The 143,357-nt window shown below is 48.5% G+C and overlaps 1 protein-coding gene across 8 annotated transcripts; it reads left to right on the top strand.

The window, feature by feature from the left end:
* The first annotated feature begins 6,022 nt into the window (after nt 1-6,022).
* Nucleotides 6,023-108,849, top strand: TOX3 (TOX high mobility group box family member 3). 8 transcript variants are annotated; one of them, XM_045818757.1, is made up of 7 exons: nt 6,023-6,297; nt 78,012-78,077; nt 82,557-82,811; nt 96,227-96,496; nt 101,525-101,752; nt 103,354-103,434; nt 106,938-108,849. In XM_045818757.1, the coding sequence occupies exons 1-7, from the start codon at nt 6,190-6,192 to the stop codon at nt 107,634-107,636; spliced, it is 1,707 nt and encodes a 568-aa protein (XP_045674713.1). In that variant the 5' UTR covers nt 6,023-6,189; the 3' UTR covers nt 107,637-108,849. The 8 variants fall into 8 exon arrangements, with proteins under 8 accessions (XP_045674713.1, XP_045674714.1, XP_045674719.1 ...); XM_045818758.1 differs by having other exon boundaries at nt 82,560-82,811; XM_045818763.1 differs by having other exon boundaries at nt 6,249-6,272.
* Nucleotides 108,850-143,357: the final 34,508 nt, after the last annotated feature.

Here is a 143,357-nt window from a genome sequence, read left to right on the forward strand (position 1 = left end):
AGAGGAAGGAAGGAACAGAGAGAGAGAGATGGACCCACTGTGTTACCCATTTACACGTTCGTGTGCCCTGGCTGAGGACTGGCGTTTGGGGAGGAGGTTCATTGTGTGGTTGACACAGGACACACTGCGTATATAAAACAAAGTGCTTCTACCTGCCGGCCTGAAAAGGAAAAGCCCTTTGGCTAACTCGTCTCACTTTCTTTTCCGAAGAGCTCAAATCCTCTAATCCAACTGGTAAAACGTTCCATATTTTGGAAATGTGGCTTTCACGGCCGTCCCGAAGTCAGGCCGCGCGGACAATGGGAGCCGCCGGACTATTGTTCGCCGGCCACAAAGCCATGAGGTGGCTTTTTCTCCCGGGTCAAGAGGTCAAGCCCCACAGCATCCATTTTGCTGAGTTTCTTTGTTATAAATAACAAACAAGGTCGTTTATTTTCATTTTCGAGTTTCTAATTGCAGGCATCTACTGCCGACGAGGACGAACTCCATGAACAGGTGGCTGGAATGCCGGGGAGAAAGCTTGAACCGGTTCCAGAACAGAGGGCTTGCCCCGCTCTGGCAACACAGTTTGATGAGTTGGAGATTCTGTCACCGCGGGATGCGCACCTGGACAATTACTCGGAAAGCAAACACTCATCTGTTTGGCAAGCACAGATCTATGTAAATTAGGGGAGATTATGTTGCTGCTAGTCCTGGCTGCTCTGTGATCAAATGCAATTGTTTCCCATTTCTTAAGAAGCACGGTCTTTATTGGACTCAGTTCTTCCCTCCGTTCTTCTCACGATTTTATTGTTCTTACGGCTATGAAAAATAACATGCCATGTACATGAAGCCTGGAAACAAGGGTGCTCATCGGAGACAGGACGTCATCAGAGGCTGGAACTAGAAGAGCTGTGTGTGTGTGAGGGCACACGGGTCTGTCTCGGAAGGTTTAATTAATATCTGCCTAATGATATTCTCTTCTTGATGCCCCTATAGCTGTTCCTGGGTGAAGAAGAAAAAATGGACTGACCCCCGCCCATCCCTAAGAGAGTACCGGGTCCTCCGCTTTCATTGTTCACAGCCAGTGGTCTTTGTGGGCAACACCAAGGGACCCCTCTTGCTAGAAACCTTCTCAGCTTCCTGATTGCCACCCAGCATAAACTCCTCCTCCATCACTACCTTCGTCTCCTTGGGGGGGCTGGGGGGGGATCTTGTCCACTTGAGCGAAATTAAAAACTACCTGGTATTTGTTTCTGGATTGTAATTATAAACTTCATTGTACCTTTTTTTTCCCTGGTTTTGATGCTTATCTTGAAGAGTTCAGGGAAAATAAATTGTTTTTATGAAAACAGAGAGACCGTTTGATAAACACGCTGTCTCTGGAAATTGTTCCTGCAAAAGAGGCCATTCTTTCACTATACAAGGAATAGAATATATTTCAGAAAACAGGCAGGACCACGGTGGAGGATTTCCGTGAACACAGGATATTTTTTGTAAGGCCGGGTGTAAACATGCTGAAAATCGCACACCTCCTAACTGCATCGAGCGCACTGGTTTTTAAAAGGGCTTTATTGCAGAGCCACTTAGGTCAGAAGCGAATACTTGCTGCGCTTCATACTTTTGGGAGTGAGTTCTCAGCTCAGTACTTTTTTGCTACTAGGGTTTTGGGGGGTTACCATTTCACAATTATTATATATCTGTCCAAACCGAAGGGCGTGTCTGTTCTTAGTAAAAGTAAGAGTCACCTGGGACAATGATTCATTTTTTAAAATATTTTATTTATTTATTTATAGAGACAGGAAGGGAGGGAGAAAGAGAGAGAGAAAGAGACACATCAATGTGTGGTTGCTTCTCATGTGGCCCCCACCGGGGACCTGGCCTGCAACCCAGGCATGTACCATGACTGGGAATCGAACCTGCGATGCTTTGGTTCGAAGCTCGCACTCAACCCACTGAGCTATGCCAGCCAGAGCATGATTCATTTTTCTAGAGCTTTACTTGTGCCTGGCAGCACGAGACCGATATGGCCAAGATGAGTGGTAGTAATACGATTCGATATTACTACTACTCCTCATTCGACCTCTTGCACACAACTGACTATATATTTATTACCATGTACGGAATGTTCGCCTATTTCCTCCCCCCTACTTGCTCATGTTTCTGCATTTTCTCGCCTAAGTCAAGATATCAGAATAGTCCCCATGTCCAGACCACAAAAATTTGCATCTGTTGAAATAAAAACTAACCATGACAATGCTCAGGGACTTCCCCCCCGCCCCCCGCCCCACTGTAATTGCCGTGTGGAACTCCCCCGGTGATCAGTTTTCGGACCCGCGCTGGAGACTTGTAATGAGGGCCCTGGGGTCAGAATGCTTCCTCCGTAGCACGTCTACACTGACTGTTGTGAGAGCCTCGTAGGGCCTGATTTGATGTTATCTGCATGTGACCAAGACCGTGAACGTGCAGGGGCAATCCTCTGGTGCGGAACTCTCGTGAGTTTCACGGAGACGAGCCGGGCAGAAGATACGAAGGACCCGAGCCGGAGGGAAGGGCCAGGCTGTATGACCCGGAGCCACATTCAGAGACAAAACCAAACCCGAGACGTTTCACCAACATCACGCATTAGCTGTTACTATGGGAATAGAGGAGAAGAAACTTGAGACTCTCTGGCCTTGTTAATTTCCATTTGGAGTTGCTGTTAATTTGGCTACATTACGCACTGCAAAGGAGGATCATAACATTTGGATAGGACTTTTCATCACCAAAACTCAAGAATATTAAACCGTGTCTGATGCTTAATAGTATCCTCCCCTCGTCTGGGAGAGCAGGACACTGGGGAGTGGAAGCGGGGGACCCAGGAAGATCTATGGTAGTTTTACCATCGGCAGTTTCAGTGGAGTCCTCATGGGGACTTTCTTGTTTAACGTGCAGCCAAAGTAAAGAAATGAAGTTTTCAGAGTTTTGTCGAGATGTAATATAATTTCCCCATTACAACGTGTGAATTTTTCCCTCATTTTTTTTTTTACAGATTCTTGAATGACACTATCAACTAGAAACAACTAACTAATCAGACAGAGTTTTGACCCAAATCATAGAAAAACCCTACAGTTTTCTAGTGCCCAGCAGTTGTATTTTGGCTGCACGACTGATTCTTGTCCGGCTTTTCTAGAATAGTAGCCGTTAGCACTGCTCTGCATAAATTATACGTATGTTCAAGACATGTTCCTGGAGACGTTTCTTGAAATTCAAAGCTAACTTAGTACAAAGGAAACCTCTGTTTATGGCATTTCTGAAACAAAATTACTGACAGACTGAAAAAGGTGACACCCTGAAGATGACAGCGTGACGGCTACAATCGCATTACATTTTTACGAGCGTCGTTCTATAGTTTTCAGTGGATGGTCGTCGCAGCCACCGGAACTCTCAAAACTAGGTGGCACGCTGAATGAAGGGTTTAATCAGGTTAGCCCTAAATGAAACAACACTTGATTTGAGTTTGAACTCGCACAAGGATCTAGAACAGCGGAATGCAGAAGGCCCCCTGCACCCCGCCCCCACCCCCCATTTGTTCGTGCACATCGGAATCTGGGGTCCTGGGTTCCCGCTTCTGGACTCTCACCTTAACCAGGTTCCCTGGGAAAGAAACTCATTCCGCTTTGAAACCATTGCGTCTCCCCCTCCTCCTTTCCCATCTGTCCTTCCTTAAGTGAATATGTATTCATTGCAGAAGGTTCTTAGGATACAGCGGTGCTCCAGGTGGAGCCTGGAACTGCAGGTGCCGCCCGCTCCCTAGAACTGTCTTTCACACATACCTGGCCTCCTGAGCTCTTGTGTGGATGTGAATTTGTTTACCAGGGTTGTTTCTCTCCAGAGCACGGCAGAGTCGGGACGGGATCTCCGGGCGAGTGCACAGGACAGGGCCTGTGCACGTGGGTGCGTGTGTGTATGTAGTGTCCGGTCCATAGTCTCTGTTGGGGATGTCCCATGTATGTCATCTGGGGTTCCCTTCTCCTTCACAGGTGCCCGAAACAGTCCCTGGCACACAGCAGTCACCCCAAAATAGCTGCCGGGCGCCTGGGGACCCCACTGTGGGCAGAATCAGGCAGTCTTCCCGAATGACCTGTTTCTGTTCTGGTAATGCGTGCATTCTAAGGGCCTCAACAGATGTCTCTTTAGACAAAGTGCATTTTCCTTTTCCCCCCTCTCCTGGTATTCAAGACCTACAGTCTGATTTCCCCTAAATCGTCATCATCATAAAATATTCACTGATGGAAATGGTTTCTTCCCAAAGGCACTTGCATCTGAACGGGGAGGGGGATTTGCAGGGGAAGGGTTGCCCCAACACAATGACCGAGAGATAGTACGGGATACGACCCGCTGTCCCCAAGTCCTGGGGTCCCCTGGGAATGTCGACTCAGTTTCTAGGCTCCACAGCACAGTGTTCCCGGCACACGGCTAAGCCCACGTGCAGTTCCCCATCCCGCAGCTACGAGGGTCCCACCGCGAGCACTTGTGTTCCTGGTCCTCCCGGCCTGATTGCAACGACAGGCTGGCTTCTCTGTAACTCTGATCATCCTTTCCTTCCTCCTCCGTAATCAGGCTCAGACTGCTGCAGACGCCGGACAGGCCGCGCAGGTGAGGAATGTAGGTGTGCCAGGAAAAAAAAAACTCTGCTCCCTAGTCTTTGGGGCTCCTTTTAATACTCTGGGAAAATAACGAATTTCTTTTGTGGCGCTTCAGACCAGCAGGCTGCTCCTCTCCTGTGGCCAGATGCTGCACTCCACACCATTGTTAAATACTAATAGTGAAACTTAAAAGATGTTCTCTTGCGAGACAACAGGTGGCCACTGCAACCTCCAGCTCTGATTGGCGGAGAGACCGCAGGCGTGCCCAGTGGCCCAGAGAAAGGGCCTCCACTTGTGCGTTTCAAGAACCCGCTCAATGGGGTGTTGTCCTGATAATATCTCAGCTCACTGCCAATTTGTGGAACCCGCTGGGCCATTAGGGAGCGCCGCTGGGTTGTCAGCGTTGTTACATGGAGACTCGGGAGGGGAGACCAAAGCTCTTTTGGGGGTGGGGGGGGTCGGTGTCCACCCCGAGACAATGTGAGCAGTTGTTGCGTTCCTGGGCACACGCTGCTGTCTCCTGCAGTTTGCAGGCGTGCATTTCTGCTACGAGGAGAGCAAATACACACAAACTTTCACCTGATTGAAGTTTATTTTCCTTGCTTGGTTCCAGAAAGATGATATTGGGCCAAGGTACACACACAGGTGTCGCCGAGCCCAAGTGACCACTTTGGGGAACAGAAGCCATGAGAAGCCCCCAGGAGGTCTGACGAAGTTCGGGCCCTGGGCCGGCCGGGGGCCATCCCGGGAGGAAGTGGCGGTGGGTGTCAGCTGAACAGTTTTGTAAATGTCACCCTTTGGGTGCAAGCACTTCCTAAATTACCACATTGGGGAAGGGCTGGTTTTGTGGGGGGGACACTTTATTCTTACCCCTTCAGCCCTTCTGACTGGTCAAATAATTGAAATGACACACAGAAGATTAGCAGGAGAAAGTAAACTGTTAATACGTGTGCATGGGGAATTCACATAAGCATTAAAAACCCCAGGGACAGTGAGGCAACATCGGGTATATACGGCATTTTGGACAAAGGAGGGGGAGAGAGTCAAACACTCGGTAAGTTCTTGCAGAGCCACCCAGAGACAATGGGACACAAGGACAGATTTGTTGCTCGGGTCCTCCCAATCCGCCACACTGAATTCATGTGTCCTAAGGTGACTGTGCTCCAGTTCCACCCCTGAAGCATTCTCCACCCCCCCCCCCCCCCATCTAAATCTCTTCAGGCAGGTAGTAGGCGGGAGATAAAAAGCACGCTTCCTGAGTTTGTTGGGCTTTAATTGTTTTCAGTTCAAAAGAGTCTGCACTTTCCCAGGACAGGGCAAATCTCCAAACCTCTCCTTGATGTTCCGAACTAGTGTGGAAGCCCCTTCCTCCGCCAAGGCTGGGGGCCGGGCTCTCGAGTGAAGCCGAAACAATCAGTGCGGGTGGGGGGAGATCAAGCTTACAGAAACAGAAAGAAATGGAGAGGGGGTCCGTGAGTGCAGCGGGAAGAAGTTAACCACCCGGAACCTTCTAGGAAAATGGGGACATTTTCTCAGAGCAGGGGACGATCCGCCTAGATCCAGTTACGCAAATGCTTTCCTAATGCAAACAAGAGCAAAGAGAACACGGAGGGAAACGACACGAGGATTAACCCGGGAAGCCTCAGGTCTGCCTACCTGTGAAAGGTCAGGCCCCGACACCCCACCACAGGTGCAGGTGGGGTCCCGGCTGCGGGGAGATACGCGTGCAGGTTGGCTGCCGGGTTGGGTGCCTCCAAAAGCAGGGGGCATGAGTGGGGCTAGGCAGGGGGTAGGGTAGGGGAAACCGGGGACGGGCGCCCGTGAGGAGGAAATGGGGGCGAGGAGAGGGAAATGACAGAAGGGTGGGACGGAAGCGGATAGCTTGTGGCTGCGGAGGGCAGGAGCTGGGGTCCGAGAGAAGAGGTGGTCGCCAAGGCGGGGGAGGGCCACACCGGGCCCCGGGCTGGCCACGGCCGCAGCGGCCGGGGGAAGTAGGGAGCGAGGAGAGCGCTCCAAGCCAGCGGGGACAAAGAGGACCGGAGCGGGAAGAGGGGCGAGGTGGGAAAAGCAGGGGCCCCGAAGAGGGGGAGGCCGAGGCGCGGGCCACGGGGAAGGCGCGAGCTGCGCGAGGCGCGGGGTGAGCGCAGAGGGGCCGCGCGGGGAAGGGCCGGGCGGGGCGGGGCGGGCGCGCCCGGAGGCGGTCCGGGCCGGGGAGCGCACCGGCGGGGCAGGCGGCGCGCCAGCTGCCCGCGGTGGGAGGGGCGGAGCGGCGGCGGAGGCAGGAGGGGGAGAAGGAGGGGAGGGGCCGGGCCCCTTGTCTCCGCGGCTCCTCTCCTCAGTCCGCCCGGGGAGGAGGAGGAGGAGCGGGGCCAGCCGCCGCCGCCGCTGTCCCAGCCTCGGCCGGCGCACCTGAGCTCTCCGCGCCGCCCCGGGCCCGTGCGCCGCGCCCCGCGCCCCCGCGCCGCGCCCCGCGCCCTAGGCGCCCGGCCCGCGCGCAGCGCTGCCTCGGTGTCCCGGCGGGGCGCGTCCCCTGGGCCGCCTCCCGCTCTCCCGCGGCTCGCGTGGCCGCGCCTTTGTGTGCTGCGGCCGCGGCTCCCGGACTCCTAGGGATCCGATTGCGGCGCTCCTCGGGCCCCGAGTCCTGCGCGCCGCCCCCCGGACAACCCCGACCGGGCGCCCCTGACGGTGGATCTAGCGGCTTCGAGGAGGCGGGCACCCGCCCCGGCGAGCCCCAGCCTCGGCCCCCGGCCCCGGGCCCGGCTCCGGCATGGATATGAGGTTCTACCCCGCGGCGGCGGGGGACCCCGCCGGCCTGGACTTCGCGCAGTGCCTGGGGTACTACAGCTACAGCAAGGTGACCGGCCCGGGCCCGGGCGGGGGGGGGGCGGCGCGGCGTGGGCCACCTCCCATCCCGGGCGCGCCCCGCGCTCCAGCCTACCGCCCGCTGCACTTTCTTTCCCCTCTTTCCTCCCCTCGCCACTCCTTTCCCTTCGCTGCTTCGTCTCGGTCCAACTCGGCCCCTTCTCCTCCTGCCCCCTGCCACCCCCGCCCGCCTTTTCCCCTTTTTGTCCCTCTGCCGGCGCTCCCCTCTCTCTACCCCTGTCCTCCGCCTCTCCTCCCACTGCCCCCCCCCCCACACCCCGCAACCCGCCGACTCTCCTTTCCTGCCCCAAAGAAGCGAGGAGCAGCCGGAGACTGAAAGGGGCACTTGCGTGTGATTCTTTGTTGTTGTTATTAGTAAACACGATCTTACCCCCTTGGGGGGGGGCGGTGCGCGGGAGACCCTGATCCTAGCGGGGGGCTAACCTCACCGCCCCACTCCCAGTCCGTTCACCTCCCCCCTGCGCTACGGGGGCTGGACCCCGGGCCGCTGAGGGAAGGAAAAAGAACAAACTTTTGAGCGTGCCCTGGATGGGGGGCGGGGGTGGTGAGTGGTGGGACCCCCGCAGGTGGCTTTCGCTACCCTCTTGTAGGGCGCGTGGGGCCACGGAACGGAGGTGCCCACTCCTCTGTTAGCATTAGTCGCTTCTCATCTTTAATTTTTTTTTTGGGGGAGGGGTAAATTTAGCTTTTGGGGGAGATTCGGAGACCTGCACGCCACGCCCTAGGGTACCCCACCTTCCCCAGCGCAACTTCCAGGACCGAACGTTTCTGGTGGCCGAAGGCGGATCTCGGAGGGTGGCGGGCCGGCGCAGCTCCGAGGGGCGAGTCGGTGCGGGAGCCGCAGCCCTCCGGCCCGGGCGGCGCAGCCTTGTGGTCTCCGTCCTTGCCGGTGCCCGCAGGGCTGAGCTTTGGAGGGAACAGCACCCCGAGGGCGATCTTCAGAGAAAGGACTGTGCCCCGGCTGGCTGGTGCCTTTTGAATGTGGTTTTTCTTTCTCCTCCTCCCCCCCCTTGCTCCTCCCTTCTCCCCTCTTTTCCTTTCAAATCGTAGTTTGTTTATGATCGCTGGGATAACAGAGGAGGAAACCAGGAGCCTGCCCAAAGGAAGGTGCTACACAAAACTAGGGAATAAATGGCAGGAAGAGGAGGAATTGTCTGGCGAGTGAGGAGCAGCTTGCTGTGCCCCCTGCCTGTTCGAGCCTCGTGTCCCTGTCTGTTTATTTCTACTCCGTGCCCAACTCCGGTGCTGAAGTTTGGGCAGACCTTTGGGGGTCTCCCCCCGCGCCCCCCCCCCCGAGTCATCGGTGCCCCTTGCCTGGCACCGAGGGGCCTTCCTGCAAGTGTGGAAAGAAGGGACACTACTCGAATGTGTTTGAACCCGCCGGTGGTGGGGGCGTTCATGCTCTCCAAATTCCGAGAGTGATACACGCTCAACACAGAGAAGCCAGAGAAGGCCTTGTCGCCAGAGTTGAGGTTGAGCGTCCTCTGACGTCGGATCGACTCGGGTTATTAAATGCTTTTCAAAAGTCCCTCATGTCTGCTGAGTTAGGGACTCGGGCAGCCTAATTAAGTATGTAGCGTTGCTGAGACTGCCCCTAATTGTTCCAGTGCGGTATTATTTACCTCCCTACATGGGGGCCTGTACGCAGGCGAGCCTTGTGGAAGCGGGCAGGCTCTTATTTTTGGAAGCCATTACCTTGCCTGATGTACCTCCTCTCTCTGATTTAAGATCAGCCACACTCAAATGACGCCCAAATAGAAGCCTTTTGTACCGATCCAGTCCCCAAGGTGTGTGGCAAATCCCTGTGTTGCCTGGGATCCCAAGGGCACTTCAAGGGACCAGAGGAGAGTGTGGGTGTTTTCCCTGTGTCCCTTTCCATTTTTTTGAGAAAGGCTATTTTGAGTCCATTTAAAACTCAGACCATGTATTTCAGGGAAAGCTTGAAGACAGACATTATTTATTGAGATGCATGTTTAACTTCAGGGGTTTGGGGGGGGCGGTGCACGTTAGTTTACTATCATATTTTCTCAATGCAGCTGTGTGCCCGAAATAACTTGGTTTCTTGGTAATTCAGCATTCTGGTCGGCATCAGCGCTGTGTGTACCCAACTCAGGAAAGGTAGCCTCAGTGCTCAGTATTGGCAGAAATCAAATTGCACTTATTTTAGGGGATGTTTGCCTGTACTCCCTTGAAAGTAAAAGAAAAAAAAAACAAGAACCTTTCAACCGAGCCGCAAAACTATATTTTCCTACTTTTCATTGCACGAGCGAAAAACCCAGTTTTACTCCTTGTAATTTTTCTTTATAGGGAGAATGGAGTAGAAGAGGAAGTATTAAGTTTATGGGTATAAAACAGCAAGTGCTAATTAAAGGTTTATAGCGTTTGTTTCACAGCTAGCCAGCGCGTCTGACGTGGTGCTGTTCAGTGTGGGTTCCTACTGAAAATGTAGGAACTGGCTTACAAAGCCACGCATTTATTTTATGTGGAAACACCTGTAATCGTTAATCTCTGGAGACTTCACTGGGACGACCTGTATTATCTTTCTGGATGGGAAACGATGGATTTTGAAGACAGCAGGTTTCGGCCCTTTCTTGTTTTAATGACCATCTGGGGAACTTTAGGAGGAACGCGGAACCCTCCGCTGCAGGCTTAACAAGTGAAAAGTTAGCGCTTACCTTTAAATTTATTTACAAACCGTGAATAATAGGGTTTCATTCATCTCCCTCTTTAACAAATGAGCCGCCTCCTTTGTATAAATTATTTGCGTGTGTATTATCTTCACATTCTGTGAGTATATGGATCCTTTCTAAATGTCAGTGGGCATGAAAGTGTACTCTGTCTATGGAGAAAGGATGAAAGAGTTGGGAGGGTTCAAAAGTCCTTGCAAGTAGCAAAATAACTTCAAATAAAATATAGCCAGGATCATTAAAATCAGTTAATAATTCATGAACCCGCCACTGATGTATAAACTTAAAGTCATCTCTGTTTTCGAAGGGCTAATTTCCATTTTATTTTCAAGTGGAAAAAATCTGTTTGTACAGTTCTTTTTTCTGAGGTGGCCAACAAATTAAACTCACACACACTCACGCACACACATGCACACTTACGTATATTTTACAGAAAGGCCTCGTGTTACTCAAGTGAATTGCTGACCCATTATCCATATATCTGGAATTTTTCTTTCCCTGAGTTCAATTTGTCTTTTTTTCTTTCTTTACAAGTAAGGAGGTAATGTGCAGCCTATCTATCAATTGGTGTGTAATTGTCAGAGGTCTGCCCCCCCAAAATGAACTATTGCATTTAATGTGGGTATAAGGTGAAGTTACAGAGTGGGTTAATGATGAACTTGGACTACATACTAGTTGCTAGCTTTTCCTGCATATTCTTGGGGTTCCCTCCTCTTTCAAAATATGGCTATTAACTTCTTACCCTATGTAGAATAGTCCTGTGTCATCTTTACCCATCAGCCCCCAGCCGTGCTTTCTGATTATTATGTGTGGTATTGATCACTCTGCTTAACTAAGATGTTCTGATGGGAGGGTGTTAGCTTTATCTCATTGGGCCTCTCCATCTTGGTCAGCTTCAAGGGTAAGAGGGCCTGAAAGGTAATTTGTCATTTGTCCATCTTCTTGGAGACTCTGGTTCAAATTGAGACCATATTGAGAAGGGGATTTGATCGAAACTCTTGTTAGGTTTGATGCCCTGTGAACTTGACATATGAGAATGAATGGTTTCATTTCTAGGGTCTAGAGTACGGGGGTGTTGACTCTTGAGAGCAGATGAGAGAGAGTTTTCGCTATTTTCCCATGTCAGGTCTTCAAAGAAGAGATGGAAGCACGTTGTGAAAGAGAAATAAGATTATTCTAAGGACTGGAGACCAGGGGTCATTAACTCAAACGTCTGGGGGAACAGCCAGTTACCCTCCATGGACAGAGAGTCTGTGGGCCAGGGATAACCTGCCCCATTTACTGGGTAGCCTTGTCCAGAGTAGTAGGTTCTTGCTTGCCACGCGAACATTTGGTCCCAGGTTCTCCACATTTTGAAATTATGTTGTCAAGAGAATGCTAGTCTGGATTTTCATGTGAAGTATTCTGACTTTTAAATGTTGTCAGGAAATCAACAATGAAAGCTGTTACGTTTGACCCCCCAAATATGCCTGTGTACTGCTTCTTCGCCACTGTGTCTTAGACAAATTCGTGTGCGGACAGGGTTCGGAATCACTCCTTTGGCGAGTCTTTTCTGGTTTATGTCCAGCTGCAAGGACAGTTCCAGCTCCGTGTCCTGCTGGGTGGACACTTCAGTCAAATGAGCGGAGGAAGTAGAATCTAACTGCTCCCAACGTAGTTCTAGCCCGGTCATTTGGATTCTGTCATTGGTGAATTGCATGGTCTGAAGTCCACGGAGAACTTCTAGATCAGGGGTTGGCGTACCCCAGCCCGCGGGTCACATCCGGCCTGCCACCTGCTCTCGTGTGGTCTGTGGGTGAAGAACAGTTTTTACATTTTTAAGTGGTCGAAAGAAGCCCAAAGAAGACTAATATTTTATGACGGCGAAACTCACACTCATGTCCACAAATAAAGTTTTATTGGAACACGGCCCCACTCGTTTGTTTACGTGTGCCTGTGGTTGCTGTCATGACAGGGGAGCAGAGCTGAGCGGTGGTGTTGGATGGCACAGCCAACAAAGCCTAGCACATCCAGTGTTGGCCTCTGCCCAGGAGAAGTTCACAGAGCCCCGTTCTAGATCATCAGAGCCCTGGCTGAGCTAGCTGTCTTTGTTCCAAGCCTCGAAGTAGCAAGAAAATCTAGTGAACAAGAAAGAGTAACTGGGAAGATGACTGTCTCAGAGAATGTTTTTCAAAAATGCTCCCAGAACAGTGGGTTCCCAGCCCTGGCTGTTCACGAGCCGTGGCTGAGTGGGAGGGAACTCCTTACAAAGACACTCATGCCTGGCCCTTGCCTCTCCTCAGACCAGTTCAGTAAGAAGACTCTTTGGAAACGGGCCTAGGGGGTTTTAAAAGCTGTCCAGGTGATGGCAGTGGGCAGCCCTGGTGGAGACGCTCCATTGAGCTTGAGGACCCTGCTCTGTAGGCATCGGCCTCCAGGAGCTGGAGGACGGGTAGAGAAGTTTGTGATTGGCTGGAACGAAGACAAGACCTACCTCGGGGAAGTTGGTTCCCGGTTGGCGCTTGCCCTTTTTCCGACCTTGGGGGGCGAGGGTTTCACGTACTGTTGATGTCCTCGACCTCGTATCAGACATCAGAATCACATTCCGCATTTACTGCGACGTGGTGCCGTATCAGAGTCGATCCATTGCATTTTGCAGACATTTAATTAAGCCTCTGTTAATTTTAATTTTGTAGCATGTGTGTATGTTGTGTGGCCAGTTAATTTTTTCCCTTACATTTTAAACATTTTTATAGGTCCTTGAGAAGCGTGTAGTTCTAAGTGTCTGGCTTACAGGGACTAACGGGTAGACTATTCCGGCTCTCACTCCCTGGAGGGCTACCGACTCCCCGTGTGGCCACCCGGGACAGGGGCGTGTTAATGAAAGTCCCGTGCTCAGTAGAGGCACACCTGCAGTTAGCCACAGAAAGGTGACTGTCGTCATTTTAGATGCAGTCAGGGCATGCATGTGGCTACCACCTTCAGAGAATGGTTAGGTATTTTAAGAACTAACTGCTTCAGGTCACAAACTGTCAGGGGGATGCTGAATCCTCCAGAGGACTTGTTTAATCTACCCAGTATTTTAAAATATTCAATTAGTCATCTTCACCTAAAAATCTTTGCATACAGATCTAGATTTCCAGCTCTTCTTTGCAAAAACTCAGAAATCCGGCAGTAGGGGACCAGCACCTTCACACGGCAACGCCGGCTCATTGCCCGTCAGTTGGCCACGCCCTTCCCTCGGGGGTCCTCTCCACTCCCTGTGTTTCTGGGGTCCCTGGAGGCTTCGGGGTTGAAAACTGATGAAGAAGAGGCAAAAGTGAATGAACAGCCAGTGATGCTCAAACCCAGTGAAATGAAATCGCCGTCGTTGGAGAGAGACAGACCAAGTGTCCCTGGTGGGATGTAGGGAGGTGGAGGAAGCAGAAAACAGTAACTTGGGACCACAGGACAGCAGTGTTTCTCAAACCCGAACACGCACAAGAATCACCCGGAGAGCTTTCTGTGGGGCCGAGTGTTGGCCCTTACCCCTCGAGGAGATTGTGTCGTGGGTGTGGCGTGGGGTTCCCAGGTGACGCTGATGCTGGCCCGTGAGCAGCATGGCGCAGGGGCCTGTGGTGGCAAGGTAGGGAGTTTGTCCTCGGTAAGTTTGTCAGTGAGAATGCTTTGGGCTGCAGGTAACAGCTCTCAACAGAGTGGCATGAACGCTAAGAAAACTTGTTCGACAGAGAAGTTCTGCAGGCAGTGTCGGGCTGTTTTGGATGGTTCAGCCATGTCTTCATTGACCCTCTTTCTTTTCTTTTTGTTTTATTCTGCCATTCTTGGTGTTCCTGCTGTGTCCTCATGGCCACAAGTTGGCTGCTGTGGCTGAGGCATCATCCTTACATGATGGCATGCCACACGGGGAGCAAGGGAGTGATGGGGGGTGGACTGATAGCAAAAAACCACGTTCTTCTCTGTACCTCTCTTACCAAGAAGAACAAGCTTTCCTGGGAACAGCTCTGCTGTACATTTACATTGTATTGATCACAAATGAATCACGTGTTCACCCTAGGCCGATTGTTGACGAAGCAGAAGGAGATTGCTGTGACTGGCTTAGACCAATCCCGTGTCACCTGGGGCGGGGCACAGTGTCCCGTGAGCCTACTTGGTGTTAGGCTCTGTTAACCAGGAAGAAGACTGTTGGAAGGAAACTAACAGTGTCTACTATGGAGCGCATTTGCAGAATCTTGAGTGGGCAGTGGGTTGGTTGGAGTTGCACTTTGTGAACATGGATGAACTAGATTACTGTAGTCATACAAGAGGTGGGAGGGACCAGGGAGGACGCCATTGCCCCACGGAACTAGAGGTGTGAGAAGGATTCGAACCAAGGAGGTGTGAGTGTGGGGGTGAAGGAGAGGAAGGCGCTGAGCAGGGCATCTTCGTAAGATAGGAAGGGAGCAAGAGGAGGCAGAGACGGCTCTGGGTGTTTGAACTTGGGCTCCGGATGCACGCTAGGACAGTGAACAGAAGCAGAGCAGTCAGAGCAGAAGCTGGTTTGGAAGGAAAGATGGAGGTGACTTTGGATATTTTGGTGGGATATCCCCACAGAGGCATCAAGCAGGCACTCGGAACAGTGCGCCGTCACTCAAGAGAGCTCGGGGCTGAAGAGCCAATGTTGAGTCTGCCTGCGTGCGGTCATGTGATGGAAATGGACGTGACTGCTCCAGCAGTGAGGAGACAGGCGTTGCAAAGGACATAGCTTTGGACTTGTGGGTTGGTTGGTTGCTGGTTCAGCTTCCCAGTTAGAGAGGAAGTCATGTGTGGGACTCAAAACTTTTGAAACCCTAGTGTATGGTTATACACAAAGAGGTGTGTGTGTATTTGCATGATGACATATCCTTTCTGTCTTAATAGTTATTCCCAAAAAAGATTCTTAAATGGTTGTTATTCAGTGGGGATGATGCACAATTTACAATAACATAATTTAAACCCTATCAGCCATTTATGAATTAAAACTTTATGGGGTTTTTTGCTTATGTAAGATGTGCACTTTCTCATTGGATTTTATGACGTCAAGTATGTTAATGATGTCAAGTATCTTGGAGAACCTGTTTTGAGCGTGGTTTATAAGGAAGGCCAGTTTTTACCAAGTACACTTATAAACAAACAAAAGAACAATTTGAAGGTGGAGTCACCTCTTTCCAAAAAACGAGAACACACGCATATGTACACGTCCACAACCCTGTTAAAAATACGAGTAGAAGCTTTACTTGAGGTCCTCATGAGCTTCTAACAGGCTTAATTTTCTCCCTTGGTGGTGGGTCATTTTGCTCCTTGGTTTCCTAGGTTTGCACCCCGAATCCCTTCCTCGTGGAGGCCATGTTCCCTTGCATAGTGCCATGCTTGTGTGAAGCATACCAGTCCTTCTGGTAGTGCTTCTACCAGAGTAGCAGGGTAGTGCTTCTACCTAGCAGTGCATCTCAGTTTAACTTTGTTTGTAAAGGAATAATTTGAATGTCTTGATAATCCATGAGTTAAACAAATTGGCCAGTATCAAGAAGTATTTGAGTTGCACTCTAAGCATCTATTTAAAATATACAAGTTCCTTCTTTTGGGGGAGATAGATTTCAAGCTGGGCCATTCTATTCCAAAGGGGGCAAGTTGAAAATGGCGTTTTCTACATTGACCAAATTGTTTATATAGAGAAATTATATTAAATACAGCGGTGGGAGCAAGATTTTTGGTATTTTAAATTGATGTAGTAGAAGTCACTGTACCATACTGAGGGATTTTCTCAGCAGTTTCTCTAGCTGATTTGTAATGAGCAAGGGATTTTGAGGCACTGTGGGGTAATCAGTGTTTTACCCTTTCCTCTCAAAATCTTCTACATATAAGAAGGAGAAGTCCCAAATGCTGACCTGACTCAATAACTTTTATGAAATATGTAGAACTGGTTGGAAGTTGATTTTCTTGAAAAAAATCATGAGTTAAATCTAGGACTATCGAGCACTTCAGAAGCATACCTTCTAGATCTGTTTCGCTGCTCCTTTATGCCTGCGTCACGAGTGAGAAAAAAAGTCCATTTCAACTGTGAAATGAAGTGGGGCTTGACAGTCTCCAAGATTTCCGAGGATTTGAGTTGTGCACGCTGCTGCTGCTTTGGGCAAACCAGAAAGGGCCCGTGCCCATTTGATGCAGAGATCATAACTATTATTTATTAAGTATGTATTAGGAATGCACTTGTTAGGGACTCAGTTAAATGTGGTCTGCCTTCAAGAAGCCCCTTGTTTGTTAGGGGAGCGAATGTGCTTCTGTAAATGTCCATGAAACGTGTGTGTGCACATGTGTGTGAATGTGTGTTCATAAGGGCGATACTCTAGGCTGAAGCTATTGGTCGGTGCTGGTGAACATGCTCCAGGAGCAGGTTGGATGAGGGAGAAGGTTCCCAGGGGATGGTGTGACCTGGCGAATGAGCTCACAGAGGCTGTCAGGCTTGGGGCGGACAAGGGGGACAAGTGGGGTCACGTGGTGGGAGATGGGGCTGGTTGAGACCAGATTGTGGAGGCACTGGAATGCCTGGTGACATACCTGGGGTTTTATTTAGTAGATGCTAGTAAATTGTGTGTGTGTGTGGGGGGGTACATTTGCATGCATAGGTGTAGTTGTGTACAGACATAGATGTTGACAGTTTGAATGGGGGGGCAGTTAGCTAATGAGAAGATGTTTTCAAGACAGCACCTGAGAACGTTCGGGGGAGAGATTAAAGAGGCACAGAGAGAGGGTGGAGTGATGGACAGGGCGGTTGTTGGTCTTGGAATGAGGCTGTAGATAAAGGGGCATCAGCCTTGGAAGAAAAGCTGGCTGACCCTTCTTTGAGATGGCTGGGAAGAAGGAGAACATGGGACAAGGGGGGGAAGGAAGCAGGGAGGGAAGGAGAGATGGATGACTGTGAGTAGAGAGAACGGGTGTGGAAGTCGATTGACCAAACCCAAGGTCCGTCTTTGCCTGCTTCTGCCTCATTCCTCGCCACTGCCCTCCTCCCCCTGCTTCGGTGTCTCACCGCCCAGCCTGCACCCCCACCCTTCTGCTCTTGCTCTTCCCTCTGTCGGGGTCCCCTTTTCAAAGATCTTTTCTCAGTATTCACGCCGAAGCTTTCAGGTACGGTCCGATCATGAAGTGACATCTGAATGTTTAAAATGTCCTTTCCCCCATCTCTCCCTCACTATCTCCCTGCCCTCCTTATTGTATTTATAGCATGTACCTACTTGAATTCCGTTTACTCATTTAGTCGGATGTGTCTTGTGCCCCCTCCCATTCCATTCACACTCCTCGAGGGGAGGGAATTTTGATGACCACTGTATACCCAGCAGCGGAAACAGTGCTTGGCACATAAAAGACAACGGGATAAGGAGTGAACTGGAGTTGAATGGAACTATTGCTGAGAAGATGTCATTGTTGTCTAATCTTTGAATAAACACGTTGGACCTACTATGTGCCAGGCACTTCTAGGAAATGGGAATGCAGAGTTGAAGAGTCACTTGTCCTACCCTGAAGGAGCTGGCCTAGTTGTGATGATCCCTATTAGCAGTTGTTAAGCTTACATTTTATTTGCAATTTCCTCTCTCAGTATTTCACGTGTCGCTGGGTGGATCTTGCCTGGGCAGGAACGGGAGAAGGACAGAGGTGGAGGGACGCCGGTGGAGGAGCTCATGGAAGTGACTCTCCTCACTCGAAGTGTGCAGGCTGGTGAGGAAGGGGTCAAGGCAGGGGAGACACCAGTACATGCAGAGAAGTGTGTTAGTTAGGATGCTCCCACTAGACATAGGAAAATAAATAAATAACGTAAGTAGCAGTGGCTGGAATGAGGTACACGTTCGTCTCTCCTTTCCCTGGCGAGGCGTAGAGTTAAGTGGCTCGGGGCTGGTGTATGGCGGGTTTGCAGACATCCGGGAGCCCGGCTGCCTTCCGATTCCGGTGACCCCTGTTCTCAGGGCTCCACTGCGGCGCCAGGCTTCATCCTCGGTCCAACTGGGAAGGAGGAGGAGGAGTCACGGGTAAAGGGAGGTTTCCAGAAGGTGCCACGTGGCCCTGGAATGTTTTTCTCTGGCCAGAGCTGGGACACGTGGCCGCATCGGTGACGACGGGCCACCTGAGACGTGCGGGCTGTGCCGTGGCTGGCCGTGGGCCCAGGGAAACGCCCGGTGCCTGTGGAGGAAGGGGCGAGTGGGTAGGTGTGGACGACGAGTAGGTGCGCAGGAGAGAGCGATGGGCGAGGGCCAAGGAGCCCAGGAGCCCTCCTTGAGCATCTGCAGGTTTGAGACTTTGTGTATGAACGGCAGCATCACATTTGGATAAACTCCATCCACTGTTAGTTTTCATTGGCTGCTTGGAGGGTCCTCCTTGGGTGATACACTGTGGTACCTTTTCGGTTCTTTCTTCGGTTTGGGGGCTTTGTTTGGGGCCTGCTCAAAACCCCCTATGATTTGTGTGCTCTGTAGGAACTGTAAAACCTGTTCTCCTTGTCATGGATTATACCCATATTTTAGGTCCCCATTTCTCTGCTTTGCACAATGCCTCTTGAATCTTTATGCTACCATTTCTCACGTCTTCAGTGTGGGCAAACACAAGTTTTGAGCGCTTGTCCGCATTTTCCAAACTAGATTTTTTAAAAAACGTGAGTGGGTGCCTTTTCTTTTTGATCAGAGGCAGCTCACCTCCCACGCCTCACGTCTCGTACATCTACTGGATTTCCTTCCCCAGACACCGGCCGTCCTTTATTATTCTTCCTTCTCCTCGTTCCATCCCCGGGCCCCGTGGTCCACCCTGGACTCTTGCAGGTTTAACTGCAAAGCCACGTCCGCTGCCCCTGTCCCTCGCGCGCTCCTGGGTCCCCTCTGCTTTAGCCGTGTGTCTTGTCCGCCTTCAGGCCGGTCTCGTTTCTCAGCCTCAGGACAACCGAAAACTGTGTCCCCTTCCCTCACTACAAGCTAATGCTGCCTGAATGTCCCCGGGCCCTCGCCGCAACCCCTTGTATCCATCTGTTTATTCTCCTGGACGTTCTCCGCAGGTCGAGGTCCAACCAGCCCGACCTCCGTCATGAGAAGAGAACCGTGGTCTCTCGCTTCGTGAGGAATGGTGACGTTGTCGGGTGTGAATCACCCACTGGTCGTCCTCACTGGCTTGGTCCAGTTCTCTCTTTCTTTAGACCCAGGGAGACAGAGCCTTGCTGCTCTTTGGAATAAATCCTTCTAATAACGTCGATCCTTTCTGATTGTTGATTGTCCCGAATTCTGCAGACGACATCCATCTTTCCAGCCGGGTTGCTTTTTCTCCTTGGAATGTGCCCAGATTTTCTGGGCTTTAGTGTGCTGAGTGCTCCCTCACTGTCACACTGTCACCTCCTCGTCCGACCCACATCGTAATAGCCTTCGCATTTTTGTTTGACTCACTTTTTCCCCTCAAATAAATTCATGTGACATTCAGACGACCACCCATGGAAAACGCTGTTACTTTTCATGCATAGGAGGGAATCCTACACATCAACACCAGGGGGGTAAGCAGGATTGTGCAAAGCTCACAGGAGACCTCGCTCACCCACACTGCCCTCTCTGTTTGTTGGAAAGGGAGGTGCGCAAGTGTTGGGAAGCGTGTCGAGGCTGGGTTAGCACCGGGTGGACTTTGTGTCGGATTGTAGCTGGGGGCTCGGACGGGACTCCAAGCAGAATGCCTTCCTCCCAGTCTCTGCTGGCTCAGAGCAGTGCTTCTCCCGCAGCCGGATGTGCCTGCGGGTCCGCTGGAGGTCCGGGTAAAGGCGGGTCAGCATCACCTGGGGGGTGGTGCCCGAGGGCAGGCACGGCGGGCACGGCCCCAGGTGGTGCTGGTGCGCTGGTTCCCGGCCGCACTTGGAGGTGCTGCGCGTAGGGAAAGGGCCGTTGCACTTGAGCGCTTTGGCCCGACTCTGCGGACCCTCCAACGTGTTTCCCAGCAGCTTCTCCAGCCGGACACCTCTTCCCAGGGTTCCACCTCCTCCCCACGCCGGCCCACCTTGCCACCCTGCGGTCTGCTTCCATTCCCTGTTAGGTTACTGAGGTATCTCTTCTCCAGGGAGCTCTGCTTTGGCAGATGAGGCACTCCCTCTGGAATATGGACTGGCTACTTTTCCAAGCCCTGGGGTCATGCTGTCCCGAGGACTCCTTGAAATCGCCCACCTCTACTCTCACACTTCCGTCTCCCCCACTCTTCCATGTTGCTGCTGCCCTAATGTCGTGTGTTGGATGCCTGCATGGCGTTTTCTCTGCCAGTGTGTCTGCTTCTTACCTCCTGTTCCCAGCCACTGGGAGTATCCTCCCCAAGCTTGGCTCTTACCCTTGACTGTTTTGTCACTTTATATATGGACCCTGTTTGCTGCCTTTCGCCCGTCCCACTCTGGTGCTGTTTGTATCCGTTATCTCTTGCTGCGTAACAAACTAAACTGTGTGGCTGCTGGTTCTGCAAACCAGCGGTGCAGGCTGGGCCCGGTGGGGATGTTCCCTTGTGTATTTCCAGTTTCCTGCCGGCGGTCCAGGAGGCTTTGCTCTGGGTCTGGCTGGCTGTCAGCTGGGTCCCCTCTTTGTCCTGTGTGTGTGTGTCTCTCACGTCCCTGTGCCCATGGCCCTTCCTGGCAGCAGCATTCCGAGTAGTAATGAAGAGCCAAGAAGGGCCACAGTCTTCCTTCTACCGCATTCTGCTGCCTGGAGCAAGTTGCAAGGCCAGCCCCGACTCAAGGGGAGAGGGAACAGATTCTATTTCTTGAGGGGAGGGGCAGCAAAAATCACCTTACCAAGGGGCATGGGTACCAGGGGGTTAGGAGGAATTGTGGCCATTTTTGTGGTCTACCCCAAGGCCTCAAACTTTCATCTCCAGCCTGATTGGCCTCCTTGTCTCCTGTGTGGCGGCTCTCTGCAGAGGATGCCCACTTCACCGTCTGCCGCCAGTTCAAGTCCAGCGTGAGCCACGTGCCAGCGGGCATTGCTTCTACCCGCAACGTTCCTCCTCACATTTTCACCGCTTTTCTCAGGGCCTCCATCATTTCCAGATGCAAAAAATTAATTTTGATTACTTGGCCTCTTTTATTCCTCTGGGTCTATGAAGTGCAGCCTAGGGAATATAGGCAATAATATTGTAATAGCTGTGTGTGGTGCGGGGGGACCCCTTTGCAAAGCACATGATTGCCTGACCACTAGGCTGTGCACCTGAAACTGATACATAACGATACTGGATGTGAACGATGATTGAAACATGCAATTTAAAAAACCCCATTTGGTAAGTGTCCAATGTGATAGGATATACATTCCTGTGTGCCGGTCATGTTGGTTTTAGTATACTCTTAATTCTGTGTTTTCTTTGCTTTGATTCTTATAAGTATGACTCCTCTCTTTAGAATCAAATTTACTTTCAAGAGTCACCCCCCACATTTTATGGAGAAAGGCAGGTTATGAATAAATACTAAGAGGACTTCTAAGTGCGGCGAACACATTTGTAGCGCGTGGAGGGTCCTTGGCCTGTCTCTCTCTGCAAGAGGAACGTCCACACTCTGAGTGTGTGTGTGTGTGTTGTGTCAACATTGTGAAACTGAAAAACAAACTTTCGATTCCTCCCCCTTTGGGCCTCCTCTGTGGGGATGAATACAATCCTCAGTTTAAAGCACTAGCTGGAGTTTGTCACTTAGAGGATACTTCCCTCCGGAATTATGGAATCTATTGAAGTCATGCAAATAGGGAAGTGGCTAGGCTCTCGCTCTTTTCAATAACGTGTGAACTCTTCTGTTAGGAAAATAGTGTGGATTCCTGGAAGTGCCCACCTTGCCATGGTCAGCATCTGCCCTCATGAAGACGTGAGGAATCTCACCTGAAGTCTGTGCCAAGGTTAACGGGTATCGGGGGTCCACTGGACCGGTCGGTCCACGCGGTTGGGAGGAGCCCCTGTGCTCACGCAGGGAACTTTGTCCCTTGAGAAAGCACTGCTGTCTTGGCTTGGGGGGCCCTGCCTGGTGCCAGCACGCACCCTGCCCACGTTAAAAGGGGCACTTCGCTGCCCATAAAACCAGCCGCCTTCTTAGATGGCTTTCAAGTGACGCGTGGTGATGCCGAGGTCCTTAACCATTGTCTTGGGGTCCCTGTTTTGTTTTACCAGCTTCCTGAAAAGCAGAAGCGTGTGATTTTGGTAACTTTTGGAAAGCAGCCCGACTCATTCCGGCTCCGGTGCTGGTGGGTTCTGCTCACCCAAGGCTCACTGCAGGGGGGCTGATGGGTCTCCGCGACGGCAGGCTGGCAGGGTGCGAGGGCAGAGGCCTGGAGGGAACCCCTTTCCACGTGCGGGCATGTTTCTGTGTCTCATCCCTAACACGGCGACTCTGTTCTGGCGGCCGGGCGGGCAGCGGTGAGCCCGACAGAGCAACCCTTGCTCCACGGCGCTGACATTCGAGGGCCTTACAAACTCAGCCACAACACAGGCTTAGTGTGTGTGATAAATAAGTTCGCCGTTGAGCTTCTCTGCCATGTGGAGAATAATAACAGGGTTGCTGCCAATGTTGACTGTGACTCTGTCTGTACTGAGCCCTGCATTACAGTTGGCTACTGTCACCATTGTCATTCTTTTTTTTTTTAAAAGTAGTGGCCATTTTTGGTATTCATTATCAGTTACATGAATACCCCTCTCCCATAACTATTTTCCTGCAAGTCCTTTTTTTTTTTTAAGATTGTTATTTATTTATTTTTAGAGAGGGAAGGGAGGGAGAAAGAGAGAGAGAAACATCAATGTGCGGTTGCTGGGGGTCGTGGCCTGCAACCCAGGCATGTGCCCTGGCTGGGAATCGAACCTGCGACACTTTGGTTCGCAGCCCGCACTCAATCCACTGAGCTACACCAGCCAGGGCACCATTGTTATTCTAAGATATTTTTATCCTCAGCTTAGGAACATTTCTTAACCTATGGAATATTGCTGACCATGGACTATGGGAGAAGAATCGCACCTCAGAATATCCTGGTATGTTAACAGAACTATTAGGAGGACGTCACCCGTTGGGCATCGGCGGGTGGATCCTCTGTTCTTCGTGTTTAGCAGCGTCCCAGGCTTCTACCCACTAAAGGTCAGTAGCTCCCCGTCCCCCTGCCCCCCCGCCGTTATGACAACCATTGCCCAGTATTCCTCCGGGTGCAGCCCGCCCCTGGTGGGGAGCCAGTGAGATGGAGGAGTATTTTGGAAAACTTTCCGGTTTTGTCATTTAAAAAGTGCTAACTGGGATGAGTTCCCCCTTTGTTGCAAAGGGCATCTCTCTAAATATAGGGCGTGCGTTTCTCCAGGGCCCCGTGGCATTCAACGGCGTGTCCGCCCCTGGAGAGCTCAGAAGGCCCGTGTCCATCTCGCGTGGATGGTCGCCAGGGAAGGGAGCTTCTGGGCCAAGTGAAAGAGTCACCTGTCTCGCCACCTGCTCGCTGTTTTTGCGTCTCTCTGTTTGGCGATCTCTCTGGGGTAGTAAAACTATCTTCAGCATTTACAAAGCTGTGTAGCTTCCGTGGGCCGAGAAGAAAAGGTCTTCGTGTCCATGAGAGGCGATAATTGCCCATGAACTTGGGGAATTGGCTCAGTGGGGGCCCGCCTGTGTCTCCGGGTGCCTGAACCCGGTCGGTCACGAAGCTACTTGGGATGAAGTGTTAAAGCACCACCAGTGACCGGTGCCACGCGAGGGCTGTATTGGAAGACTAGGCAGAACCCGGATGGATGTCAGGGAGTTACGCGTCTTGCTCCGTTCCTTCGGAGTGTGTGGGCCACGCTCAAGTTGATTATTTTATGTGTTGGGTTGTTCTAAGTATATCTGCTGTTTTGGTTTGTTTTCAAGTCTTGAGTCATGTGAACCCCAAGCTCAGAAGTCTTTTTTTTTTCATTCGCTTGTTCCTCGGATGCTTATGGAATGGCTACTGAGCGTGGCCCAGGGTGTGGAGAAGTTGAAGGAAGCAGCTTTGGCTTTCCAGAATAGCGGCCGCGTTTGCTTTGTTTGCTGCTGGGTACCCAGCCGTGAGCCGGGAGTGGAGGAATATCCTAATACCCAAAGACCTTTCAGACACTGGGCTAATATCCCGTGTCCTTCGCCTAAAGGTTTTGGACAATGGACAGAACATCATAAAGAAACCTGGAGCAACGTGCTTAAAAGAATAAGCTCCAAGAAAATGTACTGTGCGGCTCCAGCATTTCCCAGGTGGTCCACCTCCAAGCCTACCTGGTTGTCCTTTCCCAAAGCCCTTGTCCTGGTGCCTGCCCCCCGCCAGCCCTCCGCCACGCCTGGAATTCCCGACGGGAAGGGGAGAAGGCTGCGGACCACAGTGTCCCCGCTCTCGCTCTGATCAGGGTTTTATTGTCAGGAAATCCCCCTTTTCAGGGGCTGCATTGTCTGCATCCTCTGCCCGGCCCTCCCCCAGCCCCCCGGCCCCTGCCAGCCAACGATCTCAGGGCTTTATGGAAATGAAAAGTTGCTCTTCTTCACAAGAAAAGATTGGGGGAGATAAAGTGATTAACACTTATTCTGTTCGGGAATCCATCCGAGCGAGCATCCTTGAACACTCGTTTGGCTTGTAGGAAGGGTAATCTCTTTCAGAAACACTGGACAGAATTGACCAATTCATTATGTATGTAAGTCTGCTTAAGAATGTTTAATTCAGTGAGCCCTCACCCCCGGCTTCGTAATCTCCCGCCTCGGCTATTCTGTTCTCTTTGAGCTCCTGCACCTCGTTTCTCCCCTGATTATTGACTCTTTCCCTGGACATTCCGGGCTTGGGGGCGTCTCAATGAATAGAGTTATGGAGGAGAAGAAATTCCATACTCCTTTAGTCGGTTGTCGATGATGACTGGATCGTTCTGGGGTCATTAAGCTTGAGGAACTACAAACTTAGACGGAAAAGCATGAGACGCCTTAAACTAAAGGGTGTGTTGGAGAATGCCTTAGAGGCAGTGGGAAATTCTTGGAAAAAGTAGCTCCTCTGGACCACAAGGTCAGTTCCTGTAGAGCCAGCTCTGGAAGACCTGAATGAGGGCAAATGAGCAGACCGATACTTTTGCTATTTAAAGCTAGGAACGAGTAATGCAACGGTGGGTATCTTTCAACAGGATTGCATGGCACAGTTTTGCAGTTCCTCTTGGGTTTTGGAAGGGTGTGTGTGCACATGCATGTGCACCCGTGCACGCGTGCGTGCAGCTGCCCTGTGGGGCTCCGATGGACACCCCAGCACTGGGGAGGCTCAGAGATGTGACTTCTTCAGCCACCGCCTCGGTCCTCCGTGCCCCCACTACCTGGTAGCGCAGAAGCAGGGAGACAGATTCACAAATGCTTGACAGTAGCCACTAATTCGAAGTTCTAGTTGGCCCCTCTAGGTGCCGGTAAAGTTACTGATGGCAGGGTGCACGCTTCTGACCAAGCGGTGAGATGCCTCGAGTAGAATTTAATGTATTACTTTATTTCGTATGTGCTCTGTTGTCTCAGTAATTTAGGAAGGCGTTCTGGACTCCGGATAAGTTGTATTTCCATTGCTTTTCCAGTGGGAGGGCTTCAGGGAAGAGGACAAAAGAAAAAGATAACAATCACACAAACTTATTCAAGTGGGTCATTTCAAAATTATAAATACATAGACGGTGCCCCTCCCCCAGGCATCCACCTTTTCACTCATCAGCAAGAGTCCGGCATTGTTTTATTTACTGTATCTGATGAGGTGCCGTGCGATCAGCACATGCAACGCCTGGAACTGCCAGGTTCTGCAACTTTTTTATTTTTTTTTAAAGCCAATCTCCAGACCTTTCCCACCCTCAAATGCCTTACCTTTTAGATTTTTGAAATCAAATAAAACAATTTTTAAAAAATTTAAAACATAATTATCTCTCCAACGAAAGAAGCTCATTCGAGAAATTTTACTATAACAGAAGAATGTCGGGGTGGGGTGGCGTGGAAGGGCAGAAGAGGGGGGTTCTTGGAGAGGGGCGTGGAGGCCAGACTGCAGAGGCGCTGGCCTGTCTGGGTTCAGGGTTGGGGCTTTATCTTTTAGGCACTTTCAAGGTCTGTCTGCATCGAGGGTCAGGCTTGGGTCTCTGTTTTGTAAGAGGGCTGGATGGGGCCGGTGGGGGGAGGTGTGGGGGGTTGGGGGGTGGGGGGTCTCTCTTGTAGAGAGACCTGAGACCTGAGTCCCTGGAAGGGCACGGCAGCGCTCTCTGCCTTTCCGCCGTGTTCAGTGACGTCTTCTGAAGTCTCATTAAGAGACTTTCTAATCACACACACCTCCCCAGGGTGACTCGAGACCATTTGCATGTACTGCTCCCTCCACGTAAATCATGGTAATTTTAGGAAGAAAGACTTGCAAACATCTAAAAAATTCATCTGAATTCATTTCTCCAGTTCCATCTTTAATATATCCTTTTCTTTCGGGCAATCCAGCGTCTGATCAGAATTATTTTTAAAAACTGAAACAGACCACTCTGAGGCCCCGTTGGATTCGGCAAGTTATTAAATTTCCCATCTTTCAGGTTTATTTTTTCTTCTGATGCTGTAGTTCGAGATAATGTTTTTTTAATATGACATGCAGAATTCCAGAGATTCATAATAGCTTATGACATCTTAATGTCCACGGTGACATTCCGCTGGTCATAACCAACTGTGATAAACAGCTCCGTACTCCGTGAAGACGACAGCCACTAAGTGAAATGCGGGGACATGCAAATAGTCCCCCCAGTCTTATGAATCATGTTCCAGATCCTGGATGTTAATTTTGGAGGAAACACATGCTTACATTGAAAGTTTATGCCTTCAATTCCTAGTCCTTTTATTCTTCCAGGAAAAAAAAATCAAGCAGCAATACGTTAAATGAATTTAATGAACTGCAAAGACTGACATTTTTACTATAAAAGTCACACTTCATTTAATGAGTAGTTAAATATTGATGCTATATTAAAATACAGGCAGAATGAAAATGGCACAATGGATTTCCAAATAAGAATTCAGGGTTCTTTTATGTTGAAAATTTCATGAACTGAAGAAAAAAAAAAGTATCGTTCATCAGAATGTCTCCACAAACACAAATAATTCCGGTGAAATGGCGTATTAGCCTACAGTACATACATCCCAGTGGATGAACTGAGGTAAGTCTTTCTTTTCACCGTTTTGATTCGACATCAGTCTTTGCTGCCAAAGGACCCAATGATGTCAAAAGTGGTTCTTGTCTTTTCGTGAGAAGGGAGCTAAAATTACAGGAGTGGAAGCTAGTTTCCTTGAACCGACTTCCTCGGGTGTGAAGGGAAAAATGGCTCTCCGTTGATGACTGTTCTAGAAAAGTAATTGAGCTGGTCCCTGTTAGTGCTGTCACTCCCCTGCTCTACAGTGGCCCTCCTTCATTCGCAGTCACCGTCGAAGTCCTGCACGGCCTCAACCTGTGGCCACCGTGCTGTCCGTGACCTTGTCTCCTGGGCCTGGCTGTCTTCTAGTCCTGGCTCTCTCCGCTCCGGCCACGCACGCACCTGTGTCCTTGTTACTGCTGGGAGCGCCAAGGCACGCTCCCACCTCGGGGCCGCAGGTGGACTTCTCTGCCCCCGACTCCTCCTCCAGATGTTTCCTTGTCTCACTTCCCATCTCCTGAAGGTCTTTCCTCCACGACGTCCTTTTCTCAGGAAGGCACTGTATGACCACCCTATCCGAAACTGGACTCTCTCCCCTTTCCCTGTATCCTTCATCCCCTTTCCCTGCTTCCTTACTCTCCAAGCGCATGGTCTTCAGACGTACTCTACATGTATTTTGTTGGTTGCTTGTCTCCGCCATGCTAGAACATGCCAGAACATACCTTGTAAGGGCAGAGATTCTTGTCTCTCCACTGTTTCATCTTTGTTGCCCAGAATTGCGCTGGCTAGTTCAAAAAGTATTTGTGGAGTGCACAAATGAATGGAGGAAAGTGTTTTTTTTGAGACAAAAGTGTTTTTTTTTTTTCAAGGGAAACATTCCCTTTGGCAGTTGGGAGTGGGGAACAGAATACCAGCAGAGACACGTAGAAGGTAGGTTTGGGAGCCACCTGCACAGACAGGGGGACCAAGTCACCCCAGGTTTCCTGGGACCGTTCCAGTGCTAACGTGAAGGACTCGTGTCTGGGAACCCCCTCAGCCTCAGCAAACTCAGTGGCTGGGCGCCCTCTGCCCGGAAACGGACCTGAAGCTCTTCGAGTTTGCAGGAAGACAGAGCTCACAAACCCTTGTTCCTGGGCACCAGGAAGGTGGTGCAGTACTGCACCGGACCTGCTGGAGGCCACGGTGAACTTAACTGTGGCCCTTCTAAAGGGCGGTTGCGACTCCGTGCTGGCCAATTACAGCTCTAGGAGACTGTAGACGGAATTGTTGTCTGAGCGGCAACGTTTTCAAGGGGAACCAGCAACTTCGATTCTGTACGGTTTTCCATTTTGAGTGTCGGCTGACTAATGGGCAGCTGTCTAAGGCTCGCGTCTGGCCCGTGGGCTGTCACTTGGCTGCCTCTGCTGAGGCGGACCTGGGCTTTCAGCTCATTAGGGGACAAGGCCTGTGAGCCTCATATTAAATCCTAAATGAAGAGCATAGTTATTAACTGTCTTTACTGTTTGGAGGAAAGAAATGTCATGGTTCGCTGTAGGTAAAGGTTTTCATGTAACTTACATGGGACAACATTAATATTTGTGGAATATTACCAAGAACTATTCTAAGCACCGGACAGGTATTAATACATTTAATCCTCAACAACTCTATGAGGTAAGTACCCTTAGCGTTCCAATTTACAGATGGCGTCATAGAGGCAAGGCCAGACGAGATAGCTCATTCCAGGTCACGCAGGCCAGGAGGTGGATGGAGCTGGGGTTTAGATGCAACAGGCTGGTTCTGGGCCAGTGCCCCTCACCCTCCTGCTGCTCAGATTTCAATGAGCGTCAGAATCACCTGGGAGACTTGTTAAACTTGAGATGGTTGGGCCGCACATCCGCAGGTTCTGATTGGGTTGATGGCGGGGGGCGGGGGGCTGGGTATCAAGAATTTGCTTTTCTAACAAACTCCCAGGTGATGCCAGGGATGCTGTGGGGAAACCTCAGGTTGAGCACCACCCTCCCAAGGCCTCCGTGTGCACCTGGACCGCTGGAGAGGATACTCCTGTGTCCATCGGAACCATGCACACGCAGTCGGTCTCTGGCTGGCCTACTCTGGCGGCCACTGTCTTCTACACGGGCAGCCATACGCACATGCAGAACTTATTTAATAGGCACAAAATGGTTTTTTCTTGACAAACAAAGCACTTCCTGGAGCCCTATAGTCTTAGACAACTTAAGTATTTCCAAATGTCTGACAGAAGCCCAGTCTGGCCAGCGACACCAGTGGACACTAGGGTAGGATGAGGAAGTAGGGGCGAGCTCTACTCTTAGTGGGTTGTGGTTTGGCTTCTAGTTGCAAAGATGGGTCATTAAACCACGTGGAATTACATACAGAGTATTTCCTTTCTCCTTGCCTTTTAGTGCGGCTTCTTATGTCAGTGAGGAAAGTCTCCGTTTGGTGCCGGTATGTTTTTAGCACCCACTGCTTGCTTATCTCTTTTTCTACAGAGAGACCGAAAGAGGAAGAGGCAAAGGAAGAGGGAGGGAAGGAGGAAGGAAGAAGAGAGGGAGAGGGAATTCAGGACTCAGTTCCAAACCCTTCTATAGCTCGTCGTTTGCTAGAATGAGATTATTTTGCTATTCTTGTATTTCTTTTGGTGGCTGTATTCTAGTGATGTGAAGGAGTGTTGGTTTTCCACGGATGATACCACGTTTGTTAATAAAAAACACAGTTGTTTTCATTCAAATGACTGAATTCTAAGGTAAAAGTCTACAATACCTTATCTGTAACTCCCAAATTCTAAAAGTTCTGAAAACCAAAGTTAAGAAAAATAGGTTTATGGCAACACAGCACAGCGAAACCCAAACGGGACTCGTGCGGGGCTGGTGTCGTTCTGCCTGAACTTGCCCTTGAGGGTAGGCAGGCGTGCTGCTGCCAAAATGTTCCAGTGTCTGACCATGGGGTTCTGTCCACGGTCACTAGAGGTGTCATGTGAGAGACGGCACATGCATCGTGTAACTTCTGAATCTTAAACAATCTCAACCATAAAACACACCTGGCCCCGAGACTTTGGCTAAGGAAGCACGGGGACTGGCTCTCAATGACACCTGTGGGCAAGGTGGTCCCACAAACCGCTGAGCTCCCGAAGGCTCTGATCTGGGGGAGGAGCTATAACTCGAGGTGAGTCCAGGAACGTGAACAGAACGTACGTAACGCGTCATGGAGTTCCCCCGCTTTGGCTTTCTGTCAACTAGTGGTTGCGTCTCTGTCCTGTGTTTGACGCAAGGGAAGGGGCTGGTCCTGCTGCTAAGCCTGATCTTGTAAAACAAAAGCTTTTGGGGGAGGTTATAGTAGAAGAAATGACGCTACTTTTCCTGGAAAACTGAAGACATTCCACCAAGAGCCTGTTTGAAAATGGATTTTGAAATACTATTTCGGGGTTTTCAAAAATACATCAATTAATCTTACGGATCTGCTCTATTTTGGGTGTTTGGATTTTATATACCAGCACCTCATAACATTGGGCCCATCTCGCATGCAGTGTCTGCATTCGTGTTCCCGTTTCTGTCGGCCGTGGGGATATTGAATTTGTAGATCATCTTAGTAGTGATGGCCGATGGTTAAGCCTGTCTTCTCAGCGTGAAAAAAGGCAGACTGTCCAACTATCATATCCCTTCCCTTTGCTGAGCCAGGATTTGCCTCTTTCACCCACCGTGGTCCAGCAGAGGGGCAGGAGAGAGGAGAGGTGGAGAAGAAAGACTCAGATGCTCCCCGGAGATGCAGCGAGGGGCCAGCCCACTCCGGGCACGGCCCCACTGATGAGAGCGGCGGTTCTGGGAGGACCACCTCTCTGGTGGTCAGGCCCATCTGGCCAGGTTGGCGGATGGACCTCCGTGGGCCGGCTGACACTGCGTTTTATCAGTTTCTGAGATGACCACACTGGCTCTCACCCTTCTAGTTTCGATAAGGCGAATGGTTGGGAATAAGAAGGTGTAAGTTTCAATGCCACGTGCACGAGCTAATGAAGAGTTCGTGGGCCTTAAGCAATCTATAGCCTCCGGAATGCTGCAGATATCCTAAGATAGTTTGGCCCCATCCGTCTTCCCAGGACGTTTACTGCTGGAAAAGGTCGGTGTGACGTGCCTTCAGTGATTCTGTGTCTCTCTGATCTCCTTGACAGTAGTTGTCCCCAAACTGTTGTCCTCACTGCCAGGGGGATTTCCTGATACCTGACACTGTGCCCTTCTGTCCGTGCTTTCTTCCAGCTGGTAAATCCAAGCTCTTTCGTCACTGTCCCTTGCGCTCACCCTCAAGTATAAATTTGGGTAGAGAAAAACCTGAAGTGACTTTACTCAACCCTAGAACATTAAGGGTCATGGGAATGCGATTCAAATGAGAAACATCCCATCGTGGACGGGAGTGTTTGGGAGAGTGGGTCATTGTCCATCGTGCTTGGAATCTGGGAGAAACCTGTGAAGGAGAGTGGTGGTTTTTTACATTATGTTATTCAGAGGGACACGAAGCCCCCAGTTCTAAATCATGTAAGTGGCGCTCCACTTCTGTGTCATCTAGTATTGCTAGCATTGCATTTTATCAAAGTAAGTGTAGCTATTTAAGAAATATGTTGCTGCCAATTCTTGTCAATATTAGAATTCTGCATGGGAGTATTGAAATGAGAGCTGTGTCAGGACCGATACCATTAGCAGCAATATAGAGAAGATGTTTTATTAAATACTAATTTCGTATGTTATTTAACAAGTCGCCAGCCTCGAACACATTAATCTCTCTTTTTAATTCCAGGTTGATGGTCTGGGCCTTACATATTGTATCCCTGAATAGGCCATTCAATAACTATGCAAACTATCTATTTCCCCCATGGGTATTTGTGCTTTGATATATTCTGATCCTTATTAAATTTAAACAGGATCAAATTTATACAGCTCTGGCAGAGATTTATTAAAATACACTGAACGGACAGCTTGGTGGGAGTTGGTGGGAGTGCAGTGTGCTGGAATAACATATGCCTGTTACCAGAGAATAGTAATTATTGAGACTCAAATAAATCTGTGGGAGGTTAAGTATATATGGCAAAGATATCAGCTGCGGTTCTTCAAAACCGGCCTGAGATATTGTTTGAAGACGTGTGTTACTGTGCAAAGTAACAGACCCCATCCTCTGGCAATCTAAATATTTAGCAATATTTGACATGTGGGTTTTTAGGGGTGTTTTGGATTCCGAAAGGGGGTGGGGCTCCAGCGTATCAGAAGTGTCACGTGTTTAGGCACACCCCATCTGTCCAAGCACCTGCTTTTTACTTTGCCCTACATCTTATTAAATAAAGTGGAAGACCCATGTGTTACACAGTTTGAGAAAACATTCTTTTGGAAGCAGAAATCTACATCTCCTTTGCTTAGGGGTTTGGGAGAGGGATTGCACATAGACTAAAGGGAAACCTTTTTCCTATTTGTAATAGATTATGCTTTCCAAATATTGTTTTTGTTTTCCTTATATCTTTTCAAAGTGGCCTTGGTGTGTTTGATCTGACTGAAAAGGTCGCGGTATTCCCAGTTTATCGATTTTCTTGGGGGGATGGCATCGCGAGGGAGAGTGGGGGTTTTAAACACTGAACTTGTGGGTGACATACAGACAGCATGCCTGCTCTTTCAGAACTCCGTGGTTCTACTGTCTTATGCTTCCTAAACTGTTTACTGTGTTACGTTTGGCATTGTTAGGGCTTTTGTCTTGTCTCTATGTATAGACACTCCTGGGGGCTGGCCCGGCCACACGGAGGGCGAGGGGCTACCAGTACGGCAGGGGATGGTTTGGCCACAGCAAACCGTCCTGGCATTGCTCCTCCTCTCTTCTCCCTCGAGAACTTGAATCTCTTCTCCTGCGCGTATTTCCTGTATAGACACAGAGGTCCAGGTGCGGGTGGGCTGCCCCTCTCTCCTGGTCAAAATCTCTGAGTGTCAGGCGAGACCAGGCTGAAGGGTCTGGAACCACGGGAGTCTTGGAGGGGCGGCGTCTGCAGGAAATGAGTTAAGATTCTCCCAGAAATGTCCCAGTTCTGCCCTGAATGACTCTGGGCATTGGTAAGGGGTAGTTAGGGCAGCAGGGAGGAAATCTGTTCTTTGCTTTGTGTTAGGATGTCTAACTTAATTTTCGTACTTGTTATTTCTTCACACATAGTGGGTATGTGTGTATGTGTGTACTCTGATGTGCGAGTTTTTTTTTTTTAAGATTTTACTTATTTATTTTTAGAGAGGGTAGGGAGGGAGAAAGAGAGAGAGAGACATCAATGTGCGGTTGCTGGGGGCCGTGGCCTGCACCCCAGGCATGTGCCCTGGCTGGGAATCGAACCTGCGACACTTTGGTTCGCAGCCCGCGCTCAATCCACTGAGCTACGCCATCCAGGGCTCAAGTGTTGTTTTATAAGACAGTCACTATTTATTCATTGGAGGTTGGCTCATAAGTAATAGTTGTGTGTACATGAGGCTCTAGGTCAGGCATTCTATAGAAGTTCTCAGGTGTCGTGGTAATCAGCGTTGTGTGTGTGTGTGAGAGAGAGAGAGAGAGACAGTGGTTGATTTACTGAATATTATTTCCATATAATAAAACTTGCCAATTTTAAGTTCTGGCAAATATGTACAGTTGTGACAACCACACCTCGATACAGAACATTTCCATGACCTCAAGATGTTCCTTGGGCCCAGCTTACCCCCAGCCACTGATCCACTCTCTGTCTACCTGATGTTTGTGCATTTATCTTTAAGGCAACGAAGTTAAACCAATAAGTATGTAAATGTTTATATATATATCCCTAGCCAAACCTTTATTACTAGCATTTATGTTTCATTTTTTTCAATCACATCCTAAATTTTGGTAATGTTGAGTCATTATCAGAAACAGGAAATGTCATATATTTAAGTAAAAAGTTCTTGTCAACTACAGTGAAAAAGATTATGTCCCAAATTATTTACTTCGAAAATAAGTATAACTGACTTTATTCTCCTTCATTGTTGCTTGTGAGTGAGAAAGATTATTCTAAAAGCTTTTAAGTAATGCATTCAGATCCCTTTCTCCTGCAGGTAAGCATTTTATTTATATATCTGTTTTCATGTGGACAAAATATTATAATTTGTCTTTTATAGTGTTTGTTAAATCCATAGGGCTATATAGATTTAGTTTCTGAAATTTGGAAATAGATAGAATGTTAAAGGACACTGTTTTTAAAAATCTAAATGTGTTGTTAATCTTTAGTTGATTTTTCTTGAGTATTATATCTGTGATCATTTGAAAGTTGTTTTACATTTAAGGCCATTTGCAACACCAAGACTTTGGACCAGCTGAGTTCAAATGTCCTTTCAGTTTTAAAATATATACATCTTTGAGTTTTTTAAAAAACAAATAGATGTGTGTGTTTGATTTGTGCACATGTGTGTTTGTATATAGCTGTGTGTATAAAGATTCACGCACACGTGAACTATCAATGGGAAAGAAAGAAAAAACCCAAAGTGAGTATGCTGTTGATATCTTCAGAGCTATTGGTTCAGAATATTGATTGTACAGATACTTAAAATAAAAAATAATCTAGTGGTTGATTATACCAGTTGAAACAGTGAAGAAAACTAAGTAACATTTTTGCTACAGGTATCCTTAATACCAAGAAAAATACCAAAAAGAAATAAAGGCAAAACGAAAAAAGAATCAGCTTGTTCTGTGCTTGTGGTTACCTCCTTCAACTTGATGGAGTAACACGAGGCCCTGGCCTCATGAATGCCACGCTCTTAAACCCTCTGCAGCAACAAGGGCATTTGTCACTGTTGTTGGAACTTTTGTTTGCACCTGGTGTTCCACTTGATCACTGAATAATTGAGTGATAATGGCTGTTATTTTTAAACTGAAGTATAACATCAGGGGAGGATGAGAAACAAGTACCTCCCCACTTCCCCAAGGGAGCAGGGAAAATAGTGTCAGGCATGATGGAACTGTCGACAGGACGCGCGGTCAGCTCCGCACGCTGAGAGCAGAAGTCTCAGAATGACTTCTTGTTCTGCAGCTCGAAAAAAAAAACAGAACCTTTTTATTTCATAAAGATGAAATTTCCAAGGAAAACCAGTAGCAACTGGGATTAAGAAACTGTCATAACTAGACAAACACGATGATTCAGGACCAAGGACAGAGGCACAGGCATGCCTCTCCCCACTTTTTTTTTTTTAAAGGTAAACTCTTCGTAGCTATGCTTTTAAGTTCTGCACATGCTTCATCTGCTCCTCCAACAATGACCTGTTGAGTATGTACCACGGGGCCACACAGGACAGACCAGAGCTCTGCTCGCGTGAGACTTGTATTCCCTTGGGTTCTGTTACAAAGTTAGCTCTCTCATCAACTTGTATGTTCTTTCTTTCTCTCTTTCTAGGGCCAGCCTCCTCCTCCAAGGTAATTGTATCTCATAGAAATACTTCTTAGATCCTCAGCCTCCAGTACACGCATCCTCCCTCGGTCTTCAAGGGCTTGCCCTTGCTTATCTGCCTCTATTGTTAGACCTGTTCTTATCTTGTAGCTTACAACCACATTGAGAAAACAATACCTGCTTTCCTTTTTTTTTTACGTGGCTGCTTGAACGATGAATGAAGTATGCTGTGACTACTTTCGTGGTTAAGTACCAGTCGGGTTCTTGCTCGAAACCAGTCGCATGGAGTTAAATCTGTAAGAGCTGGCTCTTGATTGGTGGCTGAGACGATACGCAGAAACACAAGGGAAGACATGACAATGTTTAATGAAAAAAGGTATCTGTTTAGGCCCCAATGATATGAAATTTGTTAAAGCTGTGTATTAGAGAGGCAGTTTGATATCACAGAAAAACATGGGTTTGGAGTGCGATAACCCTCGGCTTGACCCCTGTAACTGCCGTGTATTAGCTTTGTGCCTTTGTTTACATTATTTGGGATCTCTGAGCTATGATTTCTTTGGAAATAAGGAGACGGTATTACCCACTTCAGGTTCATTGTGAGCTTTCACGTATGTAAACCGTCTAGAAAAAACTATGTCAATTTCCTGTCCTCCCCCTAAGTATGTTTAACGAGTCAGGGCCCGGGAGGGGTCCATGGCGATGGGAGGTGTGGCCTGGGGTGGTGGAGACACAATGCAATATACAGATGATGCATTGCAGAGTTATGCACCTGAAACCTATACAATTTTTACTAACCACTGTCACCCCAATACATTCAATAAAACGTCTGAAAAAGATAGAAATAACTATTCAACTAAAAGTAAAGAACCAGTGAAATTCCCCATGTTTTAAAAGTTCTAGATTTTATTTTAATTTTTTAAGAGTTCTACATGTTAGATTTTTTGATTTTAGATTGGCTTTTCCATCTCCATTCTAAGTCACTCTGCTTTTGCTCGGTAGAGTTAGCTTTAGAACTAGAATAGAAACAACACAGAAAAACTGTGTCATTTTTATTTTGGAAAAGAACGCACGTTTCCCGAGCCTTTGTGGGATCCCAGGTACCACGCGAGGAGCTTTGCATGTATTATCCCACTGTAACCACAGGGGCGGCCGTTGTCAGCGTGTTTTCCATTTCTGTCTCCTCAAGACTTCTCAGTCACGCCTTTGCCCTTGCAACGATTTCAGTTTGTGAATGTTGGGGAGGTACGGGCCTGGCCCCGCATAGTTCGGAACATTGAATTTCCAAAACAGAAATGCGTATTTGTCACCTTCGTGCTGAGTGTGCCCTACGTCTCCAGTTACCGTAACACACAATGTTTCTAGAACACAGACGTAAGGCTGTCTTTTCTATTGTCTGCGAGGTGGAGCGACCGCGTGGCTGGAAATGGACAAGCAGGTGCCTCTCGTACAGTCTGTGTCCTTAACAGTGCTGGTCGGGCCAGGCAGCGGTCGGTGCTGACTCGTGTTGGTGTGTCCCCCTCTTTCAGCTTCGGCCCCTCCAAGAATCAGTTGCTGCCTGTCTGCGTATTCGCCCTTCTTTCCTTGTGGTCCACGGCTGTGGTTCACGCTGTGGTTTTATAACCATCCATAGCATTTGGAATTGCAAACAGAAAAGAGGCATCGACTTTTGGATGGTAGGGGTGGCACGGATTCTCTCTGCGTGCCTTGCTCCCACCCCGTTCCCTCGCCCCTTCCTGTCCATGCTCGTCATCCTGCCGCCTGGCATTCACGTTGCTTAAACGTCAGAGCTTTCTTTCTTTCTTTCTTTCTTTCTTTCTTTCTTTCTTTCTTTCTTTCTTTCTTCTTTTAAATGGCTGACCTGTTTCTAACTCAGGGCTTTCCCACGTGTTCTTCCTTCTGCAGGGAATGCTTTCTCCAGCTCCTGGGAAGGCCAGCTCCTCGTCATCACTCACGTCTCTGCTCAGAACACCCCCTCCGAGGATCCTGTGTCTCCTCCCCAAAGTATCTTTCCCACCCTTGCTGTTGTCACATAACCTTGCTTTACTTTCTTCACCTGAGGTTTTGATTTATTCTCATCCATCCTTTCCCCACTTGTCCGGGGAAGGGACTTTGGTCTTTTTTGTTGGTAGCTGCCTCTTGAGCACATAGAATCGTACCTCACGTACCATAATAATAACTATAGCCTTTGTCACTGTGCCCCGGCTAAAGAGAAGAACAGAGGCTCGTGATGGTGGGAACATCCGTGGGGTAAAGGTCTGGATGGTAGAGCCCTGGGGGCTGGAATCATTTGAGGGGGTGAACATAATTCCTCAACGTCGTCGTTTTTCCTTGATCAACCTTCCTGGCACTCGGACAACCATTTCTGAGGAACATTTTTGTCCCTGTAATTCTGTTCAGAGAAAATCACTTTGAGCCAGTATTTCTATGTTTTTTTTTTTTCCAGAATGTGTCCTGATTTCTGGGGCATGGTAATAAAAATAACTTATTTTTATGCTAAAGCGATCTGAAAGATGAATCACCAAAGACAAGCCCTGGGGATGGTTGGTTTCTCACATGTTACCCCCCCATTTACTCGGGGTGGGGAGATCCTAAGGCATTAGTAGTTTTGACATGTTTGGCACATGCCATGTACTTTGGTTCTAAGTATTCTCTGAAATTATAAAGCCGGACACAATTTACGCTGAAGTTTTTTTCAGTATACTAATTTTCTCAAGTCATCAGAGGACAGACTGATGGTTTGCAAGTTTCTTAAGACCCAAAGACTCACTCTTCCAGCTGTTGCTGGGCTCCTTCGTGTTGTTTCAGAATAGTGGTCCTTACTCTTCTGGAACTCCTGGGGTTGCTCAGAGCTCTCGTGTCCACTCTTTCCTCCCAACACCCACAACGGGAAGCGCAGCTCTTACCAAGAAGCTCATGCGTGGGAGGAGAGATGCAACATCGAAACTCGCGAGCACTTCACCTATTCAGGTTTACCTTAAAATATCTTCTTACGCGCACGGCTCTTTGGTATTACAAGTACCTTTTTCAGGCATGTTTACGTTCACTTTGCTATTTCCGTGTCCTGGATTTAGAGCTTTTTAGAGGATGCACATGTTCTACTGAGTTACAGTTTGTATCCTCCTGTTGACGCTCCGAGGGTCACAGCGTGACCTGTGGGGCGTCTCCTTAAGTTTCCTCCTTGGTCCTCTTGGCTACGCCCCAAGACATTCCTGAAAATACTTTTGCTTTCTAAGAGCCACTGGAAGTTCCAGTCCCTCTTGTTGGTCTCCTGTCCCAACACATGGAGTTAGTTCTTTTCCAGGCAGCTTTCTGATGGCGTTCGTGGACAAAAGCACTCAAGGCCAGACATTGGCTGCTGTTCCATTCACGTGTCTCTGGAAGGAAGAAATGACTCCTGTTAGGTCAGTTTAGGGCGAGTGCCGAAAAGCTACCTTTTTGTGAAGGTCATGAGTTCAAATAGCTGTTTCTGATTTTAATCCAGCATTGCTAAATCCATTTTTATTTTCTAATATAACATTTTTATATATATTTCTACTCAACATACCAACTATAAAATTTTAAGACCCTGGTCCTGACAATTACTTTTATTTCTCTTCTTTAATATTTGATTTTTATTTTTTATCGAATTTACTCATCTACCATTTTATTGTAGTCACTTTATGGACACATCTATTTTTTTTTAAATCCTCACCTGAGGATATATTTATTGATTTTAGAGAGAAAGGATGGGAGGGGAGGAGGTGGGAGGGGGGAGAGAGAAGGAAACATCGATTGAGAATCAAACCCACAACCTAGGTATGTGCCCTGACCAGAAACTGAAGCCACAACCTTTTGACCTTTTGGTGCACAGGATGACACTCGGGCAAACTGAGCCACCATCGAGGGCTGGGCACAAATTTTTAAAAACATTTTATTTATTTAATTTTAGAGAGAGGGAAAGGGAGGGAGAGAAACATCAATGTGTGGTTGCCTCTCGCACGCCCCCTGCTGGGGACCTGGCCCGCAACCCAGGCATGTGCCCTGACTGGGAATCCAACCAGTGACACTCTGGTTTGAAGGCCTGCGCTCGGTCCACTGAGCCACACCAGCCAGGGCTAGACACCAATATTTTGAAATTATCCCTGCTTGTCATAAGGGAAGAAGGAAAGACGTAAAAAAGAATCTTGCATTTTAACTTGCAAGTGACATCATTTTTAGCAAGGCTTCGATCTCTTGGAAAGGCAACAGACGTTTTTTGAGGTTCAGGGGAAGGGGATGGGTATCCAGGGACTGGAGGACAGCGGCTCATTTTGTGTTTGGAAGCTCCATCCTCATCCTCCCCGGCAGCGACTGCCTCTGGATTCCGGGAGGAGTGGGGCTGGGGGCCCTGGGAGAGGAGGGCGTCTCTCAGATACCGCAGCTCCCCATGAGAGCGCTGACTTGGGAGCCAGTGCGAAGGGTCTCAGACTTAGGTCTTACCAGCTCAGACTTAAAGGTGAACTGTGTTAGTAGAACTGCTCATGTCAATCACTGGGTTAAATATAGAATAAGATGGTACTCAAAGTCTGTTTCAACCAGTGCCTAGCAGCTAGTGTGTTTGTGTGTGCCCGCGTGTTCTGCGTGCCCGCCTGTGCGCATGTACACACACACACCAGGCCGCACTGCGTTTTCTGGAGGAACTGGGAGTGGGTGGGTGTGATTGGCAAGTGTGAAATTGAATTTAATATGAGCTTCTCTGTCTTAGGTAAAATATTTGGAATAGCATTGATAGTGAAAAGCTGTCTAGCTTGGGGGAAAATGGCTTATGTGTTTTGGGGGCAAGAGGTTTGAATATTATCATTTCACGTAAATGGCAAAACACTTTTTAGAACTAGACTGAGGAATTTGGTTTTAGTGGGAAAACTTCAATTTGCTTGTAACGTGAGGCCCGAGTTATTAATCGCGCCAAAGATAACATACTAATTAAAAGGTTCATGTATTGCTGTCAGAGGTTAACAGTGCACACCGACAGACTTGGAATAGAAACTAATTATATTATGTTCTCTAAAAGGAATATTTTTACCCACTAATCTAAGATACCTTATTATAGTACTGGGCCTTTTTTTTTTCTTAGCTTGGAAAGAAATCTTTTCGATGTTCTTTGTAATAAAACTGCAATGATAAGCAGTCAAACCCCGTGGTAAAGCTATATAAATAGCTTTACTTGCACCTTCAGCTTCCAGGAGAGCTATAGAGGCCATTCCCAGTAAACATTAATTCATATTTGCTGCTCAGAAGAAGGAGACACACAGTGGAACTTTCCTAAACTTTATTATTCTGGGTTGAAAGAACACAACCACCAGGAATTCGGGAACCTACTCTAATGCTTTTTAAAAAAAATTGCTTATCACCCTGGCTGGCGTAGCTCAGTGGATTGAGCGCGGGCTGTGGACCAAAGTGTCGCAGGTTCGATTCCCAGTCAGGGCACATACCTGGGTTGCAGCCCATGACCCCCAGCAACCACACATTGATGTTTCTCTCCCTCTCTCTTTCTCCCTCCCTTTCCGCTCTAAAAAATAAAATAAAATAAAATCTTTAAAAAAATTAGTTATCAATAACAATCGTTTTTGGATTGTTAGTATCCCAGAAACTTGGGCTTCTTCACTCTTTTATTGCATTTTAAACCTCTTAATTGTTATGTATGGACATGTCCCTGCATATAGAGCCGTCCACGTGAATGTAAATTATGAAATATAATTTATATACAAGAGTGTAATTGATGAGTACATTTAAAGACTGATGATAAAACAAGCATCTGTTTACCCAGTGCTCAACTTGGCTGAAAGTCATGCCCTTCCCAGCACAGCAGTAGTCGCTTCTCTGAATTTCATATTTACCATTCCCTTGTATTTCTTACAGGTTTACCATGCATCCAGCTGCCCCTCAGCAACAGTCTTTTCAGTTTTGCATCTGTCTGATCTCTGCAATAAGTGCCTTCCTGACTCGCTTTCCCCTCCATGTTGTTGTTGTGAAGGTCGTCTGAGATGACCCATGGGGCTGGGCTGTGGTTTTCACTGCTCTGGACCCTTCGGTTGTATGAATGCGTCGTTTCTGTTCCCGACTTTTGCCTCTGTTGCAACACGTCGCTAGCGTGATCAGTGTCCTTGCCGCCATCCTGCATCCGTACCCCTGCGACCCCCGTATCCGTTTAGGGTCGGGCACCTGCCTGACTAGCTGGTGCTGAACCGTTTCCCAGAATGCTCGTACCCACTTACACGCCCACCCAGCGCGTATCCGTGTGGGGCGTGGCCTCCGAAGCGGCCTTCCTCCTCGTGTCTCCAGCTGTTCGTCTGGTTCATTCGTTCGCCAACTAAATCGAGGGGAAGCTTTTCTTACATCCGTAGGAGGAGTTCTGCCAGGATAGCCCGCGTCTTAGTTTACAGTGCGTAGTCAAGAGCGCTCGACAGTGTTGATCAAATAGTAAACACATTCAGCAAGAAACTCGAGTCTCATTTATCACGTCGTTAGAGTTACGCAAACCCTCGAGCTTCTCTGTGACGGGGCTGAGTCACCTGATTGGCGCTCACTCCCTCCTGAGCACCAGCTAATGTGAGGGGAGGACACTGTTTCCAAATAACGTGAAAAAACAGTAGTCGCCCCAGTAAAGGTGACTCAGATGGTGGGGACTCTGCAAAAGTGACCCGGTGTGTTTCATTTCTCCGTTTATGGCCTCTGGACGCAGTACCGGTTCCGGACTAAGCGATATTTTGGGTTAGCCCTGGCATGCCTGTGCCCTATTAATATGGAAGTAATTAAGCTCATGGCATTTTCCTTAGAAGGAGTTTTTGACATAGCATTTTCCTAAACATTTCTTTCCTTGTTGGTGGCTTGTTTTGCTTAGTGAAATACGTACGAATGAGCCTCCATGTTGAGGTGACGACTTCAGCGTCGCCTTCCTCGCCACAAGCAGAAGCACCCTGGTGGCGGAGAAGGCAGGCAACTCATCTTCAAAGCCACGTGGCTTGCAGCAGAGCCTGAAGCCTCTTGTTTTATTTTTAAGTGCAGATATCACATTCTCTTGTGTAGTATCTCCATGTCTGCCATGATACACAAGTCCTGCCTCCCTCTCCTCCCCCATTCTTGGGAAACTACCCATTTCATTCTGTCACTCTGAACATTTTTAGTGCATTTCTTAGTTGTACCGACCTCAGTGAGGAGAGTGGGGCACCGCACGTGACTCTCCCGGCCTCCTCGCCGTGACGCCCGGCCCTGCTCGGTGGCGAGCTTTGCACAGTCGGGGCGGCATTCAGATCTCTGTGGGCGACTCTAATCCAGGCCTCCAGCCCCGGAACCCATCAGCCCCCACGATAACCTCCTTGGAGAGCTCGACACACACACAATACCACGCTATACATGGTAGCTCTTCTTAGTTGAAGTCAGTTTAGAAGGACATTCTCAGGAGAGCCGGAGTTCCGAGGAGGAGAATGTTAATGTAGGGTTTAATCATGTTTTTGAGTCTTTCAAAGGACTGTAAGTGGTATCTCATTGTCGGAGGTCTCCCCAACACCCCACAAGAGTCCTCTCCCCTGCACCTGGCCCGCAGCCTGTAAGGTGCCCTGATTATGTTTTTTAAAAATGTTATTTATTGATCTGAGAGGTGGGGGGGAGAGAAGGAGAAACATGGATTTGTTGTTCCACTTATGTAGGCTCTCATTGGTTGGTTGTTGCATGTGCCCTGACTGGGGATTGAACCTGCAACCTTGGCGTATCAGGTTGACAGCTGTAACCCAGTGAACCACCCAGCCAGGGCCATCTGATTACTTTATGAACCTGACCAATATGCTTGTGGTGATGAGCATCTTGTGGAAGAGGGGCTGGCCACCCTGACCCTATGGTTGGTTCTACCATGGCCCAGAAGGCCCCCCTATTTTAAAAGAAGGGCTGAGAATCCACGCAGCCCTCGCGCTGTGCACGGCAGCCCGTCTGTAACGGCCCCCACCTGTCTGCAGTCCCGTCCGACACATCACTTGGTGGGTTGGGTTGGGAATGAAGGCAGGGATGGCTGTGTGTTTTGAATTCTAACCTTGCCCTCTCTTCTTTCTTCATCTGGGGCATGGCTTCTCCCTGCCATTTGGAGCAAATGCTCCTTTTGTCTGTCCCGTCCTTGTCTTTGGGTAGCCAGACCTTTGGGGTTCCGGGAACGGAGCCGGAACATTTTGTGTTTCTGGCACGTGCCTAGTGAGACGTACAACCAAGAGGTGCTCTGTGCCCTGGTTTGAGCCCTAGGAGAGTGTTCATTGCACTGTTTCCAGACTTCTCGGGTGGAGATCAAACGAGCTTAGAGGTTAATCCTGAGACCCTTCCACAACGGTTGTAATTATGACAAGGAGTATCAGTTCAAGGCTAAGTTAGTAAAACCCATCATTGAGACTTCAAATAGGTTTAGATACAAATGGAGACTTTTCCCTCGATTCTTCATTCTTGGGGTATAAAAGAATCACCTCGTTGAATGTGACTTTGACTGTTTGGCATTCTCTGGAAGGACCTTGGGCTCATCCATGAGACGATTCTCCAGGCGCCAAAGCAGTTTGCGATTTTTGTGGCGACATCCAGTCATGAGCTTTATGCAAACCCGACCTTAGCTACACTTCCAGCGTATCTGCAGCTAATCCTGTGCTTCCAAATCATCCATCTGTTTCGTGCCTCCTTCGGAGACCCTGGCGTTCCGAGTTTCTTACAGCTAAAGAACCAGGCAGACGAGTAATCCCTCTGAAGAAATGGATCAGCCAGATGATGATTCTTACTCCAACACGAGGCTAATAAAATCAGAACTCTTGGTGGCACACATGAATCCCTAGAGCTCAGCTGCTTTGAAGACCTAAGGAGAGTAGGAAGATGATCCGGGGACTCCTGGCCAGGCCACTTCTTTCCCACTCCTTGTTCTCCTGACCTGGTCTGCCCTGGGTTGCTTCTTACCGGTGTTGCTTCTTTAGAAGCTTCCCCGCTTTTCGTACGTCACCAGGCACCGCTGTTTCGGGGGGCCCCTTGCACCTCCACTCTCCGCGTCTCTAGACGGAGCACCACGCCTCTCCTTTCTGTCTCTCACACTTGACCCTTTCCTGGCCCAGCCCCGCAGGCCTTTGAGAGCCTCCTTTATCCTGCCAGTGGGACACACCATGTCTCTGCCACCCTTTGAACCTCTCCCGTGCTTTGGAATGTCGTGGGAGCAGGCGGGAACGTAGACCTGACGGTGTTCTCCAACTCGTGGGCGTCTGTGGGGCACTGGGTGCACAGGCACGGCTCATTTCTCTCCATTTTGGGGTCAGAGCCTCCTTATGCTGAGCCTTCTCCTCCTGTCCCAGCAGCAACCGGGGCTGCACAGCCAGCCGGGATGGCTCTCTGAGGCCAGCGTATGTTGCCCTCATTTCCAATGTGGCTGCAGACACACGACTGAACCCCTGGATCTCCGTGGCCTTTTATTTATTAAACATCTCATCTCAGGCTGTCATGATGAGGAATGTGAAGATTCTGCTGGAGAACAGATACCAGCATACGGCTGCTTGATTTTTTAAAAAGATTTTATTTATTTATTTTTAGAGAGAGAGAAAGAGACAGAGAGAGAGAGAGAAACATCAATGTGCAGTTGCTGGGGGTCACGACCTGCAACCCAGGCGTGTACCCTGACTGGGAATCGAACCTGTGACACTTTGGTTCGCAGCCCGCACTCAATCCACTGAGCTACGTCAGCCAGGGCTTGACTGCTTGATTTTAAAAACAACAGTAAAGCAGGCATTGGAGAGGTCGGTGTGTGATTATCTGACACCCTTGTTCTCGGACTGTTGCTGTATCGCGTCGGAACTGGTTCATGGACAGTAAGTCTTCTGATCCCAGAAACACATCCTTTGGGTTCACGTCGCGTAAAATGACAGCTCTTGTCATTTACCTTTTATTTCTTATTCTTTGGGAACTGGAGAAAAACAAACTCTATAGAGTTTTGTTGAGAATACCTATTAATACCGTTTAAATATTCACTATGGCTTCCCGTGGCCTTTCTTTTTTTTTTAAAACCTGGGAAGATGCAGGTTGTACTTCAATTTGGAAACAAAGGTGAGATTTCACCATCTCCCGCGTGTCTTTCCTTCGCTCATTCGTTTAACATGAGCGTCTCCCCACTCTGTTTTGCTGTGTATAATGTGCCCCCATGTTTTTGGCCCAAACTTTCAGGGAAAAAAATCTTTTACTTTAATTTTTAAATTCAATGATTTATTTATTTATATTTGGAAACAACATCGATCATGTTCCAGGGTGCCATTTTGCATACAATATCATTATTCCTTTTTGGAGTTACACTTTTAACACAGAAGCATAAATAAAAGAATTAAGAACCTTTATATAGAGGTGGAATCAGTACTCCCCAGATATAACGCACACCCTTATTTCCCCCTCAAAAGTTGGGGCAGGAAAAGTGTGCTTGATACACGGCACAGTACGGCGTGTTGCCGTGGCCCTGGGTGCTTTGGGCGATATCATGGGCGATCAGCGGAAGGTGCGACAGGGTGGGCGGGAGGTGGTACTCTCTGCCCACTCGCTGGTCTGGGCTTCACAACGAATGGCACTCTGAGGTCCAAACTGTCGTCGCCGTTTTACAGATGACCAGCCTGACCCCTAGAAACGGTGGGTCACTTGCCCAGATCTGGCCCCACACCTGTCCTGGAGCCCAGCCCCGTTCGACATCGTACCTCAAGGCTCTTTCTTCGTTCTGCGTGTTTGAATGTATGACATTCCTTTAATGAACAACCACAATTTTTATGGTGGAAAGACCACAAGAAACAGCCATCAGAAAAAATAAGGTGGATACAAATACTAATTTAAATCAGGCATCATAAACTACGGGCCATGGGTCCGTGGCCTGTTTTTGTAAATAAAGTTTTATTGGCAGACAGGCACCCTCGTCCAGCTGTGCACTGGCTGCCTTCTCTGCGGTTGCTTTTTGCTACAGCAGATGGAGCTGAGGAGTTGGCAATGGGAGACCATCTGACCCACAGAGCCTGAAGTATTCAGTATCTGGTCCTTAAGAAAGAGGTTGCTGACTCCTGATTTCAAGGAACACAGGAAAATGCATTGTTATTATTATCTGTATTAGTATTAAATTACCAACAAGCCCGTGTTATACTTAATGCAAGAAGCAATGCTATTGGACAATTGGAAATTTCTAGAAATTGAGTTAATGAAGTATAGTCTCCCTTGGGGTACCATGGAATTCTTACGTTGGTCTCTCAGTTGTCTGTAGCTGTGAAATGCTTGCTCTGCTCTGAGCTTTGTTAAAAGTTACGTTTGAGAAATCTTGGAATTCTTCACTCGGCCTACAGTGTAATTAATTTATGTGGTCGAACTTGAATACTAAAGATTTTCTTGAAAACCATACTGCTCTGCCTGAGACATGGCAGCCTGAATCGATGCTAATTTTCCTTCTTTGCTATTGAAATATTTCCTCAGTCTGTGCTTTTCTGTTCAAAGTAGGCTTTTTTTTTACATGTGGCTGAGAATTCTTTCCTTGAAGACATCGTAGTAGGTTTGACTTGCATAGAATTTATTGCTGCTTCTCTTGCTGGAAACTGGCTTTCTGGCTAATGGATAAGGGAAGACATTTTGGAAATGAGAATTGAAGTTGAAGCATGGAAGAGTATGTTGTTTTTCCATCCGTGCTGATTTCCCTTTTCTTTTTCACTTGGAAATCTCGTTCCTGAAATGGCTGTTGCTTTTCTCTCTGTGCACCTGGTACTACAGGCAGGCTGGCCAAGAGCAGGCCGTCCGGAAGTGTGTCACTGTCCGTCTGATTGTGAGGCTGGAAGGAACTTTCGGGAAAAAGAGGAGTTTCTGTGTCCCAGCAAACGGGGCATTGATAAGCCTCCTGGGAGGGTGCGGCCATGTCTCCCTTATTCACACACCCAAGCCCAAGTGTTCTACAGGAAACTATAGTACCCTCCTTCCCTCTTCTGTCCCTTCCTTCTCTCAAGCAGTTGCAGACAGGCGAGAAGAGTCCCTGTCACCCCAGGAGGGAAGGCAGAGGGGCCGTAGTTGGTGACACGGTGGTCTTTCGTGGATCCTTCCAAATAAGGGAGGGTTGTCAAAGGACTGTGTTTCCGTTAGTGGCTTAGGACATTTCCCCAGCACAGTCCACGTGGCTTTAGGATTGGAGAAGAAAAGAGTAGTTATTCTGTATTTTCTCTCGTACTTTTTCATTCTGTCTTTTGATATATTTTTGAAAGCCAGCATGGGGCTCACTGTGTATACGCTTTGTAAAGAGGTACGTAAACCTTCCTAGACTGGAGGTGGTTTCAGAGACGGTAGCTGAGGAGTGTGGGCTTGAGCTTGCGTGTCTGCATCGCCCCCTGTCTGTGACCAGGGACCTTTGTAGAGCGGGCGTGGTGGTGGGGCCTGTGGGTTGTTGTGAGGGAGTAGTGACTTAGCCTGTGAGAGGGCTTGGGACTGCGGGACATCACAGTAAGTGACATGAAAGCGTCAGCTGTGACTCGTGTGAACATCTTTCCTAGCGGCAGGTAGCGCAAATAATCGGAGACTACGTATTGAGAATTTAAGATTTCGGAATCAAACCGTTCTTGGTTTTGAGTCTTGATATTCTTGCCGTGTGACGGTGGACAAGTTACTTAACCTCTCTGAGCGGTTTCCTTAGCAGCAAATGGAGGTTGCAGTAATCACACCGTACTCACCGACCGAGGCGCACAGTTGCTCCTATTTTACCATGTGGCTGGATTGGACTGTACAACCGGCGGTGTCTGAGATTTTATGCAATGTGATAGTTTCTACCTTATAAGGTTGCTGTAAGAATACATTAGATAATTAATAGGGAGTGATTTGCATAATGCCTAGCATGCAGAAGGTGCTCAGTAAACATTACCGGGTATTATTAAGACACACGGACGTGGGGACTCTGCTGGAGAGGAAGGAAGGAGGCAGAAAGCTGTGACGGTACTTGGGGGGTGTTGGCGGCCGGCCCCGGACCCCGAGCCCGAGCGTGGGTCTCAGCCTTCTCAGCTCTGGGAATCGCTCCTGGGGGGCCCAGCGTTCGAAACACGGCAGCATTGTGGTGCCCTCCAAAAATCTTTTTGAAACATCCCTCTCATTTTATTTATTTATTTAATTTATTTGCATCAGAAAACCTTGTGGGATCGCTTCTCGACCTCCTGGCTCAGAGCAAGTGCAGACAGCCTTGTGCTCATACTAGGCGCGCACACGGCTTCGGTTGCCATCACGGGTATGGGGAGCACGCGCCATGAAGGAAAGCGAAAGGAATGCCTCTCCAATAATCGACAAGGACTGGGTGTCGCGTGTTACTCCCCAGCAAATGCTGCCTGGCGTCGCAGGAGCAGCTGTCTGCGCCGCTGGGCCGGGCGTGGCAGCGCCTACTTCGCGCCTGGCCTGCTGGCTTTCCGGTTCTTCCCCTGTGATCGCGGTTATAGAGCCTAATTTCCAGGGGGTCTTGTGAGTCGTGTTAGTGGCCTTGTGTTATAATAATAGCAATTTCATATTGCATGGGTATTCATTTTCACTGTTACGGAATAATCAAATCAGCACCTCGTATGAGGCCGTTGAAATAGGAAATAATGGGACTGTAATGCACAACCGCTAATGTGATGATGACACTCGCTCACTGTGTGCGGGGAAGACGTCCTCCTCTCTGGTTCCAGCTCACTGGAAACCGTGATTGGGGAAGGGAATGGAAAGCATTTCTACCTCTGCGATAAAGCCGGTGTCTATCCTTCATTTGAATACATAATTGTCTCTTTAAGGCTCGGTGGGGGGGGGGTGGTGCCGGTTCGCACACTCAGAGCCCATCCCAGCCTCCGCAGCGGGGGGCTGGGGCGCGGGAGGCCGCCTGGACCTCCTTCCCACCGCGGCTTCCCTGTCGGTCGTGGATAACAACCTCTGATGTCTCTCTGCTTCTCGAGGGGTTGTGGGCACCCTCTTTCAGGCTCCTCAAGGCCCTCTTCTGGCTTTTCTCAAAAAAAAAATAAAACGTAAAAACATGCAGGGCCCCATTTAGGCGACATTGTTTGACAGTACGAGCCCGCCCAAAGGTTCTGATTCGACAGGGATGCTGGGAGGGAGGTCAAGTGGCTGCCTAATGAAGATGAATGAAGAAAGTGGTTGGGACCAGGATCGCGAGCGGGGCTCCCGGTCCAGGTTGTTGCAAGTGTGATGGAATCTCATCGCTTCATTTATCAGTGTCATATTTGGGCTAAAAGTGAGCAGTACTGTTCTCATTTCTCCCAGATGGATAGGTCAACTTTAATATTTATTGCTCTTGTAGAACATTTGTTTGATGTATTTCCATTAGCTAGGCAATAATAGAAAAGCAGTGGAGAGAAACATAAAACAGTCCCCTTCCTATTCCGTTGAAATACAGCGCGCACTAATGTCCAACTACGGCTCCCAGTGCCATTGATTTCGCCCCTTTCGCTTGATGACATGATTGTGTATATTAAAGATCCCCATGAAAATAATGGGGAGGCCGCCTGCATAGAATGTATATATTGAGAGCAGCTGGCGGGGTAGAAACTGCGTTGTCCTTTGATTGTCACGAGCTGGCCATGTAATTGGCGGATTTCTCTTGGCTAGATATTAAATTCTTAGCCCGCTGTCATATTCCAGGATCGGGAGTAACGGGCAGTGCATTGCGTCATCCTCTGGGCTCCACGGCGCATCTCCATGAAGCCGGAATTTTCTCCCCGTGCTGGAGCCGGCTGTGTGCAGTCGCCGAATCATGTCGATTGTGTGTTCTTTATATCTTTGTGGGAGAAACATGTCTTGTGTAGAAAGGATTTCCCCGCGTGTCTTGAAGGTAGTAAAGATAAGACCCTAAAGATGCAAAAAGATCGGCGCGGCCTGGACGCCCGGCTCCCGAGTCATTAGCCGGCGTTCCCAGTTTTCAGGACCCCCAGCGCTGGGACGTTATTTCATTGCTGGGGAGCCCACCTAGCTCTTTGTGAGGTAGGTGTTGTCTTAAGTGCAAAGCAAACATCCTAGCCATATGTTTCTATAATTTAAATTAATTTGGTACAGTCATACTGTTAATCTTTAGTGACTTGTTGATTGGCATTTTGCAGACATATTTCTGGAAGGCGCCCAATACCATTTTCTGCAGCCTTTCTGGCAGTAGCAAAGAGCAGCGCTTCCACAAATTGGAATCTTGTACAGCCCTGGGAAGCGAGCCAAGATTTAAATTAGACAATAACCTCTGCTCTGTATATAGCTCCTATTCTTCAGCTGTAGGCAGGGTGATTTGTTTAATACAGTCAGCCCCGTAGCATATAATAGACTGATATATGAGTCACTCCTTGGCAATGTGTGTTTCTTAAATTTATATAGATTGAACAACTGGTTGGTAATGTACTTAGTTACAGTTGTACAAACAGTAACTATTAGCAGGGCCGAGGCTGGCCTGGAAAAGCAGTGCTGGGCCGGTGCTGGGCGGGGATCCTGAAGGATGGGCGACTTTCAGGAAGATCCCCCCTTGGGAGCTGAGGGAGCCTCTGTTTCATAAACCTGAGCATGCTTTTCTTTTCTTTTCTCCCTCTCTTTCTCTCTCTCTCTCTCTCTTTCTTTCTCTCTCTCTCTCTCTCTCTTTCTTTCTCTTTCTTTTTCTCTCTCTCTCTCTTTCTTTCTTTTTCTTTCTTTCTTTCTTTCTTTCTTTCTTTCTCTCTCTCTCTTTCCCTCCCTCCCTCCCTTTCTTTCTTTCTTTCTTTCTAAGTAGCAATAAAAGTTTTATGTTATAGTTTTCTGTCTCTCATTTTCTATTTGCTTAAAATTGAATTGGGGAACCTAATTTGCTTCAAAAATTAAACTTCACATCAGTCTGCATTGGGGGCAGGATCATTGGGTTGGAAGGTTATTTGTGTGTGTGTGTGTGTGTGTGTGTGTGTGTGTGTGAAAACATTTTCTGTCTTTTAAAAGAACATTGGTATCAATACGTATTTTTCATTTCTTCTTCCAGGTTAGCCTGTCACTGGCATTAACTGTTCACAGGTTGAAAGAGATCTTTCTGAACAACAAAGATCTTTTCTTAAGGGGAAAAGCTTCTGCTCCAAGTTCAGTTCATGTTTATTTAAAAGATTAAGATCATTAGACCAGATCTTACACTTTTTTTTTGTCCGAAAGAAAATTGATTTCGCTCCCCCTAAAAGTGGGGTCTCAAAGAGGATATTCAGGAGCACGCAGAGAGAGACGACGGAGCAATCTGTTTGTACAGCTGAACAAAGCAATTCCGTTCTCACCACTGAATGCGGCCGTAGCCTTGGTGTGAACATTTCTGAACAGAATTGTCACCTGTCTTTAGAAAGCACTTCTTTTGTGAGGCAGAGGGGATCGTTTTGATCTGTGGTGTTTTCATGCCTTTAAAAAAAATCTTAGGCCGGCTCGAACACTGATAAAATAACACACCCCGTAAATATTGAACAATACAAAGACATCTCTCATAACAGTTCGTAGTGTGCTGCGTCTGCTCCGGGGAAGCCAAGCAGTAGTTAGTGGCAAATGATATGCCAATCAAAAATTATTATTGCACGTAGAACCTGGTATAATGCAGTATCTTATCTGGAAGTGTCAACTTGATATAAACCAACTCTTTGTCTTCTAAAGTTAAGCTCTTGTTTGCCCTCAGTTAATTCTGTCTCCCAGAGGCTCATTTGAATTGCATAAAGGATAATCTACTTGACAGTTTTATACATTTAAACAATCTTGATTATATGGTATTTTGCATGTTTTTTTTAAGCTCCCAGTTTCTATTTTATGTAGGCTTTTACGTCTTGAGTAGAAAAGACGGAGAGAAAGTCATAGGTAGAATGTGACACTCTTTTGTGAGCAGCATTTAGTAAAGCCAGGTACCGCGCCTCTCTGCACCGGCCTGGGGTATTTGGTGGTGGTTCATGATGGGGCAGGGCTCGGTTTCAAAGTTTCTCTTCCTGGGATTCTAGTGAGAGTTGGTGGAAGAAAATGTAACACTCAAGTTTCGCTATACTGACATAGAGATTTCCACCCATGATAATTTGGAGAATTTCTAGATGAATTTGGGGGGTAATTTGAGGCTCGGCTGCCTGGCTGCAAGGATTTGGAGATGTTGCGTGCGCCAGCGGTGCTCTGGAAGGGCGCAGGGTGAGCGTCCGAACACCGCGGTGGTCCGTAAGAGTGCACCATCTGGCATCAGACAGATGGGCTCCAAGTCCTCTGCCCACCACACGTGCATGCACTTGTGTGACTTTTGACCAAGATGCTCAACTTCTCCAAGAACCAGCGTCTGCATCTGCAGCCTGGGGAGGAAGGGATACTGCCCTTACAGCTGGTGATCCAGGGGCAAGGTACCTGCATGGCAATGAATGTTGGTGTTAATGCGGTCCACCAGCTGCTTCCGCTCTAGGGAGATTTGGAGAGGCTGGTCCCGAGTGCGGACTTTCACGCATACTTTCCTTGCACTAGCACGTTATCTGGTCATCATTAGTGGAAGGTTACTTGGCTGTTCTCCGTAGTGCCTGAAAAAAAAAATGAATTTTGAAGAGAAAACAAGGCATCAGGGAATTGCACTTTGAGGAGAAAGGAAGATCTTCTCTGTTTCCACATGTACTTGAACTCAGGACTCCTCTGAAGACTGTAGTATGATGTCCTAGAGGTAGAAGAGTTTCTTCCCATCTCTTAGGAGCTGCTACACAGTGGCCCTTCAAAGTCAACATCAGAATACACTCCTCTCTGTTCTCTCTGCGAGGAAACAGGTGCATTTAAGGAATTGATAAAGTGCTCACATAATCCCAGCTGGTGGGTGGGATTTGAACCCATGACCCTCAGACTGCAAACCAGTGCCCTTTTCAACCACAGCAGGCAACACCCCTATTTTTAGGAGACTAACTTCTTCAGAGGAAGTACCGGGGAGGGTGTTGTCATAAGTGAGCTAATTAAACCCTCTTGGCCGTTTGACATAAACTCTTGTACCCACCGGTGTGCGGATGACACAGGTAGATGGTTAGGCACAGGGACGCAAGTCAAGTAAAAAACCTCCTCTCCTCTGGTATCATAAAATCAGGTTGGCAAAATAACCTTGCCTTTGACGGAAGAGCAACAAATAAATATTTATTAATGGAGGGATTAAGAGTGATGTAACTAGGTACAAATGAACTTAATGCAAACAACACCTAAGTGTTGTAAGAACGAGTTTTGATGGAAGTTTTTATCGGAAGGATGGATGTGATCAGACAGTTGAGGACAGAAGGACCTGGAATGACCTAACGAATGTAGTGCCACAGAGACGACCTCAAAAGCTACAAGAAGTGGATGGGAACAAATGGGCGACAGTGGCCCGGTCAGGACAGCCTGACAAGCTGTTACAGATAGACCCCACACGTAGAGGAAGGTGAACACAATTGACGTGTATTTCTTGTTCACCTGTACAGCTCGAGGTGGGTCTTGTTGGTGGTGGACCGAGGCTGGTGGAGGCTCCGCTGTCATCTTTTAAGTGTCACCAAGGAGCTCGGGTAGAAGGGGGTGGGGGGTGGGAACAGAAGGTGCAGAAGCCACATTGGCCTCTCAGCCGCTTGGGTGCCACAATGTTCAGCTCGCGTTGCGTCGGTGAGAGCTGGTCACGTGGCCCCACCAGCCTGCACGGAGGTTAGAAACAGCCAGCCATTCTCCGTTGTGGAAAGAGGAGTGTGACTTTTAGAAAGCAATTAGCTGAGGCTGCCACAGAAGACAAGCAGATTTTGTTTGCCAGTGTTCAAGGATTCTTTGGGGAGTTGGAAGAAGAGATTATAAAATTATGCTTAGAAATTGTGGGTGGAAGGGTTAAGAGAGGGAGTCTTGGATCATCAGTCAGAATGAACCTGCTCCCCGAAGATAGAAAATTCCAGCCTTTCCATGCCGGTGAAGATAAGAGTTTAAAGAGCGCGTGCCCAGGGGGAGGGGCCTAAACACCGACCTACCGAGCGTCTGGAGCATTGACCTTGAGTGACGGAGCGCGGCTGTGGCCGCAGAGCTGTGTGGGTAATGATGCCCGTCAACAGATCAGAGTGTGGGAAATAGTCACCACCATTTTTCCAGATACGGGGCGAGATTTTTGGAGGAAAGGCGGGATTTCAAGAGGTGGAAGCTAAGGCCTTGGTGTAGAGATGAGTTAAGTCGCGTCACGTTCTCCGGTGTCACAAGTCTCGGTTTCTGCCATTCTGAGGTGGAGTGGGATGGACGTAAGACATTGAGGACATTTTCTTGTAAGAAAAACAGGTTGGGAAGGACAAAAAGAAGTGTTTAGGGTTGTCAGATGTTGATAACGGATTGTCTTTATTCTTGCTGGTCAGTCATTCTTTTCAGATGATGTTTGGCCTGAAATGTGCTTTATTGCTTTTCATCACCCTGGAGTTTATTTATACCTATGTCTCCTTTTTTATATACATATATTTCTTAACCTCTCCTGGGAACTCACCATTACTGCTTTTATTTTACGGTCCCATTTATGGATAGGCAGCACTCCCATAAAAAGTGCAACTCTCGCTTTTCCGAAGGGCTGGCTTCTGGGAGGAAGAGGTGGACCTGTGGGTGGAGGACCGTCTGTCCAAGGCTACATACTTGCCAACACTGCCTTGCGCCGACTTCTCCCTCGCACGTTTTTCTGCACGTGTCTGCACAAGTCGTTGGCATACTGCGCCCGGGGCCCTGTTCCCTTTGCCCCAGTGATCAGTGGCTGGTTTCCGACACCTGTGCCCCTCCGCAGGCTGGGAGTCCCCCTGGGGGCGGGGGGACTGAGAAAGCAGAGGAAGGCTGCTTTCTGGCCGCCCGCTCTGCGTGCCGTGCCAGCACAAAGCGCATGTTTGTCCCACTTGCAGGTAGAAAGGAGAAAAACCCACCTGTTTTGCCTTCAGAAAAATTCTTTTGATCTGACTGTTCTCAGAACGAAAGCCGGAGTGGACTTTTTTTACTTGCAGTTGGGCTGTCTGATCCACCTCGTGGCTCTCCTGAAAACAACATCGGGAGTTGAAAGAGGCTCCTCTGGAGAGGGGGAAGAAAGCGAAGATGCTTTTCATCATCCTGCAAATCAGAAGCGAAGATAAGGCCTTTTATTTTTCTTGTCCTGCCTGACAACACCTGGGAACATTCGGAGCCCCGACTCAGTCGGGAATGGGGAGAGGGACTTCGTTTTGATTGGCCGTCTGTCTCAGGACCCAGATAACTGACCGCAGACATTCGGCTTCTTACGAACGTTCTGCCTTCTCGTGCTGAGGATTTCTGTTCTGTGTGGTTTCACAAGCGAGGGCCAACAATAGCCCCATTGAAAAGTTGCCCAAATATTGCCAAAGTCATTTGATACCTACATTTATTGTCCAGATCCATCTGGAGAAATAAATCTGATGTATAAAGAAAGCTAGGAAGGACGGAGGGAGTCGTGTTTCAAAGTCAGCCTTGGTCACGTCAAGGGCCTAGCAGAGTGTTCAGATCTGGGGAGCCCTTCAAATCCCCAAATTCCGGCCGCTCCTGGCCACGTGGCCTCTGGCCCTGAGCGCGGTTTGACGTATGGCCATGGCGCCTTCTTTTGTGAGTGAAGAGAAACCTTCAGAAAAATTGCTACAAGGCATCGCAAACTACAGTGTCCCCGTCCGATTTCTGATGTGAACCCCCAACCAAAGGGCTCGCCCTTCCATCTTCACTCTCGGCAGAGGGAGATAACGCCTCACGGGGCCACCCATGCGTCTGCGCAGGAAGTGTTGATGAGCACCCGCCGTCCCACACAGTGTATTCAGTAGGCAGAGCAGCACCGCACAGTGAGCAGGCAGAGAGGCGGTTCCATGGTGACATTTACGGCCAGTGGGGCGGGCAACACGGTCAGTCGGATGGTTTCCCAAAATTGCAGCCGAAGCGCAGACATCACGCCGGGCGCGTACTTAGCACTCACTAAATGGGAGCTCTTTTTCGTGAGTGTTCTGCGGCGAGACCTAATCTGGTGGCGCACCCGCATGGACGACTGTTGTTTCTGTTTATTTAACGTACCTTGGAGGGGCTGCTCTGAATCTACTTTTGTTTAATTTTATGTGCCATTCCAGTTGACATTCAGTCTTGTTGTGTATTAGTTTCAGGTGTACAGCAAAGTGGTTGGACAATCATGCGCTTTACAAAGCGAGTCCCCTGGTATTTTCAGTCCCCACCTGGCAGCGGACCTGGTTATCAGGTTGTTATTGGCTGTATATATTTCCTATGCTGTACTTTACATCCCCGGGCTGTTGGTAGCTGCCAGTTTGTACTTCTCAACCCCTCCGCCGTTTTCACCCGGTTATCCACCGCCCCCCACCCCCCCGGCAACCATCAGCCTGTTCTCTGTATCTGTGGGCCTGTTTCTATTTGCTTTGTTTGCTTATCTTGTTCTTTGGATTCCACGTATCAGTGAGGTCATATCGTATTTGTCTTCCTCTGACCGGCATGTTCCACTTAGCATAAGACTCTGTAGGTCTATCCGTGTTGTCACGCGTGGTAAGATGTCACTCTCTTTCATGGCCAAGTGCACCAAAATGGTGTGTCTCCTGGGAGGCTCCCGGTCCAGTTAGGGAGAAGGAGGAAGGAACCGACCCTGTCCGGTGTGGTGTGAGGGACAGCCCGGGCGCCTCCGCGGCAAGGCCGGTCACCACTGGACAGGAAGAACCTGGCGGTGGAGGGTCGTGGGAGCAGGAGGGGTGACGCTGACGGCCAAAGAGGAGGGCGAAGGCATGAAGCTGGACGGAGAAGGGGTGTCCACTCGTGAATGGCCTTTTCCCCTACCGAGGAAGGACTTTGTAGTTATTAGGCTGTGGGTGTCTCTGAAGGATGTTCAGCCCCATGAGGACCGGCGCAGTCAGAGCTCCGTGGTGGAAGGCTAACCCCGCCGAGAACGATGAGTTCGCGTCCCCCCATGCCTTGGTGTACTGCTTAGCCTAAAGACCACGTCTTCGGAGGTGATGGCTGAGGAAAGTGGTAGCATTACAACGTGTATTCAATGTACATACTTTGACCCCACCTTTGATTTTAAGATTACATACACTACAGAAAAGGAAACCAAAAACGATGGGAAAGATTATGCCACATTAGTGAATGGTCCTACTGGAGTGGGTTGTGAAATGCTTTTCCTGTGAGTCACACAGGCCGGTATCTCCCATCGGTTTAAACAATGGAATGGAACCATAGTTCGCAGGTGAGTGGAGAGAATGGTCACTCCAGACACATTGTGGAGGCTGGATCGGAGGGAAGAAAGTGGACACTGGGGATCGGCAGTGCTTTTGGAAGAAGTGACGAGAAAGGTGTGTAGTTGGCAAACCTGAATGCCCCCCCGCCCCCCGGGGAGGATGAGAGAGGATCAAAGGCGATCATGGGGTGGGAAACTTAAGAGATACTTACTAATGGGGCGCTTGAGGGGAACACGCTGGAGGCGGGCCAAGAGAAGCTATGCCGCTGCATTTGTGGGAGGTGAGTCGTTGGCAAGGCACCCACCGCCCGGTGCGGAAGGAGCCGGGACGTTGCAGCTCGCTGCTGGACAGGTGGGACGGACGCATCACACCTGGTGGCGGTGGACACGTCCAGCGTGATGAGCCGTCAGGGCCTGTGTGAAGAGGAAACTGAGACATCTTCTGGGGGATGAGAAAAGTGGCTGAGAGTAACTGTTTCCCAAAGAAAGGACTCCTTCAAAAAGGGAATGGTTGAAAGCGTCAGGAGGGAGAGGGGCCGCTGGAGGCGGAGATACTATGGGGCAGTGGCTGTGGGACTTGGAAATTACGAGTCTGCGCTGGTCATAATGACAGCAGGTGGTTACATAAAGGAAGACAGGTAGCTGGAGGGTGAGGAGGGAATGACGAGAGAGGCCGAGGTGCAGAGATGGAAACTGGGTCAGTGGGTTGGGGGTGAGGCTAATTTGAGGGGGGCTCCGTGGTCTTGGCTCTCCCTTCCCACCCTGCACCCCAAGGATGAACGGGATTTGAACACCTTTAGAAGTTGAGAGAGGAAGCAGCGCCGTGGGAAAAGTCGGCGAACCCAGCGAGAGGTAAACTGATACAGCCGCGTCTGGATGGGCATAGGGTTTAGCGTAGACGGTGGGGACACGTTCTCCTTGGCAGGGGAAGGAAAGGGGTGCTGGAAGGTTCTGGCTTGGGGGTGACAGTTGAAGCATTCCATGTAGCACGGCCAGTTGTCTTGGTAAGGGACAAATTTCTGTAGTGGAGGGGGTGAGCTTGAGGGGGGTGGGGTTCAGCAGAGCTTCTGGGGGAACTGTAGGAAGAGCAACAAAGTCCTGCCTCGATCTGAAACCTGGTAGGGAAGAGACCACACCTGTTGGTGGGGGAGCAAGGTGGGGAAGGGCATGTAACATGTAGCATGGGGAGTGGCGTCAGTGATAGTAACTTTGTACGGTGACGGATGGCAACTGGACTTACTGTGGGGGTCACTTGATAATGGAAAGATCCAGGCACTGTGACTACCCCTGAAATGGGAAGGACGGGCTTTGAAGATCCCAGAGAAGGAGACAGCCACTCCAGTGTCCCGAGCTGAGAAGGGTCCTGCGGGAGAGGGGCTGGTGGCCGTGGCGTGACGAATGAATGCGTAGCAGGTGGGGGTGGGGGTGCCAGGGGTGTTGCGGTGCAGGTGGAAGAGGCTGCGGCGTTTCAGACGCAGGAGGCAGCCTGAAGTGGGAAGATGGGGTGGGGGGTGTTAAAGAAAGTATGCACCAGAAATCTATGCAGAAAGTGCAGTCCGTTGGTGACTTTTTTCCGGCTTGGAGACTTGGAGGAGTATCTTTGCTTGCTTTATAGAGCTGACAGGACCTCAGGTCAAAGGGCAAAGTGTCGGTGCGACTGTGCGTGTCAGAATCGGGGGGGGGGGGAAACTCACATATCCCGATTAGTCGTTAAATTTCTGATTTCAAAAATGGCAGACTTGTAGGAATTCTCCCTGCACCTTAGACACATCTGCCCGTTGAAAAGTGCCCCACCATCAGCAACTACCTAAACCCAAGTGTTTCATGAGAAACGGTTTCCAACTTCATTAGACATTGCCTGGTAATGTTTTGTGCAGTCGCTTGAAGTGTGGAATGTGGTCCGAATCCCCTGCTTCTAAAACAGCATCAAGAAGACACGGGACCCCCACAGTTCCAGGCTTACGAATTTGCTGTCCCGGAGACAGAGGCGGGCTCGTAACCCTCTCTCTTCTAGTATGTATCGTTTTCTTCTGAACACGTCTGGGTAGTTTCTCATCCCTACAGGGCGTGGGTGAATGAAAGTGGAGACAGGAGATGTCTCTTGCTCAATGCTTGCATGTTTATTTTCCAACTATCCCTCTGTTCAAATTGAGTCTTGAGGTGCAATCGGTCTATAATATCTTTAAATAGATGACATTTGCTGGGAGGGAAAGGGCATTGGGAAAGCTTGTTTTTTTTCCCCCCTTTGTCACACACAAAAAATGAAGGGGATGTCTTTTTCCTTTCTTGGCACCTATGACTCGGTGGCCTCGGTGGCCCTTGCGCTGTGGTCATGGGCACGGGCACGGGGTGGCCCGGTGCGTCTACCTCTGCCCGACGGTCCGTGGGACACTGTGGGACACCTCTGCCCGACGGCCCGTGGGACACCGGCTCTTCCTCTTCACGGGCAAACGAGGCCTTTTCACGAATCCCAAGTGATGCACCTTCGGCTTTAGTATGAGAATCTCTTTTGTCCAGGTGTCCCGAGGGACTCTCCTCTATAGGCACTTTTGGTCTCTGCTTATCTATGGGCGGATAACTTATATGCGTATCACTCTTTCCCACGCCTGGGTCGAGATCACCTGATGGCTGCTCCCTGGGTTTGCTTTCCGTGTGGGCTTCTTCCTGAGCTGCTGCCTTCTCTCTCTCTCTCTCTCTCTCTCTCTCTCCCCCCCCTCCCCTTCTCTCGTCCTCCCACCGACACTGGAGTTGAGTGTCGGGGTTTCTTTGGCTGTGGTTCCGAGTCGTTGCCTGTCTGTCTGTCCAGTCCTCATGGCTTCCCGAGGGCAGCTGGTGCTGTCGCCACCTCGTGTTTTGAGTCTGTGCCTCTGCGAAAGGCCCAGTGTCTTGGCATCACTAACCCCCCGTAAAACAATTTCAGCTTCCAGGTTTCTGTGGTGTGTCACATGACCCACCCCTCTCGCTGGCTGAGGTCTCCTCTAGACGTCAGGGATGTCCCTCGTGCCAGCCTGCCCTTCTGAAACTCTGGCCAGTCTCTCGCAGGCCCCTTGGCTGCATCAGGGTCTCTGTCATTAAACATTGGGGATTCTCAAGGCCCTGCTGTAGGTCCTCTTCCGTGGGTTCTCCCCTCCCAGATCGCCTTCGTGCCGACGGCTTCCTTGAACGTCTGCTCCTGGGAGTCGTACAAAACACGTCTCCATATCCCAGACCTCCCCCGCCAACAACAGACATCCCTTGGTGCCTCCGCCCCGACATGTTTAAGGTGCACCCATGATTCAGCCCTCCACCCACCCCCAAGCCCGACTTTGTTTAGCTCCCCTTGTCTCCACGAATGGCGTTGCCCTCCGCCCAGTCACACGAGCGCCAGACCCAGCCATCCTCCCCAGCAGCCCCCACTCACGCACCTCTCTGAACTCATCATCGCCCCGGAATCCACCCACTGCTCAGCTCTCCCCATCTCCCCTCCCCCTCCCGCCATCACCACCCTAGTGCATGCTGGTACCCTCCCTTACCTGGCTGGCTGCAGTGTCTTCCGTCTGGTCCGCCAGCACCGATCCTCACGTGTCCTGGGTCCTTCTTTGTGGCAGGCTTTGCAGGTGGGTTTCACCGTGACGTTTCCATCATCATTCAAGTGCTGTCTGACTTCCTTCTTCTGGGCCATGTGCTCCGTGAAGGCGGGAAACCACCTTCTGGGCTCATGGTGTGTCTCAGGATTGTCACAGGCCGCCTAACACACAGGTGCTGCCAGGATGTGTAACGTGTTGTAGGAAGGAGTAAGCGAAGAAGCAGTAAACATGGACCATGGCTGGTTTTTACTGTCAGGATTTTTGTTTGCTCACATGGTGACAGAGATTAAGGAAATACTTCTTTTTTTTAAAGATTTTATCTTTTTTTAGTTTATTTTTAGAGAGGGAAGGGAGGGAGAAAGAGAGAGAGAAACATCAGTGTGTGGTTGCTGGGGGTCATGGCCTGCAACCCAGGCATGTACCCTGACTGGGAATCGAACCTGCGACACTTTGGTTCACAGCCCGAGCTCAATCCACTGAGCTACGCCAGCCAGGGCTAGAAAATACTTCTTGATACATTCATTATTCCATTGTAAATAGTTTTCCTTGATTACAGAACTAGTAGGTGCTAATTTTAAGAAAGCATAGAAGAACTGAAAAAAATCATGTCTTACTGTATGTGGTTTTGATTTATGGTTTTCTCTCATGCCACGACCATTTTCCTACGTCATTGAAACCACTTCAGAACTGTTTAAAATAAAATCGACATATTCGAGACACACAACCTTTCTAGATGCGTCTATTTGATGCCGTAAAGCTCTTGGGAAGACCTTATTTAGTGAATGAAGTTTCTCTACATTATTGGAGTCCATAAGGTTGGGTGAACTTTAGGATGTGTTTAAAATATATTACAGCCCTGGCTGGTGTGTCTCAGTGGATTAAGCACCAGCCTGTGAAGCAAAGAGTCACCGGTTCGATTCCCAGACAGAGCACATAATCTGGGTTGCAGGCCAGGTCCCCAGTAGGGGGCGTGCGAGAGGCAACCACACATTGATGTTTCCTTCTCTTTCTCCCTCCCTTCCCCTCTCTTTAAAAGTAAATAAATAGAACCTTTTAAAAAATATGTATGTATTACACTGTGTTTGGTGTTGGATGTTTCCCCGTGTTCGTGCCGCTGCTCGGTAAAACCCCGCGGTGTCATCTGGACCCTCTCTCTGGCACTCACATTTCCCAGGAGCAGGGTGACGGTTCATTTCCCAGGAGCAGGGTGACGGTTCCCCGGTCAGTGTTCGTCCCAGAGCCACACGTGACCCCATCAGGCATCCGAGTCAGGCTCTGCCATCAGGAACTAAACCTTGTCTCTCTTTAGTCAAGTTACTTTTCTTATATTCAACAGTGCCCCGACCGGTAAAGGAGGAGACTTGAAAACCTCTGCCCAGCAGCGGGTGGGCAGGCACCTGAGGGCTCTCTCCCTCCAGCTCTCAGTTGCGGAGGGGGAGTTTGCGACCGTGCACGCCGGGATGCGGTGGGCACCCCGAGATTTCTCAGCCCTTCTCGCCCGCCCGTGCTGGGGCCAGGCGCCCTCACGGTGTGTTTCCGGGAATCTCCGAAGGGTTTCTCTTCTCGTGGTGAAATCGGGTCTTTTCCTGCCGAGGACTCTTCCTTCTATACGAACCTTTTCATTTTCGGTCATGCGTGAGTTAGGATTTCCAGCCTCACGTCTGTATCATCATACTAACGTCATCAAACGTGAAAGAGAGAGTTCGGGGGACATGCGCGGTTTGGGAAGGCACAGGCTTCTGTGACCCCCGATCTGTGGAGTGGCGTCTTCCGAGAGGACAGCGGGAAGGGGAGAGGGGCTGCTGGCGGATGCCCGACGGATGTCCCTCACGGAATCTCCCCCTCACCCCGGGGGCCCTGTTACGCTGGGGTTAGTTTCAATATTAATCTTGATGTGAAGGCAGCAGCCGCAGTTCTTTAAAAAAAATCACGCCTGTTATTTTTATTAGGGCCAAAGCGATTTATAGATAGGCTTGTGGATGGATCTTCCCTTCTCCCTCAGTTATGAACCAGCACTGTGGAAAGTGGAGTCATGTTTTGTGTGTGCCGTGTGTATTCTTTCACTAGTAGCAGTGAGAAAAACATTCTCTTTGTAGGATGGTTGGAGTGAGTGTAGGCTGGTAACTCGTGCGTTATATACGAGTCCCTGTAAATAAGGTGCGAACCTTTTACTTTAAAGCCAGGTTTGCCTTTCACGTTTTTTAAGTTTCTGAGTCAAAATCTCCCCTCCCCCAATAGGGGGCATTTTCATTGGCACGTCAAGAAGGTTAGTACGTTTTTAGATTGTATTCACATACTGTCTTTAGCTTAGAACACAGCCTCACTAGTATCCCTTGGGGATTGTTTTAAGATTTTTTACATCTGTTTTCTCTCCTTTCCAGCCACTTTTGCATTTATGACTTGATATAATTTGCCTTCGTACAGTTGAGTCACTCCTCTGGAATAGACTTGGGTTTTTGATGAGCGTGTGAAATTTGATACATGATTTAAGATGAGCTGCTTACAAATTGCTGTCTAATCCCATCTCTTTAACTTCATGCAAGGGAATGTTAAGGTAACCTTGAACGTATTAGTATACAGGGGCTGTTTTGGATTCTAAGAATAAAACGCCTCTCTTGTTTAGGGACGCTTAAGTTCATGGTTATTTTATATAAAATGCTATGATAAGTTTTGAGTTATACACCAGATTCACATTGACATGTTGACTGAATTCTGCTATTTGCCTTCAAGATGAAAGCCAACGGCCCTGACTTTGAAGGGGTTTGATTTTATGATGCTGTTTAGGAAACTATTAGCCTCGTACTCAGACTAATTAAAATACAGGTCTGGCGGGGAAACCTCCTTTTAAAATAAATATACAAAATCTTAAGTTGCACGTTTCAGAATCCTTGGTGGAGAGGAGCGTGGTTTCTTCCCCTCTTTCCCCCAAACCTTATCAGAAGTAGGACCCAGTCTCCCATGAGACTTTCCTAGGAAAAGACGCGGGATAAACACATGAACACGGAACTGGTAAGGTGCAGAGAACTGATGAAGGCTATACTGTCACCCACCTGGTGAAAAGTCCCTGCAGAATCCAGGCAATCACAAACTCACGGAGAAATGTGCGACGTCATCCAGACATCCTTGCGGTGGGAGCAGAAGCCCTGTGCCGCCGACTCCGGAACACCGGCCCTGGCACGTGGCGGCGGCGGCCAGACCGGTTCTGGCGGTTTCATATGTTAAGTCTCACTGTGTCTCATCAAGCATCTGAGATTCGTCTGTAGACTTTTGGAAGTGATAGATAGGAATTAGTGGACCTGAGAAGACCTCCTGTGTAATCCTGTTTGATCTAAATGATCACTCTTTATTCTATATGTTGAGGAACTTCTTACCGTTGATAATTTCTGAGTGAAGCAGGATTCCAGTATCGGGTTTACCAAAAATGATCGATGTTAATAGGGTATATAGTCCATAATACTGTAGTAACTATGTGTGGTGTCAGGTAGGTAATAATAGACTTATTGGGGTATCACTTCATAAATTGCATATAAATGTCTAAACACCATGTCGTATACCCGAAACTGGGATAAAATAATAGTGAACATCAACTATAATTTAACAAAATAAATAAAAATGGTCGAGGATTGAAAATACACACATTAAGTCACTTAATTCTTCAGGGAGAATTTATAGTTTCTCGATCTTTTTTAAATGTTAGCCGTAGAACAACATGTTAATCTATTTCTATTTGTTGACTTATCCACAGCCGGGGAAAAAAAGAGCAATTGAGTATTTACATAAATAGAATGCTTCATGGCTGACAACCAACTAGTTGATACCTATTTGTAACACATTGAAGATAACCCTTGATTGCAGTCAGTAACCTTACACATAGCTGTATGCAAGGTCAGCTTCATGCCTACTTGAAGGCAAAAACGCCAACTGTGTTTGGGCCGTGTAGAAGCAGAAATCCTGTAACATTTATTTTTAAAATGCTTTATCTGTTGTTTGGTTATGCTGAATATATGGATTGCTGTGTTTTAGAGTTTCTCAGTCTCAGCGCTATCGACATTTCGGACAGGATAATGCTTTGTGGTGGGAGCTGCCCTGTGCGTAGCAGGAGGTTTAGCGACATCCCTGGCCTTGACTCATTAGATGCGCGAGGCACCCAGTAGTCATGACAGTGAAATCTCTCTGGACATTTCCCAGCGGCCCCTGGGGGAGCAAAGTGGCCCCTAGTTGAGAATCACTAATCTGTATACCTACATATTTATATATAGGTATTTAGACATGATGTGGTTTAACAGCATTAAACTTTGGACCTTAGAGATCAAAGAATGGAAGACAATATAAGAAGTCACTGGTGTCTTGATGGAATTCCTACTAAGTCATCATCAGAGGGATTGAAATTAGAGAACATGGTTTATCACTGGTTAGTAGAGTTTGGTTACTGAACTAAATAAATGTAATTAGTTAAGATGATTTTATTTTAAAATACTGAGGAACATTTTTCTTAATTTGTTGTTCCCTTAAGTCTCCAAGGTCCTTTGTCATTTGGCTGAACATGAGCTATAAATCTGGCAGTTCCGGAAACATTACTCAGACTTTATCTTCTGTGACTTTGCGTTTCTCTTTTGTTTTGAGGCTTGGCGTACTTTGGCGACCATCACAGTGGGTGGTGCCCTGTGCACAGAAAAATAAACAGCTTCCTCACCTGTCTTTAACCACCAGGAAGCTGCCAATTGCAGGTACCCCTGAGGCTGGTCCTGAGGCTGTTGCCTTATCAGTTGAGTACCTACTGTGTGCCAGGCCCTGAAGCTGCAATAGCCAATGAGGCGTAAATGGCCCCTGCCCTCAAGAGCACAGTGTAGAGTGACGTACAGGTTGCCAGTGCAGCTTGGAGGATGAGGATCCAGTCCAGCTGGGGTTGGCCAGGGTGGTGCCAAGGAGGCTTTTCCAAGGAGCCGTTTTCTGAGCACCCTTGAGGATGGTCCCCGCTGTGCGCCTCAGTGGATCTGCTTCTTACAAACACGCTCACACTGAAGCGCCCGTGACGCAGGAGGGCCGGGTGGTTCTTCCTCCCAGGGATACTGGAATTGATCCTGAGACACAGCTCTTTCGAAACCCGGGTGACGCGCTGCTGCTACCAGACGTTCGCCTGTCAGTGTCCGACCTTTTGGGGCCAGGGGACGGGGTCCTTCTGATTCTTACAGTGACAGCGAAGGAAGGAGCCACCTTCTCCATCCGTACTAAAGGGCGGCTCTTAGCTGTCACTGCAGTGACCTTCGAGAAACCAGAACAGACCAAGCACAACTATGTTGCCAGGTGTTGTGAGTATAGAGAGGATGCCCACACTTTGCCACGTGCAGCAGAAGACACACGGAATGGGCCTTGTTGTTACTTCCTGGAAGTTACACTCTGAATCTTCCCGTTCTTCTTGACTGGTCTTCCTTGTCCTTCGAGTTTAGTCTTCCTCCGCCTACAGATGTACCGTTTATCCACACAGCGCGTCGGAGCAGAACCTCTCCCAAGTGAAGTCTGTGGTTGCCAGCCCCCGTTGCCACCATCCCCCCCCCCCCCATTCTCTCTGCCAAGAACGTGTGCGTTCCCATGTTGCCGTCTGCCCGGCCCGCCTGCCTGACACTTGTCCTTCGCCCAAGCAGTTTTCTCCACCAGAGTGCTCTTGTCTCACCGACAGGCTCCTACCCACCCTTCAGGACCCCACGCAAATGGCTCCCCTGCTTTGGAACCTGCTGCCGACCTTCCAGAGAGAAGGCTGTGTGTTGACGCCTGGTGTGGCAGGCGCCTGCCTGGGGGAGTCACAGGTGTCCTTCCCGTGAGAGCTCTCCTTGGGTGGGAGCTGAGTCTCTCTCACACATTTTTACCCAACATCTACTGTTGCCTCTTAGATTGTGGGCACTTAATAAATATTACATGACGTGTTGTAACTGCCCGTCTATTTTCCCCAGATTATCACATTCGTACTTTTCCAGGCTCCTCATCGTTAATTTTCTTACATTTATCCAGTGCCTCTTCCCTGTGACACTTTGCTGGGGACGTCGTGTCCTCTCCCTTCTCCTGACACAAAGTTCCGTCCTTAGAACAGAGGAGACAGACGTTCAGAGAGGTGGCGCGAAGCAGCCGACCTGAGGATACCCAGCTCGTCAGTGGTAGAGTTGGGATTTGAACCTGGATCTCTCCGGCTCGTTCCTTCACTCCCTCGTGCATCCGACAGGTGTATACCGAGCACCTGCCTGCCACTGTGGGCCAGCCGTGGCCGAGAGCCAGAGGAAGCTGCATCGGTGTGGATGAATTCCCCGCCATCCCGGACGGTCCGTTCTAGTGAAATGGGACAGTGGACAGCCAGCCGGACGGCTGAGTGCGGTGGAGCCGGGCAGTGACAAGCCCTCGTGGGGATGAAAGGCAGGGGAACGGACCAAAGACCGGGAGGGCTGTGCATGTCCTGCTAGCCAGGCCGATCTGAGGGGGGGCCCTCTCGAGGGGGCGACGTTAGCAGAGCCCCACACAAACCAAGGCCGGAGTGGAGAGTGGTCCAGGCCGGGAGGGGAGAGAGTGGGCGGCAGCCGGAGCAGCGAGCCTGGGACTCGGTGGACACCAGGAGCCTCCTCCTTGGCAGGGAAATGAGGAGCCTGTAGCCACATCATGTGGGGGCTGGCAGCCCATGGACACGAGCTTCTGTTTTCCTCTAAATACCGTTGGGAAGCCATTGGGGTTCTTTACGTAGTGAAACTGTCAGGTGCTGTTATACAAGCCACAGCACTTTGTAAAATTTGTGTGCTCGGTCTGTTTCGGTTTCTACGAAGCTCATCGAGAGGTTACCTTGGCCATTGGTGCAGACGGAAAAGGTGGCTTTCGGCGTACTAACCCGTTTGGTCCTCAGCACGCCCGGGATGAGGCAAATGCTGTTGTTCTCACCGAGTTCTTGGTGGGAGGTCTGAAGCACCCAGCAGCCCAGCCAATAGCTTGTGCACAATTACCTGGCTGACACGTAGCTCAGCCGGGATTTGAACTTGTCCTCAAGACAAGGTAGGTTACCCGCCTACCGCCCACAACTAGTTCGGCGAGATCGGGGTTCCACGGCCGTTGGTTTCACTCGCGATGAAGTGCTCTCTGTGTTTCGTTCCTCCTCCTTTTGCCTCTGCCCTGTCTGGGCCCCGGCCACGTCGTGTGGGCCTTGGCGTAGTCTTCCCTGGCCTTTTTGCTCCTGGTCTTTCCAGTACCGATGATCTTTCCGGTCTCTTTCTCTCCCTCCTCCCTCCGACAAAGTCTTCAGGGACTGTCCTGTTGAGTGCATTGCGAGACCTTCAGGTTGGTCTTCGGGGCGCTCCAGAGCTTGGCTGCCACCGTCTCTCCGGGTCACCTCCCTCCTCTCAGTGCCCGGCGCCTGCCCTGCAGCCACGTGGGCCTCGGCGTTGCCCCTGGAACCGAGCCTGCGCACGCTTCGGTCTGCTGCGGGGTGCTCCCTCCTCCGCCATCTTCCCTGGTTCGAGACTCATTACTCAGCGTGGCCGTGCCTTCCCCGAAACCTGCGGGCCGTTTGTCAGTGTCAGTCACGGACGGGGCCCTCGGGGTGATAAATGTGCGTGCCCCATCACCCTGAGGGCGTCGTCCTCTCTTAAAAGCAACAATCATATTGTCTCCTGGTACTTTCTGCCGTCTTCAGCGAGGTAGATAGATCCCCCCAATACGTCCTCTTCAGTAGCATCCGATGAGTACGCACTTGAGGGTTGGTGAGGCTTTTCGGAGGGAGGGCGGCAATAGACCAGAATGACGTGGGAAGTGTGGCCCCTTAACAGCGTGTGTGTGCATCACCATTCATCTCTTGTGTGTGTGGTTACGGAAAACCAGGACCCCTTTCTCCCGTTCTCTGAACCTGGGTCATGCTTGGTTGCTGGGCCCGTCCCCAAGTTGCTCCATTTTTGCTAAAAAGAAAATGTAATGTGGGAAGGGGAGAGGGGGCTGGGCAGAGGAGGGCAAGGGGGAAACATTGGGATAACTGTAGTAGAATAGCAATAAAACATTTTTTAAATCAGGAAAAAAAAATAAAAAGAAAACCTGATTTGGGAAGCCTAGTAGCTTCTCCTCTCCTTACATTTGTTTGTGATATTAAACAAGTGCAGTTGGTTTTCATTTTTTTTTAATCCCTTGCCACTTCTAACTCGTCCAGATGGTTCTGCAATTCACAGACTCAAATGTGTCCAGATCATGGAAATCCAAAGGCCTCCCTGTTTGGGGAGAGCCCATATGTTTAGGCATTGTTGTTCCATCTGTGGGTCCACAGAGCTGGGTGAGAAATCTGACAGCGGAGCCTGTCTCCCCTACGTGGTCCAGCTCAGGATGCTCCCGCCCTTCCTCCTGGCCGATGGTCGCCTCCTGGCCAATGGTCACCTCACTGCATTAGCCTGTAGCCGCTGCTGCTTCCTCAGCATCTCAGTAAGATCCTCACCAGGTAGACGGAGAGGTTTATGTACAAAAAGACATTTCCACCACATTAGTCCGAAATGAACCAGGCTAGTCCTTTTCAAATGTTAGTGTGTTTTAGGATTCCCGAGAAGCTGGCTTAAAAATACAGTACGTTTTAGGGCCCCCCGCCTGGAGATTCTGACGGAAGAAATCCAGGGTGGGGCCAGGTGGTCTGCATTTTCAGCAGGCGTCCAGTTATGCTGTGGTCCCCTCGCGCCACACTGAGAAACTGACCTGGACTGTAAAGCGCTTTTTTTTTTTTTTTTTTTAACAATAAAAAACGAAAACCAGTTGTCAAATTTCATACTCAAATGCTTGCCCCATTACTGGCTTCCTCTTCTCTCAGCTTTTTACCTGCCGGCCAGGACCTGTGTTGTCCTCGGAGCTCCTTCTCAGCCGCCTACGGGCCGTCCTGAACGCCCCAGCCCCGTCTGCCCAGGCCCCCATATATTTTCTGGGAAAGGGTTAGTGCGTTTTCTAGAACAAAGCTTATTCTCCAGGCTATCTCTAGCATTAAAATATTAATTGTCTACAACTCACCCCGTTACCACGTTTTCCCCATCGGGCACCGTTCGTGGAGGGACCCGCGGCAATGGGCGCTCGGCTCCTCCTTTCCACCTGGGTTCCGGGTGTGTTTAGACCGCGCCCTGCTCGGCTTGGGGAGCAATGCTACACGCCGTCATTCCCATCTAGAAATTAATTCGGCTGAGATTTACGGAATGTCTGCTGTCCGTTAAACATTTCTCTCGTGGCACCAGGACGTCAGTGGAAATAGTGGGTGGCCGATTCTTGTCCTTCAGTTTACGTTCCAGCGGGGCAGGGAGAACGACGATAAGTATGTTGAAAGGTGTGTGGGAAAAGATGGACTAGGGGAAGAGCAATAGAAAGTGCAAGAGGTGGAGGGCTGGGGTCGTCAGAGAGAAGGGGACATTTGAGGAGAGGCCCGAAAGGACGGGAGTGAGCCAGCCACGGGGACACTGGGAGGGACGACATTCCCTGCCGAGGCAACAGCCAGTGGAAAGGCCCTGCGGTGGGGAGGTGCTGTCTGGGGTCCTGATGGAACAGCAGGCGGCCGGCAGGCTGGAGGTCTCCAGAGGGGAGACCATCGGCCAAGGCTCGGACAAGACACCAAGGCCTGTGTGTGGACTTGGGCGTCTTTGCCGAGCGAGTGGGAAGGCACCGGAAAGCTTGGGGCAGAGCGATGCGATCTGACTTGGGTGTCCCAAGGTCGTCCTTGGGTGTGCGCTCAGAATGCACTGTGGTGTGGGGAGCAAGGCTGAGCTGGGGCCGGGGAGGGGCTACCACAGTGACTGGGGAGGCAGTGGGTCCCGCAGGGTCCCACGGAGGTGGTGACACGTGGCCAGCTTTGGGTAGCACTGGAGACATGAGCCAGCAGAAGCACGGGAGACTATGTGGATTCATGCATGACGTTTGTCCCGAGTCACTGGAACCGAGCCGGTCCCCATCAAAGGAGATGGGGAAGGCTGTGGGTGGAGCAGGGTTGGGGGAGAAGAGGAGGAGTTTGGTTGTGCTCGTAGGGTTGATTGAGAAGCCTGTTGACCCTCAAGTAGAACTGTGGTGGCAGGTATTTACATATATGACCCGGGTGCTCAGAAGATAAATACCTAGGGATTTTTAGCATGTGGAAAGGCCAGTAATAGTTTTGTAGCATGGGCTTCCCCCACCGGGCACCCATCTGTATCAGTGTGCTAGCTGGTGGTGTTGTGAGAGGCTGCGTTTGGCTTCAGTGAATTTTATTTGAGGATTGTTTGCCCATGTCATGGTGGGTGACTTACAAGTGCACCTGCCCACACCATGCTGAGTGTTCAGCAGTTTTTGACCAAAAAGGGCATGACCCCCATGCCCCATGCTCCTATTCACCCAGTCTCACCCCGAGCAACTTTTTTGTTTCCCTGGATAAAAAAGTTCTCAAAGGGAACATTTGCTAGGGTGGAAGAGGTGAAACAAACAAACAAAAAAATGGCGGAGGCACTAAAAAAGCATCAAAATCGAGTTAAAAAACTGTTTTGAGCAGTGGAAGAAAACACCCCAATAGGTGTGTTGCGTTTAATGGAGAGTACTTTGAAGGTGACTGAAGTTTAAACATGTAAGAATAAACACAGTCTTTTATAAATAAATACTGATTTTGAGGGTCCCCCTCATATGTGTGGGTGTGTATATATATATATATATATAATTGTATATGTGTTCATAATTCTCTCTATATAATTGTATACACACCGCAGAATTGTGTGTGTGTGTGTGTGTGTGTGTGTGTGTGTGTCCTCCTACTCATTATACCTCCGAGTCCTCATTTGCCAGTTTTTTGTTTCCAGGCTACTGTGAACCCCTGACCTTGGGGGTAGACGATCATCCTTCTTCACTGAGTCCTCCTTTGTGTCCTGAGTGGGAGCTCCAGGTCCGCTCCCGAGAATTTTTGGTGGGCTTGTCGTTTGCCCTATTGGGCTCGTGTTCACGCCCGTGGGTCCTACATCCTGGAACAGATCACCGCCGCGGAGCGTGGTTAGAACTCGGTCTTCTGCGCTGAGTTCTTTCCCACGGGGTCGTTAGCAGAGCCCAGGAGAGCGCGGACGCCGCAGCGCCCCCTCCCCCGTCACGTGACAGTGCTTGGCACACCTGGTCCACGACGGCACCGTGCGTCTGTGTCAGCAATGACAGGTGTCCTTACTGGGGCATCCAATTGGATGGTGTCTGCTAACAAACCTGGTGGGAGCGCCGAAAAGAGAGTTCAAGAGCCTATCTTTTTTTTTTAAGTGAATAAGAAATGGTTTTATTTATTTATATATTTTTTTAAAGATTTTATTTATCCATTTTTAGAGAGGGAAGGGGGGGAGATAGAGAGAGAAACATCAATGTGCGGTTGCTGGGGGTCATGGCCTGCAACCCAGGCATGTGCCCTGACTGGGAATCGAACCTGCGGCACTTTGGTTCGAAGCCTGTGCTCAATCCACTGAGCTACGCCAGCCAGGGCAGCTTATCTTTTTGTAAAGGATTAAATTTATGCCATTTAGCTGTTCGATGCCCTGTGTTGATGCTGCTTCATTACAAGCCCATAGCGATTCTTCACGGGGGCGTCAAAGTAACTGCAGTGGGACCGGGGTTGCGTGGGCCCATCGGGCCGGAGCATCCGTCTTGGGATTACGGACGGCTTCCCGTCCACGCTGCTCCACGGTCTCCCCGTGGAGACCTGGACACGCTGGACTTAACGGTCGCCGTTCATTTCCTTTGGCACCTCACGCGGTTCCACGGCCCACGGACACAACGGTCTTTAATAATGTTTTTAAACCCCTGCAATACTTCTTCTTAATTGATGTCCTTCATAAATCGGTCCTCACCGAAGCTGTGATTACTCATCAAGCAGCAAAAGTAAATTTACCTCCACGTGCCATGAAGATGTTCTTTTGTGAAATTATGGAGAGACAGACGTACGCAGAGCAATTTGGTTCTGCCTTATAATTAGATTTTTTTGGGGGGGGGTTATCGGTTGGAGCCCATCCAAGTGGCCAAGACCCCCTAAATGCCCTGCCTCCCAGGGACCGTTTGCATGTATGTGTGAGACTCTTTCTCTCACAATGTTTGCATGTGCTCCTTAGAGTAGTTGGCTGTCCCTCACGTGGGACTCATTTAGTGTGTTTGAAATATTTTGTGTTGACACCTGAAATCTGGAACCTCCTATGGTTGCCTAGGAGATGTTTGAAGGAGCAACAAATGAAGAGTTGCCACTTGGAACGTCTGGAAATAGGCCCGATGAAGGTGACTTACAATGCATAATTTAGAAATTCTTATTTAGTTGTTTCGCAAAATGCGTGTACTTTACCATTGCACGCCATGAGCCTATTACCTTTTGTGAGGATTCAGGGCAAATGAAAGAACGCTATGAACAAAGAGTTGGGAACAAGGTTTCCCAAAGTGTGCTCCCACAAGGCATTGCGGGCGAAATGAAAGGAAGTGCCCCACAGGAAAAAAAATATATTGGGGGGCACTACTGCCTCACCCTCAAGAAATACGTGAGCCCCATCCATGTAGGAGCCTGACCAACAGCCTCCCCGTTCTGTCTCCAGCTCCCACCGCAGTGCCTTGCGGGGGCTTGAGGCGTTCACTGCAGGGCTTCTCGGGGCCTCTGACTCTGTCCCCGGTGCTGTGACTCATCGCAGAGGGCGGGCTCTGCAGCCTTGGCCGGACTCGCTGGGTGGGCCCTGCCACCCTTCCCCTGGGGACCTTTCACTGGAGTCAGGAACCTTATGAAAATGCCCCCTGGGAAGTTCCAGCTTTGAGTAAGATAGGTAAGACTGACGACTTTCACGATGGAATTGATCGGAGAAAGACTCAAGATTTTGTGGGTGTTGGGTTATAAGTGATACAGATTGGGAGGCAGGAGGGAGGTCAGACTTCTGTGTTTGTGTCTGACTTGGGGCAAGAAGCTTGACCCCTAGAAGCCTCCGTGTGTTCATTTAGAAACAGGGGACAGTGATTAGGTTCATCTAACTGGTGCTGGGAAAACAAATGACCCCTCGTGGCACTTAGGAAAGTTAAATAATGTAGGTAGAAGGCTTTCCGAGCAAACACATCGTTATCATCATCTTCATCAGCATGGTCGTCATCACCACTCTCCTCCTAAAAACGGAAGTGATACGATGACTCCAGTTAGGGTGGGCCGTGACGACACACTGAAGTTACAATGGGATTCCTCCTTTCCTCCCTCCCTTCCGCAGATCTCACAATGTGCCAGGCACTGTCCTCAGTTCTGGGGGCGCCAGTGGGGGACCCAGTCAAGGCTCCTTCCCTCACGGACCTATAATATAATGTGTTTATCAAGGTCACTGTCTCTTGGAACATAATTTTAATTATACACAGTGTAGCTGAAGTTAATTGTTCAGAGGTCATTATATTATGGACCTGTCCCCAAAGAGTCACTTCTTCTCTAAGAATCTGATCTCTTCTTATACAAACAAGTAAAGCAGGTTCATGGGTTGCATTTGAAAATAAGTGAAATTATGCTAATGTTACTCGATATGCTAAGTCACCCGGAACGTGGCATGCCTTCCAACACGATCAGGGTAACCACCCCAATTGCAGGGGTCAGATATACACTGGCCGGTGTGGCTCAGTGGGCTGAGCACCAGCCTGCAAAACAAAAAGTCGCCTCGGGTTTGATTCCCAGTCAGGGCACACGCCTGGGTTGTAGGCCAGGTCCCCAGTAGGGGGCGCGTGAGAGGCAACCACACATAGATGTTTTTCTCCCTCCCCTCCCCTCTCTCTAAAAGTAAATAAATGCAATCTTAAAAAAACCACACACACAAAAAATAAAAAACACCTAGCTAAATTTGAGTCATAGATAAGGAACACTTTTTTTAGTCTAAGTATATCCCAAATAGCGCATGGCCCATACTTATACTGTTTTTTTTTTAAGTTGATAGTTTGAAAGTCAGATTGAACGGAGCTTCCTGTCCTGTATTTCACCCGACTGCCCTAAACCGGGGGCCTGGTCGCCTGGCAGGAGGAACACGGCTGCCTGGAACACGGCAGCATCTGAAGCCATCTTTGTAGAGGGCATGTTTCATTCCTGAGGAAATAGAGACCTTTGCTTCTATTTTAAAGGGTTGATGGCTCTTCCAGCCTCATAGCCAAGTGTTTCCAAATAAAAGCCATTACTTAAGGCCTTGTACAGATGCAGAAAATATGCAGAGAGCGCTTTGTGATGCCAGCTGGGTCCTCCAGGTGAGAGCTTTCCGAATGACCTGGACCCCTGGAGCCCCTGGCTTGACTAACGCAGTAGCAGCAGCAGCACCACCCACCACCACCCACCACCCACCACCATCCACCACCCACCACCACCACCACCACCCACCCACCACCACCCACCACCCATCACCCACCACCCACTACCCACCACCACCCATCACACCACCCACCACCCACCACCACCGAGTCGAGGTGCCTGCCTCCACACTGGTTTTTCTCATTTCTCCAGGGCAAATACTAATTAATGGATACAATTCACAGCTGATTAGCTGTAGTTTCTTCAGTAATTACATTCGCATCCTAACTGTTCAGAAGAGGATTTCTAACCCAGTTCTTACTTCTCTCTCGGCTTAATTTGTTTTTTGAATTGTTTAGGCCCTTAGTTTAATAGCCACTTTATTTTTCTTTGTTTTAGATGCTATTAGATAATAAGTGAGTTTAATCTTAAAAAAATACTCTCTGATAATGAGCTGTTGGCCTTCGATGGATTTCTAACTCCCCAACAAAACCTACATTTAAATAATGATAACGCTGAGACGCAGGCCGTGGGCAGTTTGGGGAGCCAGGATCAGTGCGTGAAACACACGCCGTGACCCAAGTTCTCTGAAATAGTTATAAAGCACATGAGGCATGGAGACCCAAGATTTGAATTCTGAGATCATTAATTCACCATGAGTTCCAAGACAGAGTCTACTTTTTTCCTGCATAGTTTTAACATTGGAGAAACATGGGGCGTGGGGGGGCGTGTTTGTGTGTGTCCCTGCATGCATGTGCGTGCACGCCTACCGTGTGTTTTGATTTTGAAGTCACGTTGAAACCACTCTGTTGAGGCATGACGGGCTTTCATAAAACTGCATATTCCATGTCTACAACTTGATAGTGGGGAGATAACTGGACGTTTGCTTTTGCTATCACACGGCTTCCAAGAAAACCAGATAAAGGCCTTTCTTGAGCGCAGACAAATACGTCTTTCAGAAACCCTTATAAAGATATGTGTCCACACGCATCTGAGGGCTCAGTGTGTGCGTGTGCGTGGCGGTGTGGCTGTGCAGGGTGGGGTTTTGCTTCCGCGGACCAGCCCAGCGCTCTGGAACCATCAGCGTCTTTCGTGTAAACCTGCTCAGTTCTTGGGTCCCTGACGTGATAAAGGGCAGCGCGTCAGTCCTGCTTCGTGCACAGGCTAGGAGCCCCCAGGAAACCAGTGCTGGTGGGTTCGTTGGGAGGATTTACCTCTGTGCTCTATTTAGTCTCCCCTTCTCTTCCCCCACCCCCGGCTGTGGGCACACTGTGCCTTCTACTTTAAATAATGACTAGCTCTCTTTGTATTGAAGACTTGATGTCTCCATTTCACCCTTTGGAGAGCAACCCTCCGTGCTGTTTAATGCATGAAAGGAAGGAAATCATCCACTCTGTAGAAACGAGGGCATCCTTTTTACTGTTGAAAAAAATCATGAAAATAATACGACTCCAGCTAATTTTGCACGCAGAGCCTCTCCATCTTGCCGGACTGATAACGGAATGTTTAAAGCAACCCAGTGCGCCTGCTCCTCCTCCCATCCGACCCTGAAAACACATTTCTGCCCAAATCCAAGTTTAACATTTTGATAACAGGTCTCCAGAAGTAAAGAGCTTACGTCTGAAATGCTGATACAGTCTTATTTGTGACGGTATGAACAGCCTATTGTGTTAGGGAATTAAATAAAAATTGCTGCGTTCATGGGATCCCGCTTAGTTTTTAAACCTCTTTGCGCTGAATGTTACATCGAGAGATTAAATATCACTATTTTCAGCAGCTCTGATGGATACAGATAGCGTTTCAAACTCTGGAGATTTAAAGAAATATTCTTTAGTCTTATTATTTATTTATATTCATGCCACACCCCATTCACTAGAAAATAGAATTTGAGTCCTGGGAATTGAATTCTATTCCCTTTAATTCACATCTTAACCTACCCACACTTGCGACATCTGTTCTGGAAAAGTAAGCTATGAAATCGCAACATGCTTTAAAAAACGTGTCAAGGTGATTTGGAGGGTGGGGGTGGGGGGGACCCTTTTCTTTCTAACCCCTGAGAAATGGCGGCCCCATAAATAACACACGCTAGTGGCCAGTTGGCCGCACGTTTGCAGTCGCCTCGCTTTGCTCTTAATCTTGATGGGAAGCAACACTCTTTTCTGGAATGACCGAGTTCGCCCAAGTCCGTGCTTGATGTTTCTGAGGGAGCCAGCCGACAGGAGAGGATGGTGCCTTGAAACTGCCACCGGTCCCCTTTGCTCTGAGCGAAGCCACTCCTGCACCTCGCAGCGGCACCGTGCTTCCCACCCCCCCCCCCAGTACAGAGTAACCCACCACAGCCCATTACTCATTTGCATATTAACCTGAAACAATCTGTTTCCTTGCAGTTTGGAACCAACAATAACTACATGAACATGGCAGAGGCAAACAACGCTTTCTTTGCAGCCAGCGAGGTAGGTGTTTCCCTTAATGTGTCTGTTCGTGCTTTGTGGGTTATTTAGATCATTGAAAAGGCTCGAGGGGAAAAGCCACGTACCGAATTTATCTTTCTCGTGTGTGGTGTGAGGCAGCCACTCAGGAGGGGAAGTGAGAAAGACCTGTGGGAAAGGAAGATAGCCTGACACGTCCCTCTCGCCTGTCCAAAGCCGTGGCGAAGGTTAGCAGCTCACACATGTCTCTCGATAAAAAGAAACACATATGCAAACAAAAGTAATATGTGAGAGAGTATATAAAGTCCATCTATCTGTACAGACTATGTTGGTACTACTCACCTAAGCAGGTAAGTAGTTATTTGGGAAACCAGATGGACGTAATTTTTAATAGGCAATATTTTAACTTCGCATAGCCCCGGGGATAGTCTCACTGAGGTGCCATGGTCAGGGAAACAACGTGGCCGAACAGCGTTCCTGTTTCATGGGTCTTGGGTGGGCGAGGCGTGAAACACATGTTTTGGTCTTTGTTGGCACCCCACAGCCTAGCACCGTGCCTGGCGTGTAGTAGGTGCTCAGTAAATACTGATCGAATGCATGAGCGGATGTGTCATCGCCAGGAAAGCTGAGAGAGTGTAAAGGCAGCACCATGCCGGTTCTGGGTTTGTCTGCAGTCTTCTGGTGCAAATGTAACACATGCCTTCTTGTTTTTTTACTGAATTCCTTACTTAGTGGCTTAGGGCTGTTGTCTGTCTCACTGACTTACCCTTCGCTCCCCTGAAAAACCTCGATCTTTTTTTTTTAAATGATTACATTTAGATGCTTTCTTTTTTTTTCAAAGATTTTATTTATTTATTTTTAGAGAGGGAAGGGAGGGAGAAAGAGAGAGAGAGAGAGAAGCATCAATGTGCAGTTGCTGGGGGTCACGGCCTGCAACCCAGGCATGTGCCCTGACTGGGAATCGAACCTGCAACACTCTGGTTCGCAGCCTGTGCTCAATCCACTGAGCTACGCCAGCCAGGGCTTTGAAAAACCTCGATCTTGATTAGACCAAGGAAACGGTTTCTGGAAAATGGTAGACTCTGAGATTGAACATCTTATTTATTTTTTAAAAGATTTTTATTTGTTCATTTTTAGAGAGGAAGAAAAGGAGAAAGAGACAGAGAGAAATATCAATGTGTGGTTTTTCACTAGAGCTCCCCCTACTGGGGACCTGGCCTGCAACCTGGGCATGTTCCCTGACTGGGAATCGAACTAGCGACCCTTTGGTTCTCAGCCCATGCTCAATCCCCTGAGCTACACAAGTCAGGGGTGAGACTGAAGATTTTAAAACAAGAACAAACAGTGACATCAGTCCAAATGGAACCCCCGGGCAGTTCCTATAATAAAAAGTCTTCCTTTCCCAAACACATCCAGATACAGGACACGGAACTAGCTTGACCCCAGAGAATGACAATCGCAATGGCTTCCTCAATGATCGTGGTCCTAGGAAGGAAGCAAGTGACGTAAAAGAAATCAACCTTGAGAAATTGCTAGAAAATAGGGGGAATCCAGTATTAAGAGTATGTGTAGATGAATTCCTTTGCCAGTGACCATCGACTCCCTGACCAAGGAGACAGCTCGGAGGAGGGGACATGGCTGGCACAGGCTTCTGTGTTGTGTGTGATAATGAACACGAACCCCATCTGTAAGGACGACGTGATGTTTCATTCTGGAGGATTTTTTTTTCCCTACATTTGAATCAAACATTGATGAAAGCTCCGCTGCCAGCAGCTGCTCGGAGACAATTTAATTCCAGCTGTGATAATTCACCGTGTCAGACATTGGCGGGTGTGTGTTGATACAACAGTTCTCCAGATTTGCATTTTTATCAAAAGGAACAAATGTTTTGAACATTTCGGTACAGATGGTATTTAACCATGTACACACTCCTTTAACGTGGTCGAGGTAAACACTGGGAAGTCGATATCTGGAAGAAGCAATCAGAGGAACTCTACATGGCGAATCTGCCGTTGGTCCTGGGGCCCTGTGTGCAAAAGTCGGTGTCTTTTGTTTTTGCTATTGAGGCTGTTAAGTACACGGTTATTGTTACAATCTCAGAGAAGCAGTGTTTTTGTTACGTTTTTCTCCAAGGCATGCTTCACATTGTATTTAATATATCACCTCTCTTTAAAAGTGGTTAAGGATTTTAGCATCTTCTTGACTGTGTACTGTAGTATAATTTTATTGCATGGTTTTATTAGGTTTGATATAGGTATACTAAATCCCAACTTAAAATTACTTTGTCTTTGGAAAAAAGTGTGCTCTAAGGACATATTATATAAGATCTCCTCCCTCTTTCTAGTCCTTAGCAAAAATTAAAATGAGAACCTCCTAATTTTGACTGCCTGGTGTAAGCTGTGTTTATGTTAGAGTTTAGAAGGCAATCTTATATAACGATTTCCCTGCACATCGTTTTTGAACAAAAAATAAAGCCCAAGTAAATGTTAATGCACTACATTATAGCATGTGCCTAATTTCCCAATCACTGCATTAAAAGTAAATTTATTTGTTTTTTTTTTTAACATTTTAATGAGTGCAAACTAATTCAGGAAGACTTGAGGTTCGATGCAGTCAAGTCGAAATCGTGGCTGAGACCAATCCGCCTCACACAGATACCGCCCTGTGGGTAACGCTGTGGGGGCCGGGACCGCCGGAGTCTCAGATTCACACGTTTGCTTCGTGTTTTCTGTGCGTGTCATGCTTACCCTGACCATTTTTGAAGTGCTTTAAATATTTATTGAAATAATATTTCAAGTGTTAATTACAGTGGTAATGAAAACAGCCAAATGCCACATATCAAGAACGAGTGTTTATCCGTATTGTTAATGTGATATGTTAGATTTCATTAAGCAGTAATGGGGTAGCAAATGAGTCACAAATTACAGCTGCATCTGTTACTAGACCGAATTAGTGCCAAAATAACAGCGAACGCAGCCACGGGGTTACGTTCATTAGCCAACCGCGCTTGCCGCCGGTGCATCCCTTTGTGTTGGGGATCTCGGGGTGCCGTGGTAAGAAAGCAGCACCTTTGGGGGCTCATTATTAGAATAAAGACGTCAGAAGATCTAATATTTCTTTCTGGCTTTCACACGTGTTTACCCTGCTGTAACGGTTGCCGTGTAGGGAGTCTGCTAAGGACTTGAAGATGTTCCGTTGTCCATCGTGGCTTATGACCTTTTTGTTTCCGGTGAGATGACACAGGGACAGAGGACAGGGTGTGCCTGTGGGAACGGCGTCCTCTCCCCTCAGTGCGTTTCTGTTTTCTCTCGCGTGCTCGTTCGGTGACACCACCAGTTCACAGTTGGAATCATGAGGGTTTTCAGCTCTGAATTCGTTTTCTTCACCAATCACAGCAGATTGAAGTGATCTTGCACCAATGCATTCTTCAAAAATGTTATCAATAATCCACGAACTGTAAATTTGACCCTCTGAGCTAAGAATAAAAAGTAGGAGTGCCCCGCCCCAGCCTCCTCACTCTACCAAAAATAATTCTGTAGGCCTTGACCACCCCCACCCCCGCCCCCACATCCGAGTTCTAGTTTAAGAAAGGTGGTTGGTGGAGCGGAGCAAAAAGTCCTGATTGACGTCACAAAGCCATACTTCATAACACTATCTTTAAGAACCTAAGCGGCGATGAAAGAAACAGGGCATTATTTACTCCTGGGTCTGGAGAAACACTTGTCCGTCCGAGTGAGCCACCTCAGTGGAGTTCAGATGTATCTCTCTCGTGTTCCTCCTCCAGATCGTATTTAGAAGTCGCAGACTGGCAGCAGCAAATGTTCTGATAAATACATATCAAAGCCTTCGTGTAAAAGGAAATAACTCTCCTTGTAGTTTACATAAAAGCACTGGAACCTTTTAATAGATGCCTGGCGATGGTCCTTGTAGAAAGCGGTGCGTGGGACACAGGAACAATTTCCGCAGAGGCACGCCTCACGCTGGGGAATATGTCAATGAGGAAATGGAAAAAGCGAGCCTCGAATTGCATATGACGAGCTTTATACGTTGTGACAGCGAGTAAACACGTGTAATGTTCACCTCCGCGTTAATGTGGGCGCGCGCCGCCGAAGCGTCCGCGTTTTATGAAGCATGTGGGTGCTGCGAGCGGCTCGAGCTGTTGCACTAACATATCAATAAAGTGGCAATTTGTTATATGGCCAAATCTAATGTCGCTGCTGCTCCCACTAACAACAAAGACAGATGTTGCTAATTAAGCCCGCATTAAAAAACTATTAATACTGATACGCCTTTAAAACCATATGATAATGAGACTTAAATCTTTAATCAGGACGATCGGCAAAACTTTCTATGCGGCAATCTGTGTTTAAGATGTTTTCATCGGAGGAATAAATATTGGGGGCCCAGCTCTGCGGTGTTTTCCCGCGAGGTCGTCTTCCCTGCAGGGAGAAGCCCGCGGCAGGGACAGAGCGCGAAAGTGATCTGTGTTTTGTTTCCTTTCAGCAGACGTTCCACACGCCCAGCCTCGGGGACGAGGAGTTTGAGATCCCGCCCATCACGCCTCCCCCGGAGTCGGACCCCGCCCTGGGCGTCCCGGACGTGCTCCTCCCCTTTCAAGGCCTCGGCGACCCCCTGCCGTCCCAGGGCGGCGAGTTCACGCCCCAGTTTCCCCCCCAGAGCCTGGATCTCCCGTCCATCACAATCTCCAGGAACCTGGCGGAACCAGACGGCGCGCTCCACGGCAGTGGGCTGCACATGGTAGGTAGGCGGCGAGTCGCTTGCTGGAACGTTTTTTCTGGCCTTGGTTGTGCTCCTGCTAAAGATCTGAGGGTTCCCGTTGTGCCGCGTGCTCAGGCCTGTCTGCCGGGGCACGCGTGGATGGTTCCTCCTCGCGCCGTGCACACCTGGGGAGGCCCCGATCAACCCCTGGTGTTTGACGAGAGGGCGTTGGGTTGGTAGACGGTCCTATGGAAGGGGATGAGCCGACAAGATCTTTCTGATCGGAAATGATTTTTCAAAAGGTCAGATTCATGGGTTTGGAAGCACCCCACCTTCCCTTGCCTTTGGTTCAAAAAGCGGTGCCCTTGAGTTGAAAGGTGGCCCGGGTGCGAGTTTAGAAACGGGTGCCCTTATCAGGGGCCTGGGCGTGTTGCCTTGGGTGGATTAAAACGTCATGTTTCCGATACACAGTATGCTCCTACCTCAAATGAAACATCAAACTCGGATACAGAGAAGAGGGGAAGAATCATCACTTACAGCCAGCAGAGGAAAATACAGATTCAGTTATTGTGTGAGATATACCTAATTGTGTTATTTATTGTCACAAACATTGAACAAGGCCCTCCGGAGAACCAGGATTACTAAGGCAATCATTTTGGTTCTGTTTTTCTTAGCGAGCAATTACAGTCGGCAACCACCAGAGTAAAATCTGCTTAAGTATTTTAACTCTTCTGCTGGGATTTTTTGTTTTGTTTTTCGCCATCGTATACAAAGCATTTGTGTCTGTCCAGGTGAGATACTGAGCAGAGATTTTAAAACAAGATCAATAGTTTGTAAGACTTTTTTTTTTTAACCCCGGTAAAATGAAACAGATGTGTTGGCATAACAAAAAACAAATCCCATTGCTTGTTTACATATTTCTCTGCACATTAGGACCACGCCAGTGGTGTCTACTGGTTTCATTGTTAATTCCCCTGATAACAGTAGACAATGGCGAAATATGCAGTGGATTAGCGTGCAGAGATTGCGGCGTGCTCTCTGAAATATAAGATTACTTTCCCAAATAGGATTGCGGCAACATCATTTTCTTTGCCTGTGATCTTTTGTGTTTGAGCTGAACATCAGGGATTTTATTTTTACTTTTTTTGTGTGGGAAAAGAATGCAGGCAACAGTCGGGAAAAGCCTTTAAGTATTCAGAGACGTTCCCCGCCATTGCAGATAATTGTTTCCCGTGCACTCGCTTACATTTTTGTCCCTTCCACACTAGAAAGAAGGATTCTGTCTCTGTTCCTCTCCAGTCAGTCTTGCAATGTTGTGCCTGACGAATAATAAAAATAAAAAGGGTGTTTTAGTCACCAAGAGAGTTACAGGGTTCACCACTATTCACAGATGCTCAGCTGGGCTCATTAATGTTGCAGAAATAGTTAAAAGACCTTATAATGCATGCTAAAATGTGTACTTTATTACATTGGTAAATATTTATTAATAATATAAGATTCTGCCTTTAAGTTAAACATCTGATGAATTACTTTCCCTTAGAGCCATAAAACTGTTATTGCTGCTATAAAAAAGTGTAAAGGAGGCATTTTGACTATGAAATTTCATTTCATGGTCAATTGAATTTACTACACTGGAAAGAACCGAAGATGGAATCATAAAATAATTATGATATTCACATACACTTAAAGAACAATGCTTTCACGGACTGGCGTTAGGAGAGAGGACTCAATTTTTAATGCCGCTTTTGTAATGTATTGCTAATCACTACAGCAGCTGAATTATTTCATTGATTTTTTAAAGTATAAGCACATTAGCTAAGGGCAGGTTGTTGTCAGGGTACTTCTCTGGACCTCATCGCGTTTATCGGTGCCTTTCTAAAGTTTTGCTGAACCCGAATGATATTTATTTGGGCTTGAAACAAACTAATCTTGTTGAAAATTCCAGCCGAATTTCACCTTGAAGAAATGTCATGGGGCTTTAAATCACCAACGTTGGGAAAAATAAAATGTACCAGGACAGAATGATGATGAATACAATGTGTCGTTGGCTTTGTTCTCTGCACTACTTGACATGTTCACCTATAAACTTGAATTCAGAATCGCCAGAGGCCTGGTTAAAAATAGGCTGTGTCAAGGTTCCCGTCCAGCCCCCCACCCCCGAGTACCGCGTCGGCTGGCTCCATCCTAATGCACCCCGGCAGCTCCTCCGAGATTCCCCTCAGGAAGGTCACCAGAAAAATAACAAATAGTACTGTAGGCCGCATGCATTCGGCTTCCCCCTGTGCGTGGGTATCCCGTACCCTCCGCAAGGGAGAAGTTGTATTACCCAAATGAACGTGGCTGTCTGTGGAGGACTGCTACGGTGAATTAAGACGATCACACGCGAAAAACCAGCTTGTTTCCGTTGCATTAAAAACCAGCTTCTCTTCGGAGCCTCCTTGGTTTTCCTTCGGGAAGAGTGGCAGCTTGTCACGTCGCCGCTGATGAGTGCGTTTTTGTTGGCCACAAGCGCAACATGTTTATCTCCCTTAAATGTATGCCATTATATTTAAAACCAGAGCGGGAGCGAAAAGGGGGATTAAAACGAGGCGAACGCCGCAGACTCACGGCTACAGAGGCCAGACTGACAGCTGTCAGCGGGGAGGGGGCTGGAGGGCCCGGTGAAAAAGGTGAAGGGATTAAGCGGGAAAAAACCCCCCAAAACTCCTGGACACAGACAACAGTATGGTGATGATCAGAGGGAAAGGGGGGTACATGTGGGGGGAGGCAGAAGAGGATAAATGGGGGGGAAGTGGTGATGGAAGGAGATATGGGGTGGTGGACACAATATAGTATACATATGATATATTGTAGAGTCATACCTGTATAATTTTATTAACCAGTGTCACCCCCAAACTTCAATATAAATTTAAAAAATAAAATACAGTACAATAAAAATATTAAGACAAAACTGTAAAAAAAATGAATCCAGAACATGATCAGCATTCACATTTCAAAATATGCAAATCACATGCTGGTATTCAGAGAGGGCTTGTTGGAAAACTGCAAGGCGATGCATTTGTGACTTAAAAGGAAAACCTGTATTTGCTGGTCGTGGACATGGGAGTTTCAAAGCAGCCTGTGGTTGGCAAGTAGAAATCAAGAGTATATCTTGGTTAAAAAACCCCTTACCTCTGTGCATTATTGTCAGTTCAGTTGATCATCTGGAAATGATCGTAATCTCCAAAAGATTGCAATCTGAAAAATCTACAACAAGCACGCCAGAGGTTTTTTTTTTTTTTTTTTAACACCTCTCTATAATCTGCCCAGCCTGCTGAGTAGCACTGACATCCGTAGTACATCAATTTCAGAAAGTGGATTATTTTTACTAGACAGCTATTGTGACATATTGGGTCAGTCATAAATGAAAGATATTCATGCAAGCATGCAATACTTGTAATGAAGTCTCACTCTGACCTTCTGTATGATTGATTCTGTAATTTAGTTTTCTCAGGCAGTGCCTGAAATGAAATGAAATCATGTTGAACAAGTTTTGAATACCCACAGTGCACCAGGAGAAGAAAAATCTACAGCCCTAGAGGCCTGAGAGAGAGCGGCTGAACGATTTATCTCTATGCTATTATAGCCTTTGCCAGCATTCAACATTCTTTTTTTTTCCCCCTTCCCTTATTTGGCTTAAGTACTTAATTCTGCAGGTAGCTGTAAATGGGAAAATAAAATGCTGTTCAGATTTAAAATGACAGGACAGCAGTATGTGCAGGGGACTGATAAAATATCTTGAATAGAACTGACCTTTCATGTAGCTGAAAGTTACTGGGGGATTCATCCTCATAATTACCATATAGATTATTTTTATTTCTTTCCTGCAATGAAACATTTCAGAGAGCAGTAGTGCTGATTGAATGAAAATTGAACTTGTTAACATTCTTTTCAGCTTAGCCTGTTGTACATAACAGAAGGTTAGCTTTGATGAATTTCAAAATTTTCTTTGATAGCCAAGAAACAGACAGTAAAATAATAGTCTCTAGTCTGATCTGTTGTGTGGCCCCCCCCGCAAAAGAGAATTTATAAAACACACTGATAATTCACGTGCTTTTTCTTCGCACGTTTGTAGGTTGTGTTTAGAAGACTGACTTACTATTTGATACGGCTTCAGATTTCGTTGTGATAGCGTGTGTAGAAAAAACCACACAGCTGCTCTTGTAATAGCAAACATAGTATTAGGAAATTGAAAATGATGGAAGGGAGGGAGGGATATTCGAGGATGGTCATCTTCGTACCTGTTAAGTAAAGAGAAAAAGAGAGAGGAGTCCCACGGAAGATAAGTAGGCGGAGAAGAAAACTAAGCTTTTAAAGCACTCATAAGACACTTAGGTTGTAATCTAAACAGGTATTTCTGACGATCAGGAGAAAATTGGAATAGATAAAAACAAGGCATCTAAAATATCAGGCTTAGGTTAGAAATTTTTGTTTTTCATAAAATCATTGCATGAGGCTCTCATTTTGAAGGTGAATTCTTTTTTTTTTTTTTGAAGGTGAATTTTTTGTTTTGGCAAAATGACTAGCATGCCATTTTTCTACTAAAAATGTTGCTTTAAGAGAAATAGCAGACTTTCAATTAATACCTTGTTTTAGTAATGTTGCTTAATGTGTTACAGATAAAACAGTTATTTCATGGGTCATTAATGTGTTTAATGCGTGGAACGTTCTATTAAAACAAGCCCTTACTGTTATGAACATGTTCGCTGCTCCGCCAGTCGAGTCTACAGAACCACGTCCCATACGGTGGTCGCGTAGCCGTTGGGGGCACCACCAGCCTCATGCGGATGGAAGGACTACTTCAGGAATGTTTATGTGTGGTCAAGTTATGATCAAAACAGTTTTATTGTGAGTGAACAGTAGAAAAGGCACGATTGACATAAGCAAAAAACTCAGCGTAGATGGACTAGGACCTATGTCTTCAGAGTCTAAATTATAAAATTGAAAGATATAGGCAAAGATATTTACTGAGTACCTACTAAGGGCTATATATTGTTTCTGATCATTAGAGACTGATTGTGCTATGTATACAATTTTTTTAAGAATGTATTTATTTTTAGAGAGGGAGAAAGAGAGAGAGAGAGAAACATCAATGTGCGGTTGCTGGGCACCGTGGCCTGCAACCCAGGCGTGTGCCCTGACTGGGAATCGAACCTGTGATGCTTTGGTTCGCAGCCTGCGCTCAATCCACTGAGCTACGCCAGCCAGGGCCTACAATTTTTAATTTTAAAAACATTTTAAATATTTACTGATTTTAGAGAGAAAGGGGGAGGGAGAGAGACAGGCAGACACATTGATACAATGTTCCAATTATTTATGCTTTCATTGGTGAGTCTTGTATGTGCCGTGACTGGGGATTGAACCTGCAACCTTGGCATATCAGGATGACGCTCTAACCCACTGAGCTATTCAGCCAGGGCCTAAAATTGTTTTCTTGATTACCAGTGTCTCTTTCACGTACTACAAAAAGTCAAAGAATCTGATGACCACAGGCATTTGTACAAGGTACCTTTTAAAGAAAAAAAAAATCCTTACCTGAGGGTCTCCTCAGGTAAGGGTCTCCTCATTTATTGACTTGAGAGAGAGAGCGACATTCAGTGGTTGCTGCCCACCCCCCACCCCCCACCTGGGTGCGTGCCGTGTGTGCGAATCTAACCCATAGCACTTGGGTGTTATGTACAGCGTGATGCTCTGGCCAACTGAGCCGCTCGGCCTGGCGCAGGCTACCTTTCTTCTTCCGAGGTAGACCAGATAGCCTTCTACCATATATAGCTTAAAATAAACATTCTTCGTTCGTGGCCCGCTGACCCCGAACATGTGAGCGCTGTCTTTGAGGCTGAGTTAACTTTGGGGCCCGCGGTTGGGGGGGGGTGCGCTTCAGAGCCCCGGGAAACCCAATTAGCTGTTGGGAAGTGACATGGGAGGACGTGCTTGACGTACAGCGTCCAAGGACAAGGGCTTGAGGAAGCTCTGCTATGATTGATTTCCCCGAGTCTCCTTTTTACCACGCCACCCGCAGTTATCTACCGTGCCATAGTGTCGCCGGTGCCCCCCGGAGGTTCAGGGACAGGGGAGACGCCACGTGATGTCCCTCAGAGTCCCGAATAAAACCGGCATGGTGGCTCAAACGTTCCTTCAGAGGGATGAGGGTCACTCTCTGCACCTTTGCCCCATTTTTTAAAAGATTTTATTTATTCATTTTTTAGAGAGGGAAGGGAGGGAGAAGGAGAGAGAAAGAGAGAAACATCAATGTGCGGTTGCTGGGGGCCGTGGCCTACAACCCAGGCATGTACCCTGACTGGGAATCGAACCTGCGATGCTTTGGTTCACAGCCCGTGCTCAATCCACTGAGCTACGCCAGCCAGGGCTGCCCCATTTTCTTTGGTTCACAGCACTTGTCACCCTGCGGAAGGGGCCCCTTCGCCTGCCCCGTCCCTGCCCCGTCTCGCCGGCCGCTGTCGTCCTCGGGTCCGGAAGAATGCCTGGGCTGGGAAACACTGGGTTCTCGATAAATATTTGATTGGTTGGACACATGAATGGATGCAAGGGCAACGAAAAGAATATTTAATTTGTTACGAAGAGCATACCTGGACTGCTAAATGAAACCGGAGGGGCAGGGCTTTCGAGCATAAACAGCTGTAAAAATGGAATTCCTCTTTATGAAATTTTAATTGAGGGCCGAAGAAAATAATAAGCATGGAGCTGGCTTCTTGTTAAAACAAAGGAGTTACAGGGTGTGTGAGTACAGTGCCATTAAGTGTTTTATGATAAACTCTTGAAAATTTTATTTTGCTAAGAAACTATTAATTAACTTTGGGGAAGACTGTTTTTCATAAAACGTCCGTGTGGAGGTATGCTTGATTATAACCCTGAGAGTAGTTATTAAGTAAAAATGATCTATTTCGGCGCAGATATTTTGATGAAGGTGCACCCCGTGGTATGTAGGTCTGTAATTATCATCGGTACACATTTGGCGTAGCTATTTGTTTCAAGGTCTGTTGGGCTTAGGAATACAGTACTTTTGCATAACTAGTGATTGTTGTTAATTTGGAAATGAAATTTGAACATTGCTATTGGACAGAACTAAAATAACTGAGCATAAAATTACTGGCTTGATGTGCATATTTGTAGCCGTCTGGTATTTATTAAGAGAAAGCATTTTGTTTTTACTGATAATTGTCTAATTACTTCATTTCTCAAGAAGTATTGATTTAGAAACTAGCACAGTGTAAATGTATTTAGTCACACTCTAATATGTTTGAGTTATTTGTTTCTTAATTAGATATTATCTTCTATTATGAAAACCTAACTTTGGGTCATTATTTGTAAAAGTATGTGGAACGTACATTAAAACACATTTGTGGATTAGATTTTAAACATTTTTTATGATGAAATCAACCCAGACGGAAGTAAGCACCATCGGAATGAGCAAAAATAGATAACACAGAATAATGATGGGTGATATTTAAAACTAAATAAATAAATTTGAAAGCCTGTATCTTGCAGGAAGTACAGGGGTTGCCAGTGGGGAGAGGGAGGACTGCATGGAGGTGGTGGCCTGAAAGAATGAGTGAGAAAGAGTTGACTCTATACAGGAGGCTGCATTTTCTTGACTTAAGAAATAGGGGCAAACTGTACCCATTCCGCCCCTCGCCCCCAGGCCCCCCATATCTCGTGCACAGTGTGGACCCGGTATAGTACCACCGTGATGGACGCCAGGAAGGACTGTTTTCATCTTCCGGTTCTCCTCCAGCCTTGATGAAGTCAAGGAGGAAGCCTCAGTGTGGGGCTGAGTAGGCCTTCACACCCCTCTTTTGTTCTTTTCAAATAAGACAAAGTGCCCTGGCTGGTGTGGCTCAGTGCATTGAGCACAGGCTTCAAACCAAAGGGTCATCAGTTCGATTCCTAGTCTGGGCACATGCCTGGGTTGTGGGCCAGGTCCCCAATAGGGGGTGCGTGAGAGGCAACCACACACTGATATTTCTCTCCTTCTGTTCCCTTCTCTCTAGAAATGAATAAGTAAAATCTTAATAATAATAATAATAAGCCCCAGCTGGCATAGCTCTGTGGATTGAGCACAGGCTGCGAACCAAAGCATCGCAGATTTGATTCCCAGTCAGGGCACATGCCTGGGTTGCAGGCCACGGCCCCCAGCAACGGCACATTGATGTTTCTCTCTCTCTCTCTTTCTCCCTCCCTTCCCTCTCTAAAAATAAATAAATAAAATCTTTAAATAATAATAATAATAATAGTAAAAAAATACAAAGCAAACTCCAGCCCAGTGCCTAGGGCAGGGCCTTGTATTTAACGGTATTATTTTTCCCCCTTGATATTTCTTTGACCTCCCATCGATCACTGGTGACCCTGGTTTTTTATTTATGCTAGTGAGCTAAAGTTTCCTTTTGAATACGGAATGATTCCGACTTGAACAGCTCCCTCCCATGATTGATGTTCAATAATAGACTGGGTTTGGGGCGATCTAAGAAAATGAAGGGCCACGATCAGAAGTCTCCGTGCTTTGGTTTCCTGGTTTTTAAAGAAAAAGAGAGAGAGAGGCTGTTTCACCAGGTGGAGAGAGAAGCCAGCTTCAGTTGGGCACCCCCCACCCCCCACCCCCTACCAGGCAATGCACAGACCATCAGGGCCGCGTTGAATTGTGCTCACAAGCAAATAGAAGGCAGCGAATGCGCTTCTTATTAGGAGTGCACGACCTTCCCACACTGATGACCTTCTCTGACTGCAAATATTAATCCTTGGGGGCTCTTCAGAACATAGGTTGAGATGTTAGGCTATGCATCTACGTTTACATTTGCACTTCTGTTATTTATGCATAAGTCCGATTGTGTACTATTGGTGTAGCCGGGTTGCCCGCGAGTTCTGGTCCATGTTGATGGGAAGGAGTAGCCGCACTGGATGGAGACCAAGCCCTTCAGCCTTCAGAGGCAGCCTTCAACAGCGAATGAGCCCCGGACTTCCCAAGACGGGCTGTGGGGACCGTTTCCGGGGGGTCGTTACAGCCTTGCTGTCTGGGGCCCTGCAGCACTGGGTTCTGTCTGATCTGTCCCCCACGGCGTGCTGCCTTACTGCCCCCCACCCCCGGCCTTCCTACGGGTTCTCCTCTGCCTCGGAGGCCCCTCCCTCTTCTCTGGCGTTGTTAGCTTCTGCCCCCTCACCCCTTCGCTCAGTGGGTCACCTCCTGGGGAAGCACCCCTGGCTTCCCTGCTGGGTGTGTGTGATCTGGCCCACTGCCCCCTCTCCAACCCCACTGCCTCTTACTCTCCACCTTGCCTACCCTGCTCCCAGTGGTCCTGGCCCCCCTCCCTTGCTCCCGACTCAGACTGCCCGTGCGGTGCCCCCCACCTGGGACTCGCCCCTCCTCTCACGGCTGGCCCCTCCTCCTCGTGATTGGCCCCTCCTCCTCTCATGATTGGCCCCTCCTCATCCTTTAGATAGCAGCTCCAGTGTCATCTCCGAGAAGGCCGCATGTCTATCTCTGAATAACCTACTTATTTTCTTCACAGTGTTTGTCGCAGTTTGAGTCTTGTTCATGCACGTGTTTCCCATTGATGCAGACCAGACACAGGCTTTGGGCGTGTTCTCCCCTTCTTCCTCCCCCTTAACCTCGTCCTCCCAAGATGATTTCCTTTGCATTTGTCCAGTGAGCTAGTTCTCAAGGGAGGGAATGTTCCCCACCCCCCAGGAGACACCTGCCACTGTCGGGACACACTGTGGTTGTCACAACCTGGTGTGGGAGGGGAGGCGCCCGGCATCTAGCAGGCAGAGGTCAGAGGTGCTAGCGAAGCCCCTCCCCCAACAAAGAATTACCCAGACTAAAATGTCAATACTGTGGCCGTGGAGAAACTCTTATCTGATATCGTCAGTCAGAGGACAGAGTGAGACCAGAAGGAGAGGAGGGGGTGTTGTTCCCAAGCCGATGAACCATTTAGAAAACGATGCACTTGAACCCTATGTATGAAGTATAATTGTGCGAGGTGTCAGAATAGCTACCGGCAACCGACCCTTGTTGGATAAGACAGCGGCAACCTCTCAGTAACTCGCCAGTGGCTTTGCCTTTCGTTGATCACCGGTAGTGTTTCAAGATTTAATTTAAATAACTGAGAATGATTTACAAACAGGCATCGCGTTTCTTAGGTTACATCCTAAGAATGAGTGAACCTGTGCTCCACATTTCCTTATCATGTGGTCACCAGAAGAAGAAATCGTGAGCTCTTTCGAAGGAATGTGTGAGTTAATCTTGCCTTCACGCTGTCATAGTCAATGTGTTAGTCCACTCTAAATGAGGGTGAATTAGAGTAATGCTAACAGAACGACAAGGTGATTTTCAAAGATAGGAGCACCGATACATTGGGTCCTGTCGCCTGGCACATAGCAGGTGCACAGTAAATATCTTTACCCAGAGCCGACACCCTTCTGTTTTTAACTGGACATCCTGAGGTCGAAGGAGACATCTCTCAAAGGTTCCTTTTTTATGGAAAGTGATTGGCTCTGTTAAGGACTCCCCGATTCCCCAAGGCTATTGGGGAGAATCGGTTATCTATCCTAAAGGAACTTGAATCTTTTTTTTTCAAAGATTTTATTTATTTATTTTTAGAGAGGGAGGGGAGGGAGAAAGAGAGAGAGAGAGAAACATCAATGTGCCGTTGCTGGGGGCCGTGGCCTGCAACCCAGGCATGTGCCCTGACTGGGAATCGAACCTGCGATGCTTTGGTTTGCAGCCTGCGCTCAATCCACTGAGCTACGCCAGCCGGGGCTGAAAGGCCTTTTAAAAAACACTTTACATGATGGATATGGAGAGTAAAAAGTAAGAACAAGATAGCTTTTGATGTCCAGGAGTTGAGGGGCAGACATGATGTAAGCAGGCAAAGGGGGAACTTGCCAAAGAACATGGACGAGCGAACAGACAGCTCACGCGTTTTGAAGAGAAATATTTGGCTAAACGTGTCGTAGGAGGCTTACCAGAAATGAGGGCGAACGGAGAATGTAAAACCCACTTTTGTGATGTGTGCCTGCGGTGGGACGTGTACTAGTGGGACGTAGTATTTTAAGGATGGCGGAAGAGAGTGTTGTCCATGAGACAGCGAGAGGGGGACCGTTCTGGTACAGGTGACACATTTTTCTAGGGTTCCGCGGGACATTGAGAACTCAGAAATTACTAAGAAATGGGATATTTACATTTTTGCTATCCAACCCTAACCATGAGCTACGGACGGCTGTAACTATTTGTAGGTTTGCATTTTAGGTTTTCCAGATTATTTTAGTTTATGTATTTTGCTTTGTGTTTTTGTAAATGGAAAAATTCAAGATGCTCCCCCTCCTTCCTTCTCCAGCCCTGCTCCTTATAATGTAACCATTGATTGCTAAGAGTTTGGATACACGCATTTTCAGTACTAAACAAAGAGGGTCTGTACTCGAAATATTTTGCAACTCGCCTTTCACTTAGTGTCTCTGGGCTATCCCTCCAGGTCCGTGGTTCTCTGCTAAGAGCAGTTTGGCCCCACCCTGGGCGGAGGGGGGGAGAGAGGGGGGAAGTTGCTGTCAGGAAGATAGAGGCCAGCCAGGTCTCCTACAAAAGGCCTAGATGCAGAGGACAGCCCCCGTGACAAAGACATCTCTGGTGAGATAGGTTAAGAGTCAAGGTTGCAACACCCTGTGCTAGGTCAATACATATAAATCTAATTCGTTATTTCAAAAAGCTTCCCGACACGATGTAGTGTGGTAGATCATAATGATTCACCTGGTTTCCTGTTGACAGCTATGGGTTTTTACTTAGTGGCATTTATGTGCTCAATATCATCAAACCAAATGTCCCACCTTAGTTATTTACAATTGCTCCGTTGCTTTGAAGGACACAGCCCAGCCTTCTCAGGGAGACCCGGGAGAGGCCCCGCCCAGTGAGGAATCCACAGGCTCGCGTATGAAATTAGATTCTGGGTCACTGTGGGTCAAGAGAGTTTGGTTCCAGTGCAATCACAGGCTCACTTTAAATGACCAGCCTTAAAGTAAGTCATGTGAAAAGCATGTCTGCATTTTTTTATTCTTCGGAGTGAAAAAAGAAAAAGAAAAAGAAACAGTAACTCCAAAGCCTTTCAGGTGACTGCCAAAAACAGAAGGCAGGAACTTTCGGAAAAGTGAATTCTGATGATCCGGCCTCCTCTGCATATTTCTCTCTTTTTTTTTGAAGATTTTATTTATTTATTTTTTTAGAAAGAGGGAGGGAGGGGGAAAGAGGGAGAGAAACATCACTGTGTGGTTGTCTCTCACACGCCCCCTACTGGGCACCCGGCCCAAAACCCAGGCATGTGCCTGACTGGGAATCGAACCAGCGACCCTTTGGTTCGCAGACCAGCAGTCAATGCACTGAGCCACAACAGCCAGGGCCTCTTTATACATATTTCTAAAAATCCATTAGGTCATTCGATCATGGTGGGTTGAACAACAACAAAAAAATAGGTTTAAGGTGAAAACCAGGACTTCCCAATCCTAAAGACATTGAACGATTTCCACATGCCGTGGACACTGTCATGCAGAATGGGAGGGACCCTCTGGGTCCGTGCAGAGGGGCGAGCACAGAGGGCACCCCAGGCCGACAGCGACAGGGCAGAGGCCTCCCGGGAAGGGTAAGATAGGGCGCGGGTCCCCCCTCGCAGACAGAGCTGGGTCAGGACCGGAGCTGTGGGTGGGGAGGACGGCAGGCGGCCGGTGAGCCCTGGGGCCGGGCCCCTGCTCGCCTCACCCCCTCCCTCGTCATCGGTTTCCTCGATGAGAAGCAAGAGTGGGAAGTCTTCTCCTTCCTTTGCTAATAGTCTTTTTAAGCTGTTTTTCTGAACGTCATCCTGGGACACTGCTATAGTGAAATAGACTAGGCCGGATAATTGGGGCTTCGTGCTTTTGATCTTTCACCTTTGGGCATGAGTCCTGATAGTTAATAAATTAATAGAGATTTCGGTCCTGGCACAGGGTCAGACCTGTCCAAATCTCAACAGGTTAAGTCTGTCTGAGGGGCTGTGAACGTCAGAGGTTCATTGATTTATTTAAATTGAGGTGTGATTGACCTATCACCATTAATAGTTTCAGGTGCACAACGTAAGGATTCGATGTTTGCACATATTATAACATGACCACCACCATGAGTCACTTAGGATACGTAAATGAGTCACAGCAACCATACACAGTGACACACTTTTGCCTGCGATGCGCACTTGTGAGGTCCGCTCTCTCCACACCTGTCAAACACGCACTGCAGCGTGGTTCACTGGTCCCGCGTCATACCTCGCATCCCAACGGCTTCTTTATCTCATAGTCGGAAGTCGGCACCTTTTGCCCCCCTTCCCCATTTCGTTCCCTCGCGTGCGGGGCACCTAAAGGAGTGTCCTCTCTTGCTTTTGCCTCTGTAGGACCAGAGCCGCCCGCCGGTGTCCCAGTACCGCCAGGACCCCTCCTTGATCATGCGGTCCATCGTGCACATGACCGACGCAGCCCGCTCCGGCATCATGCCACCCGCCCAGCTCACCACCATCAACCAGTCTCAGCTCAGTGCCCAGCTGGGCTTGAACTTGGGAGGGGCCAGCTTGCCCCACACGTCTCCTTCGCCCCCGGCGAGCAAGTCGGCGACGCCCTCCCCTTCCAGCTCCATCAACGAAGAGGATGCTGATGAATCCAGCAGAGTAAGTTCACTGCTAAGGGTGGGACCGTCCGGAGAATTCGGGGCCACCCCATGCTCGCGGCTGTGACCTTCGTTCATGGTTTCATCTTCTTTCTCTTCGTGGATTTGGGAGGAGCATTTCAGTGTATGATGATTAGGTTTTTTCTTCCCTCTTCTGCTTATTCTCTGTGTGATGTGTATGCAACCAGAAACCATGAGGTCCGGCTTCTGCTGCTGGGTGTGAGGCATTGAGTGACTCACGGAACTCTGGTAGGTGTGCCCGTGCTAAGGGAGAGCCTGCAGTCGACCTGAATCCTGCACGCGCTCTGGGTCCGAGGGAATGCCACGTGGATGGGCTTCATCCGGTTCGCTGGCTGAACTGCCACCCCATTTGACAGCCTGACACCTTCGATGGCGTTTACCACTGACTACGTTCTAACGGTCCTACACCTTTGCTTTGGGCGTGGAAAAGAAAAGTGTAGATGATTTAGATATACATAGTTCGAACTACAACTTCATGGCAGGCATGACTTTTCTTTTTCTTTTTTTTAAAGACTTTATTTATTTTCAGAGAGGGAAGGGAGGGAGATAGAGAGAGAGAGAAACATCAATGTGCGGTTGCTGGGGGCCGTGGCCTGCAACCCATGCATGTGCCCTGACTGGGAATCGAACCTGCGACACTTTGGTTCGCAGCCCGCGCTCAATCCACTGAGCTACGCCAGCCAGGGCAGGCATGGCTTTTCTGAATGCCTACAAAAGCGTTCCGTCTTATTAAAGTCATTTATTCTAGGTCCACAGTTGCTCATTCCCCCTTTGTTAATTATGTGCTGTACACCTACTGTGTGCGGCATGGTGCTTGGTTCTGGTGGTGTGAAGTCTCAGACGAGAGCTGCTGCTCACAGGACTCCCCACTGGGGATGAGGAGCGTGGTGACAAGGAGCTGCGGCTGCTGAGTGGTGTCATCGGTGCATCTGGCATCCTGACGTTCTGCCTGGGGGAGCGATCTTAGCTCAACTTTATCGGGGAGGTGATACTTGAGTTAGGTCTGAGAGGATACATAAACGTTTGTGAGGCAGAAGAGAGAGGCCGGCATCCCGGTAGACAGAGCGCTGGCAGTACAGTCGAATTGATGGGTGTCACGAACGGTTTGGTATTGGGGAGGAGGGGGAGGAGTTTCGGAGAGAAATGGCTGACATGCACCGGCCCTTCTCCCGTTGGTAGTTGAGAGCTGATTCATTACTTCCACGATGGGACGGCCCAAGCAAATCTGTGCTTGAGAAAGGTAACTTTGGCTAGGCATGGAATGCATTACGGGGTGGGGGGGGGGGGCCCGAGAAAAGGAACCCAGTGAGAAGACACCTTTTTATGAAGTGTTTCATTTTAGCAGAGGAAGGAGCGGCCAGGGGGTGCCGGATGAGTGAGACGCTCAAGAGGGAGAATCGGCAAGGTTTGGTGACCCACTGGAGTCGGAAGGGACTGGAAGACACATTGGGCTTTAGTTGGAGAGCCGACACGAATATCAGCAAATGAGAGGGTCACCCCAGAAACACAGGAACGTTATTTTTCCCCGTTGGGAAGAGTTTGGCACGGGTTGCATTCGAGATGCTTATTTTTGAGTCGAGAACTCAGTTCACTGTAAGTGGAACTGGAGACTTGGGACCAGCAGCACGTACATGTGGAGGCGTGGGAACAATCGGAATGTCTCAGAGTGTCCGAGGAGCAGGTGAAGGCCAGAACCCTGAGCATCGTTTATTTATTTTAAGTGGTAAAGGGAAGAAGAGAAGCTGGAGAAGCCCAGGAGGGTGAAGAGCGGAGGGGAGGGGAGAGTCAGGTCACAGGGATTTATTCCAGCAGGGTCTGCTGGTGGATCGCATCCTCTGAGCTCCCCATTGGACCCAGGGCCGGCAGATGCCCTGTTAGTCCCTGCTCACTAAGGACTTGAGTGAGGTAGGTCACACATAGTGATGAAAGAAGCTCAAGGGGTGTCAAGGCCCAGCTAAGCCACCAGTGGTCATTATGCCATTCAGATGGACACCTTTCCTTTCCTTCGCATTTCCACGGGCTTTAACACTTACCTCGGCGCCAGTCTGAGGTTGTCTTGTCTCCAGGGAAATTCTTCTGCAGCTCCTGAGCTTGCTCCACTGCAAGCCAGGGTCTGGGGCTTATGTAAAGACAAGGAGCCCAGTTTATCTTTGCAGCGGCTTAGCTGAGAAAGGAAGATGAACTTGACCCTTGATTACATCTCTTTGGGGGGAAAGCGATGGCTACACCTTTCCCAACCCTTTTGAGCCAACTGCAAAAAAAGGTTTCTTGAGGAGAATGAATTCTGAGCTTTTATTTCACCTGTGAGCTTCTTCATTTCCGGTGTGTTCTTAAAAGGTAATGGTGATTAGGGCAAGTGAAGTTTATCCAAGAAAGACGCTGAAAGTTGTTGATATTTGAATGTCATTTTACAGAGAATGAAGTTGACCTCGTCTTATTTGGAAAAAGCTGCCCTGGAAATTACTTTCATCTTGCCATTGGTCAGCGTGTTATTGTTGGGGCAAGCAGTGCCCCATTTTTTTTTCCAGGAAGACAATACAGATGTTTGACTCGATCAGAAAAATCTGTGTGTGCATATATATATATATATTTTATCTTGTGACTCGAGTCATGTATTTGCATTGAAGGAAAACTTGGCTTCAGCTGCAGCTCTGTGTAAAAGGCATCTGCCTCCTTTGCAAGCTCAGATTCGTTAACTAGAGTCAGACAAGTCTCACTTATTCTGAGAATTTAGATAAAAAGACTGTGAGGCTGTAACATTTTATTGAGTTGTGCGAGTTATCACAGATGGCATTTTTGAGGAAAGGTGAATAGGACTTACCCCCATCTGAAGTACCTGAAGTAATTATATATGAGGGAACCCCCCCAAAACCCCCTGAAATTTATTTATGAAACATTGTGCATCTATTCTTGCATATTTAAACTTCAGTCCCTTTCAAAGTACTCTCCATTTGATGCAATACACCCGTCAAGACCTTTTTCCCACGGCTCAGAACAGTTTTTGAACTCATTGATTTTGATGCCTTTTAGTGCTTCTGCCATTTTTTTGTTTCACCTCTTCCACATGGGCGAAATGTTTCCCTTTGGGGACTTTTTTCATTTGGGGAAACAAAGTCACTTGAGGAGAGATGGGGTGAATGGGGAGTGTGAGGTATAGAGGTCATGCTATTTTGGGTCAAAAACTGCTGAGCACTCAGCGCCGTGTGGGCAGGTGTGCTCGTAAATCACCCGCCCTCAAAAGGGCAAGTGTGTTGAAAGAGTCATCAAAAAATTCATGGAAGCCGAACACAGCCTCTCACAGCAGCGCCAGCTGGTGCCCTGATACAGATGGGTCCCTAGAACACTCACTTAGGTGGGGAAGCCCGCACTACACAGAAGATAATTCTGCATTTCTTGGGGTCCCCCCCGACTCATGAGGTATGGATGTTCTTACCACTCAAGGGGTGCAAACAGTAAGTCCACCTAGAAGTAGACTAGCAGTTTCCCAACGCCTTGAGGGTTCCACGCTCTCAGAAGAGAGTCCCTCACTACTTACCCAGTCCCTCCCCAAGAAGTTTAGTAATTGGATTAAGTTCCAAATGACCCTCATTCGGAAAGTAATGATACTCTTGGAAAATTTGAATTAGGGTTGAAGACTCAAGGCCATTAAAAACCGATCTGTTAGCAGCTTGAATCTATCTCTGTTGATCTTGCTTAAGGCCAGCTGAAGACTGACATTGCAGTGTTCGGGGTGAAGGTAGCTGCAAAATTATCTTCAGTGTAGTCATATTGTAATCTAGGGGGGTGAAACCGGGTTGATAAGGCATGCTGCCTGCTTCTCTGACACGTGCATCATCTTTGAAGCTAGGTGGTGGTAGCAGATGAATCTGGAAGTCAGCGGTTTATAGGGTTGGAGGGCTGTACCCCGATCATTTCTGTTTCTTAAAACTTTCTTTTTTTGTTTGAAACTAACTTTATTTATTTATTTTAGAGAGAGAGGGAGAGAAACATCAATGTGTGGTTGCCTCTCATGTACCCCCTACTGCGTACCTGGCCCGCAATGCTGGCATGTGCCCTGACTGGGAATCGAACTGGTGACCCTTTGGTTCGCAGGGCAGCACTCAATCCACTGAGCCACACCAGCCAGGGCTCTGTGGTTTTGATCTCACAGAGCTCATGTTGTGAATCTGTGAGAGCACCTGCATGGCAGGCAGTACTGTTCTGAGCCGGCTGGTTCACCACGTATAATACAAATCTTCTTGGTTTCCTTTTTAGTCTTGGCGAGTTTAAGATCAGTTGTTGCCCTATGACGGGATTTTAATTTTATGAAGAGTGCCAATTTTTTTTCTTTCTTCAGTTAGAGGAATTTTGACACTTTTACATTTCCCGATGTCCTATTCTTTCGAAAGTGATTGTTTTGGAGAATAAAGGTAATCTTACCCTATTGTGCAAGCTTAGGGATTGTGGCTAATTTCCATTGGAGTTTCTGGAGACCCTTTAGCAAAGTAACATTCTGGTAAACTGAAAAATAAGCTCAAAAAGGTCATTTCAGACCCATTATACATTTGGCCTATGACTGCGGCCAGGGACCATATCTGAATACAACCAACATCCTGAATATTATTTAGGTTTACTTCTAGAACCCCTGAAAATGTAAACTGTTTTGTTTATGTATACATGTATAGCCTAGCGCACGTGTGTGTGTGTGTGTGTGTGTGTGTGTGTGTGTGTGTGTATGGCATCGCCTGGTATGGAGTCTTCTGCTTTTCATTACTCATAATTGCTATTTAGAGCATATGTGGTAAATCTATTGAAGATACTTCTGGATCTCATTAATCAGTGTTCTAAATGCTAATCTCTGCTGTCCAGTCAACTCTAAGCAAATTCACCCCTCCCCCGCACTTGGTGATGATTCCTCTGTTGATGACGCTTCACGAAACCTTAAAAGAATGATTATGGACCTGATGTGAGTCTTGCTGCCTTCTCCGCAAATACATTGCAGGCGGTGAATGTTTTTCGTGCCTTGCAGGCCATCGGAGAGAAAAGGGCCGCTCCCGACTCTGGCAAGAAGCCCAAGACCCCCAAGAAAAAGAAAAAGAAAGACCCCAACGAGCCTCAGAAGCCAGTGTCAGCGTACGCCCTGTTTTTCAGAGACACGCAGGCTGCGATTAAAGGTCAAAACCCCAATGCGACCTTCGGGGAGGTCTCAAAAATCGTGGCGTCCATGTGGGACAGCCTGGGAGAGGAACAGAAGCAGGTAAGGCCAAGCTCCATCGTGGCCGCGACCCTAAAACGTGGCCAGAGGGGTCCTTGCATCTTTTCCGAGTGGGTTCATTCGCTTGATAGGACTGCTTCCCACGGAAGCCTTTCTAAGCTGTGGAATTAAAGCAACACACACACACACACACACACACACATGCACGCACACACAAATGACCCCAGACCACTGGCCAGGTATATGGACTTCTCAGTTCCCAAGAGGGTGCATGTCCCGAACCCATTCAGAGGAGAGTTGGAGGAAATGCAAGCGGTCCCCTGCAAGTGTAAACTTTTGACGGTCATCTCTTCATTTGATGGTCAACACTTCACAACGTGGAGTGTTTCCCCCCTTTGTTCGCAAAGGGCCCTGCGGAGCCATGAGGACCGTCCCTTTGACCGTCTCTCTGGACTCTCGTGCTGTCCCGGCGGGGTCCCACACTATGAAGGCGCCTCGGCGTGTCTCATTATTTTCCCCGGGCATTGGAAATTTTATTCCAGGTCCATTTGAAAGCTCGGCAGTGTGAGAAGCATTGAGAAATTAGCCAGGCTGGTGGGAGATACTTCCTCAGAGCCCCGTCTCTTCCCCTCACCGCCCCCCCCCCAGCAGCTCCCCCAGAGAGCGCAGAAGAAACCACTCCCGTGGGGGTCAGTCCTCCCTTTGCTGCTGGCACGCAAGTCCGGTGACCGTTAATAGCAGTTAACTTCTCACAGCTGCAGAAGACTAGACTCCCGTTAGGAAGAACATTAGAATACTTGTTTCAGGTTTGGAGAGTGGAAAACCCTTATTGCCTTATTTTTTTTTCCTCCAAATTGTGAAATCAGTTTTACCAGCTGGCTTTGCTGGGATGGTGCGACTGTAGAATCTACCTGTGAGTTTGCAGGGAGCTGAGTTGCTGTGTGATTTTTCTACCCCGGACACGTAATCCTAAGGGCGTGGCTCACTGCTGCACCTACTTTTAAACTCCGGAGGGAGAGACAGTTAGCGGTGCCTTGGCCCAACACCCAGCCTTCAGGCCCTTGTCAGGGGAAGACGCCTCTTTGTGCGCCACACTGGCAGGTGTCTCTGTAACTCCCGGGTCTCACTGATGGCGGTCGCGGGTGTCGTACTGTTTCTGACTGTTCTTCTCTGCGGAAGGAGACCAGGGTCCAGGAGGCCTCCTTGTATTCTGTCTTCACACGCTCCGCCTGTTGTCGGTGTTTTAATTCTCTGGCTTGATCCAGTTTAGAAACCTGTGTGGGGGGAAGTGGACAGTGTTGGGGAAACTTGTTACTTTCTATCATTTCACCCCTTCCAAGCGGAGTGTATTCTCACTACCTTTATTGACTTCCGGTGCATGAGGCCTCCAGCGGTTACTCCCAAGGAGTCTATGCTGCAACCTGAAATCTTTTTCTCGTTTGCCACAGTAAACATCAGATTTGTGCTCCAGGGAGAGGGCTGGGTTTTGTTTTGATGTGTGTGTGTGTGTGTGTTTACGTTGATCAAAGCCACAGGCACTAGCATTTTATGTGAATGATGGGAGTTACTTGGTGACCTGAGTCGTGCAACGGTTATTTGATGGTTCGGCATGTGGGGAGCTGCTCACTGTGGTCTTCCTACAGGTGTACAAAAGGAAAACGGAAGCTGCCAAAAAGGAGTACCTGAAGGCCCTGGCTGCGTACAGGGCCAGCCTCGTTTCTAAGGTAGGCGTGCTTGGGGGTGGCCAGTCTCGGGGAGTTACAACGTTGAAAACCCTAACCCCCACCCTTTTAACCCCGGACCACTGAAAACATAAGTGCAACTCCCTTCGGACTTAACTGGAAAGCCTCTTGAATAACTCAAACATGTATTTGTTTGCCATTATGCATTCATGGCTGTGATGGCATGAAAAATATGATAAATAGAACTAATTTAAGCTGTTAAATCTAAATGGTTTCCAAAGGATTCGCTGATCTCTTTCGATGTGTGTGGAAGCTATTTGGACAAATTTTAAATAGCCTCTTATTCTTTTCTTTCTGCCAGAGAGGGAGACGCGTATTAATGTCTCCTTTTTCAACTGGCAGGCTTGTTTGTCAGGCGTTTTTTTTTTTTTTTGGACACCATATCATAAATTTTCCACTGGCTACATTATTGCAACAGGGGAGGTGGCATTTTTGACCAAACTGTTCCACATCATATAAATAAATAAGCCTCATGATTATTTAAAATAAAATTACGCTCCCAGTTCCGAAAAAAAAAAAAAGACATGTACATGTATTACACACAGAGTATACAATGGACCCTGATGTATTATAAAATGCGCCAATATCCCAAAGCAAATGTCAGTGCAGATTATTATTACCTTGATGCAGAAGGAGCCTGAGCTTTGCATTGTATTATTTTACCATTTAATTAACTTTGTCTTGAGCCTTCCTAGAATTTAGAGAGGCTTTGGGGGAGGAGGAATTAAGCCGAGGGTTTTTATCTCGATGAACGCCCTCTGGCCAGCCGAGATTCCGTGTCCTCGTCCTCGTCTCCACCTCCAGGCCCTCAGGGCGTGGCGGGCTCGGTGGCACAGCCCTCGGCCAGGGCTTATTCCACGTTTCTCTTCTTCTCCCGAATTGTTTCTCCTTCCTGCTAAGATGCACCCTGGGCAGCTGCTCAGAATCCGGTCCAGAGAGGGCCTCCTGTCTCTGACAGCTGGCGGGACACTGTCCGGGTCGTTAGAAAGAGGAAACAGTCCAATATATCGCAAAACCTCTTTCTCAGACTCTGGAAGACGCGCCACCAAAGACGTGGCACCAACTCTGGCCTCGGATTTCCCGTTGGCAGAAAACCACCGAATGTGTTTTTTCATCGATATTTAGAGTCGAGGTGTAGTTGATGGGTCATTAGAGCGACGTGAACAGAGAAACGATGTGCGTGTCCTCCTTCTGTGGATTATCCGTTCACTCACTTACCCGGAAGCAGTAGAGGTGATCTTTGTGCATGAGAGCACGAGCGACCGACGACACGTGGGTTTCGGCCCGGAGCCGGTAACTGGAAAGGCGGGACGGAAATCGCCAGGGCGGTCGGCGCGTCAGCTCCGTGGCTGCCTTAGAAGGGGAAGGTGAACAAGGGCCGCATTGGCTAGGAGAAACCGGATTCAGAAATAGTTTTGAATGGAATTCAGTGACTCCAAAAAACGTCAACAGGAAGGGGCGTCATAAGAATAAATCTAAAATATTGTTTGTTCATTTGTCTATTCTTCAGGTAAGAGCAGTTTAAGGGCGTCCCCGCATCTATATTCAGAGACCTGGTAGGCGCTAACGCAGTCCGTGGAATGTGAGTGTAGAGAGTAACTTCAGCTGGAACCGCAAGTGGGAAGCAGCGGCCGAACCGCTGGCCTCACAGGGAGACGTGGCTGTGGTTTGGGACCCCACGGTGTAAAGAGGACCGGCGGCCCCCACCACGACGGCGAGGACGGAAAATCCAATCACGTGCACGTGATTGAAAGAGACGGGGACGCGAGGACTGGGGAGCAGGTGCCGTGAGTCCCCAGGCGTGGGGGAGCCCTGCGTCTCAGCTCTGAGCCTCAGCGAGAAGCCCCCCTCCAAGGAGCAAGGGCACGGGGAGCAGGAGTCCAGCCTCCACGCTGGGACGGACAAGTCGGGCTGCATCCTGTGCCAGGGTTACTTGCAGCTTCTGCGGGCGGGCGGGGCGGGGCGGGGCGGGGCTCGCTGTCTCCTGCTGCGGCCCGGCTGCCAGTCCCAGGCTCCGCAGCGACCGAAAGTGAACGAGCGCGTTCAGTGATGCCATCGGTCGAGGCTGTTCCCACACGGAGTGGCTGTCCCGACACCAGAGTCACGCCTCAGGTTCCTTCTAATAGCAGGTTTTATAAATCCGAGTAATAAGAACCTAGAAGTAAACATTGAGAATCATTCGAAGAGAGTGGCTATCAGCTCGATAGCCCCACGGTGCCCCAGCGGCCCTTCCTCCAAAGCCCCCTGGTTTTGTGAAGAACAAGAAAAAAAATAGTCTTTCAGAAGAATCATTCCAATCACTGTGGCATTAGTGAAAACTATGTTTCTGAGGGGGTAGTTCTGTGTTTTTTTAGGACAAAATGTAGTAGGCGGTCTCTCTCCATGTTGACTCCCAGATCGGTTCTTTGTAACAGGGCACTCAGTCACGTGAGTTGTGAGCGCTCTTCCCTCGTCTGTGGCTGCCTTGATACATTCTGGAAACCTTTGCCAATAGTCGGTACACTGAACCATTCCTAACATTGTAAAGTACTTCAGTGCAGTCCCTCTAAGGAATCCAATTATGTTCTTCTTATATTCAGCTGAGCACTGTACAAGATAATCATGCAAATACGGGGCTTTGATGTTTTCTGGTAGCAGTAGTTGTTAACGAAAATTGCTAATATTTACCAAACGCTTCCCGTGGGCCTGGTACTGTTCCGTGTGCCTCGCACACAGGCGCTAATTGAATCCTCACCGCCTCTGCCCGAGGTGAACGCCGTGCAACCCCATTCTGCAGATAAGGAAACCGAGGAACGGGTGGGTGAAGGAACCTGCCCTAGGTCGGAGCTGTTAAGCCTGAGAGGTGGATTTGTATGCTGGCGGTCTGCACGTTGGTGTCCGGGTTTGGTGGGGAGGTCGGTGCAGACTGAAGTGGTGAAGAACTGTTGCACATGTATCAGTCATCGTGTGCTACAGTAGTGCTGCGTAACAAGTAGCTGCAGAGCCAGTGACTTAAAAAGATAAGGATCGACCTCTGAGAGTGCCAGTTAGCTGGCTGGTTCTTTGGATCGAGGGCACGGTGGGCAGGATCAGCTAGCTCTGCCCATCTGTCTGTGGTCGGCAGGAAGTGTGAGGTCAGGGGTGGGGAACTGGACTGTTCACATACAGGGCAGTTGGCTGGCTCTTGAGTAGGGTGACCGGGCCGTCCATGTGTCTGTCATCACACACACAGCACTGGTGGGCTTGGGAGACAGTGTGTGTGGAAGGGGGCAAGGCCTTTGGAGACCTCACTTCTACCACGTTCCGTTGAGCAGAGCGAAGGCACAAGGCCAGCCCCGGTCGAGAGGTAGGGAATTTGATTCTATCTCTGGGACAAGCTAAAAAGTCACACGACAGAGGGCTTGTGTCCAGGGAAGCATGCATCGTGGTGGCCATACTGAAAAATACTTAAGTATTTTAACCACTTGTGTGTTTTAATATTTTGGACTTTTCTTCCCCAAATGCAGGCAGCTGCCGAATCAGCAGAAGCCCAGACCATTCGCTCTGTCCAGCAGACCCTGGCGTCCACCAATCTGACCTCCTCCCTGCTACTCAACCCTCCACTGTCTCAACACGGAGCGGTGTCGGCAGCACCTCAGACTCTGCAGCAGTCGCTCCCTCGGTCAATTGCTCCCAAGCCCTTGACCATGAGACTGCCCATGAACCAGATTGTCACGTCGGTCACCATTGCGGCCAACATGCCATCGAACATTGGGGCCCCGCTGATCAGCTCCCTGGGCACGACCCTGGTGGGCTCAGCACCCTCCACCCAGGTGAGCCCTTCCGTGCAGACCCAGCAGCAGCAGCTGCAGCAGATGCAGCAGCAGCAGCTGCAGCAGCACCAGATGCATCAGCAGATCCAGCAGCAGATGCAGCAGCAGCATTTTCAGCACCACATGCAGCAGCACCTGCAGCAGCAGCAGCTGCAGCAGCAGATCAGCCAGCAGCAGCTGCAGCAGCAGCTCCAGCAGCAGCTCCAGCTGCAGCAGCTGCAGCACATGCCGCACCCGTCTCAGCCTTCGCCTCGACAGCACTCGCCCGTCGCCTCTCAGATGACCTCCCCCGTCCCGGCCATCGGGAGCCCCCAGCCAGCCTCCCAGCAGCACCAGTCGCAAATACAGCCCCAGGCACAGACTCCAGTGTTACCGCAGGTCAGTATTTTCTGAAGACGCGTGTGGCGGACGAACGGGCACGTGGAGGCGAGCGGAGGGTAGACCGTCCGCGGCTGAGACCCGTAAGTCGGTGTTGGTTCTGCAGAAACGTGGGACAGATCACGTGGTCCTCTGAAATGTCTATTAGATAGGCAATAAGACCCGCGGCGCAGCGGGGCATCCTCTCGAGCTGACGCTCCGCCACTTGGTTTTTAAACAAGAGAAGCTGTGCTCTTTTATGCGATGCCTTTTTTATTTATTCAGGCTATACCTACAATATGTGAATCGAACCGTTCCACCAACCCTGGGACACATACTGGGGACTATGAACTGGCCTCTCTGAGTCACAGAGCACGGCCTTACTTCTCCAGGAGTGAATAGACCGCCCTTCCGGGCTGCGGGAGCTCGCGAAACCCTAGCAATCAAAAGCACAGTTGTAACTACCTGAATATGAAGATTCCTGTTTCATACAAACACTTGTATGACGTGAATAGTTGATGGCATTTTTTTTGTCATGGAAAAAATAATGTAAATCACAGACTCTTGCCAAAGGTCTTATTTTTCTTTCCTAAATATCTCCAGAAAAAAAAATGCAAGTGATTAGATTCAATTATTGACGCATCCCCACTTTTTACCCATGACTTCTCCAAACCAAACCACAGTCTATGTCCCAACAATAGATCTCTGACCGCTGTTAGCCCATTATATTCATCCCAATTAGAGGAAAAGAATGTGAATACTATATTCTGTGTTTTGAGTGACAAGTTTCGAAAAATAAAAAAAAACACTGTATTTTTCAAAGGGAAATGAACTTAAATGAAAACAGTTATTACAAAAAAGTTAAGATTTAAAAAAAAAAGCGAGAGTTTTTATTATGATGTAATACCGGTAGAATATTTAAAAGTCGCGCCACCGTGAATAATCAGTGTAAATATTTCCTTTCAAAGTTGTAAGTTTTCCTATCACGTGTTGTAAAGTTTTCATAAACGAGGCTTTAACGTAAACACTGGTGACACGAACCATTCATTGCTACGTTGCTTATTGTGTTTTTATGCTGTTTTATACTTTTTTATGAGTTACGATAGCAGCAATTAAGTTGTTTGTATTTTGCTTAACTGAAACAAAAATGCTTTTATCTTGCTATAGAATAAACACATTTCAGTAAAACCCGTGGACTGTATTTTGATGCAACAACCAGGAACCTGTTCACTTTTCAAATAAAATGATATGTCACATTTCACTTTTGGTTCCTTGAATAAGTATCAGATGGGGAACTAGGGCAAGATACCCACTTTTATTTGGGCTCAAGCTTGTCTTCCGTGTTTGATTGCAAATATGATACTCACAGCTAAGAATTTGCATGGCATGGCCCCCACACCAGGGCCCTTGCAAACAAAGGAAAACGTTAGAAATACCTTTGTAAATTATCTTTTTGTTACAGTGCAAGGGGAAGGTAAGTGCAGAGGACAAGCACTCGTCTTCTCATGTTAGGGACTAGAGCTGGCGGGCCCGTGTTGTTATTGCTGTTAAAACTGAGGGCGAATCAATGCTAATTCTTAAGCCAAAATAATTATTTCGGTGCCTATTTCTTATCCCCCTTTTCTTGCTCTTCGCTGGCTCCTCTTTGAGAACAGTGTGACCACTATCCCCAGTTGTCTTGCGTGATTAATTACAGCATCTGTCGTGTCAGAAGCTATAATGAAGAGGTCTTGATAAAAATTGCAAATTACCACTGGCAACAGTCTTAAACTGCTTATGATAAAATGAAAATTAAAAACAGCAAGTGTCAACCCTGACCAGAATCCTAATTTGAAAAAGAAAAAAAAAAGAAAAAAGAAAAAAACAAGGGTGTGAGCTGTAGTGTCCATAGTTACCGTGTGCAAGACATTCAGAAATAATGGAATATGGGTGCCTCTCATCCGCTGTAGATTTCAAAGAATATTTACTGTATGTTGTGGGCTATGAATAATGAATTCAGCTCTCAATATTTCATAATCCTCTCCTACTCTGGATTATGTACAAATATTGAACAGCAAGAGATCCTAATTATAAATTTATAGATTTCTTGCTGTAGGAAAATTTATGTCTAAATTGAAGCTTTTCATAAGATGCATTAGTTGACAAGTATCAGTGTTCGAACAGCCTTCGGATGACGCCTAATCACAGCTACAAGCGGGGGGACTGGATTCCACAAAGGAGTGACCTGCTTGCATCAGCCCCATCAGAAGCAGAGCTGATGGGAAAAGATTTTCAGTGAATTGAAAGTAACGTTACATAACAAAAAGAGCCATTTTATATTCTGTTGTGAAACCTTTAGACAAATGTCTTCAAAATTAATTGCCAAACTACATGTGACAGTAATTGTGTATTAGGTCTGTAATTGTCATTTTGAAAACCCATGAAGTATTGCTTGGGAAAAAAAATGTCACTAATGATAAGACTTAATTGCAAGTGAAGTCTGTTTTCCACTGTTTGCAGCTAGAAGCAGGTGTTGTAACATCTATTAAGTGATTTTATAAATCTTGGGTTTTATCACATTGGATTAAGTGATGGTCAGTTTCAAGGGAAAAAAATAGTTCAGTTCCTACAGTTTCAGAAATGAATCATCAGGCAAAACTAGATATTCAAAACATCAAAAGGCTTGTATCGTGAAAAGAATTCCCCCAAACTTGGTACCAAATTCTTTCTCTCAAGATTCGCTAATGTATTATGCATCAACTTGTATTTCCATTCATCCATGGGACTCTGGTGCCCGCTCCGGAGACTTTGGAAGCACTTGGAGTACTCTTTGTTGTGACAGAGCAGAAATAAATCAGGGTAATGAAAAGTGGGCCTGAGAAATGTGGCCTCTGATTAGTGGGGTGCCTGCATGGCCTTCATCCCTCCTTCCGAAGTGATCTGTGGTCATTACCGGGGTTCTCCCACCCCCTCCCACCCTCCACCCCTATCACACGCCTTTCCTTTTTGGTGCCCCTGCCGTGGGCACATTATTTTATTACTCTGGCTAAACGTGTTCTCCTTCTTGCATGAACCTGGATGCCATCTGATGAAAGAACAGAAGGAGTTTTCATTGTTTAGCTGACGTGGGGTCATTAGTTCCCGACTCCAAGAACAAAAGCTTAAATGCCTTCGTGCGGCATAATTTCTGCGGTGCATGACCACCTGACGGAGGTTGGAAGGCTTTCTAGACAAATGGATTCCTAGCTCAAGTTTTAAGTAGGAGTCCGCCGCTGCTGCGTGCATTCAGCGGGCTGCAGACATCTGAATGGTCTCTTTCCCCCTTTCTCACTTCGTGGAGCATTTTTCAGCACCGGACTTCAATCTAACCTTTCCTTCTCCCCCCACCCCCTTTGTTTGGCTTTTGTTTTGCAACAGCTGTTATTATCGTTTTTGGTCAGCTGTGATTGCTGGAGGCAAAATAGGACCAGATGGTGTTTTGCTATGCATGAATGGGGAGTTAGAGGAGTTGGGATTGAATAGGCCAAGTTTGAATGGTGTCTATGCACCACCTGCCTGCCTGGGCTGCGGCACACACATCGCAGAAGCACGGTCCGCCTCAGACCTACTGGAGTCGGGTGGGAAAGTGAGGAGGTGGGTGGATTTTCCCCGTAGTTATTGATCTTCCATGCACCAACCGAAGAATGCCCTGTGCAGTCACTTTGAGCTAATTAGATATGACACGGGTTGGGCATGCCCTCTTTCGCTCTAGAATTCCCGTTTGCTTTACAGATTTCATCTTTCTCCCAAGTAGGCACGCACATGCCCGCGTAGCCGCACGCACGCTGCACATTAATAGCAGAAATCACGGGGCTGATTAGGCACATGTTTCAACAGTGTTTAATACAGTAGACTTTACTAAGAGCCTGAGGTGGAGGTGTTAGGAAGGCGAGGGAATCTCAAGGGTACTTGTATCAGTTAATAATAGAAGGTAGAGAAAAATTAATTCTGAGATGTAGACAGAGTCCTCATTATTTGTAGATTTTACCCATCAAATACTGCACATATGTAACAAATCTGCCTTTAGTGGGAGTGCCACCCAGGTACACAACCAGATTAGAATTTTTGTAGGAAATATTCTTGACTGTATCATTGTTCTCCTCATTCCCCCAATAAGGTTAGCGTCGCTGGCTGGTTGAGGTGACCTCAAGGACACACACTTCCCTGAGTTTTAAAGCTGCCGAGTGGGCGTGAGCCAGGTTGATCATGGTCCTACAGGTGTGTGAGTTGTGCTGGCCCAGTGTGCTGCCAAGGACGAGCTGAACCCCCCGGGAAACGCGGTGTTAGGTGGGCCAGGCTGACAGCTCCATTTGCCTGCGGCCCTCATTACCTAAACTCACTTCCGTTACGTGCAAAGCACCGGGATAGGTCCCGAAGGAGATGCAAAAATAAGCACAGCCTTCTGTTTACTTGGTGTATGTTTGAAATTTTCCATCGTGGAAGCTCGGAAAAGAAGAAGCCCTCCTTAACTTAAGGGGCCTTAATTTTTTTTTTTATTGCAGTGGGGAAATGTACCCAGCAGGCAGAATGATTCGTGGGCCAACCAAAGACGTAAAACAAGTAGGGGGTGGTTGTGCTTTTTTGTATAATCTGAGAAAATTAAAATTTGTTTGGAAAGGGAAGCAATGGCAATTGGGTAGGGACCTGGGGGGAAGTTGCGCAGGGTTCCTGGCATTTAAGACGTGCGTTGAAGGCTGGGTAGGATTTCAGCAGGCCAAGATGGAAGTCAGGTCTTGGTAGAAGTAGAACTATCTTGGTAGGACTATCTCCAGACAGGGCAGAGCAGGAGAGAAAAACATTCACATTGAAAATACAGGCACCATCCCTGGCTGGCATAGCTCAGTGGATTGAGCGCGGGCTGCGAACCAAAGTGTCGCAGGTTCAATTCCCAGTTAGGGCACATGCCTGAGTTGCAGGCCACGGCCCCCAGCAACCGCACATGGATGTTTCTCTCTTTCTCCCTCCCTTCCCTCTCTAAAAATAAATAAATAAAATCTTAAGAAAAAAGAAAATACAGGCACCATCCAAACATCAGTAGAGAACATAGCAACTTGGGCACTGTGCTCTGGGGAGGCGAGTGGAAGAAAGTGCTAGAAAGGAAGTTTGGGGTCCTGTCTACCTGGTCAGGGGCTTGGGCTTAACAAGAAAACACTGAGGTGTCTGAGGAAGGAAGGGAACGCAGAAAGGATTTTAACTTACCTTCAAGAAGGGAGGCTGCTGTTTGGCCCCCCTAAAAGCTGAAAGGAAAATGCAGCAAGATTCCCCTTTGTTTTAATTATTTTAATGATCTGTTTTCATTATTCACACGCACAAATAAAGCTTCCGCTCCCATCTTCCCGGTGCAAGAGAACACCACCGACGAAACCAGATCGAGGCATTTTTGGTGCCAACTGTAGAGGAAGCCTTATCCTTTACATGAGTGTTGAGAGGGAGCTCATTTTCCATGTTTCTGCTGTGAAAAGAAAGCTATTTTCACCACTGGTAAAAAGTACCTCTTGGTGCTTGAACTCAAATGTGATGAATGATGAAAAGAAGCCCTTGCTTTGTTGCTGAGCGGAACACCTCAGGCGGCCCTGGGAGGGATGTTGGTTATGGTCTCAATTTAATTTCAAAGAAGAACCTTCACAGCTAGAAAACACGGATGCTGATGCACACTTAGCCAAGGAATAACGCTCTTTTGTAAACGCCTCATTATCGCTAGCACGTGTGTGGTGCCTCGTTTAATTCCCTCTGTAGACCGGGCAGGAGTTACCCTCACGGAACAAGTTAGGAAACTGAGGCACGGAGAGAGTGGCAACTTCGTCCGATAGTGCTTTGCCTCGAAGAGACACGGGACTGGGAATGGAACATTTTCCACTCTAGGTGTCCTGTGTCATTGACCTAAAGTGTGCACATGCATGACATATATTTGAAGTTGTTATATCTGCCATGTATATTTGTATGTAGGATAAATATGTGGGTGAATAGGTGGGTGATATAAATATATATGACAGAGGTCCGTCGGCGTCCAAGAGAATAAGGGATGCGTGTTTTCCTCATGGCTACTCAGGCAGTGAGCCAGCGTGAACGCCGCTGAGTCCACGTTTCCCGTGGGGCCTCATGCCACGTGGCCCTTTTTTCCACGTGGACTCTTCCCCACCCAGTTGTTTCTCTCACAAGTTCTCTCTGCGATGATTTTGTATTCAAGCAAACAGCTTTGACTTGTGTTCAACTCTTAGGGCTGGAGATGATGCCACGAACGTGCCGAAGCCCAGTACCGCTCTGCACGTTTAAAAAGAAAAGACGGGCTGTAAGGAAGATGGAGATGGGTGCGCGCCAGCTGGGTGCGCCCTGTGTGCATCACTGAAGGCGTCTGGCGAATCGGTATCGAGTACAGGGAACTGATGGCTGCTTAGGGGTGCATCTCCCCAGGGATTGCGGAGTAGCCACTCTGGTACGGCATCCTGAGTCTCCCTTCCATCTCCAAGACCACACCCCCCCACTCCCCACTGAGCGGGCTGCGCTCTACCACAGGCCGCCACTTGTCACAGGAAATATGGAGGTGGGGACCCCTACTTTTTCATCCCCTGTCGACAAGACTTTAGTATTGTCTTAACTTTAAGTGAACAAAGCTCCCTTGCGAAGAGTCATTTGCAAAGATTGAATAGAAGTGAATAGCAGTTCTAACATACTCATCCAGAACACCAGATACAAACATTCTGGTGAACGAATTCTTGGAGCCTTTCATTTTCAAGGGCTTTTTTTTTCTAATTTTTTTATTGTTGTTCAATTACAGCTGTCCCCATTTTCCCCCTTTTACTCTTCCCTTCCCAAGGTGTTTGAGTGACTTAATCCAGCGTCAAACCGAGTTGCAGTTATTTTGAGATCGGGTCTTAGGTTTATTTTCAGATTTTTTGGCCTACTTTTTCTTTCCGGCCAGTTCGCCTCGTGTCTGAGGATATGTGACCAAGTTGGATTCTTTTGGTAACATTCCTTGTTCTATGTCATCCCTGGGACAGGCAGAGAGAGCCTTAATTTTCAGGTTGTCACAGTGAGCGAAAATGATGCCATGGTCTAAACCTGCCTTAATTGGTCATTTGCAAAGATGCTACAAGACCTCAGGTCAGATCATTCGGGCCTGCTGGTCTACCCTCGCCCTGTTGGCCCGTTTGTAATCCTTTCCTCTGTAATTGGAATTGAGTAGGTGGAGTCCCAGGGGACAGTAACGGCATCTGAGGAAATTACCTACGTACAGCCTGACCTCTTCTGTGCTGTTTCGGATGCCAAATTAAGTCATTCATCTTTGGCTGTTTGGACAGTTACCTGGAAGGAATGACACCATTTTCTCCATAATAACATTTTTATAAATTGTGTCGGAAAGCTGGCATTCCTAGAGTGTGACTTTTTAATGGTCAGGATATTTTGGCCAACAAATGCAAGTTCAGCCGTAGTTCTTTGCAAAGAATTCCGTGGACAAAATGCATGGCTCTTTTTGCAGGTAGAAAATAAATCACTGTTGCTTATGCTATTGGGAGGTAGACATTTCTAACCAAAACAGTCAAAATGTGTCTTCTCACAGTTTATATCCTAAAATCTTGGTTAGCAAGGACATTGGGGTTATTCTCAGGGAGAATTTTCAAGATTTAAATGTGCCCAAAGGGTGGCAATGGTATTTGCTTCTAGATCATCAAAAGCCCAAGAATGTGCTTCTTGGGCTCAACCAGCTGCTAGATACGTACAGCCAGTCAAAGCGGAATCACTTTTAGAATGGGCACAAATTACCGTATTTTTCGGACCATAAGACACACCCCGGTTTTAGAGGAGGAAACTAGGAAAAAAATTTTGAAGCAAAAAACGTGGTAAAATATTTAATAGCATCAATATCATAATGTTTCACCAATGTAAATGTCATCAGAACTCAACAGCAACATTAACAACCGTTATTCCTCCCAAAATTTTTGGGGGGGTAGTGTGTTTTATAGTCCGAAAAATATGGTATCTTATTGGGCTTAATTCCTCTGAAGCACTTTCTGTTCATTTGTATGTTATGGCTGAAGTTTGTTTATGGCCAAAGAATAATTTGTCCATTGTGGACAAAATATGCACTGTGTTCATATTTTGAATAAGGTCAGACTCTCCAATAGGTTAGGTAACTGTGTACAGAGATTTAAATTCTTGAACCCAAAACTGCAGAGATCGGTGATCTTTTTGGCTGTTGTTCTTCTCATTCACTGTTAAAACCATTTACATGGTGAGGGGCCTCGCCGGTGGGAACGCTTCCATGGGGGATTTCCGGAGGACAAGGCTGGCACCCCCCACCCCCCTAGCACAGCAGCGAGGGAGATGCAGGAAGCACCGCCCTCGGCCAATGTCAAGTGCTGACATCATCGCTGTGCATACAGATGAACAGAGCTCAGCAGAGCCATCAAACACAGTGCTAAACAAAAGCTCTGCAGAAGCGTTTCCGCGGGCTGGGCATGTGGGCCATGACTCCTGCAATGAACTTGAGCACACAGGTAGCTAGGCCTTAAGTCAAAGAAACAGGACCCAGCCGGAGAGGGAGGAGATCACCGGATTCATGCGGTTTGGGGCCCAGCAACAGCCGTGAAACTGCTTGGCCCCAGAACTAATAAACTACATTCTGCAAGCCCGTGTTCTGAGAACAACTAAGAGTTTTATGTTTGATACAGATGGTGTTTATACAGAGTATATGAGCTCAGCATGTGAAGCAGTCATAAAACAGACTGGGGTTGGGTATAATTATTCACAATTACTATTGTATAATTGGATGCCGTAACTATTATATAAAAAATATTTTAAGAAGTAGACTCTGCTCCTACTTTCACAATAGTCCTTAACAATAAGAGACATATGCTGTAAACATCGTAGCGTATTTTATGGTGTTTACAAACTTACACAAGGTTTGGCAAAGTTGCAAATACAACAGACCAGGTTCTGCTGCTTGCCTCCTTAGGTAAACCAGTTGTCCTTACTCAGCTGCAGCAGCGAGTTCGTTGTCTTGTCGCCCAGCAGTCTTCACTGATAGGTTGTTCTACTTACTGATGCATCCATTGGTTGCTTCTTGTGTGTGTCTGCCCAGGGATCGAACCCGCAACCTTGGGGTAGCTGGACAATAATCAAGGGGCGTAGATTGAATGCAGCTCCCCCTCCCTGCCGCCCCATAGTCCCTTGCTCCTAGTCATAGGTGGCATCCATGGTTGAACTTCTGCCTGTAATTTTCAAAAGTAGTTGCTACCCTTGGGTGACTGGAATCTTTATGACGGTAGAAGGGGGCAGGGGCGCAGGCTACCGATATGTACTGGATTATCACAGAGAAGCGAGAAGCATCTTCACTGTCTGAACACCTCTCTGATTTGCACCACTCGCACTGTGCAGGAGAGGGCGGCAGGCTGGAGGCCGTGAATGTTGGTGCCCTGGAATATTTATCTGCCGGGTAGCAACACGCATGCCGTCCGGGCTTTGGCAGCCGGGAAGAGTGAGAGCTAGCTCCCTGCTTGGGTCGGAGGCCAAGCCTTAATGTTCCAAGGCTGGATTGGAACAACCTGTTCTAGGTACGGCTTCCAAAGGGACTGTTTCCAATCGTCCTCCTTGGCCCTGGAGGAGGAAGGCAGTGAAGTGTGGCTGTGGTGCGCTACTGTATTACGCCTGAGTGTGCGGCTCCAGCCTTTCAGAGCTTCTCGACTGTTCTGCTCTTTCCCACGCCTGGAGGATGGCCAGAAATGCTCCTGAGTCCGTGACTGCAACTGCACGTACACGAACTCCAGGGTCCAGGGCTCCTGCAACAGAGAACATGAGTGTCTTCAAGCAAAGATGCTCGCGGTCTTGCCTACTTGGACCTGGGCTGTCACACGTTATTTTTTTTTTTCTGTGTAGAACATATATTGCGACTATTTCCCTATGACTGGTACCCGTTCTGACCAACCTGGCTTCATTCCATGGTACAGGCGGCCCAAGGGACTGTTAATAAAATTGAGCAGTTGTCCTTTCTGCTGTGGAGAGCTTAGGATTTTATTTCCCACACCCTCGCTGTTATTGATAGCTCACGGTGAATGTATTACTTATTAATCATTCCCACCTTTTCATGTTTATGAATCTTTATGGTTTTTCTCTAAGCCTTATGAAGTCGAGTGTCTATTCATTTGACTTCCTTTGCTTTATCTCAGCACCTCATAGGCCCCCGTGTAGGGATAATATTAATGATAATAACACTGAGTCAGTCGCTCATGCATCGATTCAGCAAGTATGCCTTCACTTTTGTAGAGTTACATTCCGATGGGGGTATAGTCTTACTAATTCGGGAAGTATCTGGGTGCTTACTGAAAGGAAATGGATAAAAAGAAGCAGGAAAGGAAGGGGGAGGGGAGAATAGGGTGGGGGTGTGGGAAGAGGGTGAACTACAAGCTTGAAGACAGCGGCCAAGGAAGCCCTCGTAGGGAGGGCCAGTGGGCGAGGGAGGGGCTGCGTGTCCTGAGCACCCGGCCGGACGGAACGGTGTGTGCAAAGCCTCCCGGTGGCCGGCGTGCTGGGGACACTGCAGGGCAGCCAGTGCAGCCGCCAGGAAAGGAGTGTGGGAGAAAGCAGACGAGGTCCAGGCGGAAAGCGAGGAGGCAGGCCATGCCGTGCCGTGCCCTGTTGTGCCGTGCCGTGGTTCTTCATCCCGCAGGGGATCACAATAGCGGTTCCCTTCTTTCCTTGGGCGTGATGATAATACTGCGGTTATGCTGCAAAATAAGAAAAGAGTCCTGAACTTTTTGAGCTACATACGGAAATATCTGTGGATAGAGTGAGACGCTGGCCGGGATTCGTTCCAGGACAGTGCACGGTGGAGGGAGTGGCTGGGGGCGTGGAGGGAGCAGCGGGGGCCGTGGCTGAGCGGTGTGGGGCCTGGGTTCTGGGTCAATGTGCTGTTTTATCTAGTTTTGCGTATATTCAGAATTTGCCCAGGATGCAAAGCTTGTCTTTAGAATTGCCTTCCATTCTGACCACGCCCCCGCTTCCTCGACCAACTGTCGCACTTCAGTTAATGGATACTCAAAGAAGCACGTCATGATTATCTAATTTGCGGTGTGGGTCACCACTGATGTTAAAGCTCATGAAATACAGGGCCCATGTGTCCTCCGTGAACATTCAAATTCTCTGAGGCTTATGGTTGACTGAGTTCTAGATAAGCTTCAGGTGAAGTTGACAAGACATTTAGTTGAACAAGAGTGCATTTTCCAGCAGTCGTCACTGGAGGATGGCCATGACTGTGGCTGCCCTGACCCCTGCAGCACTGGGATGATTCCCCAAATCCAACTCACCCAAAAGCATGTGAGTCAGGAGAGCCTAATTGGTTCGATTTCCCAGTGGCACCAGAGAGGGTCTCAACGTTGACCAAGATTCTTAGTGCTGACCTGAGCAAAGGGTTGTCCTGCATCAACCCTTTGACCCAGGTACATCATGCTAAGGGGGAAGAAATGACAAACTGGACCCTGGCCCAGCTGACCTTTCCACCAAGGAGACCCTACCTCTGCCTCCCACTTTGGCTTTTCCCTTTGCAGCAGCACCTCGACCCTTTGGTCTATCATTCCCTAGACAAAAGTGAACCTTGGCGCGGCTTTAAGTCGAAGTGACTCTGTACTGTGTGTCGGTAGGGGCACCGTCTCTTCCTTTAGCGACTCGGTGACTCAGGGTAGAAGGACAATGCCTCCTTCTTCGGCAGCCACAGCGGGTGCTCCGGTGATCGTTTCTAAAGACACAGAATGAACAAAATACATCATTCTGTTCAGTTCCGTTTTAATTAGGACTCTCCATGGCAGGAGATACAAACCCAAGACACATGAGCTCAGGAAAAAGAAGGGAATTTATTTGCTGCCACAACTGGGAAGTCCAGGGATCGGACCGGCTTCTAGCACAGCTGGTGCCCGGAGCACAAACAGGTCACGCGGGGCTCGTGTTCTCTGGCTCCGCGCTGCTGTCCCCCGTGTTCTGTGCACCCTCAGGTTCCTGCCATGGACTCCCGGAAGCACCAGCTCGCACTGCGTGCACGGCTGGCAGTCCGCTGTCCCCGTCTCAGAAAACGTCACTGGGCTACGTCGTTGCTGGTGGCGGCTCGGGCTGAGCATCAGCCAATCACTGTGGACCAGCGGAAGGTCCCGCTCGGATTGGCTGGGCTCCAGTCACCTGTTCGCCCCCGGGGAGGACGGACCCGCCTCCTCCAGAAGTTCACGGACCGAGACCAGGAGAAACGGTTCGCCTACGGAAACCCTGAGTACCCTGGCCAGACGAAGGGTGAGTGGCTGCTGGGGGACATTAAGAGCGCATGCAAAATACTTTCTGCTGAGGAAGATTCTCACAGACTTGGCTGCTCCAAGGCCTCTAGCGGGGAGTCTGGAGAGGGGCGAACTCGCTTTGGGTGTGCGCCAACGTAATTAGTTTTGTGGCTTCGGGAACGTGTTCTCTCTCGCTCCCAGTTTGGCGTTTAAGTGAGTACATCGCCTCGAGTCAGCTCCAAGGTCCAGCCCTCGCCGCGAGGCCGCACGGCCTGCCGAGTGCTCAGATGGCCCGCCCTCGGTTTTATGTGTAAGATAAGGAGAGAAATTCCCCTCTGCGGCGCCCACTAAGACACCCAGGCCTCACTTGCCCCCTCTTACCAGGTTTCCTGGATGGCTGTTGAGTACACGATTGAATAGGTGACGACTCGTAATTTTCCTAACAAGAGCCCTCCAAGCATCCGACACTGTCAGGGGCTTTTCTGGCATTTGAAAGTGTGCCTGCAGCAAAGCCATCTAGTGAGTGTCTGCTGTGACTCAGACCGCGCGGACAAAGAAGACCGTCTGTAGAGCTGCCATCACTTGGCAGAATCAGTCACTGCGGGGTCTCCTGGCGGAAGAGCGGGAGACACGGCAGGTGACCCTCCTCATGCAGCCAAGAGCGAGGTGCCGGGGCATTCCCAAGCTCCTGCATCCACTTGATGCTTTACCCAGAGCACAGGAGGGGTGGGCTCCCGTTTGGGGACACGTCAGGGTGTAAGCCCGAGGGTTAGGAAGAGGACGCCATCGCTTAAGTGACGGCCAAGATGTTACATTTGTGACTGTAAGGCTCTGCGTCCTGACCTCCTCCTACCTGTTCCGGGCAAACTCCTGACCCAGGTTGGATTCGCCAGGGGGACAGTTTCTCTAAGTTTCCAGCCCAGCTACGTTTCCTCATTTTTAAAAAGCGGTTGATATAATACATGTTGGAATTCTCCATGAGTTGTAAGGACCTGATGGGGAATCGTATCAGTGGTGATAGGCATGACTTCGCGGTTTCCCTGCTCTTCAGGGTTTCCCCTCCGTCACTGCCTCCTGATCCATTGGACCGGGTTCCCTGACACAGCCCTCCGGCCATAGCTGACGGACCAGGGGCGCCTGTCCCTGGGTGAGCCAGTCAGACGACCCCTCCCCGGAATTTGCCAGTTGGAATGGAATCAGAGGGCAAGTGGAGTATAGCAAATGTTGGCACCTAGTATTTCTCCGTCTTTCCTGTGAAAGGCGCAGAGTCCAGACCACTTGGTGAAAAATCGTGATGAGACCCGGCAGTCAGAATCTTATCAGGCACTCCTCGGTGACTCTTATCACCGGGCTGATTTGGAAAACACGTGTTAGAGAAGGTCTAGGCGTTTCCACGGTGGGATCTCCAGGGTAGGCTTGGTTCTTCCTTACCAAGTTCTTGTGAGCATGCAACTATCCATCCCATCGATAAGCCTAACGGCCTAATACATTCTCTCTTGGCTGTTACTTGACCAGAGTTAGTTTTTGTAGCCTATAATGCAAGACCACTAATTTGCAAATATAGCATGCCTCGAGGAACCAGCGGAAGGGTGTTAACGTGGAAATGAGCAGAGGGGCAGATACATAGATGAATATGGAAGTAGATGAGTTCATGGAATAAGGCTATTAGCTGATGGAGAAGATTCCACCGTATACATCCATTTGCGCCGGAAAGGAGAAAAGTACAATAGATGAAGAGTTCTGACCTCTTAAGCCTATGACCGAACTGTAGCGTTTGCTGTTGCAGACCAGTGTGACCTGGTATTCTATGTCTCATGCTTTATTTTGCTTTCTATAACTTTATTTTCGGAAAGCAGCACATGCCCCAGGCTTTCCTGGCAACTGTCTCCTTTGTGTGAGAGTGAGTGTCCACCTCTGGGCGTAGCATTCATACACAAGGCAAACATGTGGCTGAATCGGAAAAACACCCTGTTGGACAGCTGGGTCAAGAAAGGCCAGTAGGTCACATGCTTTTTCCTTGGACACATGGCCGGTGAGTTGTTCTGACTTCATTCAAAGTCCCTTAATTCCCAGGCGCCAGTGGGTAGCTTCCGCCCACCGGCACGAGGTGAGTCTGCTCGATGTTCATGCGTGTTCTTGCCAAAGAGTTAAACGCAAGAGGTCATGGTACTTGGCTAGTTTTTTCCTTAATCAGAAATCGCCAGCTAAACTTCAGTCTTCAACGTGAGAGGGCTTGTGACGCGCTGCTTTCCAAACGAATGCAACGCAACAAGCGTGGGTCTCCAAAGTGGACCTTCTTTGTAAGAAGGAATCTCCACGAGGGGTGTCTGTACGCGCCTGTTTCAGGATCCCAGGGTGAGAGATTTCTGCAAAAAGACGTTTGTTTCCTGAACTGAGTTCTATGGCACTAGTATCCTTTCTCTTTTCTCTGTTCCTGAGAACTGAACCTTAACAACCACTTTCCCCGCCCCTTCTCCAGGATTTGACATGTGGATGGGACTCTAAGTCGCTTTCGATTTCCCTAAAAATGCCAGCGTGGGCTTGCCTGACAGTGAGACTCCAGGCAGCCCAAGATAACATGATAGAGAATAACAGTGTTCACTATAACAGATCAAATCTTTCTTCTTACTGTTCAACCCCGAGGTGTCTTTTTGTCCCCTCTCATGCTGACAGCCTGCCATAAGTCCAGCCAGGACACAGCCTGGATCCTTGGCAGGTAATTAGTGGGCCGTGTACCAGCAAGGGCTGGACATGTTCTTAAGTATGTCCACTCTTGTTAGCACTCCCTCGGCAGGGCCCATCAGCCTCGCGGCAGCTCGAGTTTGTTGATCTGCTATTAAGTCCCCTGGGTAGTGAGGAACTGAGAGAGAACATTCAGGTGGGGCAATGGTAGGCGGCGTCCCCAGGTTTTGCAGGGCCCCTCAATATCCAGTCTCAGCTCTCCAAAGCCACTGTCGGGAAGCACAGCCATCTCGTCCTGCCTGTACCCCAACCTGCTCCCCATCCAAGTGGCATTGATGAACGCCGCTCACGAAACACCACAGTGCAATTAACCCCATGAATTCTGAAATCTTCCAACCCTGAAGCTTGTCTGTGCTGTGAAACTGCTCGTGGATTTGCGTTCGTGGATTCCACGCTCCCGCCCCACAGTGTGTTGCTGGTCTGAGAAGGTGGATGTGTACCTTCGCATTAATTAAGACTTTTTCTGTTTATTCTGTGTTCGATACTGATTTCACTTATGAACAAGTAAGGCTAGCCCGAGATTGGGGGTCATCGGCCCCAGTGTCAAGTTTAGCGTCATCCCATCTTTTCCTCGTCCCCATGTTCATAAGGAAGTAGCATCCGTCGGGGTTCTGCTCGCCTAGTAGTCATTCCTCGTCTTTTGGTAACTGCGCCCTGGCTCTCCCTTGTCTAGGAGGTACGGGTGCTGGGGGTGCCATGCTTGGCTCGGGGACGGGCATGCTGACCAGGCCTGGTCAGTCAGAGCATCATGTCCGAAGAGCCACAGGTAGGATTTAGAGATGGGCGTGTGACTCAGTCAGGTCTCTAGGGAAGGCAAAACCTCTCTGTCCTACCTACCGAGGGTGCTCAGTTATAGCAGCAAACTGGAGGAGAGGCACGCTCCATGGGTCAGAACAGCGTCCAGCCGGAGAAGGTGAAGCTAGCAGATTGGAGAGTACCCCTGCTTCAGGCCTCTGGGTCCAGCGGGGCCTGCAGCGTCAACTGGGCTTCCCAGTCATTCATGCCAACAGAGGCCCTTTTCTCCTTACGACACAGAGTTGGGTGCCTGAGTCCGGACTAAGGCTCACAGCTCTTTTCATCCTATGCCGTCTTCTCCTTCCCTTTCTCATGTCATTATAGGCATCTCCGTCTAAACTGCTAATCCCCTGAGATCGAATTCACAGGTCCCTGCTTCTGAATGTGTTTTCTGGCTACGTCCCCTGGCCAAAATGAATTGCATCCTAAAATGCCTCTTGGCAGTGTCCCCATTCACATTGCCGTTTGCTGTCAGCGTGCTAGCAGCACTGTGTCCGGAACCCTTCCGATGGCCGATCAAGTGTTGAATTGGGAGTTAGAGCCTTCGGAGGCTGTGGCGAGCCCTGCCGCCTCCTTAGGGGACACAAGTCAGGCTAGGGACGGGTCCCCAGAGCAGCATTGCCCGAACGGAGCTGCGGAACCCTGCTGTGCCTCAAGGTACTGGATTAATGGGCGCTCAGCTTTAAAAAGGCGGTATGGTCCAGGAAACACTTCGTTAAACAAAATCAAGTTGGTACTTCTCAAGCCTTTGTCATCCCGGTGAACACTGCGATGCCCCAGAGACCACACGGGGACGTGGACAGAAAATGGTGTGCGTGTCAGGCCGGCCAGGGTGCAGGAGCCAGGCGGTAACCTGAAGTGGGACGGTCTAATGTAAAACAATTACTAACTAGCCTCAGGGGGCTGGCTACCCGGGGACAGAGCGCCATTGAAAGAGTAGTGAAGGACGCTCAGACGGTGCTCTCTTTCAGTGACTAGGAGCTACGGAATCGTATTCGAGGGCTTCTATGTTTACCTACGTAGTTTGCGCCATTGTTTTTTAGAGAAAACTCTTCATGTGCAATACTCATATTGAAAAGCTGCACAAGCCCTATTGATTCAGCTCAAAGACTTTTTAGAAAAGTGAACGTACCTGTGCAAGGATGATGAAGACATGGAACGTTCCAATAAGACCAGAAACTAACCTATGTCCCTGCTCAAGCCTTACGATCCCCACTGTTAGTAATCACTATCCTGGTATTTTTTTTAAAAATTTATCATTGATTTGAGAGAGAGCGCGCAACCTCCCTTTGCCGTTCCCCTTATTTATACATTCATCAGTTGATTCTTGTGTGTGCCCTAACTGGGATTCGAACCCACAATCGCAGCACATCAGGATGATACTTCTAACCCACTGAGCTACCTGGCCAGGGCTAGCCTAGTGGTTTTCAACATTTGGTTTTGAAGGTGTAATCATATAGTAAAAAAGCACTGAGGGAATAATAAATTTGGGAGAGGGCTCTCCGAAGGCTGAGACTCACACACCTCACCGCAGAGGCTGGGGCTCGTCTCATTGGCTGTCAGAGAAGGGCACCGAGTTCCCATTGGCCAAGGCTGCGAGCAGCAAACCACCTGCTGAGAGGCGGACAAAACTTTTTTGGAAACTGCCCGGAGGGGGTTCTTGAAGTTGCTCCTTAGATTCCACGCCCAAGGGAAAGAACAATTGAAGTTGCCTGAGGGCAGTAAACCTACCTGCTGTTTAACTCTGTGCCCCACGGTGCCTTGCAGAGTGGCAAGTAGCTCATTTTCCCTTTTCCAACCTTAAACCGAGTTGGTTAGACTTCTTGAAGACACATATCATGTTCTCCCTAGCATATATTACGTTAGAAGTTCAGCAAGAATTCTAGTTTAAAGGCTATTTATTCTGTGAAAACTTCCAAGACCTACCCAGCTGGACATGTTCTTACTGATGATTCATTTTGAAAAATCTTTATTTACATTTTATTGCTTTCTGTATACATTCCTCAGCCTCCTGTTAGAGAGTCTCTGTGGGAGTAGCTGACTAACTTGACGTCTTGGTAGCCTTGATGGTGTCGGAATGAACACAGAGAAAATTCCGCTCGTAGGGGACTCAGAAAGGAAGACGTTGACGTCTCTCGTGCAGTGAGTGGCCTGGAGATCAGCGGTTCCGTGGCTGGCTTAGTTCTCGAACGACGCCTAGCTTCCCCTCGCCCATCCCACCCTCCGCAGTTGCTTGGTCTTCAGGCTTGTCACTTCAGATTCGCAAGATGCGTGCTGTACCCCAAGCGGCAAATCGTCCCGTGAGAATATCCAACACAGAGGAGGGAAAAAATGAATGTCTCTCACATCGTATCTGCATCATCGGATCCGGCCCAACTCCGGCGAACCTGGGAAAACAGGGGCCAGGCGCTTGTAGCATCTGTCAGGGGAACGGACAAGGGGGTGACAATGTGAGCCGGGGCGGGGGGGGGACCCTTGTTAAATGTTTATGGAGTGAACGAACGAATGAATGAATGACAATTGTTGGCGTACACGTCTCACATTCCATGTCACCGACGGGATCCCCACTGTGAGTGAGATGCGCCCGATGAGCGAGATCTGCTTCCTGCTCTCCAGTTCTTTTTTTTTTTTAAGATTTTATTTATTTATTTCTAGAGAGTGGGGAGGGAGGGGAAAAGAGAGGGGGAGAAACATCCATGTGTGGTTGCCTCTTGCCCTACCCAGGCAGGAGACCTGGCTGGCAACCCAAGGCCTGTGCCCTGACTGGGAATCGAACCGGCGACCCTTTGGTTTGCAGACTGGCACTCAGGCCACTGAGCCACACCAGCCAGGGCTCCAGTGATTTGCCCTCTAACAGAATATTTTCTTAATTTCCTGTCATTGAAACGTCACGTGAATAATTTAACTGGTACGGGTAATAGGGGTCAGAGGCAACACTGGGAAAGCTGATGGAGTTTCCGACTCCAACGTCTTCTCAAATGTAGGTGCTGCACCGGTCTCCTCTTTTGTCTGTGTGTGCGCATCTCTATTTCCTCCATGTTTCAGGCATCTTACAAAACTCAGTTATTACCCAGTTGTTATTTGCATCTTTTTTTTTCACCAATGTTCTGAGTTCTTTTCCTATGCTAGTATTATACTATGGGCTTACCATGCATTACTGCATCTAATCTTCCCTTCGACCTCAGTAACGAGTTAAGATTAATAATAAATCCTTTCCCCCAAGGCCATCACAATGCAGATGTAGCATCGGAACCAAGATCTGCCAGACGTCAAAGATCGCTGTCCTAACCGGAAGCTTCCACTGCTTCCCACGAGAGATCCTCTAATGCATGTTTCTCTCTGTCAGAACTCACTTGCCTTGTGTTCCAAACCATTCTCTGGTATCCGCGCGCAGTGCTGGACTTCCGCTTCCGACCTTGACCGGATAATTGCCACTTAACTTCCCCTTCAGCACGGTTTCAGACATTAGGCAACAGCAGCACAAGATCTCTGGAAGAGGAGACGCAAGCAACGGGAACCCCCACGCTTCCTGCCGGAGCCCTCCTCTGGGTCACAGCACAGCATGGGGAGCCTAATGAGAGCAAGTCCCTCTCCCTGCGTTGAGGGGAAAGAGAGTGGGGATGGGGGAGCCCTAGGCAGTGGGATTTGTTGGGCAGGGTAGAGGAGACGGACTGTGCTTTAGAAAAGCGCCCACACGTTGCGCAGTTTCCATCGAGTGTTCAGCTAAAAATTCTAAGCTGCACATGCATAGGGTGAAACTGATGAGACTGGTACAGAGAAACCACTAGAGACCTTGATCTTTTACTTCTCAGCTTTGGGTCTTTCTTCCCCGTCCTTGGTTGCCTGTGAGCTCACAAAGGGAAGCTGCTCTGTGTTACTCGTTCTTTGCAGCTTTTCTTCTAGCGCGTCGGCCGTCCTAGTGTGTGCATTTAAAATGCTAACTTATATCTGGCGTTGGGAAATGGACGAATCAATCTTGCTATGTATCATATTCTGCCTTTCTCAGATAAGGATTTGGGGAATTGTGTTTTATCTGAATTGATCATACTTGTGTTTCTTAAAACTTTGATGATGATGATGATAATCATGCATGGGGTATTTTAGCACATGGAACTCCCCCGCACCCCAGAGAAATGGTGACAAGGGCGAACCACCAGCACCGTGGAAAAATTTCATGGGGAAGTTAACTGACTTTATTAGCACTCAGAGATAATACCTCCGTTGGGTCAGATGAGATCGGGCGTGTTCAGGGTGGTATGGCCACAGGAGAGAAAATGCTTCTGTTGGAATGCAAGCTTCACGAGGAGCGAGAGTTTTGCTGCTTTATTTGCTATTGTACCCCTAGTGTCTCCAGCGACAGTGGCACTCCATGATTGTCCGCTGTGTGAGCAGCTGTGTGATAGCAGCTGCCCATCAGGTGCTTCCCCTCAGGTCTTACAGGAAAGCATTCCCCGAGGAGAATGGGAAGAAGGAGCCTCAAACAATTATCCAGCAAAAAAAAAATGCACAAAAATAGGCGGTAGAGACTTTATAAATTATCCCACTACCCACTGTTGATAAACATCTGATAGGGTAAAGCCTTTATGACTATTTGAGCAAATGTCATTAAGTCGGTCTCAGTTTTGCACTGAAATTTGAGTTGTCGTGTGGAGAGTTGGGCAATGCCCAAATGATTAAACAGAAAAACTAAAGAGTAAGAGATGCCAGGGAAGAAGAGAACCCTTGAAGGAAAAAAAAATTCCCAAACTTCTCCCCTTCCCCGGAAAATAATGTGGCTGATTTTCAGTGTTTACTTCTGGATCTCTTTTCAGCATTCTTTTTTCCCCTCCATCATCAATCACTGTCAATTTGAAAAAGTACAATACTTAGGGTCATTTATCTAGACCTATTGGAGTCTAAAATTATGCAGCTTCAGTCAAATATATGTGAATAAAGACTGTCATTTCTGATTAATGACATGTAACTTGAATGTCTCACAAAATCATTTGTGCCATCCAAGCTTTACAGAAAGGTTATTATGTAAGGTCTTCCCCTGATGTTTCTGCTTTTCCCTCTGAGGCTCCTGGAGGATTCAATTTCTCTGTACAGGGGAAAAAAAAAAAGAGCGAATGTTTAATGATTTCAGATGTAATTGTTACTCGGGTTCTCGGTTTGCTGGACCAAGAGTGTTTTCAAGTTGAAAATCTCTTCCACTAGATGGTTAGGCAAGCTGATGATGTTGGTGTTTTGCAATTTCTGTTGCCAACATAGCCTCCCCTATTATTGAGAAGATAATCTGTGTAGGACACTAATCTTATTCAGTTCATGCGGAAAAAAAAAGGAGAGTGAAAAACATGCCAGTTTTTTGTCAATTACACTTTGCATGAGTCATCAACTCTCTTCCTGAAGCATAACATTCGACTTCAGCACAGTCCCAGAAACACAGAGGAGAAAGATTTAAAAAGCAGACTTGGAAAGAGAAAAAGCCGGGACTGAAGTCATGAAGGAAGAGACCATTTTCTTGTGAGGTGACATTGTGTCTAACTCTTTGTAGAATCACCCAGTCTCAGATCGTTTCCCCAAAACCTCCGTGGGAATTCTTTTCCATCGCCAGGAATGTAAGAGGGGACCATTGGTGGCCATCAGTCACATGGTCCTGAGGGGTGACTGTGGTGAGTGGCTAGGAGACCGTATGGAGGGATGGGACCACGCTTCTTCCCGGTCCCTGGGGTTTCCTTCAAGGTGGAGGAACTTGCTCTGATGTGGCCCTTCTGGTCTCCCCTCTTCATCCATGCCTTGGGAAGCAAGAGTGACATACTGATTACGGATGTGAGGGCACCGACGGGGTGCAGTTGGCTCTGATCTGACTGTATTGCCCTTGGGCGTGAGCCTCGCCCAGCGATTTCCCTGCTGCCCCTTTTACTGCCGCCCGTGCTGACAAGGCCAGCCAGCTCACTCGTCCCCACGTCGGCTGCGGTATCAGTGAGCTCAGGTGACTGTCACTCCTGATGATCTCCCACCTCGGTTTCTAGGAACATAACCCGAGTGACATTTTTGGCTTTCCTTCTCTTTCTTTGTTTCTTCAACTTACGCAGAATCCAGTTGTGGCTGGAGGCTCGAGTTCTGAGGACTGCCTCGGGACTCTGAAATAGGCGTGTCCTTTGGGTCGCAGCAGGGAATTGACGGGAACTCACAACTTTATATTTTAAAAGTCTAATGGCATCTTGGTCCCTTCCTAAGAATCCTATAAGCATCTCTGGCTCTTTTTTTTTAAAATGTCATAAAATAAATTAAGGAGTCCCTACTATGTGCTAAGCTCTGTTTCAGGTCTTGATATGAATACGTAAGACCTGTGAAACAATGCAATATTGTCCTTAGGATAAAACTCAGTTTTTTAAAAAGGCACAAAAGGCCGTAAAACAGGTGGAACTGGTCATGGGTTGGGTGCTGTGTGCTCAGAAGAGAGAAAAGTGAGCACGAGGGTGAGTGGGGAAGACGTCTTGGAGGGGACGGCGCTGCGCTCGAACTGGGCCTCCGAGGATGAGCAGGGTTAGACCGACTGATGGAGGAGGAGCCGTGCCCGCCACGCATCTCTCGTCTGCGAGTGACGGCGTCCGACTCAAACTGGCTTCAGGGAAAAAAGGAATGCCGTGGTTCCCCGCTGAGAAACCCAGCGGTTACTGTGAAAGTTACACTGTCGTGCACAGAATTTTGTGTGTGTGTGTACACAGTTATATATACAGACAATTATATGCAATTGAATTGTCACACACACACACACACACACACACACACACACACACACACACACACAGAGCTCACAATCTCATGGAGGAAAAAGACTAGGAGGGAACTGTCCAAAATCTCCCTAGTCCTTTTTAGGGGCACAGGTATGGATGACGTGAGATGTTTCTTCTTCATGTTTTCGTTTTCAAATGTTCTATTGGGACACACGTGGCTTTTATAAAGATGAGAAAGTAGAAGGTTTTCAACCCAAATTCAATGGATAGGAATTTTGAGTAATGGGCCATAGTTGATATGATCATTTTCTGGGTAATTTGGAACCCTTTTCGTTCCAAATGTTGTGATTAGAAGTAGTTCCGAGTGCATGAGTCCTTTTTCTACCTTAGCACGTTGTGTAGTAATGAAAGTGGAATTTGTCTGTACTGATGGCAAATGTCCCAGGCTCCAAGGTCATTTTTCTGAAGGTCAAGGCCTAGACATACATGCTTAGAAATTAAGCTTAATCTGTACAGATTAACTGCTACCCTGGAAATGGTCTTTTCTCCCCGTTCTGTGAGTGAGTTCCCGAGAGTCATTTCTACTCTATTATTGGAATGATTTACTTAGTATTTCTTTTTAAATTGCTCTATTGACCTTTTGGTAAAATTTAATTGAGAGAAAAATTTATATCACCATTATCTAATGAAAACTGGTATCATTTGAGATACATAGCAACCTATAAGGGTAACCCAAATAAAAATGGAATGATATTAATTATACTCTGTCTTGATCCTGAGGGTTCCGAGCCAGGGTCCTAATTTGCCTTTATTGAAAAGGAGATTATCGCGCGTGAGAGAGGCGTCAGAGAGGTTCCTCTGAACCGAGTCCTGCTGGGGAGAAAAGGATTAACTTTCTTGCTAAGAGACTTCATATTATTTGAAAGTGCATCATCCCAGGGCCATTTAAACTCACATCCTCCTGACCACCGGTGTCTGCGGCCTCCTGCCTTTTAGGAAGCAGCGAACTGCGTTAGTGGCTGAGCAGTGAAAACACCCAGAGGGCTAACACGCACATACACACTCACACACACACATTCATACACACTCTTACACATGCTCACACACACACACACACAGACATGAATGAGTCACACACACCCACACGTACTCATGCCCACACTCACATGCACACACACGGTTCTCAAACACTCGTGTGCACCCAGACCGGCAGCCGTGCTGCTGTTGAAATGCAGCGATTCCGCCGCGGCAGGTGGGGCGCACAGGTCCTCCGAGTGCGCGCGTTTCGGACGGGAGCCCCGGCAGGACTGACGAGCACGCTGACACGGAGAGTCACCGCACGCAGGGACAGCGGGCCCCACGTGGCGCTCACTCCAGACCAGTTTTGCCTTTTCTCGGGTTTTGTCCATGCCGACCCACGCCGGTCCTGCCGGGAAGCGGAAGAGCGAGCGGCGCGGGGCCGCAACGCAGACGAATTAAGACGCACACGTTCCTTAACCTTTCCGCCAGCCGGGGGGACACCCGCGCCGACAAGGGGAACCGCGGCACAGAGTAAATAGACCCGCTCTGCGAAAAGGTCAGTACACATGTTCTGCTACAATCTAATTTCAGTCTATTGCCCTGCGCCCGATTACTCACGCTGCTGCAAGAGGACCAGCGGTGGGGGAAAGCTGCCATGGAATCGTCTCTTCCATACGAAAAGCTGCTCGGCCCGCAGAATATTCGTGGGAGCTAGAGACAGGAGCTCAAGGAGGCAGGCGTGGCCAGCGCCAGGGTCACACCCATCCCTTCCGCCCCAAGGGGGCTGCTTCTCTAGCTTCCTCGGGTTTGCGGGAAGCCTTCTTTCAAAGCTGAGAGCAGTCTCCGACTCTGCTTGCTTCCTTCCTCACCGCGTGTCATTACCACGAACCAGCTACCGGGGATCATTTCAGAACGACGCCCTGAACGCGTCCTCCAGCGGGGCGCGAGCCCTCGCCGGCCCTTCCCCTTGCGGCACCTGTGAAACCGCGTTCCGTTTCTACGACTTAATAATGACTTTCATTTCACTTCCTACGGCTCTGGAGAACTCTTTCCAAAGGAAGGGCACTCACCACCCTTCTAGTGCTCACCTGGAACACACACAGCCCCTCGGAATGTGTCGGATTAAATAAAAGAGTAATTATGGGAGGCCGTGAGGTATTTGTTAGAGGTACCAGGCCAGGCTGGATCAACTCGTCGCTGGGAAGAGAAATAATTTGTTACGGCAGTGTCAGCCCAGACCTTACAAGCCCAATTGGAAGCATTTAACAGGGTAGAGGAGGAGGGAAAAGAACTAAAGTTTTTGAAGCGTGCACTTTAGTAAAAAGACTCCAGTGATTTCATTTATCCTGTGGGCTAATTCCCCATTCAGGTGTACCTTCCCACAGTTCTGGAGGTCCAGCATGGTTTTGAATTGCCTATTTATGGCAATTCAAGAGGCCCCTCCCTGGCGCAAATGGCAGTCGCCTGAATCTTTGGTGCCCTGTTCCCGTTGGCTCTAAGGTCCCCACCTAGTCCTGAGTTACGCCAGAGTCTCAGGGGACAATTTCCCTAAACACTGCCCAGTTCAAGCAGCTGCGTGTTTAGAGCTCACGAGCTCAGTTCAATTTGTATTTCAATATCAGTTTTACAGGACTTAGCTTTTGCTGTGGGTACAAGCTCTCGCTAGGCATGGTGCAGAAGGGACAGAAAGGTAGAAAACAGATTTCTATCCTTCCTGAGGCTTGTCATTAGCTAAGAAACCCATGGCAAACCCATGCACTTCCAAGTTCGAGAACCCGCTATGTCATTAACAGATAGCTAAAGAAAATAATGTCTAATTGCTCAGAAATGACCTGAGAGGGTAGGATTTGCAATGCTTTAAAGAGGACCTGGGTCCGGCCTTAGCCTGGAGGAAGATCCTGACTGTCAGGCCATTTGCTGGCACTTCCCAGGTTCTATTCGGCAAGGAGGGCCTTCCAAAGGGCGGCTTCCTTAGATGCCATCTTTTCTTTGAACCCCTTCTGCCCCCGCCCCCTGTGCAGTTAGTGTGGTGTTTTGTCACGGATTGCATAGGGTCGCTTTTCCATGCACGTTTTCCTCAAGCTTTTAAATCTGGTGTCTATCTACCAACCTATCTAAATGTTTATAACACCTGAAAAAGCATATGTACGTTTTTTTCTCAAGGTTTCTCTGTATCCACAACTAGGAGCAAGGTTGTCGAGGATGAGGGACATTCCCTGTTCATCCGTGTATCTTGCCCAAGTGTCTAGGACAGTGTGTTTCTATACAAGCAGTACGTCTGCTGGTTGGTTATAATGGTGCATCATGACCTCCACTGTCCAGGTCAGAAGTAGCACCAATCCCGAGGGCGAGTAATGGGCAAAAATGTGTCTCGCATTTATTCTTTTAAATATGAGGTTGGTCACCCTGGCTGGTGTTAGCTCAGTGGATTGAGTGTGGGCCGCGAACCAAAGCATTGCAGGTTCGATTCCCAGTCAGGGTACATGCCTGGGTTGCAGGCCATAACCCCCAGCAACCACACATTGATGTTTCTCTCTCTCTCTTTCTCCCTCCCTTCCCTCTCTGAAAATAAATAAATAAAATCTTTAAATATGAGGTTGGGGACGCATGCAGCTCGAGGGTGTGTAAGCTGAACCACAGTGCCGCCGGCCACGCTGGGAGGAACGTGGTTTTCCAGGAAGAGCTGGGCTCCGAAGCCCACGCGCCTGGCACCCAGTTGAGCTCTGGAAACCCTTCGGGACGTTGCCCATGTCCCCGTCCAGAAGGCAGGCCTGACAATGGGACTCGCTCTTGTTCCGCACGTGGAGTTGGTGGGGATCAGATAAAACAATATGTGAAAAAGACATAAAGAAGCCCTGGCTGGTGTAGCTCAGTGGATTGAGCGCAGACTGTGAACCAAAGTGTCGCAGGTTCGATTCCCAGTCAGGGCACATGCCTGGGTTGCAGGCCACGGCCCCCAGCAACCGCACATTGGTGTTTCTCTCTCTCTCTCTTTCTCCCTCCCTTCCCTCTCTAAAAATAAATAAATAAAATAAAAAAATTATAAAAAAAGACATAAAGACATTCCGGCCCAGTGTAAATAAATAAGGATGGTTGCTGATGATGATACAATGGAGAGAGCGGGGCCCATGTTGAAACCAGCATTAACCGTTTTGATCAAGTCCAGACAGTTGGGCAGTTTCAATAAATCTCATGGCTTTATAAAGTTTCTACTGTTTACATGAACAATCATAACATTTTGTAAAAAAAAAAAAAAAAGCAAATATAGCCTCTTTCATTTGGGCTTTCATGTGGACTAGGGGATGCAGGTGGTCCCCAAATGGGCTGGTGGAGTCCGAGAGGCCACGGGATTCATCGCCCTTTCCATCCGGCTGGGCCCCCTGGGCTGGAGGAAGCCGGGGCTGTCCTGGGCTTGCGTGGACCTGCGTGTGCCTGTCGCATGCCGCAGGCATGAGAACAGCCAGGATCTGCCCTCTGAGTGCTCCCCCCTACCCGGCTCCAAATCAAGCCCTAACGAAATTGTGGAAGAGGCAAAGTGTGGGTGTCGGTGTTTATGGGGCCAGGTACTGATTCTGGCCCGTAGGAGGGAAACCACCGCTCTCAGCCCCAGGAAAGGGCCTGTGACCCAAGCCTGGCCATCCAGGGCCCAACAGACTCCACTCTAGAGCTAGTGTTTGAACTATCAGAAAGGAGAGGCCCTCTCCCCCTTAGTGCTCGAAGGACGCAAGGTTGGAACTCCTGGTCACCAGTCACGTGGGGCAGATGGGACTTCCTGGTCACTTCCTGGGAATGAAGCAGGTGCTGAGGACAGCAAAGCTGAGAGGTGAGGGTACCCACAGTGGGGACATCTGGATGTAGACCTTCCTCGGGGGTCAGGATGGTTGTACAACCAACACCCGTCTCTCAGGCAAGTGGGACGGAAGTACAATACAGGGGACTGTTATCAATACCAAGGCTTACGTATCGGGGCGAGCATGCTTTATCCTTCCGTGATCCAAACCTTCAAAAAGACACCCCCCTCACACACATGCACCTTATCCATCTTTCCTAACGGGACCCACACTCACACGTAGGGCGTTTTCTCTTTGCTCCTGAAGTTACTTCGTGGCCGAGCTTGGAGCCCCTGAGGGCAGGCCCCTCTGGGACTGGGTTTTGCCCCTCACCTGGCCCACAGAGCTGCTTCGCGTGCACCTGCTCACATTTCACCTCCGTCGGGCCTCTTGGGAGCGTGGCGTGCTTGCTCTACTCTCGGGGGACAGTGGGGCCCCCATGGGGCCTGTGCACAGCCAGGGCGGACAGGGGGCTCGGCCTGAGCTAGGAAGCATCTCTCTTACCAGCCACAACAGTCGTGATAAAGGAACTCCGCCTGAGCTGTCTAGCATGTTCCCAGGTCCAAGGGCGGAAGCCAGGAAAGGTTCTCTCTTCTCCCTGCCTTTGCCGTCTCCTCGAGACTCAGCTGACCACCTGCGGTGCGTGGAGTGTAGCCGCATCTGACCGCCAGGGCTGCGGCCTGTGTGTGTGAACTGCACCCTTCAACCACCTGTCACCCAGGCCCCGGACGTTCCCCCGAGTCTCCTGGAGTCACGTCTCGGAGCTACTCCCTGCTCCTCTCTCCGTGGGGCCCTGGATCAGACCACTCAGGCTGACACGGGCCCAGGGGCTCCGTCATCTCCCTCCATTGCCAAAGCCCCATTTCTCCCATCCCCTCAGCCCCTACGCCCCAGCAGCTTCCCCTTCCAACAGCGAAAAAGCACGAGTTCTGTTCAGTCCATGATCCTCAGCCAGAAGCCACCAAGTCTCAGGTCCACCCCGGCCACGGCGTTCTCTTCCAAACCATCGCGAAATGGGCCTTACTGCCTTCCAGAGGGCTTTCACGTGCAGAGCCTTGCTCAGGCTCTGTCATAGCCCCGGGAAGCCGGGACACTCCGTCTGCGAATGGTGCCCACGCTCCTGCAGCTCGTCAGGGGCGGGGCCACCTCCGGGAGCGCCGACCTTGGTTTCTATGCGACCGTTTCTCTTTCTGCGGCACCAGCTGCTGGGCCACAAGGCTGAGACCGAGCTTGAGCTTCACCAGTCCTCCACCCAACTTTCTCCTTTAGCTTCTCCGCCTAGAAGTGGCGGAGACAGTTCCCCTGTCCCATCCGTAAAACTTGGAGCCAGTTGGGCTGGAAAGTCAGCCCAGTCTCTCGTGGACACTTGACCAGGAGGCCTAGCGTCTCCGTCCTGACCAGCCTTGAGGTTCCCAGGAGCTCGAGGACAGGGTGAGGGTGGGACGGGACTTCAGAGCCTGGGGACAGAGTCGCCCCCTGACCCGAGGACGTGTCATTAGTAAGGACGATAAAGAAGCTCCGTGGCCCTGGCTGGCGTAGCTCAGTGGATTGAGCGTGGGCTGCGAACCAAAGTGTCACAGGTTCGATTCCCAGTCAGGGTACATGTCTGGGTTGCAGGCCATGACCCCCAGCAACCCCACACTGATGTTTCTCTCTCTCTCTCTCTATCTTCCTCCCTTCCCTCTCTAAAAATAAATAAATAAATAAACAAATAAATAAATAAATATTAAAAAAAGAGAAACTCCGTGCTTTATTATTCTTACTTTTAAAAATTCTGAAGCAAATGTTTCTCTCTGCACCATCACTGATCATTTTAATTTCCTTGCGTTCGCGTGAATAAAAATTGACGTGAAAGGATGCCTGAGGCGGTGTAATGAGAAAATGAAATTAGTTTTTCAGTTGACTGATCAAAAGCATTTTATGTGTGATAATAAACAGTTTATTTTACTCTTTTGCTTATGACATAATTAATGGCGAAAATATTTTCCCGGAATTCATATCCTCTGCCAAACTCTCCTCCCGAGTTCCAGGAAAATGGTATTTTGTAATTCCCCAGACTGGACAGAGCCACAACAATAACAAAAACCAAACAAAACCAAAAACAAAAGTTGCCATCCCCTGATGAAGAGAATTCCTAATCTTTGTTTAACCCTGGATGATTTTGGCTGCCACTGGGCCAGTCAGCTCAGAGAAAACGCGTGTCTTCCATGTTTCCTCCCCGGGGACAGGCATTCCTCTCTCCAAACGGGAGCCCGCCCTCGGCCTGGCCTTCCCCCTGCAACCCTCTTCCTGAAAGCCTGACAAGCTCAGGCTTGTTGTCAGGATTAAAGGGACCGGTTTTTTAAAAAGGGTAGACTAGTTGTAACCCAGCAAATGGAATTTGAACTTCGGTTGATTCTCGACTTTGAAAAAACATGTCGCTCCTTCTCCACTAGCAAGGTAAGACAGTGACAGACTTGAATGAACGCAGAATTGGGATTGGAAGACCTGGCTACTGATCCCAAATGTCTCCTTACCCATGCACGGGTTCGGCGTTTCAATTTAACTTAGCTGTGCCCCGGTTTCCTCATCTGTGCGACTTCTTAATTTATTTTAATAGTAATAATAGTAGCAGTAATTATTAGGGACATGCTTTGTGCCAGGTGCAATGAGATGTAGAGGCGAAGGTATTTCTTAAAGCGCTGCTTGTAAGAGCAAACACCGCAGTCAACTTGCATCGGTTAGCTTTTGCTGCATAACAATTACTCCAAATCGTTGTGGCCTAAAACCATACCCATTTTATTTAGCTCATGATTCTGAGTTTGCTGAGTCATTTCTTTGGTCTCTGCTCATTTGCCTGATCATGTGTGTGGCTCTCTCGTTTCTGAGGTCAGCTGGTGTTTCGGCTTGCAGCTAAATGGTCTAGGACCACCCGTGCCCCCCCAGCCCCCAGCAGGTGTGGAGGTTGGCAGGATGGATGGAGAAAGGGGGCAGCTCTCCCCCTCCGGCAGGCTAGACTGAGCTTGTTCACACGGTGGTGCCAGGGTCTTAAGTGCAGCAAGAGAGAGAAAGCCCCAGTGTATAACACCTGTTAAAGTCCTTTCTTGCATTCATCCCATTGGCTAAAGCAAGCCACATGGCCTAGTTCAGAGCCCCTATAGTAGGGTACCACCCAAGGGAGCAGAATCTTTGCAGCCCCTTTGACAGTCTACTGCAGGGCCCAAAGAGACATTAAATACCAAGAATGGTTGACTCTGTTGTGGTTCACGTTTGCTGTTTGCACCAAGTCTTTGCACGTGCTGTTCCTTTTGTCAGAAACGAGCACTTTTCTCTTCATTTCTTTAACTCACTGTATTCTGTTAGAGCTCAGGTTGAGGACTCTTCCCTTGTCCTCGGGTGAGGTCGGATCCCATCTCTGAAGCTCTCACAACCCTGGGCATGTTCTCCTGTAACCCCTTCCCGTGTCTGCGATATTGCATTAATTGTCATGGCTCCTAGGGAACGCCAGCCCACCCCCTCACCCAGACGGCACAGGGCACAGGGGCTGAGCACAGGGGCTGAGCCTCAGCCCCACCTCCTGCCTCAGCCTCAGTCTGCTGGGGTGGGTGTCGGCCCCACGGCGGAAACATGCTCCTTAGCAGCTGTTTTCAGTTCACCTCCAACTTCTGTCAGTGTCAGGTGGTGTCGCCACAGAGGGCTGACATGCCTGTGGTGATTAGATCTAGTCCTAAGAACTTGCTGTTTTTAAAAATTCATTTGGTTTCTCTTTGTTGCCGGTGGATAATAACTCAGTTGAGTTTTTGTGCATCGGCCTTGTGACCAGAGACCTTGCCACATCCACTAATTAATGCTAATACTTTGTAGATTCTTCTGTGTTTTCTTCGTATGAAATGATGATGTCATCTACGAGTAATGACTATTTCACTTCTTTCTTCTACATCTTGAGCCCTTTTGTTTTTTGTTTTGCTATAGCACCCAGGACCTTCATACAATGCCCATCAGAAGCGGTGATATCGGGTATCCTCAGTTGGTTCACGATCCCAGAGGGGAGCATTCAGCCGTCCACCCTTAGTGCGAGGCTTGCTAAGTAGTTATGTTTAAGTGTAGCCATTATGAAAACTTTCAAATAAGCATAAAAGTAGAAAGGGTAGTATTATACACTCCACGTGCCTTCACCAGGCTGTAACAATAATCAATAGTTTGCCGCTCTTTCTTAACTGTAATCTAGCATTTTCACTTCTTTGCTCAGAAAAGAATTAGTGTCTTTTGAATAAGGAAATTAATGAATGCAATGAAATTCTATGTAACCTTTCAATATATAGTAGATCAATCCGTATGAAGATAGGAAAATGCCTACCATAAGGTAAGTGAAAAAAATATATATACATACACACATAGCTTATTTTTGCCCTAAAACACTCTCACTCTCTCTCTCTCTCTCTCTCTCTCTCTCTCTCTCTATATATATATATATATATATATATATATATATATATATATATATGATATTCATCAGACTGTTAACTGAGGTTACATCTGGGAAGTGAGGAGGGGAGGAGAAGATAGACATAGTTATTTTCTCCTTACACGCTTCTGTGTTATTAGAATTTCTTTCAATGAGCATGCATTGCTTTTGTAATTTAAGAAAACCAATAAAGGAAAAATAGATGCTTAAACGGCTAGTTTGTGAGCACAGAGTAAAGAATGCAATGACCCAAGAGCTAACAAGCTATGCAGAACCAATTTCATTTTTTCTCCCTCTTTTTTACGATCATTAGACTCGTAGTTCAAGGGAATGCGAAGATGAGTGTATCTTGACGTCCTTTGAGCTGGTTTCCCATGATGCTCTTGTGGACAAGGCCGAGGGGTGCTGCATCATCCATCAGTATTTATCGGGAACCTTCTCTAGGGCATGCAGTTTTCCATGATCTGGAGGACAGCACTGACCAAGTCAGATAGATTCCCAGAGACCTTCCATTCTACTTGGAGGACTGTGAATATATACGTCATCCCTTCCGGAGGGACTTCAAGTAGAGGGTGTGATGGAGAGCAATGCATTTGCTGCTGGGTGGTCCAGATAGGTCTCTCCGTCGGGGAGCGGGGAGAAGACTTTTCAGCTGAGATCTGAAAGCTAAGAAGAGCCACCCAGTTACAGACCAGGAAGACAATCTACACAGAGGCCTTGACTGGTGTACAGGCCACAAGGAGAGGAGGAGCTCCCTGGGCTTGAGCAACAGCTTGGGAGTGGGGGGAATGAGGGTGGGGAAGGAGGCAGAGCTCCGGTCAGGGTGGGCTGCGAGGCCGAGGTGAGGATCTGCCATTGAATCTAATTACAACTGGAAAACCATGCAAGGGTTTAAGCAAGGCAGTGACACAGTCATGGGGATTTTGCTTGTTTTGTGGCCGTACTCCCACTGGTAGCTGTGTCGGGAAGGGACCCGAGTGGGCCAAAAGCAAGAGACGTTTGGAGGGTGCGGTTCCAAGTCAAAGAAAAGGCCACCTGGCCGAGAGTGGTGGCACAGGAGATGAATTTGGGTTACGTTTGAGGGGCAGGATTTCCCAGAATGTGTCCATGGACTGAATTGGATTAGAAAAAGAGAGGGATTCTCCAGCAGTGAGTGGGGGTTCCTTTTTCTCCACCACCTCTCCGACTGTTGTTGTTACTTGTCTTGTGGATATCGGTCATCCTGACAGGCGTGAGGTGGTATCTCATCGTAGTTTTGGTTTGCATTTCCCCAGTAGCTAGTGAAGTGGGGCATTTTTTCCTATATCTGTTGGCCATTCCTGCGTCTTCTTGAGTGAAGTGTCTGTTCAGGTCCTCTGCACATTTTTTAAATGTGATTGTTGGTTGGTTTGGTGTTGAGTTGCATGAGTTCTTCATATATTTTGGGTATGAACCCCTTGTCAGAGCTGTCGTTTGCAAATATCTTCACCCATTCAGTTGGTTGCCTTTTGGCTTTGTTGGCACTCTCTTTTGCTGTGCAGAAGCCTTTCAGTTTAATATAGTCCCACTTATTTAGTTTTGCCTTTACTTCCCTTACCTTTGGCGTCAAATTGATAACATCCTAAGACCAAGGTCCATAAATTTAGTACCTGTGTTTTCTTCTGTGTCATGTATTGTGTCAGGGCTTATGGCTAGGTCTTCGATCCATTTTGTGGTAATTTCTGTACATGGGGACAAACGGTGGTCTAGTTTCATTCTTTGGCCCGTGGCGTCCCCAGGGTTCTCATCCCATTTATGACCAGTACTCTGCCTGGAGGCAGGCGTGGTGGGCTGGGTGAAAGAGTGGAGATGGAAAAGCAGCAACGGGCAGGCCTGGATCAAAATGATGGACGTGTGCATTGGCTTTATTTCCAGCCCCCAACATCACAGTGCAGGACTGTTAACTGACTGCATACATCTGTGAAAATAGACCCTGGAATTTTGGTTGTCCGTAGGTATAATATGAACCAATACAGTGTCAGAGAACTTTAGATCCGCAACCAATATGCACCCTTAGACAATCTAATAGGGAGGATCTCTCTGAGCACACGACATGTGGGTGGAGGCCTAAAGGGGGCAAAAGAAGGAAGGGATGTCCAGATGTCAGGAATAGTAAGTGCAAAGATCCTGGGGTAGCTGTTTGCTTGACGTGCTAATGGAACAGCAAGGAGGACACTGTGGCTAGGAGGGGTGTCCAACCTCTTGGCGTCTCTGGGCCACACTGGAAGAAGACGAGTTGTCTTGGGCCACACATGAAATACATTGCGACACATAATCACACCAAAAAAATCTTATGCATTGGCGATTTTGTGTTGGGCTGCATTCCTAGCCATCCCAGGCCGCGTACGGCCCGCAGGCCCCGGGTTGGACAGCCCTGGTAGAGGGTAGGAACCGTAGGGGATGAGGTCGCGGAGGTAACGGAGCACATCCTGCCGGGGGCCCTGAGGCCCCTCGAGGCCCCTCCGGGGGACACACTGAGTGAGAGGAGAGGGCATCTGAGGGTTGTGGTCCGTACCGTTTGTGTTCGGTGACCACATACAGCTCCTGAGTTGGCGCGTCACAAATCTGGGCGTGTTACAAATGACGCTTCTCATTCTGAAGGCCACTGTGACCCTGTAGACGTTCTTACAACAGGCCAGTTCCTTTCCTCCCTTGGGGTCTTTATACGCTTTCTTCGGCCTGGATCGAACTGCTGGCTGCTTCTCGGTCTCTGCTCACAGGGTGCCCTTTACGAGGCCTTCCATCAACTACTGAAGCACTCACCCCACCCCGGGGTCTTCCTCCCAGCACCCTGCTCTGTTTCCTCTATAACACTACTCACTGTCTAGATCATTGTGTTTATTCTTTACGCATTTTTATGTCCCCTGCACAAGAACGGAGTTCTGTGAGAGCAGGAATACTGTCGTGCTTGATTGGTGCCGTACGCTCAACGCCTAGATGTCGCCAGGTCCAGGACGAAGACCAGGTCTTTCATGAGTGCTCTTTGAATGACAAAGGCACATTTATTGACATCCACGTGGATCGTGATGAAAAGGGAGGGCAACTCCTTTTCCTTCCAGCCGTTTCTACCTCCCTTCCAACTCTGGGGCTCTCTGAACAGTCCTGAGTTCTTCCCTGCAGAAAGAACCACGTGGATCTCTCTAACGAAATATCCTAAAATCTACCGTTCCAGTTTTGTTGGAGAATGCCGGCAAAATTGTTTAGCGCCGTACATGGAACGTAACAGGCTGCTCCGAAAATATGTACCACATCCGCGTCTACTGGAGAAAAACAAACGCTGAGTCCTTGGGTCCCATCCAGGTTAAGGGTAAATGTCTTGAATGGTGAATTCTGTTTCACTCTCTATGTGTTTATAGAGCGGCTGTTATGTGTGTGGAGCTGGCTTGAAGGAAGTGAAAAGAACTAAGAAGTATTGAGGGTTTCTTCATATGTGCCAGGAATTGTTCCGGACGTCTGACGTCTCACTTAACCATACAGACAATCCTAGGGGACGGGGTATAGTCCCCGTTTTCGATTGTGAACACCTTATGGTTCAGAGAACCTGGGTAATCGGCTCATGGGCATGCGTTTTTCCTCTTTGGAAGCATCGGCAGTTGGCTAGTTCTGCGTACTTTGAATTTCTGAGTTAAATAAGGATCCTTTGGAAAATTCTTTTGCTTTTTAAACTTTTCTTTTTTGAAAACGTTTCTAAAGAGGATGTTATTGCCTCACCTAAAAAAAAAAACCCTTATATATGGGTATTTCCCATATATAAGTTATGGGAAATACCATAACTTATATATTGAGGGCTGGTCACTCTTCTTAGTCTATAATATATAATATATAATATCATCTAACTCTTGCAACAACCTCGTGGGGTACCTACCATTGTTATGTCTGTTTCTCAGATGAGCAAACTGAGTCTCAGAGAAGCTAAATCA

Source organism: Phyllostomus hastatus, unplaced genomic scaffold (assembly GCF_019186645.2).
Source record: "Phyllostomus hastatus isolate PE091 unplaced genomic scaffold, TTU_PhHast_1.1 phas_scaffold_345, whole genome shotgun sequence".
Lineage (NCBI taxonomy): Eukaryota > Metazoa > Chordata > Mammalia > Chiroptera > Phyllostomidae > Phyllostomus > Phyllostomus hastatus.

What these genes read in the sequence shown, in the direction of transcription:
- TOX3 (XM_045818757.1), top strand. Translation starts at nt 6,190, where the DNA reads ATGCAAACAAGAGCAAAGAGAACACGGAGGGAAACGACACGAGGATTA. An exon ending in CTTTCTTTGCAGCCAGCGAG is followed by an intron (nt 78,078 to 82,556) that starts GTAGGTGTTTCC and finishes GTTTCCTTTCAG; the next exon opens with CAGACGTTCCACACGCCCAG. An exon ending in TGGGAGAGGAACAGAAGCAG is followed by an intron (nt 101,753 to 103,353) that starts GTAAGGCCAAGC and finishes GTCTTCCTACAG; the next exon opens with GTGTACAAAAGGAAAACGGA.